Source organism: Ostrinia nubilalis, chromosome 16 (assembly GCF_963855985.1).
Source record: "Ostrinia nubilalis chromosome 16, ilOstNubi1.1, whole genome shotgun sequence".
In the NCBI taxonomy this organism is placed as follows: Eukaryota; Metazoa; Arthropoda; class Insecta; order Lepidoptera; family Crambidae; genus Ostrinia; species Ostrinia nubilalis.
In genome coordinates this window covers 14,424,426-14,552,911 of record NC_087103.1, presented here as the reverse complement: position 1 = coordinate 14,552,911, position 128,486 = coordinate 14,424,426, and the positions used below count along the sequence as shown (strand labels likewise).

At 39.1% G+C, this 128,486-nt stretch overlaps 5 protein-coding genes across 6 annotated transcripts; 2 read left to right on the top strand and 3 right to left on the bottom strand.

Moving 5' to 3' along the window:
* Positions 1–4,714: 4,714 nt before the first annotated feature.
* Positions 4,715–8,347, bottom strand: LOC135079444 (poly(A) RNA polymerase gld-2 homolog A-like). The gene is made up of 3 exons (XM_063974107.1): positions 8,166–8,347; positions 6,784–6,899; positions 4,715–5,111 (listed from the first exon to the last, which is right to left on the bottom strand). Exons 1-3 carry the CDS (start codon positions 8,264–8,266, stop codon positions 4,918–4,920), a joined length of 411 nt encoding a protein of 136 aa, XP_063830177.1. The 5' UTR covers positions 8,267–8,347; the 3' UTR covers positions 4,715–4,917.
* Positions 8,348–10,207: 1,860 nt separating this feature from the next.
* On the bottom strand, positions 10,208–30,802 carry LOC135079438 (poly(A) RNA polymerase gld-2 homolog A-like). Of its 2 annotated transcripts, XM_063974098.1 has the most exons (8): positions 30,444–30,802; positions 30,049–30,370; positions 26,514–26,726; positions 25,775–25,893; positions 20,883–21,060; positions 15,238–15,369; positions 12,165–12,293; positions 10,208–10,394 (listed from the first exon to the last, which is right to left on the bottom strand). In XM_063974098.1, the coding sequence occupies exons 2-8, from the start codon at positions 30,353–30,355 to the stop codon at positions 10,270–10,272; spliced, it is 1,203 nt and encodes a 400-aa protein (XP_063830168.1). In that variant the 5' UTR covers positions 30,356–30,370; positions 30,444–30,802; the 3' UTR covers positions 10,208–10,269. The 2 variants fall into 2 exon arrangements, with proteins under 2 accessions (XP_063830168.1, XP_063830169.1); XM_063974099.1 differs by lacking the exons at positions 10,208–10,394; positions 12,165–12,293 and adding an exon at positions 12,333–12,427.
* Positions 30,803–46,984: 16,182 nt separating this feature from the next.
* On the top strand, positions 46,985–53,670 carry LOC135079436 (uncharacterized). The gene is made up of 2 exons (XM_063974095.1): positions 46,985–48,769; positions 49,008–53,670. Exons 1-2 carry the CDS (start codon positions 47,240–47,242, stop codon positions 49,131–49,133), a joined length of 1,656 nt encoding a protein of 551 aa, XP_063830165.1. The 5' UTR covers positions 46,985–47,239; the 3' UTR covers positions 49,134–53,670.
* A 971-nt stretch (positions 53,671–54,641) lies between these two features.
* On the top strand, positions 54,642–110,890 carry LOC135079437 (chondroitin sulfate synthase 1). Its single transcript, XM_063974096.1, has 6 exons — positions 54,642–55,832; positions 97,601–97,741; positions 102,549–102,729; positions 105,309–105,466; positions 105,952–106,153; positions 107,492–110,890. Exons 1-6 carry the CDS (start codon positions 55,068–55,070, stop codon positions 108,640–108,642), a joined length of 2,598 nt encoding a protein of 865 aa, XP_063830166.1. The 5' UTR covers positions 54,642–55,067; the 3' UTR covers positions 108,643–110,890.
* Positions 110,891–119,365: 8,475 nt separating this feature from the next.
* Positions 119,366–127,033, bottom strand: LOC135079435 (keratin, type I cytoskeletal 10). The gene is made up of 2 exons (XM_063974094.1): positions 126,974–127,033; positions 119,366–120,317 (listed from the first exon to the last, which is right to left on the bottom strand). The coding sequence occupies exons 1-2, from the start codon at positions 126,989–126,991 to the stop codon at positions 119,799–119,801; spliced, it is 537 nt and encodes a 178-aa protein (XP_063830164.1). The 5' UTR covers positions 126,992–127,033; the 3' UTR covers positions 119,366–119,798.
* Between the last annotated feature and the right edge of the window lie 1,453 nt (positions 127,034–128,486).

Here is a 128,486-nt window from a genome sequence, read left to right as displayed (position 1 = left end):
CTAAACAGCGCCATCTATCAAGACTATCGATAGGTAATCAATATCGATAGCTTACTAGTAAGTAGTTTTCGTATTTTAAATAGATGTCGCTATCCTAAAACTTGACCGGCATCAAGATCCTTGAAAGGGAGTAAAATAACAAACCGAGTAACCAAAAAATCGGCTGAGTCTAAAACCTAACAATAATAAATAATTCAAGAGGAGGGATAACGTGTGGTAAATAATAACTCATTTTTGGCAGTTTGTATATATTTTAACTATACTTTCTTTACAATAATTTTTTGTACAACAATGACGATAAAAACTTCTTGTGTTCAATAAAATAAAATGCAACACAAGTGAAAACTTGTCAAAAACTCGACGAAAATAACTTTACAAAACATAAAAGTAATAAGAGGGACACCGTTTGCAGGCGTTTAGACAATTATTATATTACAGGTACCTATTGTTAATAATATACAAGTAAATACACATGGATAAGAACATCGCACGCTTAAATTTAATCTTTTAAATTACATGAACGATTCAAATGGGTTTGCATTTTATTTATTTGAACAGCAAATGTTTAAGTACAATAAATTTTTGCATTTAATGTTAGGATAACATTATAGAAATGACAAACTCCAAACAATTTAGACACGCTAATGTGATTTAAATTTAGTTTACAAACTGTATGAACAGTCCCAAGTTGGCAGTGATTCATTTGATATAGGGTGCTCAGCGAAATGGGTCGGTGACTGCCGCCCGGGCGGCCTCACCGGCCCGCCTGCACGTGACGGGCCCGCAAACAAAACGGTACGACGCCACTTCAGTTGCGAGGAGGAGGCATCGCTGAGTGAGTACCCTTTTGTACCCTTTGCACCACCGGCCTGCACCACTGGTGGTGCAAAGGGTATTTTTTAATCCCTTTTACACCACCAATAGTGCCGCGCTACCATTAACTGTAAAACGATTATCTACTCGTATAATCCATATAATAATAATATTAATATTCTATAGAGGAAAGATTTGATTGTTTGTTTGAACTGAATAGGCTCCGAAACTACTTGACAGATTTGACAACATAATAATATATTTCACTATTAAAATCCAAATAATTTTCTGAGTAACATAGGCTATTAAATATTTTCAAAAGAGTTACTAAAAATATGTATTAAAGTACCAGGGCAACATAATCATAAAGGAGCTATATCAAATTCTTCTTGGATGACACGAGAAATAAACATGTATCATAAAATAGCTCCTTTATGGTTATGTAGCCCTGGTACTAATTTATTCGTTGTATGTAGGCCAAGGGCATCGCGGGTCTGAAGTGATATGTTAGAATTAGATTTATTTTAAATTATTAAGTATTTTACAGTCTACTACTAGTTTTACAGTCGATGGTAGCACAGCACTATTTGTTGGTGGTGCAAGAGGGATTTAAAAATACCCTTTGCACCACCAGTGGTGCAGGCCGGTGGTGCAAAGGGTACAAAAGGAGTGAGTACCAACCCTTATTATGGCTATCGACACACTAGCTGAATAAAAATTATATTACACTGCCTACAACGAAATACCGCGAATTTTGCACCGATAAAATGATTACAGCAAACCAGCTAAAATTTTAAATTAATTTATTAGATTTATGTGGTGTCTATAAAACAGAGAAAAAAATACGTTAAAAGGAGGTGCTCTGCTGGTTGCCAGAATTTGTACAGTCAAAACGAGGAACTGTATTTGGCGGTGGGGCGCGTGCATGAATGTTCCCGGGAGACGGGGACTACCGAGCGAGTCTTTCCCGGCGGCGCCACCGGCCGGCGGCGGAGCCGGGAAGAGACGGCGGGAAGGGTCGCGCGGGGCAGGTGGGCGCCCGATCAAAAAGTTACACACAATAAAAAAGGAACATGCGATAAGACTTTGGTCGATGTCAAAGTAAAAATGATTTTTTCAGATTTTTTTTTTGGAAAATTTTGTATTTTTTTTGGTTTTTAATTTTTATATTTTTTTTGGCTTTTTTAATTTAATTTTTTTTGGTGTCGGCTTCGTTAAGTTTTTATATCTTTTTCGAAAATTAAAGGGTTTTTGAGACACTTTTATTTATTATTATTCTAATAAGTTTTCTTATAGATAACTTTTAAAAATTATTTATTGTACTTTATTATTCAGCGCGGCCGAGTGCCTCTTATGTAAAATCGATATAAAACTTATACATAATGCTTATAAAAGTGCCAGGCGTTTTACATCATAATATAAACGGTCAATAATGTGTTTGAAGCTAACAAAGAGACGTTGACATCGCGATTTGTTCGGTTAAAATTAATACAACAGACAACAATTCCGTTCTAATAATGCGAGTTAAACTTAACAAAAACGAGCATCGCGGAAAACATATTGGAGCGATGCCGCGCGAATACTACACATTAGCGAACTGGGGACTAGGGGCTGGCTGGCCGTCGTACGACGACGCATGCTTCATTGGCTTTGAGTAAAATAATTTGCAGTTCATGTTGCGGAAATAAGTAAATTTAGAATAAAAACACCACCTAGTTCATTACAATACTGCAGTCTAACTTAAAAATTTGTTAGAATATTAATGAAATATATTTTTCCTATATCCGACTATAACATATAAATCAGAATCCCTACAATTCGGTGAAGATAACAATTATACAATCTTTATAATATTTAAAGATATGCTTGTTCATTTATTGCCTCACTTTCCTATAGGAATTCTGGAGATCCGTGACTTGCTCAGGTATTCGATACAGTATAAGTATACCTACAATTTAGCACAGCAAGCGACGCTCAGAGTTAAGGCAACACAATATTTAGCACCATTTCGTGAACTCCTCGAGTTTCTGCAAACGCTTGGATTCGTTTCGAGCCGCAAAACGTTCAGCGATATCTAGTAGCACCTTAAATCGTAGCATCCAAGCTATCAAAGAAACGCGAAACAACTCGGTGCGGCCGCGACCAAAAAGGCGACCGAGACTCGCCCGCCGGCGGATCAAACTCGCCCGCCGGCGGGCGAGGTCCCACGGGCCCGCGGCCGGTGGGCTAATGCGGCCAACATCGCAAAGACAACACACACTCACTTCATCTATCCATTATATATTTTTTTTGTCATTTACTCACAAAAATACTATTTACATAAAACGTACACGACCCTAAAACATTCCAATATTTATGTGTTTTTCTCTTTCATTCTTATTATATACATATTCATTAAATAACTTACAAATAAACAATATAAACATTAAAAACGAGCGGGACGCGTTCGCGAGGCAGCGTTCGGCGCGCCGCCTGCCGACGGACTCGACGACGAATAACAAAACGACAACGTTATAGTAATATTTCGATGCACGGCTCGAGAGGAACGTTCGAGTATCAATCTGTCCTTAACTATCTCACCTAGTATTAACCGCGAAGTCGATCAGTCTTGTTGGTTCCGGACGCGGGCCTGGCCCGCGGGCTCAGCGGCCTCGGCGGGCCGGCCTGTGAGGCCTTCGCTATGGGCCCGGCGCGCCCGTGGCCGCCTTCGACCGCAATCATTGGAAGTGTATTTGGTATATTTCGAGCGCGCGTCGCCGACACAACGCGTCGCTCCTCTGATCGCTTACGACTAAATATTTGTATGCGGGAAGACGACGCCGGGCGCGCCGGGCCGGGCCCGCGAGGCCGCGCGAACGAAACTACTCGATAACCGCTAGCCTAGAGTACGAGCTAAACTACGACTCGGTACGACACTATGGAATGTAAACATATAATTTTCATAGTGGCACCGTTTTACACCTAAATAAAATTTCAACGGAGTAACAATGGGTCGGCCCGGGCGCCCGCGCCTTATGCCGGAGGCTCGCGGGACGGGACCGCGGCGGCCGGCGGGACGGGACCGCGGCGGCCGGCGGGCCGGGATCGAGGCACGAGGCCCGTCCGGACGGCGAGCGTCGCCCGAGATCCACTCGCGGCGGAACACCGCTCTCGTAAACGGCTCACAAAATAAATGCACCCGACTCGTCGTCCGAACGGCTCGCCCGCGTGCCGAGCGGTCGACCGGGGCCGACGCTATACGAGCGATGACGCACCATCGCGGCGTTTCCCGGCCGCCGCGGAACCGCACCGGGGGCCGGGCGAGGACGAATGGACGCAATTCCGAATAGCATCTAGCGATAAATATAACGACTAGCGATCGGCTTAGTGATGGTCAACTCGAGTAAGTAACTCGAGTTAACTCGAGTTGGGCGTAACTCGAATCCACTCGAGTTGAATTCTCTCCGACTCGAGTTCGTATCGTAAACCGAATGGATCCGACATGGACCGAAGATTGCCGATCATTTGAGTGTTGAGACTATGTTCATTTGAAGTTAATTTTAAACTGCCGGTTATTGTTGTAGATTTTCGTGTTTTATGTTCTGTTTTTGAAAAATGCCAAGTGATAATAAATATAAATATTTTTTTATATTAAAATTCAAGCCAAAAATCCATGAATAAATTAATTATTATATTTCAAACAATATTTTTTTCTTTCTTACTTTAGTTATAAATGATATGTTTTTAAAGTTAATACGAATCTGAGTGAATAAACTGGTAAAAATAAGTAAAAAACTGACTTGTCCATCCAGTTAACTCGAGTTACGTAACTCGAGTTCAACCCGAGTTACGTGGATTTTAACTCAGGTTAAATCGAGTTTTGTTTTTCCCGAGTTGGCCCATCACTAGATCGGCTCGCCCCGGATCGACGGAACCCGCGCCGGGCTCGAGTCGATCGGCGAGCTGGCGACTAGAACTACCAGGGGGCCCGGTGACGCACTAGGATCCAACGAAACATAAACGAAACAATAAATAAACACAACGGCTCGGGCGATCGCTCGCGCCGAGTTCAAAGTTCGCACTGACACAAGCGCCGCGTCACAGGCCGCGGGCGGGCGGCGCGCGTCATCGCGGCTGCTGTGACGTCTGCTGTGACTGTTGTGACGGCTGCTGTGACTGTTGTGACGGCTGCGGCCAGGCGTCGGCGAGGCGCAGGCCGCTGGCGAGGCGCGTGTAGCTGTCGCGGAAGGTGTTGACGATCTTCTCGAACGTCTCCGGGTCGTACACGGACCGCGCCGTGTTCGTGAGATCGAACGGTTCTGTGGAATTTCGATGTCATTTTTTATCAACTTTATGATCTCCCGTCTCAACTAATTCGCTCATCGTTTTCGTTCTTATTTCGAAGTCTTTATACTGCGATATTTCTACAACCACTAATGTTTCATTTCTTAATCTTTAGTAAGAATGAGAAAAGCACAAATATTTAGTTAATATCTTAAAATTTAAAACGAATGTGGCTCACAGAAACGTTTATCTCCTTCAAGCAAGTAGTTCTGTAGGTCTAAGATGCGCGCCACAATAAGACTTTGTCGCTCCATTTTATCGATTTTACGCGACAAGCCCATACTTTTTGATGTCTAAAATGATCGAAAAGATTTTTTCACGGCACGCATCCTAGCCCTGCTCTATAGCGTCAGTGGCGACTGTGACGCCGCGACAGAGCGACAAATAGATGTTCTATGCAAATGTATGAAATTCTAGGGAACGACATTCGAACGCAGCGACATTGTCGCGGCGTTAGTGACGCGGCGTTGGTGGCACCACAGAATAATAATAAGTACCTACTACGTACAGAAGTTTTACTTCGCGAAGGTATTTAAAAAAATGTATGCTCAATGTCATTAACAATATGGTGTAATTTAGCCTGTCTCAAGAGTCAAGCACCATTTTGTTGACAAACGTCAGTGATCGGCACTGCGCCGAAGCTATAGGGCTGACTTCGGTAAAATGATGTGACGTGAGGTGCCAAACTGCGGAAAATGGCGGAGGAAATACATGATTTAGCATGAATTATCATGAATAATATTAACTACTTATTTACCTCTTAAGTGTCTAGAGGCAAATTAAAAAAGTACATTCTGTGTTTTTATTATTATTTAGGCAGTTAAATACTGCACAGTATTTAGTACACCACTTTCTTTATTTTCTTCCATCATACACAAGAATACGCGTGCGTGTTTTGTTTTCGATGTAAACTCGCGGAGATGAACAGGCCTGACAAAGCTAAAGACGCTGCGTCTGTGACGCTTAGTTCGAAAGGCTACTTTAACGCAGTGCGCGGCTCACCCTCGACGCACAGCAGCTTCCACTGGACGGATCAGGCTGAAATTTGGCATGCAGGTAGATGTTATGAAGTAGGCATCCGCTAAGAAAGGATTTTACGAAATTCCACTCCTAAGGGGGTAAAACGAGATCCACGCGTACGAAGTCGCGGGCGGCCACTAGGGGGTCATCCATAAAGTACGTCACACGTAAAGAGGGGGGGAGGGGGTTGACATAGTGTGACAAGGGGTGGGAGGGGTCCTAAGTTTCGTGACATCACATTTCAATTGTTTTAAATATTTGATATAATGTTGATTTCATAAAAAAAAGTACTTAATTTAAATGGAATTAAAAATAATTTCGGAACTGCTGTTAATTTGATAATTTTTCGATGTGAAATTGCAAAACATGTGACGTCACACTAGGGGGGGAGGGGTCTCAGAAATGTGACCACCTGTGACAAGGGTCAAAAAATCATGAAATTCGTGTGACGTACTTTATGGATGGCCCCTAGTGATCGATAATAAATATCGTTTTCACGGCACGCATCCTAGCCCTGCTGAGACAATAACGCAGTGCGCGGCTTACCCTCGACGCACAGCAGCTTCCACTGGTCGTTTTCACGGCACGCATCCTAGCCTTGCTGAAACAATAATACAAGTGCCTCACCCTCGACGCACAGCAGCTTCCACTGGTGCGGGTCGTTCTTGTGCGCGCGCGCCGCGCGGCACTCCGCCACCGGCACGCGCGCGCCCGCTCGCACGCTCACCGCCATCGCGCCGTACCTGCCACAAGTTACATTCTATACTGTAAGGCTGGGCGATAACGTTCATGATGCGATAGAAACGATATCGTTCGTTCGTCGTTCGTTTCAGCCGAAAGACGTCCACTGCTGGACAAAGGCCTCCCCCAAGGATTTCCACAAAGACCGGTCCTGCGCCGCTTGCATCCAGGTACCTCCCGATATACGTAATTATTATTATTACTGAAACGATATACGTAATTATTATTACTGACAGGATTGCTACTACTCTATAGTCTGGTCTGCGAGCATGTAGAATTTTGTCCAATGACGCGCGCATCGCGTCGCGTTGCGACTGTGCGACGGGCGCCCGCAGTGAGTGTGCGAGCGCGACAGCAACATAATTACGCGCGAGCGATAAGGATAGGGTCATTGGACAATATTTTACGTGCTCACGGACCGGTCTTTAGTAGGCGATAAGGTTCACAAAGTGACAGAAACCATGTTGCCAAGGTTAAATTAACCCTAATCTTTTTTAAATTTCAAAGATTACACTGCAACTCGTCTGACGTCTGTTTTATCAACAACTAGCGGCCGCCCGCGACTTCGTACGCGTGGACCCCGTTTTACCCTTAGGGGTGAAGTTTCGAGTTTTTTAGGGTTTACCCGAAAATTATTCAAACTTTTCTCCCTGTAAAAACCATCCTTGGACTTCAACAAACATTTAAAAAAAAGAATTGGTAAAATTGGTCCAGGCGTTGTTGAGTTATGCGCTTACCAACACATTTTGCGATTCATTTTTATATTATAGATGAGGAAGCTTTTCAACCTGCATTTCTCCTGATGGGAAGTAATGATTAAGCTGAAGATGGAACCGAGTTTCATCCAAAATCCTTAACCACAGAAGAACTGGCTATCTTACCCCCAAGCCAACTACCAGAACATAACTGTGCTGTTATAGTTGATAGACTTAGAAAAGATGGTGGTAGCTAGTCAGACAGGTAAAAGAGGCCAGGATCCCAACTAAAAATGGGCAAATACCCGATTCATCTACAGCCAATGAGGGTTTTCGCGAATGAAAAATCCGCCAGATGGCAATACGTAGACGCGAGGTGCAAATGCTGCGTGATTGGTTATTTTTGACATGACATTGACAGATATGTCAAAATCCACCAATCACGCAGCAGTCAGACCCCACATCCACGTCCCGCCATCTAGCGGATCTTTCATTCGCGAAAATCCTCATTGGAGAGTCGTATTCCTACAATGGCGACTAGTGACCTATTGACGTGTTACGGCGTGTACTCACGGGAAGTCCGCGTAGTAGCGCAGCATGTGCAGGAACAGCTCGGCCAGCGAGGCGCGGTTGTGCGGCCGCCGCGCCTCGCCCGCCTGCAGCCCGCGGGGCATACAGCGGGGAGTGAGGTACTCACGGGAAGTCCGCGTAGTAGCGCAGCATGTGCAGGAACAGCTCGGCCAGCGAGGCGCGGTTGTGCGGCCGCCGCGCCTCGCCCGCCTGCAGCCCGCGGGGCATACAGCGGGGAGTGAGGTACTCACGGGAAGTCCGCGTAGTAGCGCAGCATGTGCAGGAACAGCTCGGCCAGCGAGGCGCGGTTGTGCGGCCGCCGCGCCTCGCCCGCCTGCAGCCCGCGGGGCATACAGCGGGGAGTGAGGTACTCACGGGAAGTCCGCGTAGTAGCGCAGCATGTGCAGGAACAGCTCGGCCAGCGAGGCGCGGTTGTGCGGCCGCCGCGCCTCGCCCGCCTGCAGCCCGCGGGGCATACAGCGGGGAGTGAGGTACTCACGGGAAGTCCGCGTAGTAGCGCAGCATGTGCAGGAACAGCTCGGCCAGCGAGGCGCGGTTGTGCGGCCGCCGCGCCTCGCCCGCCTGCAGCCCGCGGGGCATACAGCGGGGAGTGAGGTACTCACGGGAAGTCCGCGTAGTAGCGCAGCATGTGCAGGAACAGCTCGGCCAGCGAGGCGCGGTTGTGCGGCCGCCGCGCCTCGCCCGCCTGCAGCCCGCGGGGCATACAGCGGGGAGTGAGGTACTCACGGGAAGTCCGCGTAGTAGCGCAGCATGTGCAGGAACAGCTCGGCCAGCGAGGCGCGGTTGTGCGGCCGCCGCGCCTCGCCCGCCTGCAGCCCGCGGGGCATACAGCGGGGAGTGAGGTACTCACGGGAAGTCCGCGTAGTAGCGCAGCATGTGCAGGAACAGCTCGGCCAGCGAGGCGCGGTTGTGCGGCCGCCGCGCCTCGCCCGCCTGCAGCCCGCGGGGCATACAGCGGGGAGTGAGGTACTCACGGGAAGTCCGCGTAGTAGCGCAGCATGTGCAGGAACAGCTCGGCCAGCGAGGCGCGGTTGTGCGGCCGCCGCGCCTCGCCCGCCTGCAGCCCGCGGGGCATACAGCGGGGAGTGAGGTACTCACGGGAAGTCCGCGTAGTAGCGCAGCATGTGCAGGAACAGCTCGGCCAGCGAGGCGCGGTTGTGCGGCCGCCGCGCCTCGCCCGCCTGCAGCCCGCGGGGCATACAGCGGGGAGTGAGGTACTCACGGGAAGTCCGCGTAGTAGCGCAGCATGTGCAGGAACAGCTCGGCCAGCGAGGCGCGGTTGTGCGGCCGCCGCGCCTCGCCCGCCTGCAGCCCGCGGGGCATACAGCGGGGAGTGAGGTACTCACGGGAAGTCCGCGTAGTAGCGCAGCATGTGCAGGAACAGCTCGGCCAGCGAGGCGCGGTTGTGCGGCCGCCGCGCCTCGCCCGCCTGCAGCCCGCGGGGCATACAGCGGGGAGTGAGGTACTCACGGGAAGTCCGCGTAGTAGCGCAGCATGTGCAGGAACAGCTCGGCCAGCGAGGCGCGGTTGTGCGGCCGCCGCGCCTCGCCCGCCTGCAGCCCGCGGGGCATACAGCGGGGAGTGAGGTACTCACGGGAAGTCCGCGTAGTAGCGCAGCATGTGCAGGAACAGCTCGGCCAGCGAGGCGCGGTTGTGCGGCCGCCGCGCCTCGCCCGCCTGCAGCCCGCGGGGCATACAGCGGGGAGTGAGGTACTCACGGGAAGTCCGCGTAGTAGCGCAGCATGTGCAGGAACAGCTCGGCCAGCGAGGCGCGGTTGTGCGGCCGCCGCGCCTCGCCCGCCTGCAGCCCGCGGGGCATACAGCGGGGAGTGAGGTACTCACGGGAAGTCCGCGTAGTAGCGCAGCATGTGCAGGAACAGCTCGGCCAGCGAGGCGCGGTTGTGCGGCCGCCGCGCCTCGCCCGCCTGCAGCCCGCGGGGCATACAGCGGGGAGTGAGGTACTCACGGGAAGTCCGCGTAGTAGCGCAGCATGTGCAGGAACAGCTCGGCCAGCGAGGCGCGGTTGTGCGGCCGCCGCGCCTCGCCCGCCTGCAGCCCGCGGGGCATACAGCGGGGAGTGAGGTACTCACGGGAAGTCCGCGTAGTAGCGCAGCATGTGCAGGAACAGCTCGGCCAGCGAGGCGCGGTTGTGCGGCCGCCGCGCCTCGCCCGCTTCCAGCCCGCGAGGTAAAACCGCTGGGACTGTGCCGCCTGCCAAGGTAATAATAATAAATAAATTCAAAATTCTTTATTTCTTTATAAAGGCTTACATAAATACTAATAGACGAAGCCTCCTTTTAGGCGTATGATTGCCTGTACCAGGAGACAACGCTCTGCATAACTATAAGTGTTTTGTGTAAATTCTACTCAAAATCAATAATAAAGAAATATTCTACTATTCTACAATTATTATATTTTTATAAATATAATGATGTGAATATTATGTGTACTTACTGTAGATACATACATAATGTAAATAAATAGTCCATAAAATAATATTACACACGTGTATAAACAAACGTATCGTAACAACGGAACGATTTCAGGTTAACACCGGTCGATCCACTGCGTTGCAATCGTGAGCGGCACGTCCACGTAAAACGCATAAAGCTTCAGCCAAATCAAAACACGTGCAAAAGTGTACACTATTCCAGACGTTCACAAGGAAAAATGTACACCATTTTGAAAAACAATAACGTCAAAAGCACGATTTTATCTGCAAACGCGGACACAGTGTCCGTACATTTTCCTGGTGAACCTCTGGAATAGTGTGTTTTGACTTATGCACGCGCAGTGATTACCACCATGAAAAATATGGTTTGGACGAAACTTCAGTGCCTCCCTCGTTCAAGCGGAACACAGTAATAAATAAATAAACCCTTAACTAGGCTCTGGTAGCTATAGATAGAGCACACATCAATTTGAACCATATGCTGTGAAGATACGGTTGAAAACCAATGACATTTTTTGAGCTTTGTTAAGGTTGCAAAAACGTACAAATTCCTCACTGACCTGTAATATTACCACATTGGACTGGCTGCTGTGATAATATTTTTGTGCCTATTTGAGTTTCGCCATTTTGGCGCTGTAGGCCATACTGTAGGCAGATAATATGATTGTCCATGAAACCAAAATTAGTGATGTTCTTACTCGCTTACTCCTATGGTTACTCCATACAATGTACGTCAAAATCAAAATTATCTTTATTTGTGTAAACTACCTAATTAAATTAGTTACTTATAAATCATCAAATGCTCTTATGGAGCCTATACAATGTATAGAAATGTCATGTCTCATTATTTTTTTGCCCTACCAGCGCGGCACGTCAAAATTAGTTCTCGGGACAATCATATTCATATTTATTTATTCACTTCGCAATCGTGGTGGCGTTTCATATTGGCACACAAAATTGGCTGTCTTTTGAATGGAGACAGCATGTCCAGTGTGTAATAATACAGGTCAGGGATATTCCCTCCCAGTGTATAAAATATCAGTACTCACACTGCTGGGGCAGGAAAGTTCTCGAGTGGCGACCACGGGCTGGAAGACGTAGCGTGGGCAGGCCTCCTACTAGGTGGACCGACGATCTGGTAAAGGTCGCGGGAAGAGCCTGGATGCGGGCAGCGCAGGACCGTTCATTGTGGAAAACCTTGGGGGAGGCCTTTGTCCAGCAGTGGACGTCATTTGGCTGAAACGAAATACGACGAATACGAATACTCATCATCATCATCATTTCAGCCACAGGACGTCCACTGCTGAACATAGGCCTCCCCCAATGACTTCCACATCGCACGGTTGGTAGCGGCCTGCATCCAGCGCCTTCCCGCTACCTTTATCAGGTCATCGGTCCACCTTGTGGGTGGACGTCCTACGCTGCGTTTTCCGGTACGTGGCCTCCATTCCAGAACCTTGCTGCCCCATCGGCCGTCAGTTCTGCGTACTATGTGCCGACGATACGACGAACGATATACGAATACTCACACTGCAGGAAGTGTATGACCATGAGCGTGAGCGAGTAGGAGGAGAGCGTGCGCTGGCGCGCGTCGTTGATGTCGTGCGCCTGCGCCCACAGCTTCGTCAGCGCCACCAGCGGCCGCACGCGCCAGTCCACTGCGAAGCAAATGCAACTTTATGTTTATGGTGCTTAGGACTTATTCAGGTTGTGCAGGTATTTGGTGTACTGCCGACGGTGAATGAGAATAGAGTCTTCGTCAGCGCCACCAGCGGCCGCACGCGCCAGTCCACTGCGAAGCAAATGTAACTCTATGTTTATGGTAGTTAGGACTTATTTAGGGTGTGAAGGTAACGCGCCAGTCCACTGCGAATGTAAAAACATCTCTACAGGGTGGAAACGTTAAGTGACCTCACTCGATTATTCCTAAACTATACAATATATTGAAAAACTGGTTACTGATCCTGAAAGTGCTTTATGAGCTCTTTCAAACGGTACCAATAATAGGTTACAGAATAAACTGGATCTATTTGAAAATTCACTGTTTCCAGCTTCCATACTAAATGTATGCCAGACAACAATATTAGAAGAGTATTTTTTTTATTTAATAATAAACTCTTAAAATAATCTCGTAAATTGTATTCTTATTTAAAATTATTCATGGAAAACATTGGTTTTAGGCTTTACTTGCTATAATATTGTCAAGAGATGAGTGTCATGACTGTGGTGGTACTAAATGTATGAAAGAAGTAAACATTGAATTTTTGGATAGATCCAGTTTATTATGTAACCTATTATTGATACCATTGGATAGAGCTTGCAAAGCACTTTTAGAATCAGTAATCAGTTTTACGATATCATGTGTAGTTTTTAAAATAATGTGACTTTACCAAATGTATGGAAGCTGAAAACATTGAATTTTCGGATAGATCCAGTTTATTCTGTAACCTATTATTAATACCGTTTGATAGAGCTCATGAAGCACTTTCAGGATCAGTAACTAGTTTATTGATATCTTGTATAGTTTAGAAATAATCGAGTGAGATCACTTATCGTTTCCACCCTGTATAAATATGATGGTTAGGAACTAAAGCCTTGGGCAGACCAAACGCAGGGCAGTTTGAATGCGGGCCCGCGCAAGTTGTAATACAAGAAACTCTTTGAAATGTGTCACACCTGAACGCGGGCCCGCGCTCCAACCGCGCCGCACTGCAACTGCCGAACGACAAACGAGGCGGCGCGGGTGCGGGACAGAAGCGGCGCGAGCGCGGGCCCGCGCTGTTGTATTACTATGGCGGCCGGTTTTCGAATATAGTTCCAAAATACTGAACTGTCCTATGCATGACATTGACAGTGGGGCGCCACCGTCAATACCGGATCGCTGGTTCCGATTTTTGCCATGTTGGAAACCATATAGTTGAACGATGTTAGCGCCCCCTATCATTGAGTTCGGTGGGACAGTTCAGCGTGGGTCATCTATATTTAAATTTTTGACAACCGCCCGCGTTGCAACTGCTTTGAAACTGCGCTGCTTTCATTGTGCCTCAGCCGCGCTGCAACTGACCCGCACTGCTTCTGACCCGCGTTTGGTCTGTGGAAGCCTTTATTCAGGTTTTGCAGGTATTTGGTCTACTGCCGACGGTGAATGGGAAGCGAGTAGAGATAGATACGATTCGGCGAAATGCACTTGTTCTATAAATTGTCGACAATGAACTAAAAGTTAATAGAGACAAAAGAGTGTTGATACTTTAGATTGATTATTATTAGAACTTCGATTGTCTCTATCACAAGGATGTGTTGGCGAAATACACTAATTCCACTGCCAACAATCAACGAGAAGCGATTAGAGATAGAAACATCTATGTATTTATTTTTTAAATAGACATAGATCAACTACTTGAAACTATGAAAATGTGTAGTTTATGTACTATGCAATTTTTATAGTTTTACCACCGACGAGACAGCGACAAAAGCAGTTGTTCCACCACCAACAAAAAAGCGACTTTTGAGGAAAAATTTAATATTTTCTCACAAAATTTTTTTTTTCTCAATCTGAAATTTCAATTCCAAAAAGTCGAAAGGAGAAGAAAAAGTAGAGAGACCTTTTTATCCTGCCCGGCGCTTGCCTACGAGAACGGAGAGAAACTGGCTCATCAACGCCCTTAATGCGGAACCAAAATGCATTTGCTAGGAGGCTCACACTCCTTAGCGCTCCTCCACACGACGCCGCCGCCGCGTTTTTACACTGTTTGTACGCGCCGCGTGAAGCCCGCTGCCGCGCCGCCGGCAGGCCTGGCTCACTCCGCGCGGTACATCCGATAATTACCTACAGCGAAGCGCCCCGCCGGCGGGTATTATATCAGTCGAGTGTCACGCGCGCGCCCGTCAGGACGCTGACGTGCGTTGTAGTATGTACCTAATTCTATGATCGAAGTATTATTTAAAAATGGACATAAAGAGAAAGAAATATTATTGTGCCGCGTTCGGGTGTTTAAATTCGAAAAGAAATCTACCGGATTTATCTTTTTTTTCGCTTCCCAAAGATGCTGAAAGGTATGTTGGCCATGTAGGTAATCAATAATTCTTAGGATAGTATAGGAACCTAACCTACTATGACTACTGCTCAGAATGCGTTCGTTCGTTTCAGCCAAATGACGTCCACTGATGGACAAAGGCCCAAGGTTTACCATAATGAATGCATACTTACCTACATACGTAGGTCATTACAAATAAGTAGATTAATTATTTTTTCACTAGACAGCAACCCTAACAGCGTAAGAAGAGTTCAGAGGCACGCGATAGAAAGAGACAAAACTTGTAGGTGAATATAATTGTAGGTACGTAGTGCTGTGCGAGCTGAATTCCACTGTATCGCGTCGTAGCAAGACTTGCATTTATTTAAATCGTCTTGCGGAGTAATCCTTCTGTACCTGTACTACTATTTATTCTGCGCCGCCGGCGAAATTATGCTTTGACGGCGCGGCGGCGGGCTTTACGCGGCGCGTATGAACAGTGTAGGGGCGCGGTGGCGGCGTCTTGTGCAGGAGCGCTTACGCTTTCACTACAAGAATCGCTAACATACCTATCCATGAGAGTACTAACTTCTGGAGTATGAGTAGAGCAGGTTGGTGTTGCGGATGCCGACGACGTTGTTGCAGTTGAGGTCGACGTGCAGCCCGTTGCGCGCGTCGCGGAACTTCAGGATCGGCACCTTGGCCTGGATCAGCTCTGCGCCTGGACAATACGAAAACTTTTGTCAATTATATTACTCATAGAAAGAAAGAAAAGAAAAAAATGTTGCCAAAGAGGTCACCCACTCAGTATCATCTTGACAGTTGACATTTTACTGCCAATAGTGCACGTTTTTACGAGTATACATACAGTACAGTTTTCACTGAGATGCTTTAGCTGAGGAGGTTATGTTGCAGGTGTCCGTATGTATAGTCCGGGCGTACATGGCTATAGTACAGCAGTACTACGACGACAGTTGTAAAGAATTTGAACTCATTTAATTTTGATCAGTTACATGTGAAGCGTCCACGTCGTATCCGAGTGTAGTCCGGGTGCATAGGACAAACTAAAGGCTACAGTTATAAATAATTTTAACTTACCAGGTTCAAAGCTGTGGATATGTTGTGTATGTTGTTGAGATGCAGCTTCCACGTGGTGAACAAATGTATAGTCCGGGCGCACAGAGTAATAAGAAACTTGAAATTACTCACTGGGGTCGTAGCCGCGGATGTAGTTAAGGCTTGGTATTTCTGCTAAAGTAGGTATTTCGCGCTGTCAAAATCTGCGCGCGCAATACTTCGCCGAAGACAGCGCGCCAAAGAGCTCTCGCGGCTACACAGTATAGAAATACGCAGTTTAGAAATACGCAGTTGGTTAGGTTGACTTCCTTCCGTTCAAGCGTCACACTCACAGCACTTTCTAATACAAATCATATCCAAGTGATACAAATTAAAACAACTTTCAAAATTTTTGGGAATATATTTTGGAATCGAATAAATATAGAATATAACTGCCAAAGTAAACACGATTCAAAGAGCCGTGGCGTCACCCTACCTTCCGGAAGTTCCGCGCCGGCTAGAAGAATTTCAAGATTACGTCACCCGACCTATCGGTAGATCCTCGGGAGCTTGAGCGATTGGAAAAACATTTTATGATCAGTTACTCGTAGTAGCGATTATTTAGAGCTTGGATAATAAATTATAGTTGTTGCAATTCACAAAGCTTTGCATGTGGTTAATTACATTAATCAGTACACGCATCAATTTTGTTCAGTCTTTTTGTTTATTAATAAATAAAAATATCATACTAAAATTGCATACATATTTGTTTGTATTGGTCTGGGTGTTTTCTTTCCATAATTTATGTATAACGTATGTACGGGGCTCTGTATCGAAAATCACTATGAGCAATAAGCATCACACACGGTTACCTGGAGTGCATTACCGCAGCAAAAAGCTTGCCATCTTAAAAAAACGGTATAATATCGAGGTTTCGTCAGCACAGTTGCGAACAAAGGTGTTTGTGTAGTGTAGTTGAGTTGAGAGGTCAGATTATTGAAATAATAAAACGAACATTTTATTTTTAAAATACATTTTAATAATAATTTACATTACAAATAACAATGAGAGGATGACATTGCAAGGTGGTGCCAGTCCAGTCTTAAATCCGTTGATATATGCTGCATCTGCCATGTTTTTGGCTATAAGATTCTTCTGTCTTACGGCTTAGACCTTTAGCTACAGACCTTAGACAGTATTTTTGTGAAAATTCTTACGCATGGTGGAGGAAGGGACGCTCTAGACACTCAAGTCTACAAGGAGTCACATGAACTCCAGTTTTTAATCCGTTGACATCTGCTGCATCTGCCATCTTTTTGGCTAGAAGATTCTTCTATCTTACAGCTTAGACCTTTAGCTACAGACCTTAGACAGTATTTTTATTATTTATTTGTATCAGTGTGCTCTTCTAAAGAGTGTAAGACGATTGTATGTATAGCCTGACCAGGAACATAAAAACCCTGGCATAGAGGCGCGTCAATTGCATTTGATAGTGCAACACTGAGTACAGTCGTACCTGTGTTAAATTAATAGGCTAACTTTATGTATCAGGATTCAGGATTACGGGCTAATTCGATATTTTCATAAATTAACGAAAAAATATTATTATAGGTAACCTGGTTTAAATAAATGAAATAAAACCATCAATCGAGCTGGTAGGATTTATTTTATTATTCATCAATAATCAAATTCAGAACTTGAATATTCAACTGCAATATCTGCTCATGAACGCTTCAAACTCGGTACTTCTTTCCCAATTCCATAAAATTCAACACGAGTGACAATTTTTTTAAAAATAGGTAGTTGAAACAAACCACAGCTAATTTTCATAGTGGACTGTACTATACGATAAACATGTCAGTCAATTTGACAACCTTTGTCGGAAACATTATTCAATGAAAATATTGTCCGAACCCTTAGTATTTCTCTTCGACAAATACTTTAACACATTGTGAACCACTTTTCTTTCACGACTATAAAAAGATTTTAGCAATTTAATTCACAAAATCAATTGCGCACATTTAAAATAAAGTTTGTTTACACTTTGACAGCAATAGACTGACATGCAAGGTGACATGACAATGAAGTTTTCAGTTACTGTTGCCATTAAAAGAAATTAGTACCATTAGTTTTCCGCAACATGGCGAGGGTTTTTATGTTCCTGGTCGGGCTATAGGTACTATTAAAATGTAATTTTAACTCATTGGTTTTGTCTCATATTTGAGGAATGTACAATGTATCATGAGTAGAGTCTTCGTTTAAAAGGATGCGAACGATTTAAAAGACAATGTCGGAAATTGGCGTCTTTTTTTTTTCGCGCGGCCATCGACCAAACCTTGTTTTTTGATTACAAAATAGTGTAATAAACCAAACTTACTATGACATGTATACCTCTAAACTCAGTCTGAAGTGAGTTACGAGCATTAGAAGTTTGATGATTTTCATACTAAATTTGCTTTTTGCGCTCAAGTTTTGTAAGAAATTGCAACAAAATAGTGACATTGTATGTGTAAACAAACAATACCATCTATTAAAGGCTCCAGACATCAGTATGCAGCAAAATCAGCGCAATAAAAAAATTGCGCAATATTTTGTTGCAATTTCTTACAAAACTTGCGCGCAAAAAGCAAATCTAGTATGAAAATCATCAAACTTCTAATGCTCGTAACTCAGTTCAGACTGAGTTTAGAGGTATACACGCAATAATAAGTTTGGTTTATTACACCATTTTGTAATCAAAAAATAAAGTTTGGTCGATGGCCGCGCGAAAAAAAAAAGACGCCACCTTCCATACAAAATCTGGCATTGCCATTTCAATAGGTAGACAAAATTGATAATTTTTAATTACCAAAAATTTAAGCTTTCTCCAGTAACACTGATATTATTATACTGTGACTCATCAAAGTCATCATTGTCAAAAATATTGACAAATCGCGAACTGTCACGGCCAAAAAACTGACACGCGTCCGTCCTCCGTAAGCGCCACCGCGCGACTGATTGAGATTGTCCAAGCCGTCATGGACGATTTTTTCCACATTTTTTAACATAGTAACTAAATAAGACGCAATATAAAAATTTCATCCGTTAAAAGCCCTCAAGTTATTTCTGAACTTTAGTTTAGTAAAAGATTTAGAATCTCAAATCGCTTATTTTAAAAATAAAACCATAAATAGAAAACGAATAGAGGTAACTTTGGGAATTTATTCTATCGAGTCAACTTCATCAAATCGTGTTTCCATCCGTTAATAGCCCTCGAAAATATCCTCAACTATGCCCAATAAAAATCTTAGCCTTTAATTTTACTGTTTAGTACCTCAAAAATGAAAAATGAAAACCTCATTTTCGCCATTTTCTCTGCTACCCGGCCTTAAGTTACGACTTCCACGTTGTGTCCGAGCATAGTCCGGGCGCCCAGGACCCTCAAATAAAGTATTTGTATTTGCTCACCAGGATCAAAACTACGGATATATCCCAGGATGTAGTTGAGATGCAGTAGGGCATGTGCCCGGGGCTCCACGTTGTCGAGCGGGCGCACGTAGAGGCAGAGTAGTGTTCCCGAGGCCTATAGGCTTTTAGGCTTTTTTTTAAGGCTAGCCTATGAATTAGGGGCTACAGCGGGAAAAAAGCCTAAAAAGTCTTTTAGGCCTTTAGGCTAGGCCTTTTTCATAGCCTTTTTTTTGTCCACCAGATTACTATAGGCTTTTAGCCTTTTTGTAGGCTAGGCGCATATTTAAAAGGCTTGAAAGGCTAAAAAGCCTATAAAGGTTTTTAGTCCTTTAGGCTAGGTCTATTTTATTTATTTTTAACCGACTTCAAAAAAGGAAGAGGTTATATTCGACTGTATGTATTTTTTTTCTATGTATGTTCACCGATTACTCCGTCAATTTTGTGGACCAATTTTCAAAATTATTTTTTTGTTCGATAGGGTACACTTCTGAGGTGGTCCCATTGTTACCAAGTCAGGATCTGATGATGGGATCCTAGGGAAATCGAGGGCAACCCTCAAATTTTATAGGCACGTATATCGTTTTTCAAACTTTTTAAGTTATTCAAGTATTCGCTCCTGGAATTAATCATGATCTCATAATTATTGATGAGCTGATGATAGAAGGTAAAACTACTTAATGCTTAGGAGTTGGAGGATAATTATTTAAATATTATAGGTACAAATAGACCAATAGTTGTATTCTTTCATGTTTTTAAGGTGGGCTGACGGTTTAAGGTCTTTTTAGGTTGCCGATATGGTAATCTGTTCGTTCATTCGTTCGTTTCAGCCAAATGACGTCCACTGCTGGTAACCTGTATTTTGTAGGGAATATTATTTTACACTAGACATGAAGAATATGGTCTCAATGTACTGCCTACCTTCGGTGGTAACATCAAGGTAATAATTAGTTAACTAAAAAGCAAGAAATAAGTTAAATTTTATTAAAAAAAATATATCAAAAAAGAAATTATACAGGGTGTTAGGTAAATGGGTATATGAGCCGACACTAGCCCATGTTAACATGGTCATATAAATGGTATGGTGAAGTCAGATATTTGATATCATCATTTTAATTTTTTTAATTTTCATACAAAATAAATTTTATAAAATCCGATTTGTATGAAAATTAAAATAATTAAAATGAAGATATCGATTTTCTGACTTCACCATACCATTTATATGACCATGTTTACATGGGCTAGTGTCGGCTCATATACCCATTTACCTAACACCCTGTATATTTTGCATAACGTTTTTATTTAATTAGAAAATAAATGCAATACAAAAATACTTTGTTTCATTCATACGAAGCCAAAGCCTGAATTATGGCTATAGCCTTATAATAAGCCTACTACTCGAAAAAGACTGTAGTCGGAAATAAAGCCTAAAATGCTATTTTAGGCCTACAGGTGTTTTTAAAACCTATAGGCTTTTTATAATGAGTAGCCTTTTAAAAGCCTAGTAGTCTATCATGGCCAAAAAAAGAACTAAATAGGCTTAATTTTAGGCCTAAAAGCCTATAGGCCCCGGGAACACTATTCCATGTCGGAGGACTCCAGCCCGAAGCCGTGTAGTCCGGGAGCTCGGGCTGCTATACTCACCGGGATCAAAGCTAAGGATGTAGTGAAGGTGCAACCTCCATGTTGTTTGAGTGTAGTCCGGGCGCACAGGACTCTTTTGTATTTGCTCACCGGGATCAAAGCTGCGGATATATCCCAGGATGTAGTTGAGATGCAGCAGGGCATGTGCCCGGGGCTCCACGTTGTCCAGCGGGCGCACGTAGAGGCAGAGGTCCATGTCGGAGGACTCCAGGCCGAAGCCCGACATCGTCGAGCCCACCACGTACAGCCCGTAGCGCGGGAATATCGACTGCAACAACATCAATAATTTATGTAGGAATTAACATCCCGTTCTAATTCCCACGGTATTTATTCGTCCAAGATAGAAAATAATAAAATAATTTATAACAACAATACTTATATTTATTTTTTCCAAAAAAAAAAGCACTTCTACGTTGTTATACACTTTGAAAAGGAGCTTGATTGACAGTTTCATAAATGTGTAAGCTAGAAACAGAAACAGTTGTGGTCCAAGAGTAAAATGACGAACATGCGTCTTTGAAGCTACGCCTCCGTGGACAGTGAGCATAAAGGTTTCATAGCCACGTTTACTTTGGCACGCGTCATATCCGGGCTGTCAATAAAGCATTATCCTGACAAAAAAGGAATCTGACAAATGTTAGGTGAAAATATCTTTGTATTTCTTTTCTATCGCGTGGCAGAATACACTCGGCATCAAATAAATCGCACCTCCCGCGACAAGCACTTATCAAACGTATGCATCCCCACTTCCCACCAACATTGGTACCATTTGAAAGCCTAGTTCTAAACTTCATTTCATTAAGGGAAAGGTTTTTACCCCAAAAATGTGTCTTTACAAGGATCCAAAGTCACTTCTTCAAAAAATAGGTAGTTACGCTATAGCTATTTTTTATGACTATAAAACTGTTAAGTTGGGATTAATCGCTATCCATCTGTTAAAGAGGACACGTGAGATCTTTATTTGGTTTTATAACCATAAAAACTGGTCTAATTGATCCCAGAGGTGAGCCCAAAGTGAGGTCTATTTTCAAGTCATATTTATGGTACATGTTAATAATTTATTTAGAAATGAAATGTATTTTTCTTTAAGGATATTTATTGGGCTTTCAAATAACACCAATATTGTTGGGGTACCATAATTGTGTCAGAAGAAAATCTTTATAGTTCGCGTCGCGGAAGGTGCGGATTATTTGATGTTGAGTGTATTATAAGCCGCCAAATCGTCTTAGATGCCTCAATGAGGATCAGTACTGTTGTAGAAAATTCAATAAAACTAGTATTTACGTTAATCTTTAAGACATAAGAAAGATATATCTTTTTGAATTATCCAAATCGGACCATTACTTACGAAGATATTAAGTAATAAACATAGGCCGTTTTTGCCGCTAAAAGTCAACGTACGCAGGGCCGCGTGACGTCATTATATCCGAATCGAGCGCAGCCGGCGTACTATTGGGATGGAAAATATTTTTTTCCAGCTAAACCATCAGTTTTAGAAAAAAACTTTTAATAACATTTATTCATCAAAATAAAGTAACCTATCGACCAGTAATTTTAAAAAATAAAATTGTGAAAATTAAGTATCGCTATGTCCAAAAACCACATTTTCATAGGATTCGATGCAATGCGGAGACGCGGTTGGGGTGAGTGTAACTTAATGATTATAAATAAATAAAAATGTTTGTATTGAACATAATAATACATAATATTATGCTAATAATACCCAGTTTCTGGCCTGGGGGGGGGGGGGATAAGTCATACCCAGCTTATAGCCTGGGGGGAGGGGCAAGCCTTACCCAGCTTCTGGCCTTGGTGGGACGGGGGGAGAGGCAAGTCATGCCCAGTTTCTGGCCTGGGGGGGGGGGGGGGGTAAGTCATACCCAGCTTCTGGCCGAGGGGGAGTCATACCTAGCTTATGCTTATGGACTGGGGGAAGGGGCTAGCCTTACCCAGCTTCTGGCCTGCGGGAGGGGGTGGGGTGGGGGGGGGGTCCAAGTCATAACCAGTTTCTATGGGCTGGGGGGAGGGGCTAGCCTTACCCAGTTTCTAGCCTGGGGGGAGGGTGGGTATGTAATACCCAGCTTCTGGCCTAGGGGGAGTCATACCCAGCTTATGCTTATGGGCTGGGGGGAGGAGCTAGCCTTACCCAGCTTCTGGCCTGGGGGATGGGGGGGGGGGGTCAAGTCATAACCAGTTTCTATGGGCTGGGGGGAGGGGCTAGCCTTACCCAATTTCTGGCCTGGGGGGGCGGGTATGTAATACCCAGCTTCTGGCCTGGGGGAGGGGGGGGGGGTCAAGTCATAACCAGTTCTATGGGCTTCTAGCCTTACCCAGCTTCTGGCCTGGGGGGAGGGGGGGGGGGTAAAGTCATACCCAGTTTCTGGCTTTTCTGGCATGGGGGGGGGGGTGTCATACCCAGCTTCTGGCCGAAGGGGAGTCACATCCAGCTTATGCTTATGGCCTGGGGGGAGGGTCAAGCCTTACCCAGCTTCTGGCCTGGGGGGAGAGGGAGGGGTCAAGTCATACCCAGTTTCGGGCCTGGGGGGGGGGGTAAATCATACCCAACTTCTGGCCGAGAGGGAAGTCATGCCCAGCTTATGACCTGGGGAGAGGAGGGGGGCGGGGAAGTCATACCCAGCTTCTAGGCTAAGATTAAATAGATTTCCAGGAGGGAGCAGCTGTCCTTTCCTGCAGCAGCTGGCCCGCCCATGGGAACGGCGAATAGATAGGTAGGTACGTAGGTTTAACTCAGAAAAACTAAATAACAGGTAGGTATTGCGTGTACATCGAAATGATCTTCATAGCAATGTCTTGTAGCCTAGGCAGAGTGTATCTGCCTCAGCTATACCTTATTATTAGAAGTAAATAAATTATTACTTATACATTTTTATATTTTACTTGGAAGAAGTTATGACTCTAACAACACTTATGAACACTTTATTTGAATAAATCGCCAAATATACCACCGCAGAGACCCCAATCGCGTCTCTGCGTTCCATTGAATCGTATGAGCGTATAGATTTTTTGCGTTATTTTTCACAATTTCTATTTTTAAAATTACCTATCGATAGCTTACTTTATTCTGATGAAAAATGTCATTACAAGTTTTTCTCTCAAACTGATAGTTTGGCTAGAAAAAAATATTTTCTATCCACGCAGTACGCCGGCAGCGTTCGGATCGGATACAGTGACGTCAACGGTCCCGCGCCGGGCGGTCAGTGAACTTTTTTAGTAATTTGGCCATAACTTCGTCAATTTTTGTCGTAGAACAAAAATTTTTGGACTGTGTATTAAGGATTTCTTAGCCCTATAAATCTGCATTCACAGCTAAAAATCGAAATGATCCTCATTAGACAGCTTAGCGCACCCTCCAAATCTACCGAATTACTTTTTAACGTCACCCGACTGATTCAAACCAAAGATCCAAAGATTGTCTATAGCTACCGTGTAATGTATTGTTTAGAATCAAAATACCATGATTGGTTTTCGTAGCACGATTTATTTGATCTAATTCCAGCGCCTGTGCAACACGTCACATCGGCGATTTCAAACCGATTACCGCGATGACGTATATTTACACACGGCCCAATATAAACATTACGCGTTTTGAATCACCGACAGAATACGATTGCTGCGTCATAAACGTGAGCACGTGAAATGTAAATATCGAAGAAATACGGAAATATCTTGATTGTTTCACTCTGGCAAACGGTGGCAAGGACGTGTGATGTAATGTTACGTCAGTCTTTAATGTCGGTAATAAGACAAAATTAAAATGGATGTTCAATTCTTTTTCAAGAGATCCAAAATGGACGCATGAAAAAGCAAAACCTATGTTCAGTGAGCAACTGGTATGAAATGTTATTTAGTCAAATTAAAGATTTAGTAACGACAGCCACGCCCACTTTTACAATAAATCACTACAATGAGATAAACAGGAATTTATTTAAAGGAATTTATTATTATTTAAACTAAAATCAACTTCATCTGTCATGGCTTATCTAATTAGTCATCAATTACTTTACAAATTAATGATAAATTGATGCTTAATATGGTCCTGCTGTGTAGATTTTAATAAACAATTGAAACAGGTATACAGCTGGCAGATTTCATAAGGTTGTTATAGTCTTTTTCACCTAAGATGATCCGTATGACGTTTCGAGTTTGAAAGATTTAGAGATGTCACATAACTAAACCATAGCGATTTATCTATCGATTTTTTTCGAAGAGTTAGTAAAACCTACTTTTAGAGAAATATTTTGTATAGGTGTTATTTAACAAAAAACATGTTTTTTTAATTACAAATTTTATTGTAACAATTTTTTATTGATAATACTCAAATTTCATGGTTCGTGTTCGAAAAAAACGATCCCTAAAAAGTACTGGTTCTGTTTCTTTAAATTAAAAACTATTAATTTATTTTTAATGCGTTTATTAAAGTCAATAATCGAAAAATATAGTTGATTTTTGTGATGTTTTTAATAACTAAGTATTCACTTCAATCGATTAATGAAACGCGGAAATAATCGATTTTATTATACAAGAAATACCCCAGCACTAAATCTATTCCGTTTCACACATTGCGTACATTAAATAAAAAATATTTTTACATCGTATTTAATTAAAATATAATCAATAGACTCAGATTTCACTATATATTTCAAGACAAGGTAGTTATTTTTTTTTTATTATATGTATTGCTAATAAAATACAAATATTTTTTCAAAAATATTCTGCATATGTAGTATGCGTAATATGGATAACCTTGAAGTGTCATACGGATCATCTTACGTGAAAAAGACTATAGGGAATATTACTGCAATGTTTTGCCGCCAGAGTGCACCGCTAGCGCAAATCGTAACCAGTTTTTAACAGGTCGTTAAAGGCGGCTTATTTTATTTTATCATTTACCAACAAGTTTACACTAAACTAGATGCTCAACAATAACATTAAAAGCCGGTTAAAATTGTGATGTCAGTTACCTTAATAGTAATGTACAGGTACCGCCACAGGTTCATCTTCTTCCTGAAGGTCTCCTCCGTCTGCTGCGACTTGACGAACTTGTCCCACATCTCTTGCGACAGTGTGTCCCATTTTGATCCTGGGACAATAACACAATACTTAGTGAAGTAATCATTAAAATTATATCTACCGATAGTTCTTCTTAGATTAGACTTTGATAGTAAATAATATTTAATCGATTTTTTCATGAATCTATAAACTTAGAGGAACATTTGGAAGTGCTGTTGGTAGCTTCTTAGAGAGAACATAATATGTTGTTGAAGTGAAAACCAAATACAAGACAGGCATAGCCTAGCGTGAGTGACACAGTTTGTGTATCGTCTATGTAACTTGGTAAGATTTACTTCCGTATTCACAAACGACTCTTGCTTAAGTGAAGCAGCAAATCGAACGGACAGCGTTGAATAGAGCTCTACCAGAGTAAATACAAATGAGTAGGTTATTTTCATAGAAACGCACCGAGCGCGGTTTGTATGTGAGCTTGCAAATACGTATGCGGCGCGCACGCACACACTGACAAATTTTATCGTGGATTATCGGGGAGCCAGTCGTGGTTGCGCCGAATTTGTCAGTGTGTTACTACTCATTTGTATTTACTCTAGCTCTACGATTGGGTCGCGTGACCGAGTGCGTCCACGCGCACTGTGAGACCTCATAGTAATGTTATACATTTCAATCTGATTAAACATTTATAGTTACCAGTGAGCAAGTCATCCGGCGTGAACTTGACCTGGAACGGGTATGACGCGTTGAGATACCGCTCCGGCGCGATGCGACGCGGCCGCGCGTGCGGCTCGCGGGCGCGCCGGGAGCGCCACTCGCGCCACTCGCGGGAGCCCGACCAGCCAGCTTGCCCGCCCGTGCTCGACCCGCTGCCGCTGCTGCGTTCTGAACTACGCGATGCTGCTTCGCCTGCAGGGAAAACGATACAGTTTTACTTCCCGGCAGTGGCGGATTTACAGTTTTGCCGCCCGTAGGCTAGTGGGGTTGGACCTTTATTTAACTTTTATCTTCTGAAATCGAGTAAGCGTCATCTGAAATCTGCCGCCCCTAGGCCGCGGCCTATACGGTCTATTGACAGATCCAGGAGCGCTTCCCGGGTCTACGCCAGCACCTAAGGCTGCTCCCTGATATATTATGCTAATTAGCGACGTTCGTTAATAAAGCCAGCTTGCCCGCGCTCTAACCGCTGCCGCTGCTGCGTTCCGAACTGCGCGATGCTGCTTCGCCTGCAGGGAACGCGACAACGACTGTTTACTTTTCAGCGATACGGCCCCGAACACTTCGGTGCCATAGGGTGCCACCCGTTTTTGTACTAAAGCCCGGTCCGTGAGCACGTAGAATTTTGTCCAATGACCCCTAGCTACCCATCCTTATCGCTCGCGCGTAATTATATTGCTGTCGCGACTGTGCGACTGGCACCCGCAGTGAGTGTACGAGCGCGATAGCTACATAATTACGCGCGAGCAATAAGGATGGGTAGCTTGGGGTCATTGGACAAGATTCTACGTGCTCACGGACCAGACTATAGTAGCAGCCCCAGAACGGGGAGAGTAGCTCATAGCGCCCGGGGAAAGGAGCCCAGAGCAAGTATCCACGTGCTCTCCCGAAATTTGGTTCGTATGCCGTGAAAACCATGGGTGGTGGTGCGATTTGTTTACTTTTCAGGTCTACACTCCACATCTAAATGCTCCTCCCACAGGATAATAATGACTGTTTACTTTCCCGTCTACTTGAGCTCACAGTCGAGCGACATTATGTCGGCGACTGCTTGCGATAGTGGCCTACCACTATCGCAAGCAAGGCGACTGTCAGCGACAGTCGCTAAGGCTGCGTTTGCACCAGAGGTGTGCGAGGATACGTCTTTACCGAGACGAGGTAAATGAAGCGATTCTATTTGTTCTTTACAAACACATCCCTCGCTACGCATCCTCGCACATCTCTGGTGGAAACGCAGCTTAACCGTTTTAATTTAAGTATCCTCGCGTCAGCCTAAACTTAACTAAGTAAAGATCTAGCTCCTCCCAATGCTGTGCTGAGCATCGCTAATCAAATATGTGGTTCACTTCGTTAATCGCTAATCCGTTAAAACCTTACATTTCGGAAGGTTTAACGCAAGTTAACGTTAATCCGTTAAACACGTGATAAAACGTTAATTGACGATTGACAGATGAACAAGTTTATGCCCAGCTACGACTGTTTCTCCTGCTGGCAACAGGTTCATGAGTTAAAAATTAAAATTCGCCCCAGCTCTAGCTAAACCTAAGCTACTGGACTTTTCATTGGCGGTCAAATTGTGTTACATTTTTCAATAAATATTACAATTGCCAACAGACAAATAAATTACTGAGTAGCGACGCTCAGCCACGCAACGCCGCTGAAGAAAACGTACGTGCCGTACATACAAGAGGCTTAATTCAGTAGCCTTGAAAGCTGCTAATGACCCGACAGCGTCGAAAGCGCACGTTAACCGTCCATCCTACATTCCAATATTTAACACTTGGAAACAACCGAGACAAGTTAGGTGATAATAAAGAAATTGCCCAAATATACAGATTCATGCATTCACAATTATGTGGTTTTTCAATAGCTATTGCCATTATTAAGATGTGATTTACTATAAGGATATTATTTCTATGTATTCAACTATACTTTGCTGTATTCTTTAAATAAGACGTACATTCCTTCAGCTTAACAGTCTGACTGAATTGTATTTATTTGTAACTACAATCTACACTCGACAGCAAATAAATCGCACCACCCGCGACGCGAACTTTAAAGATTTTCTTTTGACACAATAATGGTGCCCCAACAATATTGGTGTTATTTGAAAGCCCAATAAATATCCTTAAAGAAAAACACATTTAATTTCTTAATAAATGATTAACATATACCATAAATGTGACTTGAAAAAAGACCTCACTTTGGGCTCACCTCTGGGATCAATTAGACCAAATTTTATGGTTATAAAACCAAATAATGATCACACGTGTCCTCTTTAACAGATGGATAGCGATTAATCCCAACTTAACAGTTTTATAGCCATAAAAGTTGGCTCAAGCGTAACTATCTATTTTTTGAAGAAGTGACTCTGGATCCTTCTAAAGAAACATTTTTGGGGTAAAAACCTTTCCTATAATGATATGAAGTTTAGAACTAGGCTTTTGAATGGTACCAATATTGGTGTGAAGTGGGGATGCATACGTTTGAAAGTGCTTGTCGCGGGTGGTGCGATTTATTTGCTGTCGAGTGTATTTGATATCTATCTCACAAGGTTACATCTGTAAATGTTATTTACATGTTATCTAATGTTAACTTATCTCAGTACTCTAGTGTAAATTGCGAATGCTTGTTTAACACAATATTGGGAGCACAGTACATATAAATTTAGTAGCAGTATGGTATTATGCAGATTTAAAATAACCTGGTTAAACTATGCAAATATCAAAATAAAAAATGTGATAAACTTTCAGAATTTTGTTAAAAAAATCAATTTTATAAGGCAATTGAGTTTCTTTTTCCAAATTAGGATAAAATTCCTAATTTTCTATTTCAAATAGGTCAGTAGGTCAAACTTCATGCTTACTCATTAATATGCTCAGAAGTTATGACATGACTTAAAGAATAAACATTGTAATACCAGACAATTTTAAATTACAGTAAATAATTCAATAAAAAATAAATAAAGTTAATGATATGATACGATATGATAAAAAGAAAAAAGCAATATCAACTAAAAGAAACTATGAATTTCTAATAGCCTCAATAGTGACTATTTGGTAGACAATCTAAAACTAATTTATCATCATAAATGCCACTCATAGAAGACCATCTATTGACTTAGTTGCTTCTATTTCATCCATTAAAATAGAGCTTTTAGATAGCAGGTATTTTGAAAATTAATGTCAGTTATCATTTATAACTGTTTTAATTTTTATTAACTAAATGTGAAGGTAGAACAAGTAATTCTTCTCCAAGTGTTTTTATTTCTATACAATTTATACAATTGGAACAAAACAAGCCAGTATTAAACTGAATAAACAGTTAAATGGCTTGGTTATGAGGCAACCTGTGTAAATATTATTAATTACAAACACTCAAGAGGGTAGTCCTAATTCAGTTTATGTTTCAGTGTATTATTTTAGGGAACTGCAAAAACATTTCTCTTCTATGGCCTTACATCAAAATTGATAAGCTACCTTCACTTGTTTCTATCAAAGTGAAAACAACTCACCTTTTTCCCCTGATTTGTTGGATCCAGATGCATTGCTTGACAAACTGGAATCATCAGATTCATATCCAAATGCTGTGTTGTCCCCTTTGTTATTGGTCTGTCGGTCGCGGCGCTGCTGCCACCGACGCGGGGTGACCTGGCCGGGGCCCGGCGAGCCCCCGCCGCGCGCCCCGGGGCCTCCCATCACCTGCAGCACCTCCAGTGGGTAATGCCGAGGCTGTCTGTCCACTCCCGCAACCATGTACATGGGCCCCGGCCCTCCGAAGCCCCCGTTTCCATGGTACATCATAGGCGCTCCCTCGTTCATAGCTGCCTCCTCGATCTGCCGGCGAGAACAGGTTATTAGGCATTTGAAAACCGGCGAATGTACCAGAATATTTCTTTACCATACCGACCTGTCCCTCAATCCGTAAACACGTTGGAGTGACGCTTCTGGGCGTCTACTGCGTCATATTAGGCGTATTATTTCAATTAGAGTACGGTGCGACGTCGAATATCTATTTATCTTGACCCACCGAAATTCGAGACGATCCGTCAAAAACGTCTTCACTGAGTCGGTGGCGGAACTTGGCTGATAATGATGCGCGTGTAACTGGGCTCTCACCGTACGAATAGAACGAGCTATAATTATTTCGACGCCGGTAATAATAAATCTACCCACGAATTACGGCAAATCAGTAAAATCTAATGAAAAAGATCCGCCATGACTTTTGAGCTACATTAGCGACATCTGACGGATATTACTAAACGTCACACGTGATTTTATTTTTTTTTCATTTGAAAATTGGTGTTCCATTCCATTTTAAACCAGCATTGAGGTTTTATTAAAATGTTTTAAAATATTATTTTATTGAATATTTACGAAGTACAGTCGCGGAATGAAAAGGTTCGTCACCTTAGTGTCGGTTTTCGCTTGCACTAGGTACCGTAAGAGTCAAACCTGCCAACATAACAGTACAAGAAACAGTGCTACTAACATTTAAATAAATATGACGTTTGCTAACGAATAAGGTTTTGCTTGTTTATATTTCTATCCCATCAGTGCAATGCAATGATGACATTGACCAATTGACAATAGTTTTTTTTTATTTAATAGAAATAATAATGGCAGGTTGAACCAACAAGGTTTTAGTTTATCAATCATAATAATCTTCTTGACAAGATAAATCGTCAAACGACTTTGATCTGAATAATTTTGAACTTTACTGACGAACAGTTAAAGATTATTTTCTCTAACTCGAGATTATTCTGTAACATAGTTTCAAAAGGTAATATCGATACCTCTGGGCTCAAAGGTCGTAAAGGACAAAGTAAGACTTTTCAGGAGAAGCAAAAAACGATTTTTTATTTTTTTATTCGACAGTAACTTTTTTGTTTTTCGAGCTATTAAAATATGACCTAAGAAGAAAGTGCTTAGAATTCACAGCATTTTCCGAAGAGGTATTGAAAAATTGGACTAGAGCTGTATTTACTGAGATAGATTTCCTTTACGCCCTCAAAATTACATTAAAAAGACCTTTACGCCCCTCAAATATTCGTCCTAGGCAAGTTGCTCAGGACGTAAGTCTATTTTTATTTTACAAAACTACAAAACCAAGGTAATAAATGACAATTTACATAGTTTTATAGGTTTTCATAGGTCGTAAACGGAACATCCAGGTAAGGTATTATGCAAGGAAAATTTGATAATTTAGCTTAAATATTTAATGTTTTATGGTATTTGATATGTAATATACCATTTCTTCACATATTTAAATGAATTATGTTTGTTTTTAATGAAATAAAATGATTTTTCGTAGCTTCATAATTTAATGCACACAATTTTAGAAACTATTTAAGCAAAAGTTTTGATATCTTCGAACTAGAAGATACCATTTCCGATATAAGAGCGAATTTAGAAAATAAATATTATGACGCTTTTAAATAAAACTTCTTAAATGTCTACTTTTTACGAAAAGCCGAAACCAAATTGATTTGATTTATTTATTTCATCATTATTAATTCTAAACTCGAAAAACTACAAATGGCGGACTTAATTCCATAGGGCAGTCTGTCAACCAGTTGACCTTATGATAATGCAGATAGGATAGAATTATTAAGGACAAAGGAAAACCAATCTAGTTATTCTAAATTCTAAATAGATTAAACATTATTATTCATAGTAGCTACAAATTATGTTATTGTACTTGGTACAAAAGTAGAAAGGTAAGGTAAGTAAGATTACAAGTAGGAAGTTTTTCATTCCAGTAAAGTACATCCACTTACTTTACTCCTACATAATACCGTTTTTAAAAGCCAATTATTTTGTAGTATAAAAATATAACTTCGAAAAAAGTGCATTCACGCTTTTTAGTAGATTGAAGTCTCAACTGACACTATATTTTCCCATGTTGTGTAAATATTTTTCCTGCTAGTTATATTTTATTAGCTGATCCAAATAACTTTAGAAACTATACTTATTTATTATAATTATTACAGTCAAAACCCAAAAGTAGTTTTGACCGAGGGCGTTAGTCAAAATTACTAGGAAATCATTAAAAACAATTGTAAAATGTAGCATTTTTGTGATTTGTGCAATGTGCATACAAAATAATGACACCTTACGGCCGGTTCACACATGTCTCCGTTTTACTATACCGTTTTATGTTATTGTACTTGACAAAAAAAAACGTACACGATAAAACGAAACAGTAAAACGGAGACATGCGTGAACCGGCCGTTGAGGTACTACAGTAATGTGACTTTTTTTTCATAATATTCTTAACAAATGTAACTTTTTCATTTTTTCAATTTTTATGATGACTATCCTACCTTAATTAGGTAATACGTTATTTTATAGCATGTTTTCATTTTCTTAAATCATCTTTTAAAATTATCTTTTTCCCTGACAAATATCTAGTTTCTTCAAATATGAGAAATAATAAAAAGCAACATTACTTTACCCGATGTGGGTAGATGTCATCATTTTATATGTACAAATCACATAAATGTTACACTCTAAAATTGTTTTATTTATTACATATTTTTGATGATTTTTTATTTCTTTCGTTTGTTCCAAACGCACATACTTAAATACAATAAGAAACATCTAATAAATTTACCTTTTCAGTTATTTTAATATCCTCTCATTGTAGATTTTTAAAATATTTGTTTAGATAATCTAAGGGCGTAAAGGACAAATTATTTAGACTTTGGTATGAAATGTTAGGTTATACGCCCAAAAATGTGTGTTTACTTGTTCTTTACTACCATAGTAACTGTACTAAAAAATCAAATGTTATTTACATCCCAATTTTCACGATGAATTCTGTTTAGCTTTGTTGGAGTTTGGAGCGTAAGAAGGAAAAGACCACGAAGATTACCACGGATTTATTTTAGAACATACAGCACACAGAGACTACATGAGATCGAGTGATTGATCCAGAAGTCTGGAAACCTTACATTGACAGCGGAGTGCCAAATTCAAATATTCAAATATGCTTGCGTTTAACCAAAAAGTTTCTAACTTTCCAACACTGGCCCTTAAACGCAAGCTAAACTTACAATAAATACATTTATAAAACACTTAACATTAAAGAAACACAACACAAATACAAAGTTAACATTTAAAAAAACTTAAGTTACAATTAGCTTTAATTCAATTGTTAGCATTAAGTAACTTAAATTAAAGTTAGCAATTGACACACAGACTTATTGTGTTTCTCTTTACAAAGTGCTTTAGTTAACACATCAGCTAACATAACAACAGTTGACAAATATTTAATTTCAACTATTCCTTTGTTTACAATTTCTTTAATAAAATGATGACGAATATCAATATGCTTAGTTCTAGAATGAAACATATAGTTTTTACATAGTTTTATAGCAGATTGATTGTCATTGTAAATTGTTATTCTAGGCATGGTACCAAAAATCTCACATATAAACTTTCTAATAAATAGAGCTTCCTTACATGTGTCAGACAACGCCATGTACTCCGCCTCAGTGCTGGACAAGGCAACAGTACGTTGCTTGCGACTCTCCCAAGTAACGACTGACTTACCAATAGTAAACACAAAGCCTGTGTATGACTTGCGGTCCATGTTGTCTGACGCCCAGTCAGCATCAGCATAAGCTGAAATATCCATGCCCGACCTAGAAAACACAAGAGCAAAATTAGTAGTACCCTTCAAATAACATAAAATTCTCTTCGCAGCTTTCCAGTGACTTTCTCCGAAGCAATCGTTGAATTGACTAAGGTAGCTTACGGCATGACTTATATCAGGTCTCGTGCAAACTGCCACATACATCAGTGAACCAAGTAAACCTCTGTAGTCATAGGTCTCATCTTTAGGTTCCTTGCAAAGTTTCAGTCCCGTTTCCATGGGTGTTGCAATAGGTTTACAGTCCTCCATTCGAAACTTCTTCAATACCTTCTGTATATAGTTTGACTGAGTGAGGTAAATTTTATCTTCTTTCCTCATCAACTTCATCCCAAGTATGTGTTGAGCTGGCCCTAGATCAGTGATTTCGAATTCATCCTGCAATCCTTTCTTTATATTATCCCTGTCTGGAAAACCTGGAGATGAAAATACAATTAGATCGTCCACATACAATGCAATGATCATCATCAATCCATTTTCAGACTTCGAGAAAACACAAGGCTCAGAATTCAATTGACTGAACTTCAGCTTGTTGCATAAAACCTTGGTAATCTTGTCATACCAAGATTTGGAGGCCTGTTTAAGTCCATAAACAGCCTTATTAAGTTTATATACCATTCCTTGACTACCTTTCACCTTGAAACATTCTGGCTGCTCCATATACACAGTTTCTTCCAAATCACCATTCAGGAATGCAGTTTTTACATCCCAATGTTCAGTATCAAGGTTATACTCTGCCGCTACTGCCAGAAGCATCCTGAGTGTAGAGTATCTAACCACAGGCGAGAAGGTTTCTTGATAATCTATACCATATTTCTGTGTGTATCCCTTGGCAACCAAACGAGCTTTATACTTCAATAACTCACCATCAGCACCATACTTCCTTTTGAAGATCCATTTGCATTGAACAGGCTTACGACCTGGTTCAGGCTTTGTTAGAGTCCAACATTTGAGTTTATTGAATGAATTATACTCATCATTCATCGCCTTCCGCCAGCTGTCTGAATCAGTTCCACTCAGAGCCTCGGCTGCAGTACGTGGTTCGTCGGGGTAGCCGTCGACCGATCCCACAAGGTTGGCCAGCAGAGGAGACTCCGGAACATCTTCATATGAAGTGTCTGTTGACATCTCCGCCTCAGCAATAGAGTCTTCACCTGGAACATAGGTTTCATCCAAGCAATTTTCTGTGTCATCGCTAGAAGAGTCTTCTGTTGTGCTCGTGCTGACTTCCTGTGATAATCTCATGTCATCAGAAACATCAGATCTCTCATTGGATGACTCTGATTGCTGAATTTCAACAGAACTCTTGTTGAAGTCAACAATTATGTGTTGATCAACATTTTCATCATCTGACATGTTTTTATTAGAGAATTTATTTTCTAAAAACACAACATTGCGAGAATAGACACATTTTGTCGGATTATGTAGCTCTAACAGCCGATATCCCTTAGACTCATATCCCACAAATATATACGGTTTGCTTTTCGAATCTAGCTTTCTTCTATTCTTTAATAAAGAATATGCGACGCAACCAAAAATTCTTAAATGGTTTAGATTTACCTTTTTATTTGTCCATTTCTCTTCAGGTGTCACTCCAGCAACGGCCTTCGTAGGACTTCGGTTTTTCAGGTAAACCGCTGTATTCACCGCCTCAGCCCAGAATCTCATTCCGAGGCCAGCATCTCGCAGCAAGCACCTGACCTTCTCCATCACAGTCCTGTTAGCTCGTTCTGCGACGCCATTTTGTTGTGGACAGCCTGGTATGGTCTTCTGGTGTTTGATCCCACACGCCTTCATATAAGCCTGAAATTTAGAACTCATATATTCTCCGCCTCCATCACTTCTAAGTACCTTTATTTTCTTTCCGGTTTCATTTTCCACAAGAGCTTTGAATTGTTTAAAATATTCAAAAGTTTCATGTTTGAATTTCAAAAAATAAACAAACTGCTTCCTTGTGTAGTCGTCAATGAAACTAAGAAAATATTTAGCTCCCCCTAGAGATGGCTGTTGCATGGGACCACAAAGGTCAGTGTGAACTAGACCTAACACCTCTGTAGCTCTACTATACGACTTTTTGGGAAATGGCAGCCTACTCTGTTTCCCTTCAACACATGACACACATTGCTGAAAAGTCGAATTATTAAAAGAAATACCATTAGCCATACCTTTTTGTAAAAGTTGCATACTTCTCGAGTTCAGATGACCAAGACGCTTATGCCACAAATCATGGGATGTCGTGTCTACTGCTGGCGACGCCACTATGGTACACTCCTGTTCCACAGTACTGGCGTTGTCTGACACCGTGTCGAGTTGATAAACACCGTTGATTTGAGTACCAGTAGCTAGAATTTCATCACCATTGTAAATAATACAAGAATTTCTGTCAAATTTGACAACATAACCCTTTTTTGTCAAAGCACTGACAGATAATAGATTAGTACTTAAGTTGGGTACGTAATAAGTTTCACTTAGTGTCCTTACACAGTCTTTTAAACGAACCTGAACTTCACCTAAGCCCGCGGTCGATAGCATTTCACCGTTTGCAATGCTCACTTTAAAAACCTTATTACGATCGCACTTCACCATCACTTTTTCACTATTACACATGTGGTTTGTGGCCCCAGAGTCTATGTACCACACGTCACTTTTCACCTTCACGGAGAGTGCCGACAGATTAGCCTTGTTCTTCTTCCATGGCTTCTTCTGCTGTTTCTGACTCTTTGGCTCGTCCCCGGAGGTCTGTTCTTTGGACGTTGAACTCCTTTTTGGACAGTTCCGCAGCATGTGTCCTCTGGCACCACACCCGAAGCACTTTGGGTTCCTCTGTGTAATCAGTGCCGTTTCTTCAGTTTTCTCTTCCCGTCTTTGGGTTTCCTGAAGTAATTTAGTCGAGATGACTTCCGTACTTAGCTTGGAAGATGAGTGCTCAATCGCCATGATGAGCGGGTCGTAATCATCTGTGAGCCCACTCAGTATGATCACCGCAACGAGTTCGTCGTCCAGCGGCGATTCAATTTCACTCAGTTGATGTGAAATTTCTTTTATTTTGTTCAGGTAAACTTCCATTGAGCCACACTCAGATAATTTCGTATTGAAGAGACTCCGCAGCAAGCCCAATCTCCTGCTCAGACCACGTCCCTCATACGTTTTCTGTAGTATTGTCCACGCTTCGTGGGCACTTTTGGCAGTGCGTATATGCGGGATTACGGTCGGCGCCACGGACAGCGCGATGCGCGCTAAGGCCTTATCATCCTTCTTCTTGTTGTCCTCGTCGGCCACCGCTTCTACGCAGTCCCACAACTCTTCATGGATTAGCACCATCCGCATCGAGAACTTCCACGTGGAGTAATTTTCTGCCCCCTTTAGTCTCTCAATGCAATTCTGACCGATTCCCATCGAAGCCATCTTGAATACCGTTCGCCGCTTCCGGTACGGTAATAATTCCAAGTGCGCGATGTACGACCAATTTCGCGGAAATATGGGTGCTTTTCACTTCTTGCAACTACGCTCTGCTACCATGTTGGAGTTTGGAGCGTAAGAAGGAAAAGACCACGAAGATTACCACGGATTTATTTTAGAACATACAGCACACAGAGACTACATGAGATCGAGTGATTGATCCAGAAGTCTGGAAACCTTACATTGACAGCGGAGTGCCAAATTCAAATATTCAAATATGCTTGCGTTTAACCAAAAAGTTTCCAACTTTCCAACAAGCTTATCAAAAATGATGGGTCGTAAAGGCACTTTTTTTGGGATTTTCGACAAACTAAATATACAGATCGATAGAGAATGAAATTCTGAGTAAAACTGTATAAATAACTCATTTTCGGTATTTTGTCCTTTACGACCTTTGAGCCCAGAGGTATCGATATGTGCTCGCGATTCGTTGAAGGAATCAATTTGAAAACTGACGAACCTTTTCATTCTGTGACTGTACATGTAGCGAAATGTCATCGTGTGGTTGGCAACACTGCTTTCGCTTACCAACATAAAAACGGTCTTGTCAGGCTGCCGCCAGATGACACTTCGTTCTATAAAACTCGCCCGCCAATTATAAATAATTGTGGAAGTAAAAATGTATCTGTGTCTAAGCTTATAAATAAACTACGTTATCAAACTTATTGCGAGTTATATTTTTATAGAATCTCTACAGAAGTCTGACACAAGATGTTTTATGGTGCCCACCAACCGGCACCAAATTGGTGACCCCGACGCGTCTGACCATGAAACGAGGATACAAGTGCTTCGAATTACTATTGCAATTAGCACTGTAAATACATCATGCTACGAAGTTAAAACACAGTCAAGTTTGCCTTGGATTTCATCTTCAACATCGGCTGAATGAAATGGACGGGTTTCGGCCGTGCAAGTAATACAAGTAACCAAACCCACATCCAGTGTTTCAAGAGTTAAAATCAATCAGACTACGTAAACAAGCAAGATTCAGGACTTCTGTTCATGAAACAGTGAAAAGGACATGCAAGTAGTAGCATACGTAATAAATAGTTTTTGTAGTTCATAATTATGTGTACGGCATAGTTGGTGTCTTTTGTTTTGCCGCCATTGTCCCTACAACTGAACAGCTGTGTGTGTGTTTACATTGTCTATTGTTTGTAATTTTTTAAAGTTTTTATTTTTTTCAAAGAGTTTTGTTCTTGCTATTCAAAATTCTGCGTTTTGTTATTGCACAAAAAAAGTTTTTTTTTCTTCGCTTTAATTGTTTTCTCATAAATTATATAATTTTATTTTTAAGAGTAATCTAACTACGTTTGAAATATGGCAGAATTTAAGGTATTACAAGATCGTTTGGAAGAACTTTTAGTTCAGAATAACGCACTGTTGCAACAAAATGCGGATTTACAAAATAGGCTTTCCTCGCAACCATCTGCAGATTCACCGCAAGTAAGCGATGTCCCCAAATCATTAGCAATCAGCCCAAAATTGGCCCCATTTTGGATAGACCGTCCCGCAGCTTGGTTTGCTCATATAGAGGCGCAATTTGCTTTATCTCAGATTTCTGCCGATGAGACTAAATATAATTATGTTGTAGCCCAGATTGACTCCAGACTAGCGAATGAGGTTGAAGACCTCGTCACAAACCCTCCACCTAAAGGCCAGCGTTACGATTGGATCAAGAGAGAAATGATAAGTCGGTTTTCGATTTCGGAAGCTCAGCGAGTTAGACAACTCATTTCGGGGGAGGAAATAGGAGACCGCAAGCCAACGCAGTTCCTTCGTCATCTGAGATCTCTGGCAGGTAAAACTCTTTCAGATGATACAATTTTGCGAGAACTTTGGTTACATCGTTTACCTTTCAATATTCAAGCCATTTTAGCCACCCAAGCTGAATTGCCCCTGGACAAAATTGCAGAAATTGCAGATAAAATCATTGAAGTGTCCCCAATCGCTGTAAGTGCTGTTAAAATGCCTTCTCAAGCGTTTGATTTAGCCGAAATTACCTCTCAACTGCAAACTCTTAGCAGTCAGGTAGCCGCTCTTTCTACCCAGCATAAGTCAAGAAGGGACTTCTCGCGAACTCGCTCGAACTCGGGTTCTAGAGCATCATCTTCATCTAGAGCACGACCTTTCTGTTGGTATCATTATCGTTTTGGACCGAAGGCTAAAAAATGCATAGAACCGTGTTCCTGGTCCTCTTCGGGAAATCAAGACGGCAATCAGTGATGGCGACATCTGATTGCAGTTATACTAGTCGCCGTCTTTTCATCACGGATAAAAATAGCAAGGTACAGTTTTTACTCGATACAGGATCTGATCTGTGTATATTTCCAAAAAAATTCTTGAAGATTCACCACAAACCCACAGGGTTTCAGCTAAGTGCAGCTAATGGCTCTTCAATTAATACTTATGGTTGTCGCACGTTAATTCTCAATTTCGGACTAAGACGTGATTTTAAGTGGAATTTCGTTATTGCAGATGTAGATATGGCAATCGTGGGATCTGATTTCTTAGCTTATTATAACCTTTTACCTGATTGTCGACATAAACTTCTAAGAGACGGTAGTACAGGGCTAACAACGCCAGCAAGCGTCTCGTCTCATCATCAGCAAAGTGTCAAAGCCATTTTTCAAAACGACTCTCCTTTCGCGGATCTCTTACGAGAATTTCCAGACCTCACTCGTCCTCCAGGTCTCCCAACACAGGTAAAACACAACACGGTCCACCATATTTTGACAACCGAAGGTCCTCCGGTTAGCTGTCGTCCCCGACGTTTAGCTCCTCAGAAACTTTTAGTTGCTAAGAAAGAATTTGAAGAAATGGTTAAGTGTGGAATTGCACGCCCTTCTAATAGTCCTTGGGCCTCACCATTGCATTTGGCACCCAAAAAGGACTCATCATGGCGTCCGTGTGGGGATTATCGCGCCCTAAATGCGCGCACCATTCCTGATTCTTATCCCGTAAAGCACATAGGGGATTTCAGCCATAATTTGGCTGGATCAACTATTTTTAGTACCGTGGATTTAGCGAAAGCTTATCATCAGATTCCTGTCCACCCAGACGACGTGTGCAAAACAGCTATTGCAACTCCATTTGGCCTTTACGAGTTCCCTCTCATGAGCTTTGGACTTAGGAATGCGGCACAAACCTTCCAAAGGTTCGTAGATGAGGTGGTGCGTGGTTTGAACTTTTGTTTTGCATATGTTGATGACATTCTCATCTTTTCAAAGAGCATGTCGGAACACAAAGAACATCTCAGAATACTTTTTCAAAGGCTTCATGATTATGGGATGGTGATAAATCCAACAAAATGTGTTTTGGGAAAGAAGCAAGTTACTTTCTTGGGCTACACAGTTAATGCAGAGGGTACTCTTCCCCTAGAGAACCGTATCAAGGACCTCGTTGATTTTCCACCTCCAAAGACGGTGCAGGGCCTGCGACGGTTTCTAGGGATGATTAATTTTTATCGAAGATTTTTGCCCAATGCAGCCCAGCATCAAGCACCCCTTATTGATGCGCTGACAGCTATTGGTGGAAAAGGTGCGAAGCCATTTATATGGTCATCGGAATTGTTACAACATTTTGAAGCGTGTAAAAAAAGTTTGTCTTCTGTCGCTCTTTTAGCCCACCCCCATCAAGAGGCATCATTGGGCCTTTTTACAGATGCTTCAAGCTCCCACGTTGGTGCCTGTCTTCAACAAAAGGTCAATGGAGAATGGCAACCTTTAGCTTTCTTCAGCAAAAAACTGACTCCCAAACAGGCTGCATTACCAGCTTACTATAGAGAGCTCCTAGCGGTATACGAAAGTGTTCAACATTTTCGACATATTCTAGAAGTCCAGCATGCAACAGTGTATACGGATCACAAACCTTTGCTCTATGCCTTCACTCAACGCCGAGAAAAACTTCCGCCTCCACAATTAAACCAATTATCTTTTATAGCTCAGTTTACTACTGATATTCAATATGTCAAGGGTCAAGATAATGTGGTAGCGGATGCCTTATCTCGTGTTGACGCCATTGCGCTAGGGCAGGATTTTGAATCTTTAGAAAAATCCCAAGAATCCGATGCTGAGCTAGCTAATTTACTTCAAAGTGGATCGAGCCTGAAATTATCTAAAGTAGCAGTTCCAGGAACCAACACTAAAATTTATTGTGACATGTCTACTGGCAAACCTCGACCTTTCCTGACATCTTCATTTCGTCGAGCAACTTTTAACCACCTCCACAACCTCAGTCATCCGGGTACTTCTGCTACCGCACGGCTGGTTTCGGAACGTTACTTATGGCCTGGGATGAACAAAGACTGTCGGCAATGGTCAAGAGAATGTCTGGCATGTCAAAAATGCAAAGTTACCCGCCATGTTTTCTCTCCCCTGGAATCTTTTTCCACGCCAACGGCAAGGTTTCGACACATCCATATTGATATTATAGGGCCTATGCCAGTTTCTAATGGATATTCTTACTGCCTCACAGCAATAGATAGGTTTTCACGTTGGCCTGAGGCTTTTCCAATGGTCGGTATCACTGCTGAAGAAGTGTCTGAACGGCTCATTCACGGGTGGATTGCTCGATTTGGCGTACCGGAAACCATCACCACAGACCAAGGCCGGCAGTTTGAATCGGCGCTTTTCAGCAAACTGATGTCTATAACTGCCACTAAACGCATAAGAACCACCAGCTATCATCCCCAAGCGAATGGTATGGTGGAACGACTTCATCGACAGTTAAAAGCAGCTCTTATGTGCCACCAAGACTCTTGGTATCGTGCCCTGCCTTTGGTTCTATTAGGGATACGTTCGGCTCTTAAGGAAGATTTAGAATGTTCCTCAGCTGAACTTGTGTATGGAGAACCATTGCGTCTTCCTGGAGAACTCTTGATTTCCGACTGCTCACCTAAGGAAACCTCAGAGGAGTTTATCGCTAGTCTGCGGTCAATCATGGCAGCAATACGTCCCACTCCCGCGACTCGACACTCAAATCCAAGGACTTTTGTTTTCAAAGATTTAGAAAAAGCTTCTCATATTTTTCTACGGGATGACACAGTACGTCGATCTCTTCAACCACCATATACTGGTCCCTATAAAGTAGTAAAACGGAATAACAAAACCATCACCATTGACGTATCTGGCAAAGAACAAGAAGTTAGCATCGATCGTACTAAGCCTGCGTATATTTCATCCGATTTTAACTCTAGCCTTCCTAAACCCACCACCCCTATCCCTAATAAACCTTCAGTATCTATGCAACCTCCTAGCCCTGTAGATACTTTGCCCCAACAACCCATAACCACTCGATCTGGTCGAAAGGTTAGATTTAAGACTATTTTAGATTTGTAAATAGGCTTTTATTATAATTTTGTAGTACATTCAAAGTCATAAAAACAAAGGATATCTTATTTTCAAATGTATGTAACATAGTTTAAATGTGTTGTGTTTCCTTTGGTTTTCCCTTTTCTCACGTGTTGTGATGTGTAGATAAGTACAATACAACAGTTGTACAATTGTTGTAGGTTAACATTTTTTTTTTTTTTTTTTTTTTTTTTAAGTTCACTTATTTTATTTGTATGAACACTACTCCCTTACATTATTGTTAAACATAATTGTAATTTAGATGTACCTAAATACTCATAATTTTATTCTCCTTTTTACTCCGTGGGGGGGTGGTGTAGCGAAATGTCATCGTGTGGTTGGCAACACTGCTTTCGCTTACCAACATAAAAACGGTCTTGTCAGGCTGCCGCCAGATGACACTTCGTTCTATAAAACTCGCCCGCCAATTATAAATAATTGTGGAAGTAAAAATGTATCTGTGTCTAAGCTTATAAATAAACTACGTTATCAAACTTATTGCGAGTTATATTTTTATAGAATCTCTACAGAAGTCTGACACAAGATGTTTTATGGTGCCCACCAACCGGCACCAAATACACTTTTATTAACTAAAGGCTGTTAATAAATTACAGTCATTATAATTACAATAAGTACAATACATAGTATTTTTATGTCTTTGGTCACATGACAAAAAATATTTACAAGATATCCCATAAAATGTAGGTAAAATGTAATGATATTTTTTAGGGAAATCAGGGAAATCATTTTAAGAATCACGACACGAATCTTGCAGGAAGCCCTAAAGGAAAAGGTGATTTTATAGGCTTTTCCAAGGCTTTTCTGAATTTTTGGTTCACATAAGACGCTTTTTCGTTGTTTGGTAATTTGTTCCTTAACCTTCCCCCTTGAATAAGGATCACTATTGTTGTCAGGTTGTCACCAAGTTTGTAGGCTATAATATAGTGTAGGTACATATAGTTTTTTCTAGGTAATTTAGATATTTAAATTAAACATGTACTACGCATCCCCATTATTACCCATATTTCAAACTCTTTGGTCAACCAATAATGAGTACGCTAACACGCCACGAGAGGGCGCTGTTCGTTTCGAATCGAATCATCGAGAAGACGCGGGAACTTTTACAATACGTCCAGTCAACAACAGTGTCCAAACCCGCTGTTTTCACAAAATATTTTATGTTGTGAATTTATTGTGCATTGTGTGTGCAGCAGCAAGAAGCTCGCTATACCTATTGGATGTAAGCCCCGGGCCGGGCAAATCCCACCACCACCCATGGCCATACCAACCTCGCGGTTATTGTGGCCGAATCTTGAGAGATGCGCGCGGAATTGCGGCTGCCTACGGCAGATTGCACTCCACCGCGCGCAATTCTTGACTCTCTACAAGTTCTTTAATCTTTGTCCATTTGTCCCTTGCCACTCTCCCCCTTCTGGGGCATGGACTCTACTAGCACGTTGGCACCATCCGGTGCCTGGCCGCTAGGCGTCTGTCCGTTCCGCCTCCTGTGCCACGCGTGCGCGAAACATCGCAGCCGCGCGAAGTTCGCCTCCGAGCTGACAAGATCGGGGTACCACGCAGGACCGTAACCCTCCGAGAGCGCTATCCCACTCAGCATCTCCCACCGCAGGTCTTCATACAGAGGACAGTACCACAGAACGTGGTGCCTGTCCTCCTCACTCTCGCCGCACTCACACATACTCCCCTCTCGCAGCTTCATGTCGCTCAGCCTTTTATTGAAGCACCCGTGTCCAGTGAGTATCTGCGAGGTCACATAGTCCGGTTGGACCCAGCGCATGCTGAGCCTACCAGCCACCTCCGGGAAGAACTGATAGAGCTCACGACCTTTGGTCTCCTGCTCCCAACGCTGCTGCCAAAATACGATCACCGAATCCCGTATATCGCGTTTTCGACTGCTCATCTCGTCCAGGGTCGCGAGCTGGCGCGTCCTCAGTACAGCCGTCCGTCCAGCATACTCCACCTCGAGGTCGGCGGGCAACACTCCGGCCAAGACCGGGAGCGCGGCCGTGCTGACAGACCGGTAGGCCTTCGTCAGCAGCACGAGTGCCGGCCTCTGCCCCCTCAGGACAATCCCGCCTACCGACTGGACTTTGACCCGCTCAAACCAACACGCCGCAGCATACACAAGCGTGGCAACGAACGTTCCCTGGTAGAGAATGCGCAGACCGGGGTATCGAATGCCCCAGGAGGACGCAGACACACGCGAAACCTTCCCGAAGCATTTGGCTGCGCGCTCTACAATGTCCTGTGCATGCTGCGTGAACAAAAGACCCGAATCGATCACCACGCCGAGCACTGTTCCTGAGCTCACCTGTCGGATCGAGGCGCCATCAAGTTTGATGATTGGGGGCCTCTGGAATTTCCCCCTGATTGTCATCATGGACGACTTGGCAGGAGAGAATCCCAGTCGGTTCCGGGCTCCCCAATCAGACGCGATGTTAAGGGCCTCTGTGGCCTTCGACTCGATGCTGGCTCTCGATTGCGCCTCAATCAAAATGGTGACGTCATCGGCGTACGCCACCATGCTCACCCCCTCCGGCATCGGCGATCTCAACAGGTCGTCCAACAGAACGTTCCACAACGTTGGTCCAAGCACAGAACCCTGCGGACACCCCATGGTGGAAACTTTCCACAACTCCCGGCTGCCGACGGTTAAGCCAACCCGGCGTCCGGAGAAGTATCCCGCCAACATCCGATAGACATTGGGCGGGCATCCCCCTCTTTTCGCCTTCAGCATCACCATCGGCCACCAGGCGTTGTCGAACGCACCCGAGATGTCAAGAAACACAGCTTGGACGTACTTCGCTGTGGACGCCCTGGCCGTGTCGGTAATCGCGTCGATCGCAGTCACTGTCGACTTACCTCTGGTGAAGCCATGCTGGCAGTCCGACATCCCGCTAGAGATCTGAGGCGCGCAGTGTAACATTACACGCTCAAGCAGTTTACCCAAGATCGAGAGAAGCGTAATTGGTCGGTACGCCTTGGGGTCGGTGAGGGGCTTGTCATTACCTTTTGGCAGCACGAGCAGTCGACCGTCCTTCCACACATCCGGAAATACACCTTCCTCCACACACTTGGCGTACACCAGGTGGAACTCCACCGATGCAGCCTTCCAGACATGCGTCAACATTCTTGCGGTCACTCCATCCAGTCCCGGTGCGGTGTTGGGCAATTGCTTAACCATGATTCGCAGATACTCAAGGGACGGAGGAGACGCGTCTGGGCCAGAGGGGACCAGGGCAGCCGAGATCCGCACCTGTTTGTGGTACTCTGTGTCCTTAGACGGATCGTCGTCCGGGCACAGAGCATACACAAGGCCGTGCATGGCTTCGTCCACAGTCCCCGCAAAGCCTTCGGCGAACTTCGTGCCGTTGATTACGTTCGAGGGCGGACGCTTCCTGCCACTCGCCACACGGTAGGCCAGACCCCACGGGTCCTCGTTGCCGGACTCGGCAAGCCCCCGGAAGAACGCGAGCTCCGTCTCCTCCTTTCTCCTTCTGTATCGCGCTCTACTCGCATGAAACTCCTCTCGTGCAATCTCCTCCGCCCTGCCCCCTCTCTTCCTGAGCCTCTGCCACGCACGGCGTGAAGCGCCGTTTGCCTTCCTGAGATCGTCTAGTTCAGGCGTCCACCATTCATAACCCACGTCCCGGCTCTTCCTCTTTATACCGAGGGTTTGATGCGCAGCGCGGACAATCACGTTAGTGAAGCGCCTGCTAACCAAGGACGCAGGCTCCCTCATATCCAGATATCCCATTCGCTCATGGATAGCACTAGCGCGTTGCCAAGTAAGTGCCTCCAAAACTTTCCTACCTGTAGCAGGCCAGTCACCTAGAAACTCTCTCGTGTCCAATCTTTCTTCAAAATATTTATATTCTATTTTAGTAAATTCGGGGAACCTGTGTTTTTTGCCTGGCAACTTACTTTGTTTGTTTGTCAATTTTGACACTTGCTTTTGTCAAATTGTCTTGTCAGTCCCACGTAAAAATCTGGATTTTAATTAAAATAAATTAATAAAAGGCTTTAAATTTTATTTAAAAGATTATGGAAGATGTAAATTATTCAACCCTTGAAATTTTCATCGTGTAAAATCCTATTACCTAAGTGATGACGTTGAATAAGGACTATGTAACCTTAAAAGTGCAAAAAGTCAATAGAAACAAACTTTGTCGTCTCATTGTTTGATTTTTATCACCACCACAAGCAAACAACTTTGATATGTCACATTTCGGTGATTTCATGGACGGCGTTCCCGTTAAAATATCAGAGAAGTACAAACGACCTCCTTCAATCGAATTGCCTTATAGCGTAAGCGAATGTCCACAGCGAGCCAGAAATGTCGTCGAAAGCGTTAAATATTGCTCAACCTTCGAGACGAACGTGCTCGCCAAGCTTAAGGAGCTCAGGAGTGCGAAAGAGACGAAGAAAAATGAGTGGAGGCATCGCTTGCAGCTGCTGCAGGAGGCCAAACAAAAGAAACTGGACGCGATCGCGGCCGCCGAGGCCGAGGAGAAGCTCAAGCAGCTGAGCGTGTCTGAAGTGTCCTACCCTAGCACCGACGAGATCAGTGCTCTGTCGCTTGACGACAAGGCTGAGCACACCTGTGATACCACCCACAAACAAGATAGCCCTGAGATAATAGAGACAACCAATGAACTCACCTATCCCTCCTGTAGCAACGCACAAGAATCCCAGCCGAACATCCTCCAGCCCATTCAGGTGCAGACGAGCTACCATCAAAACAGCCTCCTGGATGATCCAGATCCCTTGCAAGAGTTAAAGATGACTGCTAAAATAACTAAGATGCCACAGTATAGTAATATAGACATGTTGACTTATAAAGATTTTGAAAATGATACCTCGAGTCCGTTTGATAATGTTGAACTGAAGACAATAAATGATATGGAACTGTTAGCTCAAGTGTTACAAAGCCAGAGAGATTCCTCCACGAGTCAACCACAGACCTATGTGCCGGAAACATATACAAACTTGCCTAACTGTGCATCCCAAGCGCACTTGGAGGCTATGACGTATTTGCCTAATTCATACAATATGGAGCAGCCAATTCAGGGTCAAAGTGTCATGTATTTGCCCCAACATTATCCTGTTTCAAATGGTTACTATGTACCAGCAGAAAGCACCTGTGATAACCCTATGCCAATGGAAAATATGAATATGTACATGCCAAATTACCAATATTATGTTCCTACAAATCCATATCCCACAGTGGATCCCACATATTATGGCAACCAACTACCAACAACATCAGATTTGAATCCAGCAGCGAATGGCTCCACTTACATACCCCAACCATATTATTTCCAAGTTCCTCAAATACCATATTCTCCAGAAAACTCAGGTTACAGCACCATACCAGAGCAAACTGTTCCGGTTAATAGTCATAATGAGTCAACTAACTCCCAAAGCACTATTAAGTCAAGATCTAGAAGTGTGCCTGATATAGTTCGCGAGCTAAATGAAGAGTTAGCATCGGCTAAATTAAGATCAAATGAGAGATCATGCACTACAAGTCCTGCTCCTAAAAACATCCAGAATGTTCCTCGTTCCTCTTTCAGCAGCGACAAGAAAGAGGAAAGGAGAAGTAGAAGGAAGTCTGAGAGACTGCCCAATCCGTTTGATAAGTTGCCAGCTCAGCAACAGAGTATGTGTCAAAAGATTCATGGAATGGGATTCCCACTTGACAGGGTGGCAAGAGTTTGTGGCCTTTTAGGTGATAATGACAAAAAGGTAAGGAGTATTCTTAAAACATATTTAAAAAATAGATTCACATCACTGTACATTTTCTTTTTCATGTACACTCCTGAAAATGTTTTTAAAAGGCTTCTGTGCTAGCTAAGCTGCTAATAAGCTGTTTTTTAGCATAGTAACTAAGTTGCCCTATTACATACATACAATAATTTAGACATGATTGTTTATAGTTAATCACTTGAATTATTTTGCTGATGCAATATTTAAACTGTTACAGGTGATCGAAGGACTTTTAATACTCGGTGATTTGATGGACCTTGGTTTCTCGGAGGGAAGAGTACTGGGAGCACTGGCCAAGCATGAGTTCAACAGGGACAAAGCACTGGATGAGCTGGTATCGTAATCGAGGGCAGTGTTAAGTAAGGGATCAACTTGACTAACTTTTCCTAAATCAAAGTCTTTGATTTAAAAAGTTTTCAACTGAAGATTAAGAATTGATTGTGAAATTCAGGGTTGATTATTTATTTAGTCTGTTGAAGTTCTTATATCATAAACCTTTGAATACACTCTAAACACTGCCTTGAAATATTAAAATTGTATGATAATTATAATATGTATAGTATTAGTATTCACTGCTGCATTGTGGCCTTTAATTTTGACAGGTCTAATTGTTATCTGGTTTCATGTTAAAGACAGTTATCTGGCTATTGGATCCTAACATTATGAATATTCATCTGTATCAATATTCAAAAGACTATTTGAGATATCAAAATCTACTTTCTGAAAAGCATTTCCATGTTACATTGTCACATACTCATGGATAGTTGATATTTATACAAATATGTGATACCTACTTTATTATAACAAAGAAGATAACAATGTCAACAAAATAATATCACAAATCTGGATTTTTCCAAGTCCTATATAAACTATGTATATTTTACATAATATTATGATTAAAGTAAGAAGAAAAGAGCTGGAAAAGTGTAGGTTTATCTGTGAATAATAAAAAAAACTCGTAAATGTTACTACAACAATAGAAAAAATGTTACAATGGAAATTATAAAATTGGACAGTGATTAAAACTATAAAACATAGCTAAACGTATGGCGCCCATATTGTATCCAATCTGAAATTAAAGAGACTTTTACTAAGTCAAAAGTTTTTCGATATGTAGGTACTGAATAAAAAAAAAATTAAGACAATTTATAAGTTATCATATCATAAAAAAAATTCTTCTTTTTCGTTATCTATCTTCTTTTTTTCTTTTCATAATGTTGATATATTTATGTATACGCGTCAAATCAGATGAACGACGGGTCATCAAGGAAAATGAATAGTTGTAATGGCAACTGTGCTATTTCGAAAACAAAATGGGCGCTTTCCAGACCTCATGGTTACTCAAAAGTTTGCAAAGCTATTGGAGGTAGAATTAAATTTTGTATTTTCGGTTTTGCAGAATAAAATATGTTATAAGTATTTCCTGCCTTTCTAAATAGAAAAGACTTATGCGTGTTTGTTGAATAGATAGTGTAGTTTGCTGATGTAAATGATTGAATAAAATATCTTATGTATGTATGTAGATCTTTATGTAAATATTTTTCAACAGAGAAATGATAAATATAAATATAAAAAATATGGAGCTATCTTTAGGCGGTTGTTTCTCAAATTAACACTATTGTTAAAATAAAAGAAAAAATAAAAATAGTAATAAATGTCTGAGAAACAATGCTTTAATCCGCGGAATTAAAATAAATGAAAGTAGGTCGTTTTTACTAGGATTTCTCGAAATCAGAAGTGAGGAAAATGCTTCCAGTGATTTGGGAATAGATAGGACAGAAAAAGTGCATTCTTCTGACGGAATTAGACACTTCTGTAACATTTGTAAATAAATAATAGAGGGCTTCATAGAGAAAGTGATAAATGAAAATAATATATTTATTTATGTATTGAAGAGAATATTGTAAGATTCTTTCAGTTTTCAGAACACTTTAATTAATGGCTGTTTGGCCTTGCAGTTGGAGTAATGGACCACATGGGTTCGAATCCCATGGCGGACAAATGTTAGTCTCATGAGCACTAACATTTTCAAAATAATTATGTTATTTAAGCAAGTTGTAATAAATGTATATTGTGAAAGGATCTGCCAAACGAAAGTAAAAATCGACAGCAGTATTTTGTATTTTTATTAAACAAATGTTTGCATTTATTGTTTTAATTGCAATTTGGTTATAATAGAAATGCACTTAGATTTGTTATAAATTTATGTCCAGTGGTTGTAGAATTTAATGTAAGCAACCATTATGGCTTATTTTTGCCTGGTTCTATCGATTTTAAATTAAAAAGCACTATTTTCTGCTTTTAAAAACAAGCACATTCCGCGTGGATCCGTGCAATTTTTTAAACGTTATTGAAATAATCTATGTATTAATTAATGTGATTTTAAAAACCTAAAAAATACACTCAAATAGATTTATTTATTTTCTTATAAATTAAAGCACTTGCACGCTTTTGTTGTTTAGAAAAATTACTTTCCTTGCAATTATTTGTATTATTACTTGTAATTTTACAGTGGTGCTACGATTCTACGAGTCTCTGCCTGTCTATTATGAAATTTCACTGAAAATCTTATTCTAACCACTAATAGTAAATTAAAATTTGGCCTAGTAATTAGAAATTCTAAAATACGTAGGCAGTAACGTCGTAGCAGCACTGCAATATTACCGTTCAAAATATGACGTCGCTGAAAAATAAAAAGTAAAGTTAAAAATCACATGATAGTTAATGGAACTTTGTCACACTGTACCGTCAATGGCTAATTTGCTGATTACGAACAAAAGTCTAAAATAACCCTCCTTCTGGCGCAGTCGGGTAAAAAGAAAGATTCTGTCCCGTGCGCGCGCGCCGTTCTTTTTCTTTCATTATAAATACCCTCATTAAATAATAAAATTAAAATCTACCTCCAATCTTTTTTCTTATGACTACAAGTAAAACTGAATTGTTTTAGAACGAAAGCTTTCACATATAAATACTTATGAATTTATAGTCCAGTTAATTTGTGGAAGTGATTAGCGTCCATTACTATTATTGTAACATTATGGATGCAATAAACAATTGAGTATTGTCAATTTATTCAGAAGTCCAGTTCCGTATTCAGGTACATACATAAATTCATTTTAAAACTAAATATGACTTGTATTGAATTTTAACTTAAATGGACTATAATTTATGAGTTTGTTTGTATCGTATTTGCAATAAATAAACAAACAAAATCAAACACTGATGAGTGGTGATCGATTTGGCGCAGTGGTTGAAACAATTGACAACTTTCAAAAATCAAAGGTACATTTACATCACCTTAATCTTGTTTTTTGAGAATTTTTGGTTTCTGTATGTTCTCTAGTTGACTAAATTCAGTACACTGTGCAAGGTATACTCTTGTGCAGTGGTACAGAACCCTTGGCGTGATAAGCATTTTGCCGGATTTTTCGGTGAAAGGGGAGATTTGTTAAGGAGGTTGTGTAGTCAACTTTTTGGCCTCTTTATTTGACAATGACTGTACAGTCGACAGCACAACAGACATACATTTTTAAAAATAGAGCTAAAAATAAAGCTAGATTTTGATTTTTTTAAATGTAGTCTGTTGTGCTGCAACCTGTGTTGCTAACTTTTTGGCTACTTTGGGTGTCACGAACTATTTGTCGCTGACTGTACCTAATGCAAAACCAATAACTATCTTTTAACAGGTCAATGAACCTCAGGCAATCTACTTGCCGGTTAAGCCAAGGCTCAAGTTTGCTCATTCTGTTAGCTTCTTCTTCTTTTCGTGTCGCCAACAAACCTACACAGTGTCAGCCCAAAACTCCGCCACAAGTGTGTCTGTGTCGTTGTCAGCAGCACTCATCAAATCCTCCTGAGTGCAGATGCTTGGGCACTCAGGGCACGACATCAGGTGCTTCATCGACTGGGGAACAAAACCGCACCTGCACTCCATGTTTAAGCCATCCAAGAATCCCCACCTGACCAGATTATCCTTACTACGGCCAACCTGCGTCCGAAGTCTATTTAAAGACTTCTAGGGTAAGCCAGGGGATCTTATGTCCAGGTGGAGGACTCTCAGACATAGGGACAAAAGGGCAGGCTTAAAACTCCCAATAACTATCTTTTAACAGATCAATGAACCTTAGGCAACCTACTTGCCGGTTAAGCCAAGGCTCAAGTTTGCTCATTTTGTTAGCTAAAGCTAAACGAGAAGGGCTTTTGCTTCCATATTTAGTACTTATGTACGGACGATAGCACGTTAGTTAATACACCGGCATCTTATATCGTTGTAATAGGTACTACTTTGCGACAAAAATGGTGCATGGACAAAAATGGGCGACTGTACGTACTCAACATGAGGAAAATGGTCTTGGAAATAAACATGCAACTTTTTAAATAAAAATTTAGCCATTGCACGGTTCAGTAGACGTTAAAATCGGCATTTTATTTAACTAAGTACTGTTTGTGTTGTAACTGACTTTGTAGCTGATTTGAGTAAAGAAAAAATCTGTTGTGGTCATGTCAATGATGCCCACCACCATTTATGTACCACTACGATTTGATCAGTAAAATGGAATAAGAGATAGATACTAGCAGCAATAATAGTATTGTTTATTTATTCGTTTCGTAAATAAATCTTCAGTAAATAAACCTATTATTAAACTGCGTGATCGATCATGTCTGTAATAATAATTATTTTTGTAATCAACAGATATTAAATGGAGAGTAATTAATATTCAACTATCAACACTTCAGTTTGTTGCAAATGTTTTATTTATTTATTCTAGTGTTAGTGAGAGTTAGCGGTAAATTGTAAGCAAAGGCTTGATGGTAGGCGCGAGTGAAATTTTATACAGCTTCTGAAGGGTTATGTATAAAAATAAATTGAATATTTTTAATACCGCATTTAATTTCAGATCTTCATCTAAAACCTTTTTTGTCAGACTTTTTCAACTCAAAAAAATCAGAACTGCATGCTACAAAGTTAAAATTATGTAGGTAGATTCACTAGCCGCGTGAGCCATAAAAAAATGTAGGAACAGCCACAAGTTGGGCGCCAAATTAATGTGGAAGCAGTGTCCCTTGTGTCCCTGACATATTCGTTTTGCCTACTCATTGTTTGTTTTACAGTGGCGTTAAAAGCAAGTTTTCGCTCCGCTAGAAAAAAAGTATATCCAAAAAAGTGCGGTGCCGAATGAATCGCCCCCATATGTCATGCAAATGACGCCTTTGAGGAGCGTCGACATGTGTTTCCAATTGCACACTAATAAATGTTATCTACTCGAATATGGCCTTTATGTTAGTGACAATAACGCAGCATCGCACGTTATCGCGTGATATTGCTCTTTTCGGTGTTTAGGTCAATGCCAAGAGTTTGACTGATGATGTTTAAATTAATTTTTGGAACACTTCGTTCTGTTTACTCTACTGGGAAGTCCTCCTTCGTTAGCTATTTTTTTTAATAAAAGGACGGAAGCGGCTTAATTAAAACGTTTTAGATCTTTATTATCATGGATTAGTCAGCTCGCGTTCCTCCTATGTTTATTTGTAAATCGGCCAGCTGGATTTGCTGCAACACGAAACAGTTTTGCTTATAATGACGTAGGTAAACTTGTATAGAACATGACAGATACTACGCAGCAATCTCGGCAGGCAAGCCACGTCTGGCAGGTAAAGGAACTTTGCTTCCGACGCGTAGTTCCCGCCGCTCGAAATGGGTCATAAAATTCAGTTTCCGCGACTCGCCGCCAGACAATGCCGACCACCGGCATTGTCTATTCAGTCTATTGTCATCGCCGGCCAGACGCGATGAATGGGACAAGTTCACTCGAATCCGGCCCACATTACACGCCCGACTAAGACGCACATAGGCCGCGGCTCGAGCAAGACAGAGACGCGCGCGAGTCTACGCGGACACTCTGAATTACCGCTGCTCGATTTTGTTTTGAGGCGCACAGTCGCCAGCGCTCCACGGGCGGCGCACGCGTCTCCGCGCCATGACCGTCTCGCATTTCGATACGTGTCGTGCCTCGTCGCGCTCGCACCGATAACATCGCGAATCCGATATTTAGGCCGGTGATAGCGATAGGGTTCGATTTTAAATCGCGCCACGGCCCGACCGCGCGGCCATGTGATCGCTCCCTGCCGATGGGAGCGAAACGCGAACAAAAAAGCCGCCCGCTAATGTCTACCCCTCCCGGCCGCTACAAAAAAGGGATAAAAAGACTATTCCTGGAATGCACACATGTGGACCGGGTAAACGTGGGTGCTTCTATTGATCCGCAGTTCTGTCACGATGGCCCGGAGGAGCAAGTGGATGCATTTGGTGGCGGGCGTTGTCGCCGGAGTTACGCTCGGGATTTTTCTGAAGTTGTGCTTAAGGCCCTCGTCTAGGACTTCGATCGAGGCCTGCCCGCAGTCGGCCAAGTCGTACGTGGCGCCCGACCCCCTGGCCTTGATCGGTTTGAAACAGGATGAAACAGTGCAAAATTCGAACAGGACTTTAGTGTTCGTCGGTGTTATGACAGCCGAGCAATACTTGGACACGAGAGCGAAGGCTGTGTATGAAACGTGGGCGCAGGACCTGCCGGGGCGGATCGCGTTCTTCAGCTCGGAGGTGTCGCGCGCGCCCGGCCTGCCGCTGGTGCCGCTGCGCAACGTGGACGACAGCTATCCGCCGCAGAAGAAGTCGTTCCTGATGCTCCTGTACATGTACGAGAAGTATGGCGACAGATTTGAGTGGTTTATGCGTGCTGATGATGACGTTTACGTAAGAGGTGATAAGTTAGCGGAGTTTCTGCGTTCGGTGGACAGTCGGAAGCCCCAATTCATTGGGCAAGCTGGACGTGGAACTACGGCCGAGAGGGATGCTTTGGCTTTGGACTACAATGAGAACTTTTGTATGGGTGGTCCGGGAGTGCTGTTTTCGCGTGAGACGTTGAGGAGGGTGGCTCCCCACGTGAAGTACTGCCTGAAGCACCTGTACACCACTCATGAAGACGTGGAGCTGGGAAGATGCGTCGCGAAATTTGCTGGAGTGTCCTGCACATGGAGTTACGATGTGAGTACTTTCTAGATTCCGTATCTGTAACTTAATACCGTTGGGAAAGCTACACATCTGCCGGGCTGACCATGCGAGCTTGTTAAATTACATTTCCTTGTTAACCAACGAGCTTATTTCATGTCAGCTACCAATGTTGCAATTGCAACGCGTCGAAAACTCGTAAAACATTCGCTTTCGTTGCAAAAATAGTATTGCAAACTAAATATTTGATAATAACTATCCACTTATGAATTCATACAATAATGGCCTTTACGGTCTGTAGGTTCTGTTGACGTACACTGAATATGAATCAGCTGATAGTGAAAAGGGTAAAGTCTTGTTTTTGATCCATCTCGAGTGTGACAATATGCAATTTGCGTTATTTTGGTTTATCTGGTTATTAGCGTGTTGTGTTCACGAATGCGTGCATATCCGTGTGTTAGTGAATTAATATAATGTAAATGAGTAATGCACACGCTCACACGCTCACGCTGACGGCTACACTACACGGACTACACCGCTTTATCACGCACTATTTTTCGTCACATGCTTGCTAATCTGTTAAACCTTCCTCGTAATCGCTGGATATTCGATCGATACGAGTATTCGATATCTTATCGACGATTATTTGGCCATCTATTGTTGCGTAGGTGCTTACTTAAATCGCCAGATGGACAGAAATAGCCACAATAATTTATTACAGCTTAGGTAGGTAAGGTAATAACACCATTTTTATTTAGTGCCTACCTGAGTGGTTTAGATGAAACACAACCACAAGTTAAAACTACAGATGTAATTCTCTGTAATCAAGTCCGACTTGATATGCCCTAGTTTTGTGTTAACGGTAAAAGAACTTGACTGGAAGCGGTCGGGTGAACTGTAGGCAAGGTCATAGAATTTTATAGCAAGGACGATGGAATATAAAATATCTTTGAAGTAGACGATATTACTTAAAATAGTTTGCCTCCTATGCACGTTATCTACAGAAAATATTGGATAGAAACACTGCAAGAATCTACTTAACTACTTTTCATAAAATTAAAGTAAGTTTCTGAGATTTCCTCCTAAATTCTGATCTCGTTTCGGTCAACGCGTTCGACCCAAGGCCAACTTTTATCAGATAAAAAGACTATGATACAGATTCGTCTCGATGCGTTCGGTTGCCGACTGCCGTCCTCATCCCACGTGTGTTATCATGCCATCATTTGTTATTTATCTTTGTGTAGGACAAGTTTTCTCTTACGTTCAATTGTGATCTTCATTCAGTTTGTCACAAGAACAAATCATACCACCTAGATGCTCATTTAAATGAGCAATCATAATATTTGTGTAGGTAATATCATTCAATTTTATATTTTCCCAAAATATTTCAATAAAAACTACCAGTATTTATTTAATTAACCCAATCATTAAACGCATGTAGGTATTCATTTAGGTCATCGATCTTTCAGACTAGGTTGATAAGGTCACTGATAAATACATTGGCATTGGTCGGACGCAGATATTTTTCTACAGTCGTTCCTCTATTTGCGCATCGTCTTGCGTATTGCAAATTGCAAGAGAATATTTTTTTCTTTGTGTTCAGCATCTACTGCTGCGTCCGTAACTGGAATTACTAGTTGTAATAAATATCGTATGGAATCTAGGAATAATAAAATGAATTCTTTTGTTTTTGTTACGAAGGCCAAAGGTTTTATCAATGACTAACTATATTATTACAAGTCTACATGAATGTGCCATCGAATGAATGGGTCTACCAGCCAGTAGGAAATCTTCGGGAAAAGTGATTGCCCTCCTATTATAATAAAGAATAGCATATTCTTAAACCCCTTACTTTCCATTTCCAATTGTATTTTTGCTTAAGACGGCTCCTCAAACTTCTGCCTAAAAAGAAAAGTTCGGTAACAGTGGTTGAGGATGTCTTTTTGTTACTAGAAATGTCTTCTTAAAATATCCATACCATATCTTATAACAGGGAGATCTCAAATTCTCAGAGTCAGAATTGACACGAATAATTTTATTGGCCATAAAATGGACTGGGTTGATGAACTGCCCGCCGGAATTTGGACACCACCGTATAGGCCATGCGCTTGGGCAAGTGGGTCTATTATTATCTTCGCACCGAAGACAAGTTTCCGCCTCTAGTTATCTTGTTTAACTAGAAGCCAGTCTTGCTTCGAAAAATAGTCCTAAAGCTGCAATTATAAGGCACTTGAGCGTCATCTTACTCTTGCTTGTCCAATTTTTTCTCGAAGCTCGAGTAGAATCCAATAATTATGTATAGAGATCATCCAAAAATGATTTTTTTTCATCTGTAAGTTTTAATAATCTGCTATCAGCTCAATGGCTTTAATCAGATTAGATGGTGTGTTCTTAAATTTTTGGAGAGTGCACATCTTGTCACGTGTCATCTCTTGCTTTTTTCCTTGGAAGATTTATATCGAAGCCAATCGCATTCTTTCAGCCGAAACAGGCAGTATTTATCTGTAGATAGTAATATTCTTAGATTAATAAAGCCTCTAAGGTAATATCATACAATCATGAAAATTATATTAAGTAGAATTTTTTCAAACAAAAACTAAAATATTTAAAAAATCCAAGAAAAGATCTTCAATCACTTCAATGGTCTTTTATACAAACAAAAGGCATCTGGAAAATGCAATAGCATGCGCTGGGATTCTCCGTGAATTCTATCTGTTATCTGAAGAACCTAGTTACCACGATTTCACAGTTTGCTCGTTATAAATTAGTTGCATACGCCGAAACTGGCGCAGTTATAAAATTCATGCAACTTGTATATTTGTGTTTGTTATGCGGGTTTGCTTTTCTGCAAAATAATTTGAAAGTAGTTACCTGTAGGCCTAAGATGCGCGCCGTGATAAGCGGTTATCACGCATTCACGCCATTTTATCGATTTTGCCCATACATTTTGACGTCGATAAAAGTTATCACGGCGAGCAGTGGCGCGCATCTTAGGCCTACTGGAACTTTCACTTCCTAACCTTTGTTTGATTGACAAAATAACTTTGGTTAATTTGTTTGTGGAAGTGAATTTTTCTTTCAAATTAGACTTTTGGCTTCAAAATTGAAGAAGCTTTAAATTGCGTCACCGTCATCAGGTCATTGTTTCTTTGCAGGAGTACGACTCTCGCTAATTAACAAGAGGCAAGCATTGAAACATTGTTAAATCAAATAAGTCATAAGAGGTTTTTGCCGAAAATGAACTTACCGTAAAATAACATCATTGTTTTTCAATTTTTTTTCACTGTACTGACAGCAAGTTTAATTAAAATTAAAAAAAAAGACTAATCATGAGTATGAATAGCGCTTTAAACTATGTTCCATAATGCGTAATTTCACGCATTTAATATATCGTCAGTTGCAGGTTCACTTGGGGTAACTGACAAAATACGGTTTTTGAGTTAAATATACAGTTTTTCTTAGTTTTTTCTGCTCTTTCGAATGGTATACATAAAAAAATTCTAGCTTTAAAAAAATTACAATTACACGGACATTTTCAGGTGTGAACTTTTCAGATTTCCTTCACAATTTTGGTGTAACTGACATTGTAATAATTTTACCAGGTTGAATTGGTGTATCTGTAATAATGTAAAAATTTTGCTACAAAACTTTGCAATTACACTGATTTGCTTAGGTTTATAACATGAAATAAAATAGGAATTTAGAAAGTTTTAAGGCATATTACATTATTATTATACCAGCAGTATCAGTTAAAGCAGTTAAAGTTAGCTCAACAAAAAAAAATATTGAAATTGAGCAACTATCCAGCCAACTAGGCGTCACTGCGCGTTGCTAACATTAACCTGTTGTTACTCTGTTACTTTTACTGTTGTAGTACTCATGACCTTAATTCAGCATTGCTATAAAGAGGTGGGAAATTAAATCCATTTTGTTTTCAGTTTAAGTTGCCCCGTAGAGCCAAATACGGTATTGGTAAGTCAAAGCTTAAAAAAATATTGAAATTACTTAGTTTCACAGTAATACTTTAGTTATTTCAATATTTCTGTCTTAAAAAAATTAAATACACATATTTTCTTGATTTTCATGGCTTTTTTAACATTTTTAATGAATAAAATAAAAGTTACTTCTAATAAAATTTAAAAAAAAATAAAGAAAACGACAAAATGTAATTTTTTTTATGACTTCTCTTATATTTTAATACTTTTACATAAATTATACAGCAACTAAGTAAACAAAACCCAGCAAATACATCAAATTATTTTAATTTGGGCAGTACTTACACCAATTTGACCTATGTTTTTTCCAAAAGTATGGTGTAAAATTAGTGTAACTGTCAAAAGTACAAAAATACATTGGTGTAACTGCAATTTATTTCCTTAACTAAGACGTATTAGATAATTCCTTTTATTTAATCTAAAACCGCGTAGAATTCTAAGCATTTCTGTAAAAACAGATCCAAAAAAGTTTAAACAGGAAAAAAGTTATGTCCGATTTAAGACGAAAAAAAACTTTAAACGGCTCTACTGAAAAACTGTATTTTGTCAGTTACCCCAAGTGAACCTGCAACTGACGATATTTACTTATATAATAATAATAATTTTAGATTTCTTAGAGATATTATATTTCGAATGATATTTCTTCTATTATCTTCAGACTTATGGGTAAGCCTTTTGTACGAGATCAATGGCACTTGGCATTAAATATTTGTTCAGATTCCGTTTCTCAGTGCCGTTTTAAACAAATTTCTGTACAATCGAATATTTGGTCATGCTCTCAGAATGTCACGGCGCATTTTATTGGTTGGCAAACACTATTTGAGAATACATAAATGTATGAAATGAATTAGTAGGTAGGTACTTGCGCAGTACCTACTGCAGGTCATTTTAATGTCAAGGTATAACGTTACTGGTGTTTACTTTAATTTTGGAGGACTTTGTCTGTCTATTACCTATTTCAATTTAGGTAGAATCTTACGTCTTTTATAGCTTCTCAGCGATTAACAAAACTCACAGATAGCTCAGCCTAAGGCCACAAACTAAGGCTGAGTTGCACCACCTAACTTTGACGGTAACTATAACGATAACTGGTGTTTATTGAATGGAGTTTGACAGATTTTTGACGTTTGTCAAAGTTAAAGTAAGATGGTGCAACCCAGCTTAGTCTTGAAATTATTTGCAATAGTGTTTAGCGAACTTTGTTTTGGGTTAGATTCTCATGCGAACGCGCTACGTGGCGATAAAAACTGTATATTATTTGGTCACAAATCTAAATCACCTTGTTTATCCAGCACTAAAATCACGGTTTAATTTTATTACAAAATTGGACACATACTAAAGTCATAATCATACAGTTAACTTGAGTATTGAAGTAAGTAAGTACTCGTAGATATCACGAATTGAAGTCAAACGAATAAAGCTTGTAGTAATACTTACTCGTATTCTGTTAGAAGTTAAATGTAAAATAACTACGCAACTTCCTATCCACGATCTTACTGCTTACCTCCCTCTTAACTTTATTGCTTTGCTTTGCTTACAAATCGGTTAGCAACGGTTTCCTTAATATGACGGTTAAAATTTATGTACAAATAAAGTACGATTAGGCAAAATTGAGAAACAGTTAACAGTTAATAATTTTATTGATATTTTGCGGAGACAAGTAGGTGCTAAAAGTAAATGGATTCCTTTACGGTTTCAGTTTATTTTTTTACCCGACAAGCTGATTTCATAGTCAGCCATAACATTGTAACAAGATTGTGTCGATTTATTTACGAGTAAAATGTTAAAAAGGGATACCTTTAATCTGCTATGACGCCCAGTTAAATAAGCGAATTAAGATTTTACGAATAACTAACTACTAGCTATGAAAGGACAATGTTCGTTCTCCATACATTGTTCGCCTAAAGAACCAACAATTTTGACATATTACTACCCGAAAGCGAAATAATACGATTCTGTGTGTAAGAACAATGATTCCTGATGGACACTTGCCATAAAATTAATGATTAAGAATATTAAATCACAGCGATTTTATAATATGTCGTTTATGACAACATGGCGTCTAATGTATTGTGTGAATGTATGAACACCGATTCGCGAAAAATGTTTTGTATTGTCGTCACGCCGAGTCGCAGCCAAATAGTATAAAATAATAGAACAAGTTTTAGAAATACAACTCGGCATTCCACTTTTACAATATGCCCACATATTGCACGTAAATAAACAACATGAATCGTAGGTTGTTTCCACCCTTGTCATCTGACACATGAAATAAACTCCTATTGTATTATAGATATCGAAGCCGAATCGTATATAATAATAGAATGGGTTTTGGAGATCACTCGGGGTTCCACTTTTATAAAATACCTACATATTACATAAAAATACCACGAATCATGAGTTTTCTTTTCACCATTTACATCTGACACGAGATAACAAACTCCTATCTCCATGACTACCATCGTAGTCTATGCCAAAGACTACAATATTTTAAGCAAGAAGTTTCAAACCTTAGCGGCTACGGTAACCCCTGGGCCACATACATCATGATAACATTCGGTCGACACCGGAACGAAGTCTTGCGATTATGCAAAAAAGCATCGTATTCTAGTGCGGCTATATCACGTTCAACCGGGGTTTTAATTCGACTAAAGTCCTGACTAAAGACTGGAAGAAAATACGCCGCATTGTATGAGCACTTCGTGTTCGTTAAAGCGGCTTTAGATCTAGAGCCCACATAGTTTTCTTTCCAATAATATCCGCAAGTAGCGCTGCATGATCTTTACAACAAAAACGGCAATAGTTATTAAGGTGCCAAAATTATATGATTACTTTGGCACGGTATTATACACGTGCGAAGATTTGTCATTTTCATTCATTTCTTCATCATCATCATCATTTCAGCCACAGGACGTCCACTACTGAACATAGGCCTCCCCCAATGACTTCCACATCGCACGGTTGGTAGCGGCCTGCATCCAGCGCCTTCCCGCTACCTTTATCAGGTCGTCGGTCCACCTTGTGGTGGGTTGACATTGCAGAATATGACTTTTGATAGGTTCATCATAGAATTCGGCGGGGATATCCTCACGGAGGAAGTTCGTAAAAGGGCGGAACAAGATCTTATAATAATGCAAGGCCGAAGCTGTTACGCGCGTGCTCCTACGTGTAATCCGGCGAGTATGCAATAAATAGTAATGTCTGGTAAATAGTGGTAATACGTATCGTTCGTTCGTTCGTTTCAGCCGAAAAGACGTCCACTGCTGGACAAAGGCCTCCCCCAAGGATTTCCACGAAGACCGATCCTGCACCGCTCGCATACAGGCACCTCCCGCGACCTTCACCAGATCGTCGGTCCACCTAGTGGGAGGCCTGCCCACGCTACGTCTTTCGGCTCGTGGTCGCCACTCAAGAACTTTCCTGCCCCAGCGGCCATCAGCTCTACGAGCTATGTGCCCCGCCCAGTCTATGTCTGTATGCGCTACGATTACAGGGTATCATTTTGCATAGTCGCAAGACTTCACTCCGCTGCTGTCAAATCAATGTCGCATAATGTTATCGCAATGTGTGTGGCCCTTGGCCAAATCACAGAAGCCTATGCGAAGAAAGAGCACTTGAATGACAATAAAAATCAGGGTTACCATTTTATAAGATTTCCTCACTATTGAGGGTAACAAAGTAACATTAATAATCTAGCCATTAATTACATTTATTACCTATACGAGAAAGTAAAGCAACATGCGGTTTTATTTTAATTTGTAAAATATTAAACCCCTCATATTTGTAACAGTTTGTTCCAAGTTTAGTTTTACTGTTTTGTTAACAGTATTGCTGTTTCAGCTGTCACTGTGAAGCTTTGGGAAAATAAATAAATAGAAAAAATATTAACATAAATATTTATTTAAGTTTTTATGTTCATTATCATAATATGCCAATTTAAGTTACACTGTGTGACAGTCTTTGACACTAAACAAACTCTTCAGCTTAATAATACCTACCTACAGGGCGTTTTTATAGTTACTCTTGCTGATGAAACAAGAAGGGTTGATTCTACTACTGAAATACAACTACTTTTCTTACAAATAAGATATAAAGAAAATCTAAGTATATCTTACAGGACCAATATCAAATTCTCAAAAAAATTCACATCCTCGTGATGGTGATAATTTCTATGGAGAGGTTTTTTTTATATTCGGTCTCTTGGGATAAGTTATTCCATTTGAGCAGTAGAATTAATCCTTTTTATTCGATCACATATAAAAACAACACAAGTGTTTAGGAAAACTTCTTCTTTGGTATGGTATCACTACGGAGTTATAATGTCGGCAACTCTGTATCACTGACTTGTAACTTTCAAACAGCATGAATAATAAGGGCACCACATTGGTTTTCTTTCTGAAAAAAGGCTTTCAGTTTTAGTACTAACCCTTTAGCACTATTTCATTGAAATAAAAATACAATAAACGCACAGAAGACTGAAATTGAGTCAACTGACGTGACATTTATAATTTGTTGACATTATGACAGTTTGACAAGACTAGGGATTGAAAAAGTTTTAATTGAAAAAGTAAAATGACAATTTATTAAAACGATTCACATGGATATAATCGATTAAAAATATTTATAAAATGTTCTGATACTTGCCTGTAGCGATTATCCAATCCTGGTTTCTACTGAAAAACTACCTCGTGGCAAGATTTTAATAAAATAATAAAATCTTTATCTTCTCTTTCACAATCTATAAAAGTTCATTTGGTCTATTATTATACATGTGCTATGAATGAGGGTTTTCGCGATTGAAAAATCCGCGAGATGGCAATACGTAGACGCGAGGTCCAAATGCTGCATGATTGGTGGATATCTGTCAATGTCATGTCAAAAATAACCAATCATGCAGCATTTGGACCTCACGTCTACGTATTGCCATCTGGCGGATTTTTCAATCGCGAAAACCCTCATTGGCATAGATTATGAGAGACTGGCAACTATACTAGGTTGATATCAGGTGATCCGTCTGCTCATTTGCCTCCTGTCACATAAAAAAAATATATATATGTTTCTCACACTTCAACTGGCATTGGATTCAACATCGGATTCTGACACTTTTACAGTTATGATACCATGAATATCAGTTTATGGTCCTAATTATTTTTATTTTATTTACGACCTTCGACCAGTTGGACACTTTAGATATCTTCTTGTAATAGTGTCAAACTGTCAATATCTTTTTAGCTTTTAACGCAAATCTAGTCATCAAAGCAGTTTAATCGATTTATTTTATTTTCAAAATCGATATTTTATTGTCTATGATGGCCGCAGGAACATCACTATACATGGACTCCCAGCAATAAAGTACGGTAATGCCTCGTACAGATTTTATCGGCAAAAATTATGGAACTTGATAGGTTTTAGACCATGCCACGCACCAAAACGTCCGGAAGTTGTAATAGTATTATAGAATAAACGTTAAAAGACTTATTTATTTAATTTTTCAATGCTTAAGTGTCCATTAGAATGAAAGGGTGCTTAATGTATTAAAAAAAATAGAAAATAATTATGATGGGTTAATGTTTTTGGGCGGTTTTTTAGGCGGTTTCTGACAATGTCCTTTGAAATTCAACAAAACAGGCAATCTAAGCTTCAGATGCCAATGTCATCATTTCAGATAATGAATTCAAATTTTCCGAAAAAAAGTGGATACATTAAGATATAACATTGTAGAAGGTCTTCAACCCCAGTTAAAACGATTGAAAGTGTACATGCAAGATCGGGTTTCTTCTTGATTAAACGATACCAGATTTTGGAACAGCATTACCCAAAATTACAAGTCCAGTCAAAGTGCCCTCCAGTGCACAATCCGGAGCGAGCCTCGGAGCCAACCGGTTTGGCGTTCAGTTTTTGCAAAAGGCTCATGTTTGCCGACGGCACACACTGCATTCACCCCTGCAAAGAATACAGATGCGCAGAAGTGCCAGTAAAAACCGACAAAACAGTTACTGCCTACGATTAAAATAAATTGAAAAACAACCGATAAATAATTTACTGCCTACGAAAAATAAAAGACGGTTCATTGTTTCTAGCAGATTCTGCGATAGAAGTCTTGACCCAATAGTAAAACATGCGTAGTAATTTATTTGTTTAAACTGTTAGGTGTGTCAAATTCGACACCTTCGGTTTTATCATTACATAATCATAATTTGGCCCTCAAATACACTAGACGAGGATATTATTTCCAAAGCAGCAATTAAAATGCTGTTGACTGAAAATTACTGAAAGTTCTACTGTGTGATTCTCAGCAATAGCTTAGACAGACAATTTCGAGGTAGTCAATTTGTTATCATCAGGTTACATGCTTTAAATTCTACTATTTATCGTCGTAAATATGACGTAAACAATCCATAATCTTATCAATATTGAATTTATAGGATTAATACAGTAGCTCAATGAGGTGTTATTAAAATTTAATCCTAGCAAGGTGCTGAGTGATAGGGAATTTTTTGTTAATGCACTAGCATTAATATGAAATATTTTACATGGAAGTTTTTTAAAAGATTAAATTAACATTATCAATATGCGTAAAAAGTATGTACTGTTTATGAATACTTGCTACTTGCTAGTTACTAAGTACCGAATCGTAAAAATTCTTCAAATATTATGGTAAAACAATGAGGAATATTAATATGACAATGTGTTATTGTGCTAATATTTCTCGTGGACGTGCCATTGTTGTAATTATTTAAGTTTTATCAAGGGATACCTCGAGTAAGTATAGTTAGTTTGTTTTGTCTAAATTTAAACCATGTGGTTTTATGTATTAGGATTATTTTGATTTTGAATATTTTAGTGAAAAGTAGAGTAAGTAGGTATTAAATCCATTTTAAGGCCTTCTGCGCTTTAAATTTCGTGTGTAGGAAGTTTCACGTCACAGAATGGGGGACAAGATAAGGTAATCGCACCGAAATCTACTGAACAAACTGCGAGAGGTGATAAACCGGGGTGACCTCATAAATTCAATCTTGCGTGCATCACAATAAGATTATGATTGCACTGGCAAATTTTGCGTTTGTGTAACATTGATTTCGCATGCTGATGATATTGCATAAGCTCTAAGATTACGGGCACAGAGTTGAAAATAGCGCGAAAATTCACAATTAGGTATTTAGCGATGATGAACGCGAGGAGCCAGTTAATTAATTTCGTGTGAACTAAAACTGCAGTAATGTTTTTATATCTTTAAATATTGTTTTAAATTAACGTCACCTACTGAAAGGTTACATTAAAAACAAAACAAATTCATGCAAGTTGAACACTTTGTTGAACGTTAATGATAGCGTACTGACTGATAATTAACTTCTTTAAGTAAAAAATAAAACAAAGTAATTTTTTTTTAACTTTTGAAAGAAAGATCTGCTAAAATGCGGGAGTATTCTGGTATTTACTTTACCCTATAATTAAGCTATCTTGTTAATGGTGGTAAGGAATTAACTATGTGGGGCAGCTTTTAAGTATTCGGTGTCTTAATGCTTTTGATTTATTATCAAATATAAAAATATTTCCAGTCCGATCAAGGTGTCGGAATATCAGAACTTCTTAAATTCGATACTCAGGTCTCAGTATTGAAGTGTTGTGGTGTCTGGCTTTACCAGCGATAACGACATTTTTGTAGTTATTGATTTATTTTATTATATTATTTTACAGATAGTAGTACATACAGGGTGTCCCAGAATGGGTGAATCAAACTGTTAGGAGAGGTAGCTCGACTAATGTATAATATCCCTAAAAATATGAAAAAAAAATTTGAGTTCACATTTTTTTTTAAACAAAGTGATCTCTAAACTCGAAATCTAGTCATCATTTTCAAAAGTTTGTTTACAGATAAACGAAGCGATCATGTACAATTAATATTAGTAAAAAAAGAGTACAAATAAACTTCAAACGCAGTAATTCTTGCCAGATAGGTACTTAGGCAAAGCTGATTTATTTTCACTTTATCAAAAAAAAAAAAAATTTTTTGTGTGTCCTTGTGCGCTTTATTTTTTATCATATTTTTTAGGGATAGTACATTAGTAGAGCTACCTTTCCTAGCAGTTTGATTCACCTATTCTGGGACACCCTGTATAATCCTTTAATACCAATACTCTGAGCCACCTATACTACAAAATGCGTGTCTAGTAAGTTGTAGGCGTAGAATACTGAAGTAGAAGTCTGCGATAATATGATATATTTTTGGCTCGACATTATGACCCCATGGTTTGGAAATATGCAGAAATGACCAATGGAACGTAAACATTGATTAGCTATCGTAGTGTACTTGTAAATCTTCTATATAAATAAAAATGAATTGATGTTCGTTAGTCTGATTAGAACTCGAGAACGGCTGGGCCGTTTGAGCTGATTTTGGTTTTAAAATGTTTGTCGTAGTCCAGGGTAGGTCTAAACGGTGAGCAAATACGCGCGCGATATTGTTTTTCTGTGACAGACAAAATTCCACGCGGGCGAAGCCGCGGGCGGAAAGCTAGTTAGGAATATAATGATAGATAACACCGTATCGTGAGGAAACAAGTGAACTTATGTGCGAGATATTACTCATAGAAATCGTAAAAGACATTTCGATATTATTGTGATGATGGTACCGCATTGAAGACATGTGCCTCGTTATCTTTTAACAATAAAAAGATTTGCGTTAATATCATAATAAAAGATTTAGAACTTTTTATGCTAATCCTACTTCCTACTAATATTATATCCTACTAATATTTCCTACTTTTCCTACTATATTAATAAAAGGCGAAAGTTTGGATGTCTGGATGTTTGTTACTCTTTCACGCAAAAACCACTTAACGGATTTTAATGAAACTTTACAGTATTATTTTTTATAACCCAAAATAACATATAGGCTATAAATTATGACGATAATATGTGACAAACTAAATTTCACGCGGGTGAAGCGGCGGGCAAAAGCTAGTATTAAATAAACTTATTCTTTAATGCTATGATTACTATCTGACTTGATGAGTGCAGATGCGACTTAATATACCTACCAATAGCCATAAACTCCTACATTGTAAAAGGAAAACAGTTGTTGACATTAATTATTTTAAATGTGCACCTTGTAGGTAAAACCCAGGAAAAGTTACAACTATTTTAGTTTTAATAAATCAACTTGCATCCGCATAACTTTGCGTCTGTTTTTGATAAATTACGTAAAAGAGGAACATGCACCGAGAATCTGGGGGCACGGCAGTGCCCCCACCAAGTCGAGCAAAAAAGCGGCACGGCCGTACCATCCTTTTCTCGAAGCAATTCAGGCCATTTTCGACCGCCTGTAACTTCGTTGTGGATAAAACTAGAAGGCTGAATTTTCATTAGCTATGCAGGCATTGTAAAGACACGGTATATTTAAAATTTCATTCAATTTGAACCAGTAGTTTAAGAATTATAACGGGTCAAAGTTACTTAATTTTGTCACTCACTGACTGACTCACTGACTCACTGACTCACCGATCATCAAAATTCTAAGGCACTTCTAGCAGACCTAGAAGCTTCAAATTTGGAATATAAGTAGTGTTTGGTGTATGAATCAAGGAAAAACTAAAATATTTGGGGGCACGGTAGTGCAACCGCCAAGTCGAGTAAAATTTTTCAATTTCGGTCCAGTTTTCTAGATACATAACTGCTGTCTACAAAATACAAAAAGAAATGAGATTTGGGGGCACGGTAGTGCAACCGCCAAGTCGAGTAAAATTTTTCAATTTCGGTCCAGTTTTCTAGATACATAACTGCTGTCTACAAAATACAAAAAGAAATGAGATTTGGGGGCACGGTAGTGCAACCGCCAAGTCGAGTAAAATTTTTCAATTTCGGTCCAGTTTTCTAGATACATAACTGCTGTCTACAAAATACAAAAAGAAATGAGATCCCATCAAAAACAATACTTGTCAAAAAAACCAAGTCTCGCAACTCAGTTGTTCTACGGTAAAAAGTTGTGAGATCCATGTAATACCAAGTCCAGGCCAGGAAATCTTTAACGTTTTACATAAATATATTGACTTGGCCATCGCACTAAATAATTTAATTTACACGTGTTTTCATGCGAGGTTTTTTTTTTGTTTTTGTTTGGTTTTTTTGACAAGTATTGTTTTTGATGGGATGTATATTTTTAGCTCAACAAATAGAGGTGTGGGTGCTTCTTGATACTGTAGATGTTGAACGGCAAGATTAAAAGCTTATTTCAATACCAAATCATTTAGGAATAGGTATTCATATTTACATTAGTGTGGGTGATGGTCGTGTGAAACGATTCACTGGCAATCAGCCTGGGCAAGCCCTCCACTAAGTGGACCGACGATCTGGTGAAGGTCGCGGGAGGTGCCTGGATGCGGGCGGCGCCGGACCGGTCGTTATGGAAATCCTTGGGGGAGGCCTTTGTCCAACAGTGGACGTCATTTGGCTGAAACGAACGACAAAAGACTGATTCGTTTCAGTTTCTGCTGGACAAAGGCCTCTCCGAAGGACTTCCATAACCGTTCTTTCGTGTCAATGGGTAAACTATGCGCCCTTTATGACCATGGTGTTTTGTTCTACGTGAGCTCCAAAGTTTCTCTCCACATACTCTCAGTCGCAGCCCTTAGAGCATTGGTTCCCAAACTTATTTGAGACGCGCCCCCTTTCGACCATACAAAAAAATTCCGGGCCCCCCGTCCTCCAGTCAATATTATTTATTGGTCGTATCGAGCAGTCTGGTACGCATTCTCTCAGCGGTCGAAGGTTTTTTATACTTAAGTACAATGGTGGCCCGCACCCCCCTTTAAAGGTCTGGGCCTCCACTTTGGGAACCAATGCCTTAGAGGCTAATGTTGACTACAGTCTGCAGTCATGCAATTATTAATTGTACTGAAAACCTTTTAACTCGCAAGAGAAGACCGATGCTGAAACAGAATTATACAGTTGCTCATTATTGCTGGCCTGTTTGCTGCAATACTCCACTATCTTGGATAAATCACCGCGAGCGGGCGAGATTTTTACCCGACTGCGCCAGAAGGAGGGTAAGTAATAGCTTTAAAATAATATGAAAACTCATGGTGCTCGTATGTTAATACAAACATCATTAAATATAATTGTTCCCAGTCCCCAGAAGCAGACCCATTTGATCGTGAACCGAAAGCAATTACGATCGCCACTGAACCGCGCACTAACTGTACAGTTAGAAAACAATAAAGCACTTTAACTAGAATTTAAAACAGCTGACAGTACTGTTATTTCGAAATATAGGGTAAACAAGTTCAGGGTACCTGACAGGTTTTCCCCAATGCCTACTGAACTTGATTCTTAATTATTGTTTTTGTTATTATCCTGTAGGAGAATAATATTAAGCTGAATAATGCAACTCTATTTATAAAACAATGCAATCTGTATTTATAAAACTACCTTACATAAATTGGTTCCACCTTTATTGGGTTCAAACATTGGTTTAAATATTAACCAGCGATCGTAGAGTTAATCAGCCTTACTTATAAACGTTTATTAAAATTAAGACACAGTTTAACGGTCTATTAAATAATATCTTAACTTAAAAACGATAATTAGTGTTAACCAACGTCTTAGTGACTGCTTAAATAACTGTCAAGTTAAACAGCGTCGGACCCTTGTTTAAAGCCCTAATTACCAAAATGGCGGATCAAAAAGTTAACAGCTGATGCGTGACGTGCCATGCAACGCGCTGTGTTGCTGCGCTGCGCGAAGATACACACAAAAAATAGCATGAAACACATGGCAAAGGTTGGCGCAAACATAATACAAAGTGAAAGTATAACAATAGATAGACATTACAACGGTTGGTGTTTCTTAATACCTACACAGTTAAAATAATTCAATGGACTAATAATACACCACATGTTACGTCGGCGAAACCCGAAACACTAAAAAGACTTGAGTTAAACATTCCGACAATAAAATCCTAAAGGCTTCCTAAGGGTGCATGTGCGTGAGAAACTAAAATTACCATGCCTTAAAATTGCGCTAAAAACTAACAAAGCATTTACACTGTGTATATTATTATAATTGGTACATAATTTTAATATGGCGTATGTGGGACATAGTCGCTACAGTACTTTTGTTTGTTGTTGTAGACTTGACAGTTGACTGACAGACAGCGTTTCATTTGACATAACTTTGACGTTTATTATTCTTAATTTTAGCATTGGCTTTCGGCATTTTGGCATTAGAACTGGTCTGAAGTTCGGTTCAGGTGGATTTAAAAAAGAAAAACTCTAATTAACAGTTGATTAGTTAAGTGACGCTTAAGCAGTGTTTTTAAGTGAGAAATATTTAATTACTGATTAAGAAGTTAACGAGTCATTAGTTAATTAGTTGCTTAGACGTTGATTAGTTGATTTTTATAAGTAAGGCTGAATCTTGATAGATTACCGCATATAACCCACACCGTTTAACTAAGAAACGTGAATTGTAACTTTAGTTTAGAGTGAGAGTTAGGATCGTTTTAAATAGTGAACATCGCTGTGACGACTCCATGTTAGACTTTCCTTAATCTGAAAGATGACTTCTCGTCTTTTTTTCAGTTTTTAAGAGACTAGCTTTCCGCCCGCGGCTTCGCACGCGTGAAATTTCGTTTGTCACAGATCGTCATAAATTATAGCCTATATGTTATTCTGGATTATGAACAATAATACTGTAAAGTTTCATCAAAATCCGTTCAGTGGTTTTTGAGCCTATTCATTACAAACATACAAAAATAGGTACAAATCTTTCCTCTTTATAATATTAGTATATAAGGTTGTTAGCGCGAGTTATAGAGTGAGTTACATTCATATCGTAAGTCATTATTGGTGTTATTGGTTAAACTGAAAATCAGATTATCATAAGCATTAATCATAGCGCCATAACGTATCGTTCGATTACGCAAGATCACATTTCAATGAGTTGCACAATACAACACGTGTTATAGCAAAGTATTAAATAGGTAGTTGGATTAAATCATTAATTTATGGAATCTAGACTAGTTATGATAACTTGATGCCGTTCTGCATTTAATTGCGAGTTATAAATAAGCCATAAAGAATCTAAGGCCCATTTATTTTGATAATGAAATACATACAGAACAATACATTTTATGATTGGTCTTAGGTCAGTTACAGACCCAGAGGTAAGCAGATAAGTTAGTTTAGCTTAGCTCATAGTGAGTATAAACTTAGCTGAAAATTTTTTTCAGTATGTACTTCAGTAATGCTCCCACAGACTTTGAACTTGACTCTATTTGCTGGTTGTTCCTTCAGTGAATTTGTAACAATTATTGTTTCTATTTGCTTTCAAGATAACTGAAGTCAATAACTTCATTCAAATCGCTATCTTGATAAAATAACTTGCACTTACCTACATAAATACGTTCGATATCCGGTGCGGTCAGTTGGGTCACTGTGTTTGTAGTTTCACAGGTGAATTTCAAGTAAAAATAACTATCAGCAGAATCAATAATGTTATCTACACAGGCATTAAGTACACATTGTAAGTTTGTTTATTGCTCAATCTTGGAGAAACAATCTTGGAGGCGGAGGGTCCCGCAAGTTTTCAGTATGAATTAATATAAAACGCCTGCTGAAAAAGTAAAATCATGACTGCAACTGCCTGAAAGTATGATATAATTATCATATTACATATGATATTATGCATTTATGATCTACATCGGTTAATGAATTGCAAATTGTGGCAACACGTGGAGCTATTTGTATAAATACCTTTCAAGATTTATATCTTACTGCAATTAGGTAGTTCATTCATGTTAAAGTAACGATAAATGATAATGGAAACAAAACCGGTAATTTTTTCCTTCAATATTTCAGTTTCCTTATTTTCTTTCGAAGTTGCATTTTTTTGGAAAACTTAAGCCATCATCATTATCATCATTCATCATCTCAGCCATAGAACGTCCACTGCTGAACATAGGCCTCCCCCAATGCTTTCCATGTTACCCGGTTGGTAGCGGCTTGCGTCCAGCGCTTTCCTGCTACCTTTATGATGTCGTCGGTCCACCTTGTGGGTGGACGTCCCTTATGACGTGAAAACTTAAGCGTTTAACTATAATTTGTTTGTTTCATTTTTGTGGGTAATTCTAGGTAGTACGTAGTACCTATTATTAAGTATTTATACCTTGCATGTCCTTGTAAGGGGTTTGTGGTTTATAGCAGTATTCTGCCTGCGTCCAGTTTTTAAACGCGTTGATTGTGGCTCTAACTTATTACTCTCAAAGTAATTGTTCGTGAGAATTTAACAAAAAACCTTTGTGCAGCAGACAGTGATGACAGACAGGTTTTCTGCTCTCAATCTTATAATAGTCTTAGCATATAAAGGAAACATGTAATTGAGACACAAAAAAGTATTTTCAGCAGTTTATGGGAGCAAAATATGAGCATGATTGTCTTAGCCTTTGCTGAAAAAAGGTTCAGGATTTTCTGTAAAGGAAAATGAGGAACTGCTCCCAATAACTTTGCCTAGAATCTTCCATCATTTACTAATTGCTGTTAACTAGCATTTAAAATCCTTTTTGAACTAACTAGGCTTGTCAAAATTGATATTGAATGCCGGGCGGGGTCCCAATGAGAGCAGTGGACCGTGTGAGTATAAGTTACGCATCATTACCTTTAATGATTGTAATAATCATTGTGATTACTTATTTTCATGCCTATAGATGCAGAAGAAATTCATTTAGTATGTATTTAAATTGTCAGAGTGTGAAGTTAGGGCGAGTAGAGTTACAAGCTTGGCTCTACGCAAGATCTGACAGCTTTTTCAAGGTGCGAAACATATGAACTCGTGTTAACATTTAACATGAAAATACGAGTATTTTTTATGAGTAAAATTTTCATAAACACTATGATTAGGTACTTGAAAATCCGCATTTAGATATTTTTTCTTCACAATGCTAATGACGGCAATACATTAACGGCTGCTAGTGACAAGATCACCAATTATTAAATATGTATAGTGGCTGATTACCCTGGAATCCAGGATGGACAAGAGCTTTTAACATGCCATAACGCGACACGTGCAGTCCTGCAAATTGGACGTAATTTCCTTTGCTGCCTGATATATAAACAGGGTGTCTATAATGACTCAAGTAATCTCGATAAAACTCAGACTTACTTAATACGAGTACTAGATACTATTTTATCCAACCGGATGGGATTACTTTATAAGTCTAAATAAAGTACCTAGTTATTTTTTCTGGTTTTTCTAGCAAAGCTCTGACTTTATTTAAACCCTCGGTTGAAAATGAAAAAATGAAAATGAAAATGAAATATTTTATTCAGCGACACAAATCAAAAATATTTAACAAAAGTAAAGAGAGTAGGTAATGTGCGTGTCACCGAAACGGTATCCACTCAGCATCATGTCGAGGTGTCGTAAGGGACACCACGACGCTGGTCTTCCGTGGATACTCGGAGGGCAAGAGGCACTGCTATAACACAGCAATACTACTCCGGTTGCAGTACAAGTAACACAGTTATCACTAAAAAAACACACCAATTTCAGTATTAGTTATCGGTATATTATGCATGATATTATTTATCGGAATACTTGAATAGATAGCAATACGTATTAACATTTTTAATCAAATCCAAAAGTATTTGAGAAAAAAGTTTGGGTCAACCTTTATCAGCAGTGGGCATTGAAATTGACCATTCATGTTGAATCGACCATCAACTATATACGAAACCCTCGTTTTACCGGCTGCCTTTGTCATTAAACCAGGTCAGTAACAGTGACATGGCAACAGGTTTAATGAATATTTTACGCCCTTCATACACGCGATCTAGAGATCTATAAACGTGTGAAATGAAGTCACACAATGTAGACCGTTACATACAATGTATCACAACTAGTTGCTATCGCCTGTAGTCATAGAATTACTTGGTATTTATGGCTGCCCTTTTGCAGGAGTTGCTCGTGCTCAGTTTTATCATAATCTTATATGGCGCCAAGCGCCATTTCCAACTTCGGCGATGATCTTAATATATCGGTTTAAGTCCCGTATTCTGAAAAGACTCTTAAATGTTAATGTTGCTACATCATATCGCTTCATAGCGATAAGACCGCCTAGTTGTACCACAGATAATATGTGTTCCTTTTCTTTCTTTTCTGTTCTTTGGTGTGCAATAAAGTGTATTTATTATTATTATTATATCTCAAAATAAGACGCAGCATGTTAATTAGTATGAATATTGAAACTCTACCCATAATGTTGCTCTATGCATCATTGTAAATCTAAGTAGATTTTGGTTTTGGGGGTCATATTTTCAGAAATCAACAGTATTCATGTGAAAATTTTGGCACAAAGGGATAAAAATACTAATTAACCTTGTGGTGATGCAAAAGTAGCATGGTTTCTCCCATTTCAACCAACTATGCGAGTCGCTATACTTCAGACTAGAGAAATATCGAGATTGGGAGAGTCTTGAATTCTGTATTTTGGATGCAAAAGAAATGGTTTATTTCCTAAATTCCTTAGAGAACATTGAGGGATATTCGTCTTTCATCTTGTCAGTTGTAGAGACAACAGACGCCACAAGCTTTGGATTCAAGCTAAAATGAATAAAGAGAAACTTAATTAAAATAAGATAAAATTACAGTGATAATACGTGTAGATCTAGTAGACGTAGGATGTGCCTGACAGGCTGCAAGGCCACAGCTTATAAAGGGACAGGAAACACAATTCGGTCTAGAACGGCAACAATCGCGCATTCATTTGGACTGGACGGTGTGATTTGGACGCTAATTAAGTTATGTTTTTAAAATTCAGAAGAAAAATTGAGAGTTACAACTTTTTGTATGTCATGGAAGATTTATCTAAAGTAGGCAGAAAAATAATTAGGATGAAAGTAACATAAGAAAAATATGACTAGTAAATCCTTACGCCTACGCAAGAGCACAAAAAACTTTTGCAAGCAATTACCAAGTAGGTATATCTCTATTCAAATTTAAGGATTTTAAGTAGTTCTTAGCTCTATGTTTTTAGTTTGTGTTAGATAGGTAGGTAAATTAAGATATTTTAGACACATCTACTGAAAATATGAAGTCATACTTCCAAGGTTAAGTTTCTTGTTAATAGCATTTAATATGGCCTCACACAACAATATTATGTTTGGTTAGTATATTTAAACGTAGTTTAGCTACACAATTACGAGTCATTTATTTATTGTTTCACTAGGTACCTATGTAATTTTCTGAATTGTTAAAGTTTACAGTTAATCGTTTAGAAATATTTCTCGAAGAATCTAGCGCAAGATAAAATTACGTTTCCGTAAATGCCACTGCACGCACCAAAGTATATGTCTAATGTAAAATTGTACAATCACGAAATTCTCGCGGTCATTTCAACATTATGGAAAAACCACAACTAAGTGTATGAGTATTTTGGGCCTTACTGCATCATCATAAGAGTGTTGTCTAGGCTTAGAAATTCGTATTTGTGGATAGTATGGCGTGATTTCGGTGTAGTCTTACCAACACGAGTCATTCTTGTTTTTCAAGCTGCAGATTCGTCGGATTGCAGTTTTTTAGCCCAATTTAGTCAAGCAAAAACGGTGTCATTGACATTGTTTAAAACTAAATTGATATCGATTTAGTTCTTTGTTAAATGCATGGTCGTCATGCCGCTTATTGTAATTTGATTTGATAAGGCTTATTTAATTGCCAATATCAACCTTACAAATCATAATCTTTTACAGAAGCTATAATTTGAGTAAACATGCGTAATACGTCTACGTATGGGTATTATCCTGAAATCTACGTAGATGACTTTTGTGATTATAATTGTTAATAAGGCTTTTCTGTAAAATTCCATTGAGGCATTATAAAAATCAAACTTGAAAATCAATTTTATGATATTCGACGTCTTCAAGTGGATAGAGTGATGACTCTCTGTCATCAAACATAAGTACATAAAAAGAAGTCCTACATACCAATCAACAATATTAAAAGTGTGTCTTGAATGCATATTGATGATGTAACACCTGCATGATTCAGTGGTACTGTGTAAAATCATGCGTTTATTTACAAATTGGTTAGTTAGAAGAACACAGACTGTTTGAAGCAACCTGAATGTCTGAAAAATTATGGGTCCATGCTTCATACGGCATGTAAAACCATCGGTCTCATTAATTCATATCAGACTCTTTAGCTCTGACACCAGAGTTAGGCCAATGTTAAGAAAAGGGTAGACTCCGATTTGAAGAAGATTATGATCTGCAACAAGTTATAGTTACACCTGTAAAAAACGATAGAAGAAAAAGAAGCGACATCAATGTATGTACGACAAGTAACGACACAAAATAATACAAGGTAAAGAAAAATTCATAGAGTGGAAACCACAAACTATCAACACGTGCAGCACTCACCTCCGTAACCCAAATATCCGTTAACGTCATTTATTTGGGTATTTTGGGCACTCACTCGGAGGTAATGGGTATATTCGGAATTCGGAGGAGGCGTGGCAATTGTTGGCTTACGTCAAGCTGCGTTACCTACCTGTGTTTATTCCGGCACATTTAAGATTCTCCGCCGCTTTAACTGATGCTAATGTTAGCTAATCAACGCAACAACCTACATTGTAACTTTCTGTGTCTCTACTTTTCTACCCATGTAACAAATTCTTTGAATCTACGTTTACAAAGGGTAAAGGGTGTGACTTTCTTTGATTTGAATGACTATTAATATGATAAATAATATGAGTATTGTCTGATGCTGTCATATTCTGAATATCTAATTGTAGAAGAGTGGGCGTCAGTCCTACTCTTCGCTCAAAATAACTTATTTACAAATAACACTAAACTGAATGCAAATTTTTTCAAGAACAATTTCCTACATTTGTAGATGCTTCTTTTAGTGCAATATCAGTTAGGTGTCCACTCGTAACTCTATTAATAAAATTACATAGTAACCTCATTACAAACTCATTCATGGGTGACCTCTAACCGTTTGTTTTGTGTCAACAATGATTGATCTCGTCTTGTCCAGGCGCCCAATTGCCGATGCGACCGTTGACCCATTTGTCTGGCCATCATTGGCTTGTTGGCCAATATTCGTTGGTGCAATTTTTCGAACATTGGTCTTGCGAGTGACGAAAGCTTCAGCTAATGTTGGACATTTGTCGTTGGCCAATACGGGGATTTGATCGCGGTAATTTTTGTTACAATCAAAAGGCGATTTGAAGAAGAGAGCTCTGTATAATCGAGCACTAGTCTAGGATACAAAGAAGTCTTTGCGTGTTCATTTTCTTTCTATCATCAGTTGTTTTGATTCAGTATCTCTAAGTTTAGTAATCAAATAAAACACAGTTCTGTCTTGATTTGTATGAAATTGCGAGTTGCGACTGATTACGCATTTCTCATTTCTGGTTTTCATCTAAGAGTTCCTAGTTGCAACATTTCCAGAGTAGGTAGGTATAATAGTTTGCGTAAATTAATTAAAATTTTAATATTTCCATAAAACTACATTATCAATACTTACTGTAATTCACGATTATCATTTTCTATAAATATTTTTGAATTGCTTAATTTCAAGACATTCATTTTCTTTCATAAATAAAACAATTGAATATCTACAAAATTTTAACCGTAAATAAAACAGAATGGTCTAAATTGGTGTGCAATGCAATAGCATGGGCAATTTGCATCTTATTTGCTTCTCGTAAATCTCACTTCACGTCGAGAATGAATTAAATAGTGGACTGCATTCGATTTTGGCCTAGTTCCAATTGTACTAAATAGGTAACACTGCTTCGAAAACAATGAATATCCATAGCACCTTGAAATTTTGAAATATGTGCTTAAATGACGCGAATATCATTATAAATAACTTGGAAAAATCGAACTGCCTAAGGCGGGAATCGAACCCACGACCTTTCGCTTGCGGGTGACTGCTCTTCATTGCGAATAACATAATTTCTAAAAACATAGAGCATTGAATTTACTGGATTCTAGAATATACTGTAATGTTGAAAGAACAGGATTTTTCGTAAAAAATAAAATACAACATACAGTACCTATTTATCATATTCCCAATAATCCCAATAGACTAATTATTGCGTTAATTACCCAACCCAACAGTGATAATGATTATGCCACAATTGACAGCTCTTTAATGCACGGAAAGGCTTCGTCACCTTAATAAACGTAATAAGCGTCCAAGTGCAGTCGACCTTCTGAAATCATCAATGCAGATTGGCCAATCTTCGACACAATGAAGCACCCTATTAAACAATCAATGCGGGTCTTACTTTTCGCCGTATTTATCAAATTACATCACAAGAACTCTACCAAAGCTTGTGAAAGATCCTGCATATGGTATTGGTTTACAAAAACTAGATGCGGGAACTAACACCATTTTTGAACAGGGTCTAAAAAATAACGACAATAGTCATGCCGTAGAAGGACTTGTAAATTCTAACAATTAAATTACAACATCCTACGAGAATCCATTCAAATGTTTTATTGAGAAGTGAATGTGGGAGAAAATTCTAAACGACTTAACTGAAGTAAAAATAAGAATGGAAGAAGTTGTTTATGCTTGAGAACTTGGTCAGCGAAAGGTTCTACGCAATGTTCTATGTCAAATTAAATATTAAGACGAATGTTGGGAAAGTAGTAAAATGGGAGTTAATGCATAACTTCCCGAATTTATAACTCCTTCATCTCTGACATTATACCTCCGGAGCATTTCGCATTTCTGCCCTTATTTATTTGCCGTAGATCCTCTCTGACGTTCGAACTAGGAGTTATAGCCGACGTGTCTTAACTCGAGAACAATAGGCCGTAAATGTCAGGACGAGCCAGATGATGTAAGTAACACTTAGCTCAATCTGACTGCGCCAAAAACTCTTGCAAATTGCAAAGGTCGCTCTTGCAGTTATTGAAAGGAATTTAAACTTTTACTATAATATAAATTGTTATTATTTTGATTTATGGAAGACATAGTGTATTATGTTTACCATAATCATTTACCCTTTTTTATCCACAACGAGGAAGCTCTTGGCCTGCATCTCACCTGATGGAAAGTGTTGATCAGGCTGAAGGTGGAAGCGATTCGAGCTTAACCCGGAATCGTCAGCACCTGGAAATTATTTTTAGAGATGAAACGGATATCCGGTAACTATCCGGTAGGCCGGATATCCGGCCTAAATTTACTATCTGGCCGGATACCGGATAGTAACTCACTATCCGGCCGGATACCGGATATTAAAAAACTTTGATATTTTCCTATTAATAAAATGAAATACATTAATCTTTGAGGCAAATATCAATGAAATGGCTTATAATAATGGCGGCTTTTATTTAAGGTCCAAAAAGTTACAAAAAAGCCTTTCAAAAAACTAATTTCTTTTTCTGGGCAAACCACTCTAATGACGACTACATAAATAGTAAACATCTGTTAATGTCGAAATATTGCCAAATAAAAAAAGGCTATCTTTTTTTCACTGATGGTCTGGTGACATGATGCATGCAGTTCAGTCAGATTACGCAGCAAGTAAACTAATTTAATTTTCGCTATTCAATCACACACTCGCTATAGCAACCGAAATCACCCGAATTGATCTGCCCCTTATCTGACTAGTGGCAAAATCTGACATTCTTTTCGGACTGATTCGATTTTCGAAAAGTGTGACTAGTCTAGTCTACTAATAGACCCACTGATCGCGTTCGAAGCACCTGTGCGGCGCTAAACTTGTCGCGACATGCAACGAGATAATGGGCCAACTATCCGGCCGCCGGATATCCGGCTATCCGGCCTAGCAGCTGGCCGGATATCCGGTATCCGGTATCCGGCCAAACAACTATCCGTTTCATCTCTAATTATTTTGGCTCTTTTATTTATACATTTTCACCTACTTACACGTATCCTTTGCACCTTATGGATGTAAACAACCAAGCAAAAGTTTACTAACTCCAAAAGTAAAATATTCAGGTGTACAAGCTGTCATATTAACAAGGGAAAAACCAATCAATTACCGCAAAATGACCGAGCTGGAATGTAGCTGCCGAGTGCCGATCAATGCACTCTATAAAATTCCTGGAAGCAAACCGATGATTACTTGTTTTGACGGTCTACTTACTTTTATTATTATCCTTACACACCAGAAACGGCAAGTCAAAAAACCCAGAATCACCAATTTTCAATTTTGTTTTTTTCCGGCCCTTCACGATTGGTCGGGAGTTTGGGACGAGGCACCTCTCATGTTTTTTTTATCAATTTAGTGGTAGTTTAGGAGCTTGCCCTCGTACAGGCGGACAACCACTTCTTTGTCAGACAGATTATTCTGCGGATATTTAATTTCAAACTTAAAAGCTTTTAATGCTTTGGTAATGGACTTGTTAATTAAATGTTTTGAAACGGCCGAGAAGATTTTTCGTTTATTAACAAAAACTTGTTCGCTTCTGTTTGATAACTAAATCGAAATCCTTTTTTGGTCCTTTTTTGCATTTTCGGTCGGCAAGTTATATTTAATAAAATAAAGAAGTAGAGTTAATTAATTTGATCCAAACGGCGAAATTACTGAATTTACACGTTGGTCGAATGAAAATTGAAGAATGTGACTGCTGAAATGGAATTTCATTAGCAAAAAAAATACTCACTTAATGTATATGTATAATACAATTGATTACAAATGATCCGTAATACACTTTCGTTTTTACTGCCGACTGTACTAAGTTGAGTTGCCGAATTTGTAGGTCGTTGACCCTGCGCCCGCGCCGTACAATCGCAAGTCCTCGGCCTCTGCAATGACCGTTAATTAGGCATGAACACCAGTGCCAGACGCAGAAAAAAAGCCTTTCGGAGCTAACTCCGGTAGCAGACGTTCCCCGAAATGTCGCTTGTTTTTTGTTTTTACTTGTTGACGATATTTTTGCACTTGTTAAGTACACGTTTTCGAAATGAGATCTTGTTTAGCAAAATGCGTATTTTATAAACCCTAAATTATAATTTTACGGGGAGATGTGAGGGGACTGTGGGAATGATCGTAGAAGTACAGATTCAACTTTGTAACTGGGCTTGAACCGTGATTTTATCTTCTAAGTAACTAAAAGGAACCTCGGTGATACCAACGGAACCATGTTGTTACCTGTTAAGTGCTAAGTGATAATGAAATTTGAACTGCCACTCACCAATTGGAATTTAAATTAAAGTAAGTAGGTTGAAAACCTTTTACTGATAGATAGCGCTACATTTTAGTTAAAATAGAATATTTAACTATTGTAATTTGTTGACACAATAAAAAGCTATAGAGTTTTTATCAGCATTGTTTAATATTTTTCTTTTCGGTTGTTAAATTAACAATCAATGACCCATCGTTCCACTGCGACAACGCGGCTGCGACGTTTTGCCTCAAAAAATTCGCTATGGCAGAAACAGAAAGTGCGATTGCGTGATAGACTGGTTCCCACTCCGCGGCGCTCCGTCGGTTATAATGACTGTATTATACGCCCATTTGCACCAAGACACCGTAAAATTGAATTGATATCTGTACATTTTTTGCTCGCTTTTCTTCGTGGTATTGATGCACTTCATGATTTTATCGCGGTTATCATTTGTATCTTTGTGCTTGATATCTAGGTGTCAAGGAGTTGGGTAAGGCTATAAAATGTAAAATAAAAAGATAGCACGTACTTTCAATGTTATTTGGCAATAAAATTAGCGTATTTAGTTAGGAATTATGATAGTATTGACTCATTATAAAGCAACTTTTATTCTAAAACAAAACCTTATTGGCATCTACACATAAGTAATTATCATCTCAAAGAGTGCCGGTTTATGTCTACATTTGCACTGGATTACAGTCCTAATATTTTGGCGCAGTCGATGTCATTTGTTTGGACTAGTGTTAGCTGTCAGCCGATTTATTTGATCGATCGATGATTGATCGGCATCTCGAATGCTTGAAAAAGTGGGTACAGTCAGCGGCAAAAAATATTATTATCGCACAATTGTTATTTCCAAATATTTGTTTCTTGTTTCTACGACAATGACAATCTAGAGGTGGTCTTCTAGAAGGTCTACAAAGTTAAATAATGTTTAATTTATGTACTGGCAAACATTACAAAAGAAATGCGCGAATTAAACTTGATTACAGTTATTTAATTATGATGCTGACTGTACCTAGTGTTCAATGAACGCGCGTTTTTTCTCCATGTAATGGGCTTATTTTTGACCTCAATCATCTAATAGTGTCTAAACTAGAGCACGACTGATTTGTAGCATTAATCTCTGCCATAAAATTAAAATAATGAATGGCATTAAATAAAAGCCCACTGTTAAATGGGTGCCTATTAATATTGTTCTGTTTGTAGATAACCTTTTAAGTTATGATCAACACCATTATTATTTTTGTTATCCAGAATAGAATGTCCTATGGTGAATTGGAGCGGTTTGTTCTATAGCAGCACCTACACGTAACATTTACTCCTCTTATAACCTTTTATAGGTTGCCCTGATGACAATCTCATGTGTAATGATGTTGGGACTTGTTCCATGAGTCTTAAAACACGAGCGCTTAAATGTGAAAAAATGAGAAGTGTAAAAGCTTTTTAAAAGCTCTGAAAAAAATAATTTAGAAACAATCGACGATAACCCCATGTTTATTTATTTTAATAAACACTCAAATTGAAAATACTAAATTTTCTTCTTATTCATTTCGTTCTTGCCAGAGAGGTTGTGGCCACGTTGAGGCGTTTACGTCAGTTGTAGATGAGGATACAGCTTTTTGAACGATCTCCCGCCATCTCTGTCTGGTTCCCACTTACCACTGCTGATTTCACTTGGTCAGTCCAGCGCATAGGGGACCTAGCTCCCAAATACCTACTTCTGACTGATTCAAATTTAAAATTCACCGTTCCCACATGTAAGTAAGTATGTCCAAAACGACTGCATTGTTGTGTTTTTGTTCCGTTAATGCGATAGTGCTTATTACTGCTGCGCCCGCGGCGGTTTTGTTGCTGCTTCAGCAATCAATTACGGAAATTGTTTAACATTCTGCCGCCATTATTATCAAATTGGGCTTTTTGTACAACATGTAATACTGTTATTTATTCATTCTCAGGTTTTTGAACTAGGGAGGTAGGTATATTACTTCAAAATTTTACTACTAAAATGGCCCTAGATTTAAAATTGAGGTGCAAAAAAATATGAATATCAGAAAATCTAAGTGAATTCGATATTAGATTAGCAAGAATAATAATAAAAATACAAAAAAGTACGAATTTGCTCGGATTCAAGAATAGTTTCAGGCCTCTGATGAGTCCACATATTAAAATTAGATGAATCAAAGGCAAATAGAGAATTCATCTAGAGTTCGAAGCGTGTCGTTTCAATATACGAACCTAAAATTATTTACCTAACGGCAATTTCCAGTCGCAGAGCTTGAGCTTTTCTGCAGAAGATTAAAATACACGCAAAGGAGTATGTGAACAAATGCAAACTTTTACCTAGTATTATGTTATCTGTGCTTTTACTATCAATGGTCATGAGAGCCTGACGGCCGCTTGTTTCAAGTGAAACATCATCTTTCATCTAGCCGAGTTGCGATCGCTTGATCAGTGACAGTTTTGCGAGATAACGTTGTCGCAACTTTTGTTATCTCTCATCCAATCGACCTTGTCGTTCGGGATGAGTGATAAGAACTAACTTGTAATAAACTTATAGCATTCCACAACTATGTCACATAGTATCTTTAAACAAGTAGGTACCTAAAATACAAAATACTATAGGACTAGTAAAATTGAGGGACCGATTTTAATGATCTCACATTCGTTTCTGGACCGATGATTTAGTTATTACTATGAAACTATCGGAAAACTTGGGGAAAAATATTAATCTTCAACAATGGCAATGCTCAGGTCACATATTATATTAGTAGAGTCGGTTAGCTTTTCATGCTATAGACATCCCCTTTCTGCTGAACTGATGGGTATTTTTTACATGCTACCTATACAAAGTGCGTGTAGAAAATAGACGGCCACAAATAGTTCACCAGCAATTGTCTCAATCAAGCGTCTGTCAGAACCTTACAAAAACAATAAAGGACATCCGTACGGGAAGCGTCTACTGTAGAGAATCTTACGAAGTTCGCAAGATTGACGTTTCCTAGCGTGCGCGTTCGGATCTGTGGCACGAGCACGCAGTTTATAATCAAGTAATTATAAGGGATGTTGCTGTGCGATATAGGATAAAAAAAACTTTTCGGTTCAGGTTAGTAAGATCGGGACACGCGTCCTGACACTGATTTTCAGCAGGTGCATTCATCATCATCATCATCATCTCAGCCATAGGACGTCCACTGCTGAACATAGGCCTCCCCCAATGCCTTCCATGTTGCCCGGTTGGTAGCGGCCTGCGTCCAGCGCTTTCCTGCTGGCTTTATGATGTCGTCGGTCCACCTTGTGGGTGCAGGTGCATTCAGTTGTAAGAATTCTCCTCCCCATATTATAAGAACTAATACTTTAGTAAAATGATTGTGGTACCTACTTACGAGTACTTATTTATTATCAGTGCACAGTGGTGCGAAAGAGGGTAGACCGATTTGTCTGCCCATAACATCTCACCAGCCAGTTCCCCAGTTACTCCTTGATCTGATCACTGATCATGGCGTTTACAATAGTGCCTAATTATCTGAGACTCGAAATATACAGGGTGTTAGGTAAATGGGTATATGAGCCGACACTAGCCCATGTTAACATGGTCATATAAATGGTATGGTGAAGTCAGAAAATTGATATCTTCATTTTAATTATTTTATTTTTCATACAAATCGGATTTTATAAAATTAATTTTGTATGAAAATTAAAAAAAATAAAATGATGATATCAAATTTCTGACTTCACCATACCATTTATATGACCATGTTAACATGGGCTAGTGACGGCTCATATACCCATTTACCTAACACCCTGTATAAGGTACATTGTAGCAATCCCGTCAAAATTATTCTGTTAGTGACCATGAAAGTTTAAAACAATACTCAAGACATCTTACTGCCCAAATCTTAAGATCTAAATCCCCATCACTAGCAGGTACTACAGAATAATCGCAAGATTGACGTTTCCTAGCGTGTCCCAGTACATTTGGTTGGGGGGAGGGGGAGGGGGGGCAAGTGGCCCCTTCCTCCGAGTCCCGAGATGGCTGACACGCAAATTGTTAAGCTCGTTAATCAAATAAACTGGCCAATATCGCGAATAGTTAAATGGCATGCCGAATCGGGGTAGCCTTCAATTAGTTTCAGCACTGAAATCACTAGACTTTACCAGTCAGGTGCGTATTTAATGTCGTATTAAGCGCTTTTTTAATTTGTTAACTGACTTCAACCAATAGAGGAGGTTCTCAATTCGGTTGTTTTAAACTAGAAATATCATAGAATAGAAAAATCTATGACAAAAGAACGTCGATAATAGCACGGTAATAATATCATACAGTATTGTAACTTCATATAAACTGACGAAACGAGAACTTTCTTTCGAAATTCAAATCTCGGTATGCGTTCGGTATGCAAAAGTCGGGGGTGTCGCGAATATGCCGAATGGACGTCGGTGGCCAAGTGTTAAAAATGACAAAACTGATTGAATTTGACTGACCGTCATTTACGGTCAAATTGGTCAAAAACTAGTCAAATTGTCATTTTCAGTCAGTTTGATTTGAAATGAAAATTATATTGTATCAAACCAGCTTTTGTCCACGACTTCGCCCGCCCGAAATTAAAGTAACAGATCATTATGATTATTAAAGTTTCGAAATTATTTAAATAGTTTTTACTAAATTAAATCTACTAATCACAAAACAACACACATTTTTAGCCTATTCCATTCCCAAAGTATTTTGTTTGTCTAACTAAATAAAAAAATACAATCACAAAACTATATAGAAATTCTAAGTAGGCAGATGTAATTAAACTGGGTACTGTAGGTGGGCAGCCCTATCGCATGTTGTCATACTGTGACGTACCGCGCGACTGTTGACATTTATTTCAAAAATATGGCCGAGTTGGAATACTGTATAGATAGTATTACCGTGATAATAGCATTCGATATCCACGACTGTAATAGGTTTTTAATGAAAAGATTTGAATAATAAATAAATAATAATAAATAAATAAATAATAAATCTTTGGACAATTTCACACAGCGCCAGCTAGCCCCAAAGTAAGCAACTTAATGCTTGTGTTATGGGTGCTAGCTTAACGGATATACTACTTATATACTTTTTTTATGTAATGTGTAATACAGGGCTGAAACTTTTATACGATTAGAATGGGTTCATCATCATCATCATCATCATCATCATCATCATCATCATCATCATCATCATCATCATCATCATCATCATCGTCTCAGCCATTGGACGTCCACTGCTGAACATAGGCCTCCCCCAATGCTTTCCATGCTGCCCGGTTGGTAGCGGCCTGCGTCCAGCGCCTTCCTGCTACCTTTATAATGTCGTCGGTCCACGATTAGAATGGCTTAAAAGCTTTTTGTAGTAGATAGGTATTTCACGTCCTTTCGGAAACCGAATAATTTACTCGTAGTTAAATATTTATTTTTAATGGCCAGACACGCGAAATAACTTCGTTCGTGTCATAGAAATTATAAAGTACCTACCTATCTAAATTAGTGTACTTCTGTCTGAACGAAATCCACGTATGTGAAGTTGCGAGCAGAAGCTAAATGCCGAATGTAATTCCGCAGGTTTATCATTTTAAATAAACTTCTGACGTACCTACCGAATTAAAAGATTCGCAGGATTTTATTGTTTTGATTATTTTAATACATTTCAGTATTATTTATTGAATATTTTTATCACCTGCTTACATGCATATCAAAGAATTATCAAATATGGCATACATGTAGTAGATAAGGAATACACCGAAATCAGCCAGATAAATATTGTACGACATTGCATTGTAAAAATGTACCTATTTTTAAAATTTATTTACACCTAATGAAGTAGTTAAATTTTGATAATTTATGTAGGTTAGCTCCTTCTTCTTTCCGATATACTTAATTAATGAAATATTTTTTGCGGGTTTTCCGTGTCGGCATTCGTAGTAGTTGCTAGTGTTTAAATATTTATTTTGGTTAAAGTTAAAGAGCTTTTCTATATTTTTACAACATTTTTATTAGTGTTTTGAGCATGCCCTGCTCGAGACCCCTTTCAAAATAATAGGAGACTAATGCCCGTTTTCACCATCAATCCCTAATTTTTAAGTGATCCCTATGGTAACACTTATCAGGAACTTTTAGTTCATAGGGGTCACTTAAAAATTAGTGATTGATGGTGAAAACGGGCATAAGTGGACCTGGACGCATTTTTCATCTAAAAAAATTTTTAGAAACTTCAAAACTTTCTGCCGCAGAGCGGCAATTTAATCCTTCGCGCTACATTATATCAACATCATTCACCGGGCTTTACCGATGACCTTAGTTCTGCTACATACTCGTACTTTATGCGGCCGAAACTAAGTAACTATTAAAAGAAAACAAACAAGACATGCCAAGACAATGTTTGACTCCATAATTTAGCAGCTGGTTCCGAAACCGCAGGCCAATGTCCACTAAATAGGACTACTTATTTAAGAAAAAAATTGTGAGTTATAGTTACGTAGTTGAAACTTTATGACTTATAAAATCTTGGTACAAACAGTTCTATTAAAATTATAGCAAAAGTTTGGATGATCAGTATGGTCAATGAATCGAATCGAACGATGCGTCTCTAAGTTGACCTAAGACCTAGATATAATGTCAATGATCTAGGGTGAACGAACATTTCACAAAATCTAGGCCGGATTAATCCAGACATATGGTAGTTCAAGTCTAAGGATGGGACTAAAATAAAAATTGGTTAGGCTATTATTTGTTTCACTAAAAATGATAATATTATTTGATCGTTGTCATCGAATATTAATTCATTAATTTTAGAATTGTTTTTGTATACCCGATTAAATGTAAAGTATGCGTTATCATAACTGATTCATATAAATCATAATGTTTTCAATCATGTCAGTAGTTGGATAAATTATTCTCAAGTAAATTGCAATCCAAATCAAATATTGAAATTGTAAAATGTTAAGTAAAATAAATTGCTTCCTATTACAATTATTTATAAATAGTTCCAATTTTATGAAATAAAATAAGTCATGAAACTTGTTAACAATAATGCACGTTTATATTGATTAGTATTAGCTATCAATGAATGTGTATACAGGGTGGAAACGATAAGTGATCTCACCCGATTATTTTTAAAATATACAAGATATCGAAAAACTGGTTACTGATCCTGAAAGTGCTTCACGAGCTCTTTCAAGTGGTACCAATAATAGGTTACATAATAAACTAGATCTATTTGAAAATTCAATGCGTGAGATCACTTATCGTTTCCACCCTGTATAGACTTCTTCCTCTTTCAGGGGAAAAAATAAACTTTCGAAAACTAGTTTTCCTAAATATTATTGATTTTTTTATTCGCATCACTACTCTAAACTACCTAGTTAAGAAACCGTATTGACTAGTTTTTATTGGCCGAATTGGCTAGATGGTGTATCTTTCCATCAAATGAATTACAGCGCGGTTTAATGCTGTAAATGTGTTGACCACAAATTATTCAATTTTGATACGATGTCGTTTGTTTAACAAGGTATTGTCCAGTATTGTCCTTATGACATTGTAGATTGTGTCAATATTTGTGGCAATAATATTGAAGAAGGATATTACACTGACGATGTATTTCAGTGGTTACTTCAATGTATGGTCCATAAGGTCTACCTACCTTAATATGGCGACGATGGTCTATGGGCGACGCTAATCACTTACCATCAGGTGATCCGTCTGCTCGTTTGCCTCCTATCACATAAAAAAAAAAAAACCTACCTATCCCAACTATATTATATAATATAATATAATAATAATAATATAATAATATAATAATATAATAATATAATAATATAATAATATAATAATAATATAATAATTATAATAATAATAATATAATATTATAAATGCGAAAGTAACTCTGTCTGTCTGTCTGTCTGTCTGTCTGTCTGTCTGTCTGTCTGTCTGTCTGTTACGCTTTCCCGCTTAAACCTCGCAACCGATTTTGATGAAATTTGGCATAGAGATAGTTTGAGTCCCGGGAAAGAACATAGGATAGTTTTTATCCCGGTTTTTGAAACAGGGACGCGCGCGATAAAGTTTTTCTGTGACAGACAAAATTCCACGCGGGCGAAGCCGCGGGCGGAAAGCTAGTTACATATAAAGGCTCTCCACTGGCCGCAGTTTCGTATAGTGAGAATTCTGCTTTGACTGAACGCTAACTGGCAAACAATTTCCATTTTTCCACTCATATTATGTTTCGTGCGCAGCTAGTAAAGTATGTTTTAATAACAATCTGATTTATGATATTTTATACGAATATTAACTCCTTCTTTCAGTGAGAAATGTTAAACACTTAACTACGCAGCTGCGAATTTCAGTCTTATTTGTTTGAACTGAAGGTTTTCTAAGAGTTTGTATGTATTCACTCGAGAAATAAATCTAGTCCGAAAACTGATCCAGATGTCTGGGCTATGTCTAGCTGTCGATAGCTTGGCCTAGATATTGTTTTAGCAAAGTGTATTGGGAGGTAAATCAAACAGATCGTGGGAGGATCTTGTGTAGATACACTAAAAGTATTTGAGTACCTAGGCGCAGACCATTGATTTTTAGTGGGCCGATAGTTGGGCCCTATATTTTAATTTGTATGAAGAATCGGTCAAATCAAATCGGTGTAATGTGCGCACTTCTATACATGCTCATACTCATCAACTGCCCCACTAAACTATCGGCCGACGAAAAATCTATGGTCTGCGCATAGGCTTTAAGCGAGTTTTTATCATGTTCTGACAAACCGTTATACAGGAGGACTCTCTATTTTGAACTGAAAAATAGGATATTTTGTTACGTGACAGCTACTGTTCCAATTCCACTGAAACATTATTTATCCAAGAAGAGATTCCTGGTGCTTAACTTGTGAAACTTCTTACTCTATCTGAAAAAGAAAATGTGTGAAAAAAAAAACAACCGTTGTAGATACCTTAAGTTAACTAAATTCTTTTCATTTTCATTCCACAACTGAAAATACCTAGTTGGCTTTAACACGTTTCTAAGAGAATGAAAATAATTAAACAGCTACCAAACCGTAATAGGATAAGATCAAGATGCATATCAGAATAATAAAATGTAGTAACAAAGAGTGAAACCATTCCAACGCCCGCGGATGCGCGAGCGCAGACGCCGCCGTTTTTGCGCATCTCATTGTATTGTAATGAGGCGGCTCCCATGACTCGGTCGCTATCAAATGTCACTTTCTCTAAAATAAAAGATAGAAATTAAACTTGATTTTGGGAATTTGGAGATTTTTGAAACAAGGGTTAAGTAGGCATCTAAGTATCAGCTTGTAACACAAGGAAATGGTTGAGGGGTAAACTACTACATGTAGGTAAAAATGACTCCAAAGGGGCCGTCCATAAATTACGTCATCGATTTTTTCAGATTTTAGACCCCCCCCCCCTACAATCATCCTATCGTCATTTCTTAATGACCCCCCCCCCCACTCCCAAAATTGACGTCATTACCAGTTTGACAAAATTAAAACATTGCAGATTTGAGAAAAATAGGGTGTTACTGTATTTGTGTACATCTATGTTGCATTATGTATGTTTATTATGAGTTATTTTATTTTAGTATTGTACGCGCCTTAGCCGCCTCTCACATTTGCAGTCTCACTTACTAGGTGTGCTGGAAGAAATTTCTTTTTAGAAATAATCTTTTTGTAAGTGAACAATAAACTATAAATAAATAAGAATGACGTCAATTTCAAAACACCCCCCCCCCATCTATCATTTACCGTCATCCGCAGACCCCCCCCCCCCCCCTAATTTAGAATGACGTAATATATGGACGGCCCCAAAGCATACAAACAAAGCTGCGGGAGACAGTTACTATTTGTCTTGGGGACATTTTAGGGGGTCAAGATTCTCACCAAATCTTACGTGGGTCAGAGGGGGAGTCCTGGAATATAACGTAATTTATTTTTTCCGCAAGAAACAGTTTAACGTTACGAGAATATCGGGTTAAATTGAGCAAAACATGTTTGTATGTTAAAGCATGACTAATATAATTATTAAGAAGAAAATGATTTACACGAAAAAAAAACGCTTTTGAACAATCTCACGTGATATTGAGGGAGGGGGAAGTTCAGAATCACTAAAATCATCTCACGTAATTAATGGATGCCCCTAGGGGAAAACTATACAGTAAAAGAAAAAACTCTACTATTTGTATTGCACAACTTACAATAAGCTTTAAGCGAGAAGATCCTTAGAAACCTGCATAAAAAGCAGCTTTTCATATCTTTTGCTAGGCATCTGTCCATCAGATCTACAGGTTATGTATAATCCCAATGGTGACCATGGTGGTCCCATTTTATGTTGACCAAGCGACCACCATATTTATAAAATTAGAATTTAATACAAATTGTGGTTAGTTATTATAACTGATTAAATAAAATAAATTGCATCTAATTACAATTAACCACGATATAAATTATAAATATTATAGGTGTATTAATAGGTTTATTTGTTACTTGTAAGCGGAAAATTATTATTTTCACAGCACATCCATAACTTCGCGTCTACCTACGGCCATGATTAATGGGCCTAGTGTGGAGCTCTAAAATGAAAACTTGCAACTTTGAAAGCGTATTCAAGGAGGCGGGCGTGCCACTTTCTAGATTTTCACGATGCCTAGGTCATCTAACCCAGGACCGGTTTGGGCACACTTGCATTTGTTGTACCCTGATCTACACTGCTGGCCTGTATAACCTGTATTACCTAAATTACGGTTAAATACCAAGAGGACACTTGAAAGTTAGAATCATGAGTTAACTGACCTTAATATTGAGAGAGTTCAAACTTAGGTTTAATTAACTGCCCTTTCTAAATTATATTGAGGTAGGTAATGTCCAATAATATAGGATATTATAAAGATAGCAGAGTAATACTGACTGTATCTGAATCTGGAATAATCTGACTGTACTACATAACAAAAAAAAAACAGAAACAAATGTGTGAATTTCAATAAACCAAATTTTTTTTAAAACCAGACTGTGATAAATCTAAACATATTCATCGTAGGTATACATCAAGTAAACAACATTGTGTAGTCCCTATATTTTCGATATTCCACCAGCTCGCGCTAAGCGTTTCGATTACCTACTCTTTTATAATGCGAACAGCTAGGGACTGGAATTCGCTGCCTGCTGCTGTCTTTTCCGAAGACTATAATCCGGGCACTTACCTACAGTGCAAGTATGTACCATCCTAAACTGCATCCTACTTAACACCTTGTGGTCAAATACCTGCTTTGTTATGCATAAAAAATCTGATATGCTGTCAACTGTACAATATTTACAAGTTTGAATCTTTAATTGAGATTGCTCACGACAGTGAACTTCAACTGACAAGTCAAGAATGGCATTTCAATATGTTTACTTCTCGTACATTTTAATTTAATAAAAACATGTTTGGTTGGAGACTTTTTAATACAATAATCACGCACATTCGTACTTACCTACGTGGTTACATTATCGGCATGTTAATAAATAATCCGCACAGAGCACAGTGTTATCGTTCTGATAACGGTCTCTAATTAATTCGAGCAATAATTCAAAACAATGTCACAGCTTCTCAGCCACAGTATTGCAAATCTGGTTTCATACACTTTATTACGTATTATTGATAGTTTTTTATCTGCCAAAAATGATTTAACTTGCAAGGTCTGTTAGCGACAAAAACATAGGTAAACACAAAACATACATTTTTCAATATTTTTAACTTTCTGACGTGCAGGTGTTCAGAATACCAGTAAAACACTGGCTACTAGGTAGGTACATATTATGTTATTTTCGTAGCATTTTATCAGAAAAACTATTTGAAAAAAAGTAACTGCCTAAGATGCAATAAAATTCTTAACGCTAAAAAATTTAAATACTATTTTTATATTCCTATTGTCGCATTTATTTTTATTTAGACTCTGAATTTGTGTGCTTGTGTCTCTATTTTCATGTGCAGGCATTTGACTGCAATCACATCTCATGTTATGTTAGGTTGCTAAGTTTTTTATGCAAACCGATACTTATATTTAGGTACTCGTACATAGACACCTACTTAGTAAAATAAAGTAAGATTATCCATCAAGACATGCAGCTTAATTAATAACAACTACGTGTTCCAAGAATCTTGACAATCAAGCTAATTGGGGTTCGCAATTCTATTACCCTCGTGATTAGCGCTGAACTCCTGACATCAATAAACGTTCAAAGAGCCGACATTGAAAATAGATATGGCTGCAAGTTGATGCAGACTTATTGAAAAGCGTTGTTAGTATTATGTTGGTGTTTGAAATATTTCTTTTAATTTTATTATTTAGTGCGTAACATTGACCTAATTTTTAGTGCTTGTACGCCCACACACTCTTTCGCTCGTTCGTTCGTTTCAGCCAAAGACTGCCACAGCTGGACAAAGGCCTCCCCAAGGATATCCATAATGCCCGTTCTCTAGACCATCAGTTCACCTAATGGGAGGCTTGCCCACACCATGTCTTTCGGCCTGTGGTCGCCAATTGAGAACTTTTCTACCCCAACGGTACGAACTATGTACCCTCCCAAGTAACATTTTACTCCATTTAAGAGTTCAATAGTCGTTCACATGTACTCCACAAGCTGTGTATGTCAGCTGTATACGAGCTGTATAGCTTGCTATAATGCTTTTATAGAACCAGTTTGGGCACAAATTAGACAGCTTTAAGTTCACTATGGCTGTACATTAGCAGTATAATAGCATTATAATAGCAGTTTAAGTAGTAACATCGTACTTAAGGCTGACTTACGGCACTATATGGGACGCAGTGTGAACCATACAACGTACGTGAGGACAATAAAGAGTAACAAGTGGCTAAATGCACAGCTTTCAAAGTTATAAAGTCCGACAAAAGTACTCCAATGCTACCTAAAGTTCACGTGTGTTTTAAATTATTTCCACATTTTAATATTAGTTTGGTATTTGTACGTGAGTGCCAAGAGGGAAACAACTCGGGCGGATAATCATTTATGCAAATAATAACACGGGTTTTAAATACTTAATAATGTTAATGCCATTGGGAATGCAACTTTATCGTGAAATGTATACATATTTACAGCTAAAATATTTACGCGCCTCTGTAAAAACGCGATATTCATTTTAAAATATTTAAAACTGACTGAGAGGAAATCTACAATTTTCAGTTTTTGATATTGGATTGGCATTATAATTATATTACGGTAATTAATTATAACATGAAACCAAAACTCAATCGCTCTATCTGCGAATTTTGTGATAAATCTGCATTAATTTTGGAGATTTATTTGGTAAATATTTTAGGTTATGTAGAACAAAATGGTGGAAATGAAATACGGCTATGTGAACTGTTATAACTCCAATTTAATGCGGTGAGCGTATATTAGGTTCACATGTGTTCTGTTAGAATGCTGTTATCTATATGAAGTTCCACATTTGTACCACTACAGCGCTAATGTCTATAAATTTATTCTAATGTGAACTTATGTACAGCTTTAAGATGTACCTAGTTCAGGTCAATTGTGTATCTTTAATTCTTTCAAATACTGAAATTTTAGAGATCCGCAATAAAAATTATTAATGTCCGTTAAATCGCCTAGCCCAGGTACTAATAGTCAAGTATGAATACCTAAAGCATCAGACAGTAGTGTTCCCGGTTTAAATTCGTTTATTATGCTTGACAATTTATTCAAAGCGGAATGAGGAATACGATTTTCAATAGCCCATGTTCTTATTTTTTTTTGCGAAAGGTTAAATAATTGTCCAAATCAAAATGGTATTCACTATCACAAGAACTGCAATCATCACACTCTGATATCTGGTATATTTTGAAGGGAAATTTCAGGTTCAGGCATAATATTTTCCTCTGCATCATGTACAGAACCACCATGAACAACTAAAAACAGGCTTGGGGAAATGTGTAATAGAATATCACATTCACATTCGTGTTCAGCTTAAAGCAAATAAGAGTAGTACTTGTGGACAAATAAACTGCTATTGATGTTAATGGACAACACATATAGTCCTTTTAACAGCCTACAGTGTACATGCGAACCATTGAAACACTTTTGTACAGATAGTAAAAAAAGGTTATTTTAATTATCACAAACAAGTCCTACTACAGCTACTAGCTGTATAACAGTCTAAAACAAGTAAACATAACAGCCTTTGGCTTTATAAATGACCACGTGTGTTCTATTAAAATGCTAGCTCTATAACATCGTACAAGTAGGCCGTTAAACAGCGGTTGCCGTATCTCTACCCTCCTATAATGCTCTTAGTCAGATGGCTGACTAAAGGATAGTTGTTAGAGTATTATAACACCAACAATCGTATAAAAGTATAACTCTACACTAGTCTACACTCCTATAAGTCCCTTAGACAGGTATAGGTGTAATTAATTGCAATAATACAGCTTATACATCACGAGTGAACTGTACTAATGCTTTAAGTACACATTGGAACTAAATGTGAACTCTTAAATGGAGTAAAATGTTACTTGGGCTACCCACTGCCACTTGAGCTTAGCGATTGTTCACTTTGGTTTTCCTGCAGATCTCCTCGTTATCAATAATCAACCACCCTTTATTTATGTCTTATCCCTTTTCCAGATGCAAATGATCCTGCACCACAACAGCAGCGGTTCTGCGGCATACACCGGCCGGCTCAAGAAGCGGGAGGTGCACCGGGCCATCACGCTCCACCCGGTCAAGGACCACCGCCAGATGTACCGGGTCCACTCTTATTTCAAGGTGAGCTGGTGCTTTTTTTCTTCTTCTTTCGAATGTAACAAAAGCCTCCCTACAGAAGTGGCAAATATGGCAGTTGTATTTTCGAAATCCTTTCACGAAGCGAAGTAACTACACACCAGAGTAAAGACATTGCCATCACGCTCCACCCGGTCAAGAACGACTGGCAGATGTACCGGGTCCACTCTTATTTCAAGGTGAGCTGATGCTGTTTCTTCTTCTTCTTCATTCCTTAATTAATAGCAATCTTTCTGGGGTTTATTTGTGCCAAAGTCAGGTGGAAAGTGTTTTGCTTTTTCTTCTATTAATAACAAAAGCCGCCCTAAAAAATGGTTATAATGTGAACGGTTGTATATTCTAAATCCCTTTACGAGCGATGTAACTAATCACGCTAAGTCACTTGTCTAGGGGACAGGTATACATGACAATCTGGTGCACTTGTATGCTTTGAAGATTGTGTTTATGCAAAAAAGCGGTGGTGAGAAAGTTGACCAATGCTTCAGGTATGACATTGGATGGAGTCTTTAATAACAATGATGAAGAGCGTCTGATGGTCGATATAAATCTCTGAGGTGATTCAATTGAACAGAATAAAGAGCTTCCTGAGGCGAGGAATCATATTTCGGCTAGTCATGTTATTCGTTTAGTGAATAAGCAGGTAAGTATTTCCTTGCGTTCTCAGGTAAAAAGGCGGACAAATCAAAAGCCCGGACTAATCCAGATAAACCCGACCGTATACCACACGGTATCGTTTTTGCAAAAAAGTTCTGTTAAACGGCAAGCCTACAAACATCGGTGTTTATGCGAAGACGCCCATTCTGAAGCTCATTCAAAGTGTTCCGAGAACGTACGGCTGCGTGCGTCAACGACTCAATATAAATATGCAGATTTTGAACATACGATGCGAATGCGCAGTTTTGGAGCAAATGGGTGGGAGTAGGAACATTGTGTCAGCTCTATTTAACTGTATGATTTGCGACGACATATTTACAGTTAAACTAAGATTTGAGTCCCAAATTGCTTGAGCGAGTTCAACGGGGATTGCGTTTATAAACACGAATAACTTTTTGATAAGAAAAGGAAAAATATGTAGTTTTGTTTATTATCTTATAAGATGATAAATAAAACTACGAAATACCGGAAAAATTGCAAACATAAAAAGTAAATTAAAGTTGATTAATTACCATACAATCTAATCATGGTGTTTAGATAAGGTTAGTGGCTAATAACAATATTGGAGACGTATTATCCGACTATCATTTTCTGGTGGAAATGGCCCACTACTTAATTCTGGTAATAATAATGGCCTTTCCAGCGCCATTTCTCCCTTAAATATGGGTAGAGATGGAGATTTCATTATTTCAGGGCGTCTTTAGTGCTTTCAAAACTTTCCCATTAGATAATATTTATTTTATTAATAAATATTTATTTATTTTATTTTAACGTGATTTGTTTTTATAGACCGAGGAATTTTATTATTGCGTCACTTGACACTTAGGTTGAGTTGCACCATTTTACTTTAACTTTAACAAATGTCAAAAGTCTGTCAAACTCCATACAAAAAAACACCGCTTATTGTTATAATTACGGTTACAATAAAGTGGTGCAACTCAGCCTTAGAGAGCAACTTGTTGTTGTTGTTGTTATTTAACTGCTCCTCTACTTGACCTCCAAAGGGGCATCCATTAATACGTGAGGCGTTTAGAGGTAGGGGAGAGGGTCAGCTGATTCTTACCCATTCTTATGAGGGGGAGAGGGGGCGGGGCGCCCAAGTAATTTATTTTTTCCGCAATAAACAGTGTAAAATTCCGAGACTACTTAGGAAAAAATTGTATCTCTGTTAAAATATGACTAATCATAATATAACTAAGCATTTTTTTTAATAAATACAAAGAAGATAACATAATTTACTCTAAAATACGCATTTTGAACAAACTGACGTGAGATTAGAAGGAGGGGAGAAAATTCAAGCCAAATATCACAATCTCAAGGAAGGGGGTCCAAAAATTGCCAGAATTATCTCACGTATTTATTGGACGCCTCCAAACTTACACATTACATTGGTATCTTCAATCATCATCCCTTACAGTTCTACGAAAAATGGATTTCGTTTGTTGTCAGGGGTACTGAGATTATTTCGTACAAAATTAAATAGCAATCAAATAACCTTCTGCTATTTTTGCAATATCAAGGCAACTAAACGTAAACACTGAATATTAAAAGCAGTAAAACGTTCCCATCCTTTGAACAACTTCATCAGGTACCTTTGATCTTTTACGAGCGTAAAGGGTTCAAGTATAATTTACAACTTATTTTTAGGTCGACAGCGCCATAGTAAAAGGGAACAGTATAGTATGTAACATGTATCTTATACACACCTACGAGTATGTCATTACATATTTCCTTAATATTTTTCATTTGGAACTAAATTTTTATTTATTTATTTATTTCATTAAAATGCAAGTGAGCTTACAGATAGATCCAAAGCGCGTTAATGCTGCGTTTGACCTCAATCTCAATTGACGGTAAAAATAATGAGATCAGTTGGAGTTGGCTTTGTAAATATTTAATACGGGAAACAGACGTTGCGAGAGAATTTCATTCCCTTGAAGTTTTCTAGTGAACTATGATGGCATTAGATATTTCAAGCTTGCAATCTGAGAATAATTATTTAGAGTAGGTAGGTAAAGTAGAGGGGCGACGCCGCGTTAGTTTGAAAATGACTTACTTTTAATTTCCTTTACTATGCAGCGTTGAGGTAAATGTTATAAACTCGGCGCGTAGTTAACGAAAAAAATTAAATGTTTCTGGGTAACTATTATAAAACAGGATAAAGGAACGTCAAGGTAAAGGCCATTAAATTAAAAAAATATACATTTAGATGATTCCAGAGCAATTTTTTTTGCCTTAACCTTGACATTTATTATGACTATGAAGAAAAACCAACACACGCAGTATCATTTCATACGATGTATTTCAATTAATTATGCTCTATTTACGTGTATTAAAAGCGGTATTAGTTGTACCAATGAGTCTTATCTTCGCTAATTAATTAATGTACTTTGATTATGATCTTGGAATTCATTTCTTTTGATCAATTACCCACGTTATATCTAGGAAGATTACATATACGATATTGATCTAAATGGCATAATGATTAGACAATTTCTGCAATTTCGTTACAAAATTCATACATTTTACAATGTTTAAAATTGAGTCTAGTCTAGTTTAATCATAAGCTAATACGATTTCGGTGTAACGATATTAATTAGCCAACATCCAGTTAATCTTATCTCGTAATCAAAACATTAACTTATCAATAAATACTCGTAGTATTTTAATACGTAACAAAATGTATTTATTAACTTGTATTTTTATGATAAAGTCCCGGATGACATTGAATTGTCTCGATTTCTCGAATGGGAGGATTCTCCACAGGTTCGATAGCTGATTGGGGCAATTTGTTAAAGAATAACATGGAATATGCCCCGGCATAAGATCAATAACATGGCTATAGTAACATAATATTTGCTTTTTAAACAGAACGGAGTCGGTATTTTAACCGAGTAAACTTGTAATTTTTAGCCCTGATCATCTGGTGAGAGAGATTGAGGTCAAACTTATACAAAACACAGAGGTTTCACTCAAATAGTGTTAATTATAAATGATAATTCACTCTTACTGTTGTTTTCTTATCAGCATCCATTAGCTGCACAATGAATGCTTGTTTTGGATGTGAGTGTTATTATTTTTTGCAGTGCATATTACCTACTACAGATAGCGAGGGCAACGCACGGCGACCGGAGGATAACTGGACGGCTTATTGTTACTGAGATATCCTTTGAAAGGTCAAGCCGGATACCTAGTGATATAAATTGATATGGCTGTAGTACCTGCAATGAAGATATTAAAACAGTTAGTCATTTTTGTTGTATTGTCGCTGCAGAACATTTTTTGTGCGCATAAAGAATTCATTTCAGCTTAACAATATTTGGGACAATGGATACGTAATTATTTTAAAATCAAGAAAAGGTACTTTCCCATTTTATTATCTTTTACATAATGATTACACTAAAGCATATTATATTAAAGACCAAATATTATTTCCTCGACTGTAGTCCTTATCCTTATCAAAAATATACACTTTTTAGACATTTATGTAGATTCGTAATGATATCAAATTATAATTAATTACTTAATTAATTAAATATGACTGCAAAATTTATGTTCGATTTCTTATGATTGCAAAAAAAACAACTGATCAATAAGTATGAGAGTTTAATTACTTCGGAGAGTGCGTTAAACTGATTGATTTATTGATACTAGGTACACTACGTACACTAGAACGGTTATATGAATGGAGTAGAGAAATTATGATTTTATTTCTATCGTTTTTTTTTACAAAAACAACTAATAAAATTAAATAAGTTTATTCAGTACATAGGCCCTTTCCAGGACACTCATACACAAATATAGCTTGCCTTACCACCACTTCGGGACAAAATAATAGGCTGGTGCCAGAAGGAGTGGCGGAAGAAACTCAGTCATCTTTTTCAGCCCCTTTTTCAATCAAATACAGTAATTTATAACTTACATGACGCGCAATAGGTGCGAGCTAGGCAGGTAAAGTCCACTCACTCTTTTGCCACGCTACCAACCGGGCAACATGGAAAGCATTAGGGGAGGTCTATGTTCAGCAGTGGACGTCCTATGGCTGAGATGATGATGATGATGATGATGATGATGATTCTTTTGCCAGGATAATATGGTCTTTATTCAGAGTGGTAATGAAGTAATTAACTATTTCCAGAACCTTCGCATCCAAGAGCTTCGAGAGCGTTCCTTAGACCTCCACCGGGACATCGCGTCTGCGATGCATGAGCTTCAGGTGCCTTCGGACCAGGTGGCCGACTACGAGCTGGCCGAGGGCGTGCCCCTGTTCCCTGCCAAGATCGGGGAGCCAGGGTACTTGGGAGATAACGAGATCTTGGGTAAGTTTTTTTATGCAAGGCAGGTATTTGACTGCAATTACACCTGGTGCTAATAGACTAAGAGCTAGTAAATGACCTACGATGGTTAGAAATCGACCATTGCTCGTCGCAGTTCCTCACGGGACATGGCAACTTTAAACATAAACTTCACGAATTTAAACTAGTTCCGTCTCCTTTTTGCGAGTGTTCCACTGATGATGTCAGTCATGAGCAGTCTGCCCATCATATCTTGTGGGAGTGTGATCTTTGGAAACATGAACGTGATATAATGCTTAATTCAATACAACATACATCTGTTTCCGCAATTTATTACACCGATCTTGTCGCGACAAGGAAAAATTTCCGTGCTTTTAAGCGATTTTGTGAAAAATATTATTGGCAGGTAGTTGCTAATTGCTCATAAGATAGGCCCCCTTAATTTAATTTATTGTCCGTGGTGCATAATCTTTTTCTTAAAGGTTTTAAACCTTTGTTTGTCACCTGTCATCCGCTTTGCAATGGAGGGAAGTCGAACCTTAATTTCGAACTCCTCCTATGTTCTTCTGATTAATTTCGTTGCGGGTCCAATGACAGTTTAACTTTCCCCCGGGACAAACTTGACCTTCATTGGTTGGGTTTTTGTGGCGGTCAAGCTGTAGATCCTGGCTACACAGGAGTTGCAGTGGTGGGAACGAGAGGTGGGAATAGTCCCGTAAATGACCTACGTCATTTTATAAATGATACACCATAAAAGATGATTTTTATATAAAATATTAGGGCAATAATTAGAAGTAGTTTCCTCATCAGCCAGATAGTTTTGACAGTTCCAACTCCTTGCCAGACAGTTTTTTAGGATAGCTGCCAAAGCCACGATGACCCAAACTTCATGATTCACCAACATTCTATTATATTCTATTCATACGCTGACAAACTTTCAGCTTTTATAAAATGACGTAGGTCTGGCGTTCACCAGCTCTTAGTCTAAAGTGAAATGCGGTCTGGGATGGTAGTCATGGTACATATACCTGCCCTGTATCTGCATGCATATTCACTGTCGCCTTGAAGAGTCACAGACCTACATGGCTAGGGTGGGAAGTGTAGGCCACATCCTCTATTTGTCTCTGGTTAATTAGTAAAGAGGGTCGTGCTCCTGTAGTGGAGACTAAATGACCTGGCAATGATGATTGTATAATGGATTTGATAAGAGAACTGCATCATTGGCTTAGAAGACCGAGGAGATCAGAAGAATGTGGTACTGTAAAAATTACCTATCATCTTCATATTGCGATAGGATATGAGGCTACGGGGAAAATACCATCTGACGTACCGTGTGTTCCCTTTTTAATGACAATTTCATTACATCATTATTATCATGACTTAGCTTAGCTTTAGCATTAGCCTTTGAATAATTTAAGATCAAATGTTCCAATGAATGCGAATACGAGGAAAACCTAGGTGATTTCCTTTTTCTGTCTCGTTACTTTCATAATGCAATATGACAAATCTCAATACGCAATCGCGATCGTTTCGAATTAAACTATAAATGTCTTGAGGAAATAGCTCCTCATCATTAGATAGATCCAATTGGGAATTAAAATTCAAATGAGGGTTTTCTAGTGCCTTTGACCGCGTAGCTTAGTAACTGCTGAGTCATCTCTTTTTCTACTTAGACAGATTTAGACACTTTTACCTCATTTGTTTGTAAATGCCATTGTGAGTGACAGTTTCAATTGTTTAACAATTGACACGCGGCTTTGTCGTATTCTTCAATACGCGAGACTAATCGTCAAAGGTGTCAAAGCCACAGTTACAGCTGAGCGAACAATGGCACTTTGACGTCACTCGTTATGGTCACCGCCTTCTGCTTTCCACGTGCATTGATATGTCCGATGTCCGTGTCAGTGATTTAATCTTGGCTCAAAGGAACATTGTTATATGTTGTCAAAGGTTAGAGATCATGATCATGACTCATTGAATTGATTATTAATAAATTATGAGTTACAATCGAAAGTTGAGGGTGGTAGTAAGTTTGATAAAAAAGTTGCCAGATTTTATATGTAATTATGTTAGTAAGACGTATCGTTAAATTGAAAGAGACAGGCTTTTTAGTAGGTAACTTAACATCGGAACAGAATAAGAAAGATCGCAAAAAGTCTTAAACGTTACTTCTCAGAATAGGCTCACCGAAAACCGGCGCCATGATGGCCTAGTTAGGTCATATAGTTAATGGACGAAGTTATTTTTTGTTAAAAGTCATTAGCAGAACTGGCACTATACGTGTATACTCGTATTATTTCCTGTTGGTCTGTAAATTGACTGATGTTTTCATATCGTTGTTCTTTTTCCTTCTTCCCATTATGGTCACTCGTTAGTTTCAACCAAATTCCACTGCTAGATAAAGGCCTCCCTCCACAACGAACTGGTCCTGCGCCGCCCGCAAACAGGCACCTCCCGCGACCCTCACCAGATCGTCGGTCCACCTAGTGGGGAGCCTGCCCGCACTACGTCTTTCGGCCCGTGGTTACTATTCGTGAAATTTTCCGTTGCGGTCACAATATCTTTTTTTAATCCTTTTTAAATCCATACGTTGCATGTTCCAGGAGCGCCAATCGACCTCAACCGGTACAAGCCCAGCAACGTCGACGACATCGTGACGTGGGATTACATCAGCAAGTCCATCTACTCCGTCAGCCACTCCAACCCGAAGCGGAGGATCGAGACGCCTTTGAAGGAGGCCCTTGATGACGTCATTCGAGAAGTGAGTACCGATTGATCATCATCGTCATTGTTTCAGCCACAGGACGTCTACTGCTGAAGATGAAGCCTTGATCTTAATGATTTGTCGGCCGGTTGGAAGTAGCCTGCTCTACTCTACAGTTTTAATTTTGAGGAAAACTGATAGAGGGGCCTCTGGTTCAGTTTTGGGAATTATCTAAATTCAAAAGCTTAGTTCGCGTCTGATACATATTTGAAGAAATACGAATAAACAATTAACGTTGTCTGGTTGGAGTAAGGAAATATTTCCTTAACGTTATTGATGGAAAAACACGGGCTTAAAAGTACCACTTTTTTTGAAAATTATAAATAACTTGAAAAAATCGAACTGCCTAAGGCGGGAATTGAACCCACGACCTTCTTGTCACATTATTTGTTAGTGCTCTGTACAGAAATAGTAAAGGCTGTCGCCTCCTTCAGTTCATCAAGTGAGAAATCATGTATTTACCCTTGACATCTGCATTTCAGGTGATGGAGATAATAAACGCTCCGTCCCGCCAGCGGGGCCGGGTCATCGACCTCAACGAGCTGCTGTACGGCTACACGCGGCTGCAGCCGCTGCACGGCGTCGACCACGTGCTGGACCTGCTGCTGAAGTACCGGCGCTACCGCGGCAAGAAGATGACGGCCGCCGTCCGCCGCCACGCGTACCTGCAGCAGTCGTTCACCGGTCAGTACCACCCCTGTGTAGCATGGTATAGAGTTGAGATTCCATTGCCTTGGGACGAGGTAAGGATGACGGCCGCCGTTCGCCGCCACGCGTACCTGCAGCAGTCCTTCACCGGTCAGTACCACCCCTATCAGAGTAAATACAAATGAGTAGGTCATCTTCATAGAAACGCACCGGGCGCGGTTTGTATGTGAGCGCGCCAATACGTATGCGGCGCGCACGCACACACTGACAAAATTTAGCGTGGATTAGCGGGGAGCCAGTCGTGGTTGCGCCGAATTTTGTCAGTGTGTGCGTGCGCGCCGCATACGTATATTGGCGCGCTCACATACAAACCGCGCTCGGTGCGTTTCTATGAAGATGACCTACTCATTTGTAGCATGGTATAGAGTTGACATTCCATTGCATTGGGATGAGGCAAGAAGATGACGGCCGCCGTCCGCCGCCACGCGTACCTGCAGCAGTCCTTCACCGGTCAGTATCACCCTATGTGTAGCATGGTATAGAATGAGTCAGTATAAAGCGTGCTGGATTAGCAAGCTGAAGTGGCAATGGGCAGGGCACATAGTACGCAGAACTGATGGCTGATGGGGCAGCAAGGTTCTGAAGTGGAGGCCGCGTACCGGAAAACGCAGCGTGAGACGTCCACCCACAAGGTGGACCTACGACATCATAAAGGTAGCAGGAAGGCGCTGGACGCAGGCCGCTACCAACCGGGCAACATGGAAAGCATTGGGGGAGGCCTATGTTCAGCAGTGGACGTCCTATGGCTGAAATGATGATGATGATGATGATAAAAGCATGCTGACGGCCGCCGTCCGCCGCCACGCGTACCTGCAGCAGTCGTTCACCGGTCAGTACCACCCCTATGTAGCATGGTATAGAGTTGAGATTCCATTGCCTTGGGACAAAAAGTTGACGACTATCTTAAGTCGGAAGTCGTTCACTGGTCATTACAACAAACTTAGCCTTCAAGCTGTAGATCCTGGCTAAACAGGAGTTGTAACGATGAGAACGAGAGGTAGGAATAATCCGTGGTCAATATGATGGCTACCATGTCTATTCTCTTGCACCGGGACAAGATGAGACGACGAGCTGTCTGCAGCTCGCATCTGGTCAGTAGTACCACGGCTAGACTGTTTGGTATTCGTGAAAGAGTGGTGTCTCTAACATCTCTAGTACCGTTGCTGTTGGGTTCAGAAAATAATGTTAGTAAGTTACATAGGACGCAGGAGTTACGCAGAGTGGACTGCTGCATTCTAAAAATTATACCTAGTATAGAATAGAGAGGAGTTTAGTTTTGGCCATAACTGAATATGTTCTTTATTTTATTTTCAGGGATGGAAATCAGAGAACTGCCAATGGGAGATCCACCACCGTTTGAAGATCCAGCCATATTGGGCAAACGTGATGGAAAAGCCTATCCAAACGACTACGAGGACTTCGACGAGTCTAGTCAGCAACAGAACAGTTTCCTGGATTTTGGGAAACTTAACGTAAGAGAAGCTCTCGAAAACGGTCTGATGAAATTACAAAACAATCTCCCGAATGTTCTGAAATGGAGTGAGGCAGAATTTGAATATCCAATATATGACAGGAGGATACACTTTATCCTCCCTCTTGCTGGAAGGCAAGAAATTTTCGGGAGGTTCATGAAGAATTACGAGGATATCGTCCTTAAAAGCGACGAGGCTGTGACACTCATAGTCGTATTATATTTAGACGTTAAAAGCCCATTAGACTACAGTCATGCTGAGGCACTGATTAATCATTACAATGATGTTTACGGGAAAGATATTAAAGCGGTTCTTATGGGCTCAACTACTTTCTCCAGGGGTGCCGCGTTAACCGAAGGCCTAAAAGAGTGCTCAAACGATGATCTAGTGTTCTTCATAGATGTGGACATGATGTTCAACTACGAAACTCTTCGAAGAATAAGGATAAACACGATCAAATACAACCAAGTTTACTTTCCGATAGTGTTCAGTGAGTACAATCCCGAAGTCGTTAACGGCGAGGACTACAACAAATTTAAGTTCGAAAGTGTCTCGACGAACACTAATTTAGGTAGATACGAAATTAGTTCTGAGAATGACAAATCAGATAGGGAAATAGCAAATTTGAAATACAGCAAGGTGATCGATGACGATTATGGGTACTTCAGACAGTATGGGTTCGGTATTCTTAGTATTTACAAGTGTGATTTCGAGAGGGTCGGTGGTTTCGATTTGAGCATCAAAGGGTGGGGTTTGGAGGACGTGCATCTGTTCGAGACGTTGATCAAGTCGAACTTGACGGTGTACAGGGTGGCTGATAACAGTTTGGTGCATATTTTCCACTCAGTGGACTGTGATAAGAATTTGGAGAAGAGTCAGTTTTTGATGTGTCTGGGGACGAAAGCGTCGACGTACGGCAGCCAGAAGCACATGACGTATTACATGCTCAACCACCCCGAGTTGCTGTGGCCGCAAGAGAAAGGTGCTAGCTAGTACAGGGTTCTATTTAGGATATTAAATTGAATTTTACGAGGAGATTTTTATATTCACGACAATCCTTGACAATACATATCATGTTGTTGAAGAAAGATTATTTTGAGTAAACTTAGGCAGGCGTATTTTATATTTTTGTACAAATTTTGATGTAAAGAAAACGTTAAGTTAGTAGCTCTCTTGATGTTATAGTTATTTTAATAGACTATTTTATGCGATGTTGCTTCAAAAATGTCTTTCTTCCGACAAACGAATATTAATCTTTGTTATACATATTTAATTTAAGTATAATAATTTCAATTTACCTTCATCAAATTCGGTTTGATACTGGTTTTATGATTTTGAATGCATAATGTTAAAATTTTAATTTTATCCACTAGGTGCTTATTGAGTTTCAAGAATGTAAGATAAGCGAATGATTTAGCATTTACAATAATTATATTAAATTTATTGTTTGTTATTATTAATTAATAATAATCAATTTGTTCCTAATAAATCGTCATGCGATTGAAAACTAAAGTTTGATCCGTGAACATAGTCAATACGTAAATAGTGAAGGTAAGTTTTGTGTAAAATAATTTCGGATCAAATAGATATAGATAACATTCATGAATTCGTCTCGATTACAGAATGATTTTGTAGTTTTTTTTTTCACTTTTTAATTATTTTATTATTTTTACCATTATGAACTGCCAAATTGTAATCTAAAATGTACTAAACGGTCTCGAAGTTATGGTAGTACCAAAAACAACTCTTTGCGTGTAGTAATGGGTACAGTGTGATTGGAAAGAGACAAAATAAGAATAACTCCATATGTAATTGACTGAACAAATTGAAATGCTTTAACAGTATCATTGACAACTTGCTAAATTATGCCGTAAAACTAATTGGTTTTAGAAATTTCATTCACGTACGTTTGGAACTGATAAATTTAACAATAGATGTACATCAATTATACCAGTGTTTCCGTTATTTATTATAGGACAAATATTATAATACTCTGTATAATAAGAGGATCCGTAGGTTGTGAATTGAGCGCATATTCTAGTTTTAGGCGATCACTTAAAATGGCCATTTACTTATCAGCTGTTTGTTCAAGTTTTATGTAAATTAATTCCACTGTCTTCAGGCACGGGTTGATTTTTTAATGAACTTTAAATACAAGTTGTTCATTACTTGTTTTTACATTTACCGAAAAGAGATGATAAGATGAGAGATTCTGGATTTAAGTTTTTAATATTTTATAGTTACTTTTGAAACTATTGTGTGAGTAGAATGAAGATATTCAGTATTTTAAATCATGATTCGTCTTCCTGTACAATAAAAGAAAAAAGGATAACAATTTTATGAACCATCCCGACACAGTACCTATAGTCTGGTCTGCAAGCACGTAGAATTTTGTCCAATGACCCCAAGCTACACATCCTTATCGCTCGCACGTAATTATTTTGCTGTCGCGCTCGCACACTGACTGCGAGCGCCCGTCGCACACACACAGACGCACACAGACAGGGTAACAACTGTAAGATTATTGTGAAGAAAATCCCTACCAAACGAAGGTAATCTAATAACGGTACTTTGCTAAATATCTACTGACTATTTCTAAGCTTTGTCTATTCCACTAAAATAAATTCCATTTTTAGTAGTCTCTCGATTTAGTGTATTATTTATTTACGTTTTCAAGTATTGTAGTAAACTGTCAAGTTCTGACAAAAATATCTTACTTTTATTTTCTTTTAAGTCTTGATACGAACCAAAATACCTTTTTGTCATAATATGTAACGTTAAGTTTATGACACTCAAACGTGCACCTTATTTAATATGCTTTTTATTTTAAACATATTTACACTATGCTGTAAATATTTATTTGTAACTAAGTAGATAAGGTCCGCTAATACAAAACAATAGTTAGAAATCTTAAATTCTGTCCTGTAACAATGACAGTCCGTAGTTTCTTTGTTTTTCTTATTTTTTATCTATTGACAGCATTTCTTTATCTTTTTATATGTTTATTATTTTATTTTAAAAGCAAAGGGTTACTTCGGTGTACGTTTGACTGGACTCTGTAAATAAGTTGTAAATTATTGTAATGTGCTCACTAAGTGCCAATCTAGAGATAAGTAGATAATTAATTGTACACAATTTTACTGTTTGTGTCCATATTACGTTTTTTACTGTACGAAATTACGGCATTGTGATTTGAAAGTGATGAAATGAATGAAATTAAATATATTTTTGGCAAGATTTATTTTGGTTGTTTTGAATTTGCCTCTAAGGACATCTCTAGTACTTAAGTAAGTATTTTTACTTAAAAAATATGTGCAGTCGGTAGCACAGGCTACTGACTGATTATACAACCGGTAGAGCTAACTGACATCGTAAAGGTAGCAGGGAAGCGCTGGACGCAGGCCGCTACCAATCGATCAACGTGGAAAGCATTGGGGGAGGCCTATGTTCAGCAGTGGACGTCCTATGGCTGAAATGATGATGATGATGAGAGCTAACTGTGCACCTGGCAGCCGTGACGTCATATCGACGCTCTGGTACGGACGGGAGGAACGCAAGAAGGTGTGCGGGTGAGTGAGAGAGAGATAGTCGCATTCCAGCGAGGTGCGTAGTAGTTAGCTCGATCGGGTTGTAAATTTATGTTGATAAAGCACTCTTAATGCAAATACAAAATACTCGTATGTGTTAGAGCTAGTGTTTCGATTGTCAGTACAGAAAAGTCTGCACATCTAATGTAGTCTGTATATTTTGTTGTGAAATAACATCTATTGCAATTACTCGTACGAGTAAGATGCCTTACCACATAATGCCACATTGTCACTTTAGATCAGTTGAAAGTAGATTCGCTCTAGTAAATTGTGATGAGAAATTATTGGTAGAGCAACAGTCCGTAAGCATTAAATATTACTGCGTTTTCCATTTTTTTCTTAATTGGCAATGACCAAATATCGTTATAACGATATAACATGTAGGTACACATTAATCAGAGTAATAAATTAACTCCATGAATGAACAGAGCGTATTGAGTAGCGTCCTGCGTTCCCACATCATTGCCCAATACAATCAACAATAGAAAACAATAGTTATACTGTTCCTTGTATGTGTCGGCGGCTGAGCCCGCCAGTTTTATTTTAGTCGCAATTACACCTTTAAAGAAATCACATGTTTTACTGTTCCAACCTTCTGACGTACGTTTTGTGGACTTAACTTATAAAGTGGACATTACTTATAAGTGGACAACAATAATATACCTGAATATAACGTATATTGATATAATTACGTACATCGGGTATATAAAATTAACGTACATTGGTGACCCCGACGTGATGATTAGGTATACAATGTACGTCGTGATCATTACGTATACAGTGTATCAATACGCCCGACGTGATCATTACGTATACCTACAGTGTATCAATACGCCCGACGTGATCATTACGTAATATACAGTGCATCAATACGCCCGACGTGATCATTAGGTATACAGTGTATAAATACGTACATTGGTGACGCCAGTTGATCATTTTTTACGTTTGGGACAGTGCATTGTGGATGAATCCTCACGACGGACCCGCACCTATTTACGCCGCGCCTAATACGCCGGCGCCTTCTTTAGCGGCACCGCCCGCACAGGCGTCGACGGAGACGGAGACTTTGGCGAGTATAAGTGTTTCGTCAAGGATACCTGATTTTTGGTCAGACCAACCGCGACTCTGGTTTGTCCAATTTGAGGCCGTAGTAGAATCGCAACGACTAGGAGATGTAACAAAACAAAACTTAGTCGTTACCAAACTCAGCAAATCTGCCATACAACAAGTCAGCGACCTGCTGTTGTCACCACCACAAGAAAGACGATATCAGACATTGAAGGACCGTCTATTACAAGTGTTTGAAGAGTCTGAGACGCGGCAATTTCAAAAGCTTTTGGGGGAAATGGAACTGGGCACCCAAAAGCCATCGCAACTTCTCCGTCGGATGAGAGACTAGGCTAGAAACAAACTACCAGACTCCACGCTACAAATAATGTGGACCAGACACTTGCCGTCGGCAGTTCAGGCTGTTCTTGCTGTCACCGAGGTCAAGGACTTGGAGAGCTTGGCAACGGTGGCGGACAAGGTTATGGAGGCAACCAGGCCAGAATATACACAAATAGCCGAAATGAAAACCTCCACGCCGGGAAGCATTCACGAATTATCGGAAATGATTAACCGACTGCAAACGGAAATCGCTGAGTTACGCCGGTCCAGAACACCTCTACGGCAGGAAGATTCAACCGTACGAGGGAGAATAGGCCGATCGGGTCAGCGCGACGTGAGTATGTCCCGAAAAAAACCAAATTGGTTATGTTTTTATCATCACCGTTACCGTGCTAAGGCTGTGAAATGCGTCGAGCCTTGCAATTGGAAGGGGGCTAAACCGACATCTACGCAGGGAAACTAGACGCGATACAGCCGGTGGCGGGGGCAAGTATCGAATCGCATAATAACCGCCTTTGTGTTTTCGACCGAAATAGCAGACTAAAGTTTTTAATTGATACGGGTGCCAACGTATCTGTGATTCCTGCAGTTAAAAAGTGTGTGTCTTCGCTTTCAGATGATTGTAATTATAAGTTATACGCTGCAAATGGTACTGAAATTAAGACATATGGTATGCGTACTCTTGTTTTAAATTTAAATCTAAGGAGAGCATTTAGATGGACTTTCATTATAGCAGACGTAAAGCAGCCAATTATTGGGGCAGACTTTTTAAGCCATTTCAAACTGTTAGTTGATTTACACGCGCGAAAATTAAGGGACCAAGTTACCAATCTAAATGTTCTCGCTTCGATTATTTCACAGGATAGTAACGATGAGTCATCTATTAAAACCGTGGATAATACTAACAAATGGCATGAATTATTATTAAATTATCCAGATTTAACCAAACCTGTATCGTATAAAGAGACGCCTAAACACTCAGTATGTCACTATGTAGAGACATCCGGTCCCCCGGTCTATACGAAGGCTAGGCCTCTACCTCCGGATAGGTACAAACGGGTCAAGGATGAATTTAAACATATGGTAGAATTAGGGATATGTAGGCCGTCCAAAAGCGCATGGGCAAGTCCACTTCATGTAGTAGCCAAAAAGAACGGAGATTTACGTCCTTGCGGTGACTATCGTAGGTTGAATGCCGTGACGAAGCCAGACCGCTACCCCATACCCCGGTTGCAAGATTTTAAATATGTATTAGCAGGTAAGAAAACTATTTTTTCTCGCCTAGATTTAAATAGAGCATATCATTTTATTCCTGTAAATGATGACGACATTGAGAAGACAGCGATCATAACACCCTTTGGACTGTTTGAATTTACGCGCATGACCTTTGGGTTACGTAACGCAGGTCAAACATTTCAACGATTCATGGATAGTGTTGTGTTACAAGGTCTAGATTTTTTATTTGTGTATCTCGATGACGTAATAATAGCTAGTGAAAATGAGGTCCTGCACAAACAGCATTTAGACAGTTTTTAAAAGGTTTAATGATTATGGCGTTACTTTAAATGTTTCGAAGTGTGACTTTGGGAAATCAAAGTTAGAATTTTTAGGATATGAAGTGTCGTCGGAGGGAGTACGTCCCCTGGACTATAAAGTTCAGGCGATTGTTGATTATCCGAAACCCGAGACTGTCGAACAGTTACGTCGATTCTTAGGGATGTTGAATTTTTATCGCACTCATATTCCTAGAGCCGCTGAATATCAATCCGAGCTCAATATTTATTTACACAACGCCAAAAAGAAAGACCGTACTATTATAGCATGGAACGACAAAGCCAACGAGGCATTTAAGAAGTGTAAGGAGAGCTTACAAAGCGCCGCTACACTTCATTACCCGTTACCCGATGCGGACTTATCGCTTATGACTGACGCTTCAAACACATGCGTCGGCGCGGTTTTACAGCAAAAGGTAAACAACGTGTGGCAACCACTTGGTTATTTTTCAAAGAAGTTGTCTCAGACCGAAATAAAATATTCAACTTATGATAGGGAATTGTTAGCTGTTTATATGGCCATCAAATATTTTAAAAATTTGTTGGAAGGTCGCGTCCTAACAATTTTTACTGACCATAAACCACTAGTATATGCATTTACTAAACTCAATAATAATGACAAGGAAAGTCCGAGACGAGTTCGACATCTTTCATATATTAGCGAGTTTACTACCGATATTCGCTATATTAGCGGACCGAATAACGTAGTGGCAGACGCATTATCACGTATAGAGACAGTAGATTGTCCTACAGCTCTAAATTACACGGAGATTGCAAAACAACAAACTAACGACGAATACTTACAACAAGCGTTAAAAGTTTCGGATAGTAACTTGCAGTTTAAGCAGTTTCATTTGCCTAGCTGTGAGGAACCTGTTTATTGCGAAATTTCAACTAACAAAGTCAGACCTTATTTACCGAAACAATATAGGCAATTAGCTTTTTATTCTGTGCATAATCTTAGTCATCCAGGCATTAAAACTACAAAAAATCTAATTAAACAAAAGTTTTTTTGGCCAGATATGAATCGAGATATATCAAAATGGGCTCGTGCATGTATTAATTGTCAGAAAGTAAAAATTACGAGACATACTGTATCTGATGTAGGACAGTTTGGGCGACCTGATCGTTTCCAGCATTTACACATAGATATAGTAGGGCCTTTACCAATTTCGGCTGACGGTTATAGATTCTGTGTAACGATGATAGACCGATGTACCGGATGGCCCGAAGCATTTCCTGTTCAAAACATTACAGCGGAGACTATCGCTAGAATAGTGTTTGAGGGTTGGATATCTCGTTTTGGATGCCCTTCAAAGCTTACCAGCGACCAGGGTAGACAATTTGAAAGTGATCTTTTTAGACAGTTAATGAAATATTTGGGAATACACAAATTGCGCACGACACCTTATCACCCTCAAAGTAACGGCATGATTGAGCGGTGGCATAGAGCACTTAAAGTGGCTTTGATGGCACGCTTACAACGCAACAGTTCTTGGGTAGACGAACTACCAGTTGTATTGTTAGGTTTACGCGCCGCTACTAGAAGCGACAGCGGTGTAAGCGCAGCTGAATTAACTTACGGCAAATCAATTCGATTGCCAGGCGATTTTTTTGAAGATACTAAATTTTGTGATACAGATTCAGAATATTTGCAGAAACTAAGAGATAATATACGTAACCTGAATCCGAGACCATCGAGTCATCGTAATTCACGTTCTTTATTTGTTCCTAGTGATTTAAGTACTTGTAAATATGTGTTTGTTCGGAATGATTTAATGCGCAAATCTCTTCAACCCCCATATGATGGCCCCTATGGCGTCATAAGTCGGAGAGGCAAAACATTCGTCATTAAAATAGGAGAAAAAGAAACTACTATTTCAATGGATAGGTTAAAACCCGCGCACATTCTCAGTGACCATGATTTAAACGATACTTTTGATTCTTTTACTAATTCTAGTTATAGTGATAATAACGGTAGTAAGAATACTAGTACTAATAACGCAGACACTTCTAGCAAAGTTCTAATTCCAAAAACAACGCGAAGTGGCCGCGTTATCAATAAACCGGTGCGTTTTGACTTGTAAGTTTTTTTCTTTCTAAGTAGGTAGAGCGGCTCATCGTTACTTACTTAGGATAAGTTTTTATAAATACAATGTTCTAATGTTTTTACGAAACATGTAAACTATTATGTGTAATTAATTAGCCATTAGTTTATTAATTTAATATTGTATTTTTATGCACTTACTTTTTATATGGTTTCATGATTTTTTACTTTACTCTTTATTAAAATTGATTTATTGTATTTTGTTTGGCAAAACATTTTTGTTATTTTGTTTCTGAGATGTTTATTGATGTTTAGTAATTTGTAATTGTCATTTTTATATTGTATAATGATAGGCACATACAACCTTTTCTTATGTTTTTTTTTACTTTTTACTTTAACTTGCGCATTGCTTGTAATTTCACAATGGACCAAGTGTCAATTTGATTGAGCGTATAATGTCTCTAGATATTTTTAATTGACATAGAATTTTGTTTTATAATGTTGTTTCAAATATTCATTATTTTGTTATTTACTCAATCAAGTGTTATTGTGTTTTATTTTTTGTATAAGGAGGGGGATGATGTAGGTACACATTAATCAGAGTAATAAATTAACTCCATGAATGAACAGAGCGTATTGAGTAGCGTCCTGCGTTCCCACATCATTGCCCAATACAATCAACAATAGAAAACAATAGTTATACTGTTCCTTGTATGTGTCGGCGGCTGAGCCCGCCAGTTTTATTTTAGTCGCAATTACACCTTTAAAGAAATCACATGTTTTACTGTTCCAACCTTCTGACGTACGTTTTGTGGACTTAACTTATAAAGTGGACATTACTTATAAGTGGACAACAATAATATACCTGAATATAACGTATATTGATATAATTACGTACATCGGGTATAAAATAACATTACTAGCAATAATGCAGCAGTTTCCTTGTTACCTCTTGGTGGACTTATAAAGAAGAAGACACAGTACATCACAAATGCATTTCCATGGATGGATGGATTAGCAGTTAAAAAAAAGCCACAATGCTGAATTGGTTAGTTCTTCGTTCTTGAGTTCGGACTCTTTTATCCAGGGTCCTGAGTTCTATTCCTAGGTAGGACACACTAACGTAGAATAAGTTGTGTCGTTTTCCTCAGGTTATGTACGACATTCGATAGATTGAAATCAATATCATGTCAGACGTCTGTGCCAGGAAGATCATAATGTATGACACCTGGATTGTGATCATATACGTTACACCAGCGCATACTATCCGTCGAATATCAATTCAGCCGATACACGAAAGCTTATCGTTAGCCTCCATAGCTTTAAATTAAACGCCATTGGCCAATGCCAATTCGTAGTAATGAGAATACGGATTAGTAGTCATGAATTAGCCAATCTTAAAGTAGATATATACCAATCTTTAAGTAATGCAACCATGATATCTGCAATACGGCATTATCTTAAGATTAAGTAGCGCTTAATTCTAATTACAGGTCGCATTCAGGTCGACAGCTGATGCTGACATACCCATTCATATCCAAGTTATCGTAGACCCTCAGGCCAGTTTCGACATGTTCCAAATCGTAAGCTGACCATTGTTGACGTAACGTGACGTAACGGATCGAGATTAGCCGTGGGAGCGCGGTTTCATAATGACGCCAGTGCAGTGCGTGTGGGGCCAGAGAACGAGCGATTTGGGTCATAAGTTATTGATAAGGAAGACATACGGAAAACATCTGAAAACATCTTCACATAACATATAGAATAGAAACTAAGAAAGTGGTACTCAACCGATTTGCAACCAGTGCTGCAATGGCTTCTTGCAACAAATCTAAATTCATTCCGTAGGAATCAAGGCGCTTTTTAGTCATTTATTGCCCAATATGATATGTTCTTCTCTTTTACACCTTACCTGAGTCTGAGAAAATTACATCAAAAGTCGTATATCTAATAACATAGCAATAGTAACAGCATGTACCTAGGTACCAACCACAAACAGTAGCAATATGTGACGGCATCTCGATTAATGTAGCAATATTTTACTTGTAGTTACTGGTTGGTTGTTTCGAAAACGATATTAAACTGTCGTGATGGAGCTGTCCTACAATAAAAACGAAAGTGATTCTTTCATAAATGCCTGACAAATGCGCGAATGTTTAACAAATCGTTATTCTTCTACCATTATGTTCCGAACGTCGTCACTCTAATGGCCCCACAATAATGACGCGATGGTTCATCTCGCAGTAAAAAATGGGAGATTTGAAACTGCATTGACGAGTGCAAATCTTAGGAAATATTAATGTGTCTGCGCTCCACAGCTCTTCAGAAATGCTCTATTGTATTGTCGTTTGAGTTCTAAGAAATATTTTTCGGTTGAATTTGAAATAATGATGCTGAAATCCTATTGTCTTCGTATTGGTCCCTATTTCATTAGTTCTTCTTTGTGCAGGTGATTTTGAATTTTGAAAGTTCGATTTATGAATTTCAAAATTGGAATGCAGCATTTATGTCGTTTTAAATAGGCATTCGGAAAAAATATCAAGTTGCTAGGCTGTATGCCATTTTTGATCTTAACTAAAAAATAAAACGAATTCTTGTTTTTTTTAAAGAGGGTACTCAATCTGTCAATTAAATTGTGTAAATTAAAAATCCACGGAAGGATTAAATCACTCATTTAAATGAAATATTTAGCAGTTTACTATTTAATTAGTTAGTGGTTAATTGCAGTGTGTGTTTTGGAACGTGTGTAAGACAGTGCTTGTTAGTGAGGTGTCGATAATAACTTTGAACTGCAGTGAGAGTTTTCACACCAGCCTGCTAAGCTACTGCACTCTCCAATCTTCCGAGACCTTCAGGTAAGTGTGTAAAAACCTGTGATTAAACATGGTTGCTAAAGATTTCTACGTGTCGTTGTTCCCAATTGAAGATTACATTAGCCATTATTTTGGCATCCAACTCTTTTGTACGGAACTTTCTCACGATGTTTTGATTATGTTACATAAGTCATGCACAATAAAGTTCACGTCTCTAAGTTATAATGACTGGTAAATTGCTAAGAAAAACGTGTTGAAATAGCGTGATGATTGCTTGCGTATACGTAACTAAAGGAATTCTCGTAGGTCGCAAATGAAAGTGGTCGATACGGTGTCAAAATGTATTTATCTTTTTTTGTAAACAAACATAAAAACTTATTGCATAAATTAAGCTAATCTTATGATAAACTTTATACAAAACAGGAGCCGAGCCCAGCGGCTAGCCACTTCGTCTTTTTGGCGCCACCGCGCCTCTGTCAGGGGGACATCTGACAGGTGTCACCCTGACAGCGGCGGGGGAGTCACGACGCCTGGCTGGTCGCTGCGCGCTAAAACCCGTGTACGTGCATAGTCGCAAGCGTTGGCCGCGGGTCGCATGCGGCGGGTCGACATCACCTACATTGTACGTGGCTGCCGGCCAAATTGGTTTAACATTCGGACTGGCCCGGGGATGTTACGGACGCGCCCGAATAAGTCTCATCCGGACGCAGCACTTCTAGACAGCGATCTGGAAACTAGCGTCCGGAATATAGGTTTAAACTTAGTAGGGGGCGCCGTAGCTGCCGGAGGGGGCCTGGGCGGGAGCGCCGTAGGAGGAGGAAGGTCCCGAGGGGTATCCGCCGGAGGAACCGCCGGACTGCTCGAACTGGGCGACCTGGATGGCCTGACGGACTCCTTCAAGGTTGATGCCTACGACGCGGGCGGAGGGGACTCCGTATGAGGTGGAGGGGGCACCGTAGGAGGAGGATGGGGCTCCGTAAGAGGATGAGGGAGCGCTGTGGCCGCCGTGGCCGCCGCCGAAACCGCCGCCGAATCCGGAGCCGGAGGAGGCTTCTTCCTTAAGGAGGATCTGGCGGACTTGCTCAAGGAGCTGGGGGTCGACGTTCTGTCCCTCGGAGGTCTGGTAGCCGGAGGAGACGGCGCGGTAGCCGCCGCCGCCGCCGATGCCGCCGCCGATGCCGCCGGAGAAGCCGCCGCTGATGCCGCCGGACGGGCGGTTGTAGTTGTAGCCGCCGGGCGCCTCACCGCGGGCGCACGCTACCAAAGCCAGGGCTATGCACTGTGGAAGAAAAACGAAAGGGTTACTCCACATGTCAACAGATTGGGAAAGTTCTAAACCATTTTTAGGTATTTGGTCAATGATTAAGTGACAAGTGTGTAATAGAGTACAATTAATTTCACTAAGCTTTTAGTTATTTAATTAATGTATTTGATGGTTATTCAACCACCTAATACCAAACACGTAAATATCAGGTTAGAAACAAGTTCTGTGATGATCGATTAATACTCTCCATTGCGTACAATAAGATCGTTTCTCATCACGATAGAGTGTTGATAGAGCCGACGAAGCATGAATAATGCATCAACAAACAATCCATGTATCTCTAGCTTTCCGTAAGTCACTTACATAAAAGGATTAAGCTTTAGACACAAAGTTCAAGCTTTCGCGATTATCCCACGGCGGTTATACAACAAATAAAGGGCAAAGTTACGTTATCGTTTATCTATAATGATTCTTATGATTGCTTAGCAGTTAGAACTAAGGTGTTAGATGGTGGTAGATATGATTTGGACACCTGTTTATAACGATAAGTGTCAGTCCGAGGGCTACCAATAATAAAATTAATAAAAAGCTCTATCAAAAGGTACGATCTTTGATGTACGAGTAGTTTGCCAAAATAGTTTAATTTCAACTTAGTAAACATTTTAGGGACTTGAAAAATAGGATGTGTGATCATGACTAAAGTTAATTAGATATTTGAAAGCGTAAAGGCTCTTACATCAACAAGTATTTATCGAAGCTCATAACCTAGAAAGGATCTTTAATCCATGTGTCACACAGTTTATCGAATAGCAAAGGTTACGTGACTTATTGTCTCGACTTTCCATTCGTTTGCTAAATCGTTCGCATCGCCGTATTAAAATATATGTAAACAGCGCCGCTTGCGCAAGAGTGCTGAGATCACTTGTTTTTCTAGCTCTTGTTAATTGAAAGCGATTCTACGCATTTTGGTGCCGGGGTCAAGTGATTTGAAGTTTTTTTCAAGTGTTAAGCTTTCGTTTGAGTTGGGTTTTTTAAGATTTCCAGTGCTTAAGTTGTGGTTATGTGTTTGGCATTGCCCTTGAGGTATAGGATCGTTGCCAAGATTTGATGGCACTTTCTATTTGATATACAAGATTTTCTCTCTACTTTGAAAGTGTACATTGTAGCTTTTATTTTCACTTGGTTAAAAAAAAATCATACAGCCGAACATGTAACCTCCTCCTTTTTTGAAGTCGGTTAATAACACCCTCTCTTAGCTTCCAAACGTCTGTGTACTTACTTAACTTATTTGCAAGAATAAGCACTTTTCAGTACTTTTTTTGTATAACCCTATTGTAACATTATCTTGTATTGTACTAGTGAAATAGATTAACGATAAAATTGGACAAACAATGGGCCAAACAGTGAGAGTAAGGTCAGAGTGCAATTACATCAGTCGAATGCGTGGGAAAGGCAGTTTACTGGTTGCACGAATTCTGTTCTGCTGTCTTCATTTGTGGTTATGTTACTACCTCACATTCAGTATGTTTTAATGAGCTGTGAGGTTTGTTGCACGTTGTTTGACTACTTTGCCAACTGCCTACAATAGATTTTCTATTACACGACGAAGTTTTCCTGACCACCTTTCAAGCTTCTAAAAAGCTTTGAAATTATATCCAAGTATTATACCGCAAAGTAGCCTAGGGGCTACTTTTCTTTGAATTCCTAGGCATTAGAAATATCCCTATTAACCTAGGTTCAGCCTCGTGCACCATGACCTGCGCCTGCGGCGCTTGCGTCACCAAGATGGCGCCGCTTCCGCCCTCGCCGGAAGTCACGCTGAGCTTTCGATCTCGCTTTGTTATGGCGGGGTTATGACACGTGTAAATCATTATCTATGGTTACGACGAAAAATTACAGTCGTAAGAATTCTTGTAATTTGTATAGATTTGAATCTAAATTGACGATGGAAGATTTACTGATTTGATGCGAGATTTTATTGCTTTATGCTGATCATGGTAATTTTAGTAGTTGTTGAATGACAAGATAAAAGCATTTTACTTATTTATGATGGTAAAGTAAAAGTGTTAGTACGAACATAAAATAAGCAACTGAATCTTATTAGTAAGGAATGGTTATTGCATTCCTGTGTTTTATTTATTATTATCAAAATAAATAAAACTAATGCATATTAATGAGAATTAAATGCATATAAAAATGCTATTGTAAAAGACACCTTAAGAATATTTGTTTTACAAACTATCAACTTTTTAACCTAGCCTTGTCGCCGTCAAAACAATGATGTAACCAACACCGTCTATTAGATATTTAACTCGAACAATAGTATCGATTACCACACTCTATCGACTTGGAATACCGATTATCGATTGAAGATCCCGCATTGGGGTCACAGGTAACGTTACGCCCGTTATGACCTTACATAGTATAATAGTTAGTAGCCGGGTCATGTATTTATGTGGCTATAAAAGTTATACTGTTTGTATTGGCTAATGGTTGCTAAATCAATGAGGAAAATCTATATTACTTGTAAGTTGTTTTGATAGTTCACTGCTTGACATAGTTTGTTTTCAACATAGCTTCTGATCGTGGTTACGCTTGCGTGAAGATTGGTCAAAAAGTTAATCCGAGATTAAAAGAAAAACTTGTTATTAACCAAACCGTAATATGAATTTTCAATTCCGTATCTTGGTCCCCCAAACTTTCATTAACTTTTTCCCCTATAACATTTTTGCGAATTACTTTTCTCTGGTTAAAATTCTTTAATGAAAATCAACAGTTTATTCGTGAAAAGTTACACATGTAAATAGAGTTAATAACTATTTATTTTTAACAATAATGTACAATTACAGGCACTGTTTGGTCTATTGTAAAAACTTAATATTTATGTAAAACTTGTAACTATACATGACTGTTTGATGCCTTAAATAAATTAAAAAAAAAAAAAAAGAGTTTTTCGCGTTTTTCATGAAGAGCATTAATAGCACTATCTTATAAGTGCAGTCTCTTAATATTTAAAAGAAATGCAACGAGTATACCTAATTGAAGCACTCTAAACTTTTTACTCTTGAGTCATCAAATTGCATTTAGAATAAAAGAACGAAAGAATATCTCAAAGAACACTTTCAGGAAGTGAATTGTGAAAAATACTTTCAAAAGCATTATTACTTCGAAGATAGATTACGACTGCGACGTAACATATGAATTTCGCCTTCAACATTATGCAGTTTTAATTCGATGTCTACTATATTGGTGTAGTTATGCATATTTAGCAGTTATGACTTTCTAGCGCAGGGGTTCCCAAACTTAATTTGTCTACTGCCCACTTTGAGAATAAATTTTTAGCGCCCCCATTTCTAGTCGAGAATCGAGAGCTCAGTCGGTGTCTAAGAGTCCTCGTAGTAGATGAAACAAATCGCCTTGGGAGGCCTCTACAAAACGCTCCGATTTTTTTCTGGGTCCCTCCCGTCCCCCTTTAATATTGCAGCGCCCACAAGGGGCGTCATCGAAAGGCTGTTCTAGCGTCTATGAGATTGTTATTAATAGATTGTTTGTGAGATACACGATTTGTTTTTTTGCGAAGCTACCGTGGAATGATAAAATGCTCTTAATGGCTGTTATCTCTTGAATTTATTAAAACTAATGTCGGAGCTTTACAAGGAATAAATTGCCACTTTCGGTATTTTTATTAAACTGCATTAGCATCAAAATGTTGTTTTAAATTAATTGTAAGAAAGGGAGTTTCTGTATTCGATTAAAATTACATTACAGGACATGGGCATATGCGATTATATCCATACACAAACATTTTTTATTCTTTTACTACTTTTAGGTTTCATGACGAATGTTTTGTAGTAATTTTCAGGACGACCCTGATGTCTGAAGTCGGAGCCTTAAATAAAATGTCATACATGTTGGTTGTAATTTGTTATTATGTATCATTCCTAGTCCACTTTAAATGAGTTTTTCACCATATACGAAAATCAACTGCATGAATTTAGAAAGTCTTCGAGCGATATCAGTATCGGACTTTATGGCAATATTATGATAATGAATATTTGCGAAGATTAGAGAAATTCTAAATTAATAAATAGGTGTTAATCTATGTAGATTCCTCTTAATTTGCTTTTGAGAAGCACTAGAAAGTGAATTTTTGATTTTGTTTGACTTTTTGTTTGTTTTTGTGCATTATGTTATAAACTTGCAAGTGTGTGTATTAAACTTGTTCTCCTTTACTATCGTAAGCAAACTAAAACATTATTTATAAACATTCGTCAGTGTTGAAATGATTATAGCGAAGGGCTCTATAATATATGAAAATCGTTATGCTAAAGTAATTTAGGTATCAAAACGCAATTTCCCGATCAAATATGACCATAATGTTCCCGAGTGCATTACAGCTGACCTGTGACCGTTGCATCAGCGCACGCGCAGGCCGCTTGCGTTGCATGATCTACTGGTCACCTGATGAGCCTGCTCAGATGAAATTTATAGTTACCTAACTGGTAACTTGGGAGTTAAATTAGAAGATTACAGTGCTAAGCACAAGTTGGTTGTTCGAAATAAATGACGATAGAGCATTCCCACCACTAGATGTTACTTGATTGGAACAAATGAGTATTTATTATGGTAGAGTTTATCTTTCGTTTGCAAATATGTACTGTGTAACAAGGATTAACATCTTCAATAAAGCTCAATCACTTAAATTAGAAAATTAATTAATACTCAACTTTGTAGTTTTTACAGGTTTACAATGCCAAGCACATATTGTTGTTTGTTCGGAATAAATGACGGTAGAGTACGGGACTACTTCCATCTTTCATGCATGTTACAAATGATGGTAGAGAACGGGACAATTAATTCTCATCTGTCGTTCCTACAGCTGCAAATACTGTGTAAGCTGGATTCATACCTTCAATAATACTTAGCCAAAGAAAGCTAACAAATATAATGTAGAATAGGTATTTATGACGCGGGACTATTAGCACATAAAAATAGTAATAGCGCTCTGCAAAAGCTTATCTAGGTGTAAAGTAGTGTAATAAACGTTAAGCGTTAGAAATGCAAGCTTAATTACTGTGCAACTTATTGACAGGGTGCTTAGAATAAGTTGGTGTTAAACTTAACTTTGCTACTGATTTGAAATTACCCTGAACCGTATAGTTAAAAAATTAAACTCTGAAAAGTGTAAATCAGCAGTTATGCATTTTCCAGTAAGTCCATTCCATTGGTCTTTGACTTAGAATCATGAACTCACTTTTTCAGAGAGTTACACCATGTATAGCGTCTCAATTAATTACTGTTTTAATGTTTTTATGAATATGCATTAGCCGTGTAATGTGACTTTTACGTGCTTATAAAAGTTATGCTTACAATAGTTAAAATAAATTTGCGTTTGTAGAAAGCAAATCATTTTTCCATTTTTATAAGAATAAAAAAATATTTGATGCTGTATTTTTTTTTGTAGACCATTTATATTTTCTTTTTGATTTACGATTACTTACCCTCTTTTGTTACATCTCTATTGCTACGAGTCGTTTCATACTTAGATTGTGATCTTTATTGAGCAGAATAAGCTCGAATTACATAATTTGAACAATTACAGTGTAATCTTCATTTCTTTTTGCTCTTGAAAATGTCTAAGCACTTGTATCAAACCAATCTACTTTCATTTCAGTCTTGGCTATAGATTATTTTAATGTGAAATCATTTCACTAATGGGAATTCTGATTTGTTATCTCTAACATCTTTATCTTAGTTCAATTGTTCGGGACAAGACCGTGAGACAATTATATTAATTTATTACTACCTTCTTGACACCTCAATAGTCGGATTTAATGTTTTCCGATCTTGATAGCAGTGAAATTATGTGAATTTGCATTGTTGGGTTGATGAGTTGATCAATTGGAGGCGATGTTATGTCTTGTGAACTGACAAAAATGTGTTTTACACACTAATTAGTGAATTATTAGCGAAGACAATAAATTAAATTGGTTTAGTGATGTGCTCTATATTTTTGCCACTTTTTTCTTTAGAAATAGGAGACCAAAGATTCATTTCACAAAGACAATTTTCCCGTTAGAGTAAAAAGAAAATCATAAGTCGTGATTCAGAAGGTTCGAAAAACAAAAACAAACTTATAAGGAACTTGGTATGAATTTAAATGCGCTTGACCGTTAGTTTCGACCGCGTAAATCACTGCGACTTTAACTGAATTTAAATCGATTGTTTCACTTGATCCGTTAACTACACGTTATTTATTCATAACGATTACTGGACTCATCCTAACTGCATCGAATCCTAGCAACTGCGCGATTCAGAAATCAATTGAAGTGCATACCGGTGCAACTGTCGATCGAATAATCATTTAAGCTAGTTTTCTATATTCAATCCTTATCCAAGATTTTGGTCAAAATGTCTGCGGTTTTCGATGTTTTCTTTACATTTTCATATTATTTATAAGACTATTTAAACAATATTCAAGTGTAAACGCATCGAAAATTGTGGATGTTTAATCTAAAACTGAATTAAATTTGACAGTTGAAATCCGGATTTAGACAAGGATTGAAAATGGGAAACGGGCGATAGAGTCGTCACTTCACAACACTTCATTTGATTTCGGAACGTCACCACACTTGTCACTTGTCACTGCCACTCACTGTCACTGTACTTACCGCTACGAAGGCTTTCATGGTGCTTAGTGATGGGTCACTACGGGTCGTGGAGGAGTAATGTGTTCTTGGCAGAGTCATCTGACGCTATATACCTGAACATTGCTGGCGGGGGGGGAAGCGAAAGGATGGCTCAGTTGTGCAAGCTAGGGAGATGTGCAGTGTAGGAAGTTTGTCTAATTGGAGGGCGTCATGCGATTTTTTTGATTTTCGGTGATTGATAGCTGATTTGGTCAGAGGTCGTCCGTCAATATCAATCGCCATTGTGCAGAACTGGATCAATTTAATCGATTATTTGTGATCTAAATTGCGAGGTTATGTCTCTCGTTATGCTTATTCGAAAATTATGATAATTTTATGCATTTTTGTGCAAACATTTCGGGGGCGTTGCACTTATCAGTTTTATTAACCATTGTCCAAATGATGAGATAAAAGTAACATGATTGTATAATTTCTTATTACAACAGTAAGTTTTTAATTTTAGAGAAGATTGTTTTGAGAACTAGGTAAATAATCAAATCGTAGTTCAAAAACTTGTTGGAAATAATAAAGGAATTTCTCACCTATCGAAATGGTTCGGTTGTAACAATAAAGAAATAGTAGTAAGAAATCTTACCCTTACATTACTAATATATTTTTTTAATTAACTCGAACGGTAATTGAACCCTATGCGTAACTATAGTCGCGTTCACTGATCTAATCATGGTAGTCAAACTATAAACAACAGCTGACAATTGCAAATGTAAAGTAGGTATCTAGTAAAATAATAGTAAAACCATAAATATCTTTTCTTTCCTTGCCTTTTTACTTCTATGTCGTCATACATAAATCACAAACACGCTGACAGCTAAGCCAGAGGCTACCATAGCTTTCAGTTGCCAATGTTAAAAGCTCGCAAAAGCTGAAGGCCATAATTATAATGTGACGTTTCGATAATAACCACATTGAAACGTTCCAAAACCACTTTTACTTCGGACGTCCGAGGATAATGAATACATTAAACTTTAACGTCTTTAGAATTTATATGGACTTTTTTCAAAAATATTTGATTAATGTTTCTGTGGCATTTAGATTGTCGGTTTTCTACAATCTAGAGTCTAGACTCTATAAGTCTCATTGCCATGTACGAATGTAGGTACGAGACACAATGAAAATGACGTACTCGTAGGTTGACGAAAATTACATAACACTTTACGAAAAATGTATCATACACAATTTTTCTTTTCATCATCATCTTATCCGCTTTGCACTGAAAAAAAAGCCCATCTTCAGCTTTGAACTTCAAGATTCTTGACTAATTTCGTTATAATTCCATTCCAATGCTAGAATAATACTCAGTTACCCCCGAGATTGAATTAACACTCACAGGTTAGGTTTTAACAAACGTTGAGTTGTAAACCCTGGCTGTACAAGAGTTGCAATAATTGTAAAAGCGATAGGTGTGAGTAGTGCCTCTTTGACAAAAAAGTTCACAGTGGTAATAATAAACTTTTTTTTCATATAGAGCTGGGTAAAG

Excerpts from the sequence above, each read along its gene's own strand:
- LOC135079444 (XM_063974107.1), bottom strand. The coding sequence starts at position 8,266 with ATGCCCCGCGGGCTGCAGGCGGGCGAGGCGCGGCGGCCGCACAACCGC. Across the intron at positions 6,900-8,165 it reads CGCTACTACGCGGACTTCCC|GTACGGCGCGATGGCGGTGA; the intron begins GTGAGTACACGC and ends AACTTGTGGCAG. Across the intron at positions 5,112-6,783 it reads GAAGCTGCTGTGCGTCGAGG|AACCGTTCGATCTCACGAAC; the intron begins GTGAGGCACTTG and ends GAAATTCCACAG.
- LOC135079438 (XM_063974098.1), bottom strand. The coding sequence starts at position 30,355 with ATGAACGAGGGAGCGCCTATGATGTACCATGGAAACGGGGGCTTCGGA. Across the intron at positions 25,894-26,513 it reads GCCGGATGACTTGCTCACTG|GATCAAAATGGGACACACTG; the intron begins GTAACTATAAAT and ends TTATTGTCCCAG. Across the intron at positions 15,370-20,882 it reads TATCCGCAGCTTTGATCCCG|GCGCAGAGCTGATCCAGGCC; the intron begins GTGAGCAAATAC and ends CGTATTGTCCAG.
- LOC135079436 (XM_063974095.1), top strand. The coding sequence starts at position 47,240 with ATGTCACATTTCGGTGATTTCATGGACGGCGTTCCCGTTAAAATATCA. Across the intron at positions 48,770-49,007 it reads TAGGTGATAATGACAAAAAG|GTGATCGAAGGACTTTTAAT; the intron begins GTAAGGAGTATT and ends AAACTGTTACAG.
- LOC135079437 (XM_063974096.1), top strand. The coding sequence starts at position 55,068 with ATGGCCCGGAGGAGCAAGTGGATGCATTTGGTGGCGGGCGTTGTCGCC. Across the intron at positions 102,730-105,308 it reads GGGAGATAACGAGATCTTGG|GAGCGCCAATCGACCTCAAC; the intron begins GTAAGTTTTTTT and ends TGCATGTTCCAG. Across the intron at positions 105,467-105,951 it reads TTGATGACGTCATTCGAGAA|GTGATGGAGATAATAAACGC; the intron begins GTGAGTACCGAT and ends TCTGCATTTCAG.